Here is a 144,179-nt window from a genome sequence, read left to right on the forward strand (position 1 = left end):
AGTTTGCTTCCTCGCTCTCGCTATGAGTTGCCCCATGTTTTCAGTTCCCTTATTCAGTCTAACATCTTCAGTCTTTTACTTTTGAAACAATATGTCAAAACTGTTGTCCTTTTCACATCCTGAGGTAAACACCAATCGATCCAAAAATCTTTTCCCCCGCGCTTTTACCGAACATCTTCCTTGTCTTTTATCAGGATCATCTATTTTCTCAGTGCTTGCTGGTCTTTAGATGCACTGCTCTTCGTAACTTATTATGAATGTCACTCTGCAGAAGCACATTTTCATACACGACCCCGATGTTGTTGATTTCCATTAACATCGGGAAATTCATAAACCTTTGTTTTGTATGGGGAAAAAACACTCCCAAACATTATTACCGTTTTTGTCATTAAATGGCTCCTGATCTCAGTTTTGAGTGGTTGTTCTAGACACCTCAGGCAGGTGAGACTCCTCTGCTTACATTCTAATTGTGTACGTTTAATTAAGAACATCTTAGATTCCCTTCAACACCGGAAAATCTGGACCTTATCGTTTCAATCTTTTCTACTGCGGTAAATCGGTTTTCTCTGGGCATTTCTGGTTAATCCTCGCTGCATTTCCTCTTTTTGAGAAGAGGGCAACACAGATCATTATATTCACCTGTGCCCTCTATGATTGCTGGGAGTGCTGTATTTTACTCTTATGATAAAAAAACACAAGAGATACCGCTGATTTGAAATTCCAGAACAACTCACACAAGAAGAAGAATGAACTCAGAAAGTGGGACACCATCTAAGCAAATGGATAAACACTGGACGTTTCGACCAGGAACATTCATCAGGAATGGAAAGTGAAAAGAAGAAACCCGATAGAAAATGTGTGCGACATGTGGGGGGGGGGGGGAGATGGACTATAACGTATCTACTTATAGGTGAGGCTAGGTTGGTGTAGGAGTGGATGAAATACATCCTGGGAGGTGATAGATAGAAATGGTAAAAAAAAAATAAAAACTGGTGAAGAAGGAATATGGTCGGAGAGCAGAATGGACCATGACAGAAATTAATGTTGAGGAGAACCAGGAGGAGGAATAGTAAGGTAATCCTCATCCTGGAACACATGCATTGTAGACGAAGGAACAGAGTAAACGGAAACTCGAGACAGTTTAGGAAGAGATATTTTCAAAATAGCCGTAGAAATCGGTAGAAGTCGGAGGCAAATAGGTGCACGAAACGGCACCAATGTATTTGTATGTGTAGCGAAAAATGAGTTGTTAGCATTAGTACGAATTACAGGGCAGGATGGTAGATTCAGGCAAAGTGAGAAATAATTTAAGAACAGGGCGGGAAAAGAAAAACTTCAACACACACTCTGAAGCTGGGCACATCAATGTAATTGCCTTTAAATACGCTTTAAATACTCTGCCTTTAAATACGCTTTGTCTATTTTTAAATACGCTTTAAATACGCTTTAAATACTCTGCCTTTAAATACGCTTTGTCTATTTTTAAAACCTGCCTTCTCTTTCACAATTTCGATCTCTGGATACAAACCGTCTACCGATATATTTTTATACACCTTCCGGTTCCTACGCCTGTATTAACTCTACCACTACCTATCCCGGCCCTTGTAAAAACATAATTCCCCTTTCTCAGCGCTTCGTTTCCAAAACATGTGTTCGCAGAATGAGATTTTCTTTTCCAGGATATGGTGGTCCAGTTTTTGCAAAGAACTGCGGTCAAATATTTGGAGACCAGATATGTTGATTTCTCTGTTGGAGTCGTATACTATCTCTGTTGCTTTCGACCCGATCTCCTGTATATTTGGTGAGACGCTGTGTAGATTCTAGGACTATCATTTATAAGACCATAAGGCCCTACGATATAGTAGCAGAATTAGGCCATTCGGCCCATCGAGCCTACATTACCGTTCAATCACGGGCTGATCCAAGTTTTTCGTTCATCCCCACTCCCCTGTCTTCTGCCCGTACCGGTTGATGTGCTGGATAAACACGAACCTGTCTATCTCTGACTTAGTTGTACACAATAAATTGGCCTCCAAATTCCAAAGGTACACCACAATCTGACTAAAGTCATATCCGCATTTCTGTTCTAACTGGAGATCTTTCAACCCTTGCCCTCCTGTCCTACACTCCCTTCCATGGAAAATAGCTTGGTATATCTAATCTGTTCAGATCTTTTAACGATAGGAATAATTATTTGACATATTTCCCTCATTCCCCAGAACTCTAGAGAATACATCCCAATAACTGCCAGCATTCCCTCATACGGTAACACGTTCATTCCTGGAATCATTCTCGTCAATCTTCCCTGAGCGATCTCCAATGTCACTATACCATTTCTAAAATAAGGAGGTCAAAACTGCACTCAATACTCCAAGTGCGATCTCACGAGTGCCTTATAGAGTCTCAGCATCACGCCACTGCTGTTATGTATGTTACATCTATAAATGAATGCCTTCATTGCATTCATGTTTTTTTCTACCACCGTCAGAACCTAGATCTTTAGGCTATTCTGCACAAGGACTCACAAGTCCCTTTGCATCTCTACATTCTGAATTATAACCCCATTTTAATAATGATCTGTCCGTTTATTTCTTCCACCATACATTTTCCACATTTCATTTCATTTGTCACTTCTTTGCCATTGTCTAAACATTCTAACCCTTCCTGCAGGCCTTCTTTTCCCCCAACACCACCCGCTCCTCCACCTACCATTTTATTATCGGCAAATGTAGACAAAAATCCGTTCATCCCATAGTCCAGATCATTGATATACATCGAGAAAAGCAGATGTTCCAACACCGACCCCTGTGGAACACCACTGATAACCGACAGCCAGCCAGAATCGGATCGCTTTATTCATATTTTCTGTTTTCTACCGATCAGCCTATGCTCCACCCAGATAAGTAACTTACTTCTAATTTCAAGGCTCTTATCTTGCTGAGCACCTGGTCAAAGGCATTCTGAAAAGCCAAGTCTACCACATCTACTGCATCTCCTTTGACCACTCTGCTTTCAATGTCCACAAAAAATTGCAGTACGTTAGTGAGGACGTATTTTCCTTTGACCTATATTGTGATGTGCCTGTAGGTATTCCGTAATCTCTTCCCTAAGGACAGATCACAAGCAGTTCCCAAATCCTGATTTCAAGCTGACAGGTCCATAGTTTCCTTCCTGCTCCTTCCAATCATTCTTAAATAGCGGAGTAACCTTTGCAATTTCCCATTCATCCGGTACAATACCAGAAGCTATTGATGGTTGAGAGATCTTTGTTAATGCCTCAGCAACCTCTCCAGGTAGGACATTCCGTACGGCAGGGCATATTCTATAATATCCAGAATATTTATCTACCCACAGACCACAATTTTCCTGTGCACCATCTTACTCGCAATTTTCACTACCCCGGCACTCTTGATGTCATCTATTGTGCAGATGTCTTCCAGTATGAAGACTGATGCAAACTATGCATTCAGTTTGTTTGCCATCTCTATGTCTCTGATTACAATATCTCCAGCCTTATGTTCTACAGGTTATACGTGTTGTTGGATTTAAGGGTCGCCTCAACATTATGGACAGCAGGGACTGTACTGTGTTGCACTAGTCTATGTTCTATGTTCTATACTCAGCTACAGACGGGAAAATATGACGTTGTGGCTATATCTGAAATTGGGCTAAATAATGGCTGTCATTGGGAGCTGAACTTTCAAGAGTAAACGGTGGAATGGAAAGATAGGTTAATAGGGGTGGGGGTGGTGTGACTTTGTATACCAATTAATATTAAATCTTCAGTGAGTGGAAGAGCAAATCGTACAAATGATGTGGAGATTCTGTTGGGGCCAATGTCGGCCAGATGGAATACAACGTTGTGAAATGCGAGGTTATTCACTTTGGAGTAAATAACAGAAAAAAACAACAGATTATTAATTAAGTGGTGAAAATTGGTGCATGCTATTGTGCAGAGGGGCTTGGGAGTGCTTGTGCATGAATCTCAAAATGTAGGCTTGCAAATACAGCAAGTCATTAAGAATGCAAACGGAATGTTGGCCTTCATTGCTTGAGGGATTGAATTCAGGAGCAGTGTGGTCATGCTACCACTATAGAGGGCCCTGGTGACGCCGCACCTGGAGAACTGTGTGCAGTTCTGGATACTTAGGAAGGATATACTGACTTTAGAGGCAGTGAGGAGGATGTCCCCCGTTTGATTCCAGGGATGAAAGGGCTAACCTATCAGGAGATATTGAGTCGCCTGGGACTATGCACTCTGCAGTCAAATGAATGAGAGGGGATCTTATTAAAAATACAGCATTTTGAAAGGGATAGATAAGATAAAAGTGGGAAAGTTGTTTCTATTGGTAGGTAAGTCTAGAACTAGGGGACATTGCCTCTAGATTCAGGGGAAAATTTAGGACGAAGTTGAAGAAAAACCGTTTTTCCCAGATAGTGGTGAATCTGTGAAATCTCTATCCAGGGAAGCAGTTAAGGCTTCTTCATAAAATATATTTAAGAACCAGTTAGATAGGATTTTACATAGTAAGGGAATTAAGGGTTATGGAAAGAGGCGGGCAGATGGAGTTGAGTTTATGCGCAGATCGGCAATGATCTTATTGAATGGAGGGGCATGCTCGATGGGCAGGATGGCCTACACCTGCTCCTGTTTCTTATGTTCTTATGTTCTTTAGAAAGGGATGATATAGGATCGGAAGGTTCGGAGTCTCAAAGAGTTAGCTTAAGAAGTGGCAAGCATAAAAGGACCCCAAAGCAATTTTATACAGGCCTGCAAGCATCAGACAGAACTTGGATCATACATTATAGCAGGAGGTAGAAAAGGCGTGTCAGAAGGGAAATGACTTGATAATCGTTTGGGATTTTAACATGCAAGTGGATTGGGAAATCCAGGCCAGTACCCAAGGAAGAGAATGCATGTAATGTTTAAGAAATTGTTTTTTTTAGATCTGGTTGCTCTTGAGCTAGCTACGGGATTGACTGTGCCGAAATGGGTGTCGGGCAATTAATCGGACATAATAGAGAAGATTAATGTAAAGACGCTTCAGGAACAGTGATCACAGTATGATGGATTTCAATTTGAAATTTGAAAAAAAGAAAGTACATTCAAATGTATCGGTATTTCAGTGGAATAAAGGGAGGTACATTGGCATGATAGGGGAACCGGCCAAAATTTACAGAAATGGGACTCTAGCAGGATGCACAACAGAGCACCAATGGCCGGGAATTCCGCGAAAAAATAAATGAGGGAATTTCAAGACCATGATATTCCAAGCAAGAAGTATTTTTCGAATAGATGAAGGGCACGAAACTGGCTGACGAGTGGAGTCAAATCAAAAAAAAAAACAGCGGACATTCTTGAAGCGAAAGCTTTTGGGAGAATAGAGGTGTGGGGTGCTTTTCAAAACATGGAGAAGGAAACTAAGAAAGTTATTATGAAGAAAAAATGAATTATGAATGGAAGCTGACGACTGATATCAAAAAAGATAATAAAGTATTTTTAAGTGTATAAAGGGTAAAAGAGAGTTTAGGGTAGATAAATTAACAGTGGTATGAGAGATAAACTGGACAATTATTTGGAAAAGTAAGCTAGATGCAGGGACGGTAGAGCAGAGTTGGTTGAAATTACTAAAAATAAATAACTGAAGTGCAGGAAAAATATATTCCAAGAAAAAAAAAAGAAAATCATGAATGGAAGAATGGCACATATGTGGATAACGAAAGAGGTTAAGATAAAAATAAAAGCAAATGATCTTCCAGGAATCAATAGAGTCTGGCATGGTTCCGGGGGATTGGAAGGTCGCAAATGGGGATCCGATGTTTAAGAAGACAGGGAGACAGCAAACAGAAAATTACAGACCTATGAGTCTAACATCGCTAGTTGGAAAGTTCTTGAAGACGATCTTCAAGGACGAGGTTATGAAATACCACAAGGTGCATGACAAGATAGGCCCAAGCCAGCATGGCTTCAAGAAGGAAAGATCATGCCTCAGCAAACTATTGGAATTTTGTTTGAGGTAATCTCAAATAAGATTGACAAGGGAGAAGCTGTGGATGTTGTGTATTTGGATTTTAAAATGGCCTTCGATAAAGTGCCGCATAAGAGATTGCTTAATAAGATGAGAGCCCATGAAATTACAGGAAAGATATTGGACTGGGTGGAACATTTGCTTCTAGGCTGAAAGCAAAAGGTGGGAATAAAGGGATCCTAATCTGGTTGGTTAACGGTTAGTGTTGTTCCGAAAGGGTCGTTGTTGGGACTCGTTTGTACACTGTATAAATTAAGGAGGTCCCAGATATAGAGTGGGCGATACAAAAGCTATTATCCAAGAATGAAGCAGGACAGGTAACAAAAATGTGAGCTCGGGAACACTTTGAATCCAGTGACGATAAATTCTGTACCTTCAAGGTAATTATGGAAAAAGCCATATCTGGTCCTATGGTTGAAGTTGTGAACTGGAGAAAACATAATTTTAATTGCATCAGAAAGGTTTCGGTAGATTTGGATTCTGACAGGTTGTTTAAAGGCAAAATTTCACTTGGACAGTGGGAGGAATTGAAATGTGAAATTTTGAGAGTAGAGAGACTGTACGTTCCAGTCAAAATAAATGTAAGGATAGCACTTGATGGAATCTTGAATTTCGAAAAATATTGTGCACCTAGTTAAGAAAAGGAAGAAGGAGAATGGCAGTTGCTGGCTGGGAGGAATAAATGACAACTTGAGAGGTATAACAATGAAAGGTATTTTTTCTGGTGTCCTTGAATGCAACATGAGGACAGATATCGGCGAAAGGTTACAGTTGCCGAAATAAATCTCCACCACATCTCTCCATCCAGGCATAGCGCTGTGGACCAAGCCAGTCCTGCTCATTTAGCTAACTGTTCCATGGGGACAATGAGTGCAGGTTGCCCAAGAGTCAAAGAAATTGAAGTGCTTAGACCGGCTGCTGAATGTAAGGAAGCTGGCTGGATGATTTCCATGAACCCTAGGAATGTAGGATAACGTAGTTTCGTCGGCGCATCGACGACAATGTTACGCCATTATCTGGAATGAGGTTGCGGAGAGACGACAGGGATTTGGCCATATAGGTTGAAATGGACATTTTAGGGTTGTTGATGAGGAGGAAGGACAGAATCTAAGGGAAAGATTAACCCAGTCGAACTGTGCAGCGGGTAGCAACGAGACTGCTCCACCACTAGAAAATGCAACAGGGAGAAGAGAGCGAAGCATCAGTGAATGACGATTCCTGGCTGATGACCCTGCATTTAACTCAAGAACACTTTTGGAGATGTGAAAGGTAGCAATGACAAGCAGAATTTTTTTTACTCTGTATATCATAGAAGGAAATCAGGACGGCGTAAAAACACTCATGAGATCGCACCTGCAAGGTGAAGGAGAGATCAAAGAGGGTCCACAGATATATAAAATGCAACAGGATAGCCAGAGTCTTGCCTACGGACAAGAGACATGGAGTAGATCAGAAGTGTGATTCTTGCAGCTGTATTTCCTCGAACACAGATACCGAGTTTATGGATTCAGTTTCAGCATTAACTTTATGTTCATCTTGGCAAAGCGCTTAATTTTATTAACTTTCTTCAAATTCATGCATTAAATCAGTGAAGTGTTGACCCACTTTCCGTCTCTCTTTCTCTATTACTACAGGCGTTTGACTAGCTGCGGTCCTTAGCATCTATGCTGAGTCCATCGTTACCTGTAATCTTTATAAACAGTATGAATCATTACGTGATAAACTGGACCACCAAATAGGTAAGTGACAAAAAGATGTGTCAAAAAGAATAAAAGCTTGAAATCCGACCAGGGCCAGCTGAACCATGGGCTTAAAACAGAAGGTGGAAGGTAATGAAGAAAAGTGTGTGCAACAGGAATTTGGTGGGACCGCAATTTCACCTCTTACACCGGTATCACTCTGAGGAGTAAAGTAGACCAAACCAGACTGGGAAAAAGATCAACTAATTCCTTGAAAGAGCACCCGACTAGCCATTCCCCTGAATAATAAGTTAACCGTCCTGGATGCTGTTGGCGAGGATGACCGACCAGGTTGTGAGCCACAGTGACAGGGCCTCTGGCACTGAGTTCGACCCTGTAGTGCAGAAGGATGGGATGGAGAAGAGGAGAGCTGTCGTCATTGGAGACTCTATAGTCAGGGGAGCAGAGAGGGGATTTTGTGGACGTGAGAAGCAAACCCGCATGATTTGTTGCCTCCCGCGTACCTGGGTCCGGCACGTCTCTGACCGGCTGCATGATATCCTGGTACGAGAGGGAAAGCAACCAGAAGTTTTGATACTTGTTGGTACCAACAACATAGGCAGGAAGAGGGATGATGTCCTGAAGTGTGAGTTTCGGGAACTATGCAGAAGGCTGAAGAACAGGACGTCAAGGATGGTTTTCTCAGGATTGCTGCCAGTACTACGTGATAGTGATGGCAAGATCTGGAGGAGATGGCAGCTGAATGCGTGGCTGAGGAGTCGGTGCAGGGGGCAGGGTTTTAGGTTTTTGGATCATTGGGATCTCTTCTGGGGTAGGTGCGTCCTGTACAGATTAGGTGTGTTACACCTGAACTCGAGGTGGAGCAATATCATTGTTGGTAGATTTACGAGCATGGTTTGGGAGGATTTAAACTAAATTGCAAGGGGAATGGGGCATGGAGCGATAGAGCAGTGAAAGAATTGCATGGAGTAAAGCCAGATCTAACATATAGAGAGGCTTTGAGGAACGAGAAGCAGAATAAAGTGTGTAAAGTTAGTAAGGTAGAAAGGCTAAAGTGTGTGTACTTCAATGCAAGAAGCATCAGGAACAAAGGTGATGAACTGAGAGCTTGGATACATACATGGAATTATGATGTTGTGGCCATTACGGAGACTTGGCTGGCACCAGGTCAGTAATGGATTCTCAATATTCCTGGATTTCAGTGCGTTAAACGGGATAGAGAGGGTGGTAACGGGGAGGAGGGGTGGCATTACTGGTCAGGCATAGTACTACAGCTGAAGAAAGGGTGGGTAATGTAGCATGACCCTCTTTTGAATCAATATGGGTGGAGGCCAGGAACAGGAAGGGAACAGTTACTCTACTGGGTGTATTCTATAGGACTGCTGGTAGCAGCAGAGATACCGAGTAGCAGATTGTGAGGCAGATTTTTGAAAGGTGCAACAATAAAAGGGCTGCTAGCATGGGTGACTTTAACTTCCCTAATATTGATTGGCACTTGATTAGTTCCAAGGGTTTAGATGGGGCGGAGTTCGTTAAGTGTGTCCATGATGGTTTCCTGTCTCAGTATGTTGACAGGACGACTAGGGGGAATGCCATACTAGATCTTGTATTAGGAAATGAATCGGGTCAGCTCACAGATCTGTCAGTGGTTGAGCATCTGGGGGACAGTGATCACCGGTGCCTGATTGTTAGCATTATCTTGGAAAAGGATAGTATCAGAGAGGACAGGAAAATTTATAATTGGGGAAAGGCAAATTATGAGGCTATAAGGCTAGAACTTGCGGGTGTGAATTGGGCTGATGTTTTTGCAGGGAAATGTACTATGGGCAGGTGGTCGATATTTAAGGATCTCTTGCAGGATGTTAGGGATAAATTGTCCCGGAGAGGAAGATAATGAAAGGAAGGGTAATGGAACCATTGCTGACAAGAGAAGTGAAAATCTAGTCAGGTGGTAGAAGGCAGCAAACATGAGGTTTAGGAAACAAGTATCAGATGGATCTATTGGGGAATATAGGGTAGCAAAAAAGGAGATTAAGAAGGGGCTGAGAAGAGCAAGAAGGGGGCAGGAAAAGGCCTTGGCGAGTAGGGTAAAGGAAAACCACAAGGCATTCTTCAATTCTGTGAAGAACAAAAGGGTTACAGTAGTGAAGGTAGGACCGATTAGAGATAAAAGTGAGAAGTTGTGCCTGGAGGCTGTGGAAGTGAGCGTGGTCCTCAATGAATACTTCTCTTCGGTATTCACCACTGAGAGGGAATGTGATGACTGTGAGGACAATATGAGTGAGGTTGATGTTCTGGAGCATGTTGATATTAAGGGGGAGGAGGTGGTGGGGTTCTTAAAATACATTAGGACAGATAAGTCCCCGGGGTTTGATGGAATATTCTCTAGGCTGCTCCATGAGGCGAGCAAAGAGATTGCTGTGCCACTGGCTAGGATCTTTATTTCCTCTTTGTCCGGGGGAATGGTACCGAGGGACTGAAGAGAGCCGAATGCTGTCCCGTTGTTCAGAAAAGGCAGTATGGATAGTCCGGGTGATTATAGACCAGTGAGATTTACGTCTGTGGTGGGAAATCTGCTGGAAAAGATTCTTATAGATAGGATCTATAGGCATTTGGGCAATCATGGTTTGATCATAGGCAATCAATCGTGCCTAACAGGCCTGACAGAGTTCTTTGAGGATGTGACCAGGCATGTAGATAAGGGTGGTGTAGTGGATGTGATCTACAGGGATTTGAGTAAGGCATTTGACAAGGTTCCACACGGTAGGCTTATACAAAACGTCAGAAGGCATGGGATCCAGGGAAGTTCGGCCAGGTGGATTCAGTATTGGCTTGCTTGCAGAAGGCAGAGGGTTGCAGTGGCGGAAGTACATTCAGATTTGAGGGTTATGACTAGTGGTGTCCCACAAGGATTTGTTCTCGGACCTCTACCTTTGTGATTTTTCTAAACGACCTGGATGAGGTGATAGTTGGTTGAGTTGGAAAGTTTGCAGACGATACAATGGTTGCCGGTGTTGTAGATGGTGTAGAGGATTGTCGAAGATTGCAGAGAGACATTGATAGGATGCAGAAGTGGGCTGAGAATTGTCAGATGGAGTTCAACCCGTAGAAGTGTGAGGTGATACACTTTGGAAGGACAAACTCCAAGGCAGACAACAAAGTAAATGGCAGGATAGGTGGTAGCGTGGAGGAGCAGAGGGATCTGAGCGTAAATGTCCACGGATCCCTGAAAGTTGCCTCATTGGTAGATAGGGTAGTTAAAAAAGCTTAGGGGGTGTTAGCTTTCATAAGTAGAGAGATCGAGTTTAAGAGACGCGATTTAATGATGCAGCTCTGTAAAATTCTATTTGGGCCACACTTAGAGTACTGTGTCGAGTTCTGGTCGCCTCGGTATAGGAAGGATGTGGAAGCATTGGAAAGGGTACAGAGGAGATTTGCCAGAACGCAGCCTGGTTTCGAGAGTATGGATTATGATCAGAGATTAAGGGAGCTGGGGCTTTACTCTTTGGAGAGAAAGAGGATGAGATAGAGGTGTACAAGATATTAAGAGGAATGGACGGAGTGGACAGCCAGCACCTCTTCCCCAGGGCACCAATGTTCAGTACAAGAGGACATGGCTTTAAGGTAAGGGGTGGGAAGTTCAAGGGGGATGTTAGAGGAATGTTTTTCACTCAGACTGGTTGTTGCGTGCAATGAACTGCCTGTGTCAGCGGTGGAAGCAGATACACTAGTGAAGTTTAAGAGACTACTAGACAGGTATGTGGAGGAAATAAAGGTGGTGGGTTATATGGGAGACAGGGTTTGAGGGTCGGCACAACATTGCCGAAGGGCCTGTAATGTTCTGTACTATTCCATGCTCTATGTTCTATAACTCAGACATATTTCAAAGCAGTACGTTTTCTCACCTATATCATTTATATAGATTAAGCACCAACTATTTTAAATTATTGATTCCTGCTGTAACGCATTGATCCCCACATGCCAAAATATCGGACCCATTAACTCCAAACTCATAATCTAAACTAACAATTCCAGCAATTCTATTCTGGTCCACCAACATCTTGTGCAATAGTGTGTTGTTACAAAGACGTAGATTCTTTCAGAATGACTGTGTTTTGAAAAAAAGTCATTTTATTATTATGTATCAGGGAGCATTTCCCAGCGAACAACTGCAATAACCATACCACGACCAATGACCGTTCGTTACAGCCAATGTAAAAATTACTAATATCCCTTGAGCAACATCTGACCATACGTCAATAGTGAAGTCTGCAAGTTCATATCATCAGCTTCTTTCAATAGTCCTTAACTGGTGGCAGTCACAAATTTAACTAACTATTCTTTGTTTATGGCCTCATAACCGCTAGCACTGGCGGGCTAATCATGCTGAACTCTCCATTAAAGTAAATTTCCTCCTTCTATACGCAGTTTTTAACAAGTCTCCATCACCTTAAATGTAGCTTTCACATGATAAATTACTATAGTTACTGAATTTTTAGTGTTTTAATACTGTAACCACTAACACAATAGTAGACGTTAGAAATATTATTTATTCATATCCAAAGTACTGATTATGGAGACTATAAAATGTTAGTAATCTAAACATAGTAATGTCTTCGTTTTCGTCTTTAAACAGCAATAAGTCCTGGATTAGACAAAAAACGAACACTTTTCATAAATCGAAGTTGACTCAACGCAACAGGATTACAACGTCATCAGTAGTTTATTCATCAGACTTCATGATATATTCCAGCATTGTCATAACTCCTCGTCGTACCAGCAAGTTACCAAAGAGTTCTTTCCTTTTGAACCTCTTTCGCTCACCAGAGGAACCTATCTGAATCTATTCGATTTTGGAAGTCAGTTAGTAAAGTATCCACCAAATGCAAAACCACCTCTTTCAAAAATGTAGCGTTGAGACCACCAGGACTTTGGGACTTATGTCCACCACTGCAGCATAACTAGTACTGGACTAGTTGTTGATTGTGATATTACTGCAATGCCTTCGATAAGAAAAGCAATATATTTGAGTGAGCTGCGTTGGGGAGGTATTTTTTTTTTAAATCTATTTCAAAATCAGCAAATCAGAACTACCCATGACTACCTTAATTGACATGAGCAACACAATTGAATAACACATACAAACTTTTAATCGTCCGCTATTTCCAACCAGACAGATAAGACCGCTCATGTTTTTTATACATTTACGATCAGTTTTGGCGAAGGGATGGTTTCGACCAGGCAATGTTACCGATAAATTCAACATAAATGCACTGTAAATTAGACAGCACGTTGCCTCTTGATCACATTCTAATTTAAACATCTCGTGTCCTCTCAATCTAATAATCTAACCCCTTTGTAGCATATTGTAAACAACTTTTGTAACATTTGGTTCCCATTCCGACTGCCTACATGGCAAAAAGTCTAAATTCTGCATTTCATAATCGCTGATTACATACTGGTGCTACAAGATACAAAGGTTTGCTGGTCGTTAAGGTAAATTCCCTTTCGCCATAATTTGTTTCTTTGTATTAATCTCCGGTTTCAGTAAGATAATATAACATTTCGGTGCAAAAATGCAGACGAGCAGACCGAAACTCGATGCCCAAATAGCGAACGCTTCTACAGCCACGGTGTACTTTCCAGGGGAACTCACATAAGCTGGAACAAATGTTATCCAAACAGCGCAGAAGATCAGCATGCTGAAGGTGATGTGCTTGGCGTCGTTAAAGCTGTCCGGGAGTTTCCGGGCAAAGAATGCAAGCAATAAACACAGAAATGATAATAGAGCAATATAGGCTGACACTGAGTAAAATGCGGTCAATGAGCCCACATCGCATTCCAAAATAATGATGTCTCTGTAATAACTCATGTTTTTCAGGGGATAGGGCGGTGACACTTTGAGCCAGATAACGCAAACTGAACCTTGCAAAAAGGTAATGGCGAAGACGCCCAAGCGTTGTTGCATTGGTCCGAACCAGCTCATCGCGCTACTTTTGGGTACGGTTGATTTAAAGGCAATTACGACAAGAATGGTTTTGCCCAGGACGCAGGAAATGCACAGAACGAACACAATTCTGAAAGCCGTGCAGCGCACCATGCAAGACCAACTCGACGGTTTACCAATGAAGGCGAAGAGGCAAATAAAGCAAAGCAGAAGGGCGAAGAGTAGCAGGAAGCTGAGCTCGGAGTTGTTCGCTTTGACCATGGGAGTTTCTCGGTACCGATAGAAAATCGTAGCTGTGGCCAAAGTAATACACACTCCCACGAAAGTAAGCGACACTAATACAAACGCCAGACCTTCTCGAAAGGAAAGAAACTCAACTTTTTTGAGAACACACTCGGTTTTTTCCTCATTAGACCAATATTCTGGGGGGCACTTGATGCAATCCGTGGAATCTGCAAACAAATTAATCACTTAATATGAAAATATTTAAGAACACAGATCTGCGGCATTGTGAGACACTGCTATTCATTTCAGCACTTACCAGTATCGTTGCTGAACTCACCATCAGCGCACACTGCACAGTCGAAACAACATTTGGGTTGCCCTTTCCGACTTACTTTCCTTCTTCCAGGAAGACAGTGCTCTGAGCAAATTGCGCTCGGAATCTGAAGCAACAGAACGCTTCCTGATAGTGTCTATTGGATCTTTAATAATACTCATTAAACATGCTGTACAGCTGACAAATTCTACTGAAACAGAGCCAGAGAAATTAATTTAAAAAGTCAATCCCTGTGAATGTTGACGCAAGTTAACCTGCGCAACTTTTTATGTGATCGATGTTTAGACACGAACGGGGGTTCCAGAAATCGTTAATTGGCAAGAGTGAAGAAAGATTGACGTTTCAACTCATAGCAGAGAAGATAAGTTATGGAGATCGAAATTATGAATGGTTCGCTCAAAGTAAGCTAATAAATATTTACATCCCCATAACTAAGCTGGGTGTTTTTATGGATCACCCAATATTAACAGGAGCATTGAGGGGCAGATAATAAGACAGATTATGGAATGATGTATTAAATATTGGGTTGCCCTAGTGAGAGGTTTTAATTTCCCAAATATTGATTGGCTCTCAATAAAGCAAGGGGTTCAGATGGGATGGAGTTTGTTAGATGCCTGCAGGAAAGTTACTTGACAAAATATATAGATTAGCCTAAAAGAGGAGAGCCTGTACTTGATCTGGTATTGGGAAATGAATTTGTTCAGGTGTCATATCTCTCAGTGCGAGAGCATTGTCAGATAGTAATTACAATTTTGTCTCCTTTACCGTATCATTAGGGAGAGATAGGAACCGACAGTGAAGAACGAGTTATTTGGAAAAAGAGGAAATATGAGGCTATCAGGCATAAATTGGGAACGCTTGTTCTCAGAGAACTGTACGGCAGAAATGTGACAAATAATCAGCGAATATCAACATGAAGTTCTGCAGAGGTACGTTCCAATGGGATAGGGAGATAAAGATAGGGAAGCGGAACAGTGGTGTACAAAAGCTGTTGTAAACCTAGTCCAAAAAAAAAGAAAGCTGATGAAAGGGTCAAATCCTAAATACTGTAATGATGCAGATCCAGAAGGTTATCAGGCTAGCAGGAAGGATTTTATGAATGAAATTAAGAGAGACAGTAGGGTGCATGAGGTGGCCTTTGCGGATAGGAGTAAGGTAAATCCTAAGGCATGCTACAAGTATGTGCAGAGAAAGAGGATACGACGTGAGAGAAAATGACCAATCAAGTCTGACAATGGAAAACGGTGTATGGAACCGGAGGAGATATCAGAGGTACTGGATGAATGTTTCAGGATTCACTATGGAAAAGGATTATGGCGTTGTAGGGATCACTATTAAATGAGGGCTTGAGTTACAGGAAAGGTTAGTCTATGTTGGGACTTTATTCACTCGAGCGTTAAAGAATGTGGGGAGTTTACATAGAGGAGTTCTTAATTATCCGTGTAGACCGGGTAGAGGTTTCCACTTAGTTTGGGCGAGAATAAAGTTCATATGTTAAAAGTAAAAGGTGAAATATTCAAGAGGAACATGAGCGGGAACTCTATTACTCAGAGGCTTGTGAGAAGCAGAAATGAACAGCCAACGGAAGTTAGGAATATAGAATAGATTTTAAAGTTTACGATAAATTTGGATCGTTATGCAGGGCAATATTCCGGATTCAGGTCGATGGGAAGAGGCAGAGTTATAGTTTAGCTCTAATTTGATATAGTTTAAATGCTTTGTATGTAATATAGTTTAGATGAGCGGAAGGGCCTGCTTCTGTGCTGTAGTTTTCCATGATTCAACAAAGTCAATCTGGCGTTGAAACAATGTCCTTAAGAGTAGTAAATATTTTGCGAAAACAACGAAATAGAAAACATAATCATTCAAGGACGCAATGATACATGTGTAGGACACTGGGCTCTTCAAGTTTTTCCTAGCATTCAGTCTGAGTGTGTCAGAACTATACTGGCTTAAAATCCATTTTTGAGCCAACTCCCTCAACTTCTTTCAGATAGCGATCTGTTTTAACTTTAAACATATCGAATCGTCTGCGTTCTACCAACCTCATGCAGAGATTTACGGAGATTCACAAATATATCAGGTATAATATCTATTTACTCAGTTTGACATGATGAGCGTCTTACCTCTTGATCTCAAATCTAGCATTTGGAGCTTTTTTTTTAACAAGGTCATCCCTCATTCTTTTAAATTTTTGAGAAAACAAATCAAACAGTGGAGACGGCAATTTATATTACATTAGGCTAGAGCAGTATCAGCTGTATCTTTCTGCATGATCAGCCATTTCCCAGGCATGCACTATTTTCTAGTTTGCCGACGTAAATAGATGGTAAAAGAAGTAGCATACCTTATTTCCATTCGTGTTCCACATAATTTCCTCGACATTCAACACTAGCTCGCGCCCTTGCGGAGCTGAGCCGTCATAATAACCGACGTATACAATATCAACACTCCCTTTGAAATTCGCTTGTAAGTTCACGAATTCATATTTTGGCACAGGGTCTCCATTTTCATCAAAATATACTACTTCTCCTGTCTTTGCAGTGAAATTCACGTTCCTGATGTAGTGCAGTAACTAATAGAGGGGTTGGTTGTTGGAGAAGGAAGCAAGGGAGGCTATTCTTTAACCGGGTTGTGGATTACGCCTACATAAATACAGACATACATATTTGCCATACGTAAATTAATAAATTGTGCTGCATAATAATTACCACATAAAAGAGAGATGTGTATTTGAGGCTGTCGAGGCAGAGTGAAATGTGCTTAAGGAGTAATATAGTGTATCACCAGCTATGACCGCTAAATAAAACGCAGTGGGTTTCAGTTCTGAGGGGAGGCATGAAATCCGTTTTCGAGTCCTGTTCGCCACTGCAAAGCCATAGAACTGCACCCTTGTTCGATGCATAGTTGGGTTCTTGCCCCCTCACACCACATAATATAGAATAATTAAGTGTACAACCAGCGACCGCACAGAGGGCAACAGAGTTCTACCAGTGACCTTGCAAATATTCGGCCATCAACAGTACCCTACATAAACGAACCGACCATGAATTGTATTTATTTGAAGAGACTGTTCTCTTCAATTAGCTAATCCATTACCCGTTGTCAGTATTGGCGTGCTAAGCATTGAGGACTATTTTCTGAGAATAAGTATAGGAATGGCAAACGGAATATATCGATAAAATATGGAGGACAGTGGTTGCATGCCTGACAATTTAAAATGGAAGTGCTAACTAATGGCTATCTCAATGAGGTGCTTTTTTTTAGCAAAGGAATTACATGCCTACCTGCCACGGCTGAAAATTTACAATAGGAGCGCATGTATTATTCATAAAGGGTCCGTCGCCATCTACACAGGTTAACAGATTGTGCAGTGCATGAGCGATAGAGTAGACTGCTGCATACACGTGATATGAACTTCCGTCCCCTATCGCAGAAAGGTACCCATTTTCAATTCCTTTCATCTGCTCCTTCCCTGTGCATTGCCGAACTTGACTTTCAGAGTTCTCCGAGGTTGTCCTGTTGTCTATGGTAAAAGTGCAGGTGAATAAAGTTTCCCAAAACTCCGTTACTAAAATATTGCCAGGAAATTTAGAAGGATGGACGTTTTGAAGATAATCCTGGAGATCATTTATCTCTCTCCTCCGGGTGAACGTACCAATTGTCCCTGCAAGATAAATTACTCTTTCTTCGGGGAGGAGAAATTCTCCTGTCACCCATGCCTCACTTCCAATCCACTGTATACCGGTGACATTTTGACGCAAAATTTCGTTCAATAGAATTCGCATATCACCAACCTGAACAAAGGCAACTACTACTTTAGTGGACGCCTGTTTAATCACCTGGACAATTTTGCTGATTTTCTCTGGAGGGTCTGTCCTGTGAAATGACTCAGAGTATGCAATGCAAACACCAAACGTTTCTACATGTTGCACAAATTCTTGCATTCCGAAATGTCCATAATCAGTGTTACTTCTAATCGTTCCAATCCAAGTCCAGCCAAATGTTCTCACAAGCTCAGCCAGGATTTTGGACTGGTATTGATCACTGGGAATGGTTCTAAAAAACGTGGGATATTCGATTTTATCACTCAGGCAGGAACAAGTGGAGTAGTAACTAACCTGTGGAGAAGAAGGTATATTGATGAATATCTTGGTCAAAATTTTGACTGCAAGTGACTGATATACCTCCAATGCTTGTTTCTGATAATTGTACATAACTGTAAAATTGAATAAGGAACATGACGAATATACAAGATGTTATCTGCATAATTTACAGCGTTCCATTAATGATTTATTCATTACTCTTTTAATAAAACTCTGGTTTGGCACATTAGGATCACGGTTGTCATTTATGGTCCCTCGATTGCAGTGATTTTAGAGGAGATTCAGGCAAGGATGATATGTTGCTGCCTGCATTGGAGGGTAAGTGTTGTAAGGAAAGTGTTGATTTTTTTTTCACTTCCAATATGCCTCATATCATTGTGCAGACATTTAAGTTGCGAGATGGGAAAGATCAAAGGAAATATACCCTACTGTTTATTTTTCACACGGTGTTCCATGCCTGGAATGTGCTGCCTGGTTTGGCGAAGGACTTAAGTACGAGAGAGGCATTTGAGAGTCTTCTAGATGGATTCTTAAATGTGTAGTGAATGGAGGGACATGCGTATTCTGTAGATGAACGAGACCAGTTCAGGTCATTATTTAATTAATAGTTTAACTATACCAGCTCAACATATCAGCCGAATGGAATATACCAGGAGGTAGGGCTCTACGTTTTCATTTAGCAAAAAATAACAAGAATGCGTTGACCGGTATACAGTTTATCAGCATGCAGGAACACAGTCACTTTCCGGCATATTTTAGTGACTATAAAATCTCCAGGTATAAGGTACATTTTTGCTGTGTTTGTGTCCCATTTAGGCAACTTAGAACTGAAGTTTGAACTCAAGCCTGACCTGAGATCATTTGTTTGTAAGGGTGATTATTAGTTGAGGAAGCCGTGATAAGAAAAATGTTTGAAACTTTACCAGTGGAATACCAAAGGAACCGATTGTCCTGGCGGTTACGATGGAATTTTTAGATAGTTGGCAGCCAACAATGGAGGCAACTTTGGAGGAACCACTATATTTGGGGTATTCAATTGATTTGTCTTCTCCGTTGATCAAAGCGAGTGCTGCTTTCGAGGCGATCTCGGTGGACGAACAGTCATCGTAGATCTGGTAGCCAAGTGTGATTCCCGGGAGTAGATTATCATTTTGGTTTATTTCTTCAATAGCGAAGATCATTGTTTGCGCCAGTCGAAAATTTGCTAGCCAAAAACTGTAGGATAATTGCAAGAGGAGGTGGTAAATGTCTTAAGCTTCCCACTTAAATCAGAAAATGAAAATAAAGCATTTAGAATCTTGAAATATTTAACCTGTAACTATTTTCTTCATAACAACAAATCGTGTTCACAGTACTGAAGTCCACTTCAGATGCACACTGATTGCTGGTAATTTCACCAGATTAATTGACCATAAACGCTCTATTTTACAGGAAACAGAATTCAAGGGATGTGATAGGAAAGCTCTCGAAATGACACATATTTTAGAGTACAAAACATGTTGGCTGAACAGGGGAGCAGAGAAATATCCAGTTCTGATAAAGGGTCTCGGCCCAACGATCACCTGTATATGTTGCCATGCATTTTGGGTCAGCCGCTGTTTCCCTCCACTACTTTGTGTGTGTGGTTCAAGAAATCCAGCTACTTCAATGTACCTTGTGTCTTTGTAGCGAGGACGCAGTGTACTCAGGTGATTAGAGTTTCTGTAGTCGCCTTGCATTAGTCATTTGATTTATAGACTGGTATAGCACATTGCAGGCCCTTCGGCCCACAGGGTTGTGCCGACTCTCAAACCTGCCTCCCATATAATCACCCAACGTAATTTCTTACATATACCTGTCGAGTAGTCTCTTAATCTTCACTAGTGTATTTGTCTGCACCACTGATTCAGGCAGTGCATTCCGCACACTAACCACTCTCTGAGTGAAAAACCTTCCTCTAATATCTCCATTGAAATTCCTTGCCCTTACATTAAAGCCATGTCCTCTTGTACTGAGTAGTGGTGCCCTGGGGAAGAGGCGCTGGCTGTCCACTCTGTCTAGTCCTCTTAATATTTTATAGACCTCTATCATGTCTTCCCGCATCCTCCTTCTCTCCAAGAGTAAAGCCTTTCTCCCTTAATCTCTGATCATAATCCATACTCTCTAAACCAGGCAGCATCCTGGTAAATCTCCTCTGTACCCTTTCCAATGCTTCCACATCCTTCCCATAGTGAGGCGACCAGAACTGGACACAGTACTCTAAGTGTGGCCTAACGAGACTTTTACAGAGCTGCATCATTAAATCGCGTCTCTTAAACTCTATCCCTCGACTGATGAAAGCTAGCACCCCATAAGCTTTCTTAAATAAGCTACCTACCTGTGAGACAACTTTCAGGGATCTGTGGATATCTACCCCCCGATCCCTCTGCTTCACCACAAGTATTCTGCCATTTACTTTGTACTCTGCCTTGGAGTTTATCCAAAGTGTACCACCGACCCTCCTACCCCGACATCCAGGTCGTTAATAAAAATCACGAAAGGTTGAGGTTCCAGCGCAGATCCCTGGTATTTTGACACCACTAGGCACAACTCTCCAAGCTGCACGTACTCCCACTACCACGACCCTCTGCCTTCTACAGGCAAGCCAATTCTGAATCCACCTGGCCAAACTTCCCTGGATCCTATGCCTTCTGGCTTTCTGTATAAGCCTGTAGAAGTTCTCTGGGGAACCTTAGCAAATGCCTTACTAAAATTCACGTAGATCACAGCTACTGCGCAACCTCCACCTATATGCCAGGTAACTTCCTTAAAGAACTCTATCAGGCTTGTGAGAGACGATCTGCCGTTCACAAAGCCATTCTGACTGTACCTGAGCAGATCATGATTCTCTAAGTGCCCGTAGATCCGATCTCTAAGAAATTTACCAACAGCTTTCCCAACACAGATGTGAGGCTCACTGTTCTATAATTACCTGGACTATCCCTACTACCTTTTTTGAACAGGGGGACAAAATTCTCCTCCATCCAATCCTTCGTTACCATTCCCGTGAACAACGAGGACATAAAGATCCTAGCCAGATGCTCAGCAATCTCTTCCATCGCCCTATGGAGCAGCCTGGGGAATATTCCGTCAGGACCCGGGGACTTATCCTTCCAAAAGTATTTTAACAAATCCAAAACCTCCTCCGCCCTAATATCAACATTCTCCAGAACATCAAGCACACTTATATTGTCGTCGCTCACTTCCACAGCCTCCAGGCACATTTCCCACTTTTATCTCTAATCGGTCCTACCTTCACTCCTGTCATCCTTTTGTTCTTCACTTAATTGAAGAATGCCTTGGTGTTTTACTTTACCCTACTCTCCAAGGCCTTCTCATGCCCCCTTCTCGCTCTTCTCAGCCCCTCCTTAAGCTTTCTTGCTATCCTATATTCCTCAGTAGACCAATCTGATCCTTGCTTCCTAAACCTCATGTATGCTGCCATCTTCCACCTGACTAGATTTTCCACCTCACGTGTCAGCCATGGTTACTCACCGAGACAAATTTATCCCTAACAGCCTGCAAGAGATCCTTAAACATCGACCACATCTTCATCGTTCATTTCTGTGCAGAAATATTTTCCCAATTCACACCGGTGTGTTCTAGCCGTGCAGACTCATAATTTCCCTTCCACAATTAAAAAAAAAATTGTCCTCCCTGATTCTATCCTTTTCCTTGATAATGCCAAGGACCAGGGAGCGGTAATCACTGTCCCCTAGATGCACAGCCACTGACAGATCTGTGACCTGACCGGGTCCGTTACCTAATACTAAATCAATATGGCATTCCCTCTAGTCGGCCTGTCAACATACTGTGACAGGAATCCAGCTTGCACCGACTTAACAAATTCTGCCCCATTTAATCACTTGGAACTAATTAAGTGCCAACCAATATTAGGGAAGTTAAAGTCACCGATGATAACAACCCTGTTATTTTTGCACCTTACCAAAATCTGTCTCCCAATTTGCTCCTCGGTATCTGTGCTGCTACCAGGGGGGCTATAGAATACCCCCAGTAGAAGCAACTGCTCCCTTCCTGTTCCTGACTTTCACCCATACTGACTCAAAAGAGGATCCTGCTACTTTACCCAAACTTTCTGTGTTACAAGGGGACATGAGACTGGACCCAAATGCAGGACGTAGGCACTGAAGTACTAGGAGTAGGATAAATACAAATAAAGGATAGATCAAGGTGGGGAGACCGTGGCGAGCGTGATGGACGTGGCGTTCAAAGGTGATCCTGGGGTTCAGAGATAGGTCAGGCAGGACAGAATTTCGGAATTCATGGCAGGGCAAGATCCTGGAGTTCATGGCAGGGCAGGATCCTGGAGTTCAGGGTAAGGCACTATATTGGAGTTCATGGCAAGGCAGGATATTGGCTAGGCTAGAGGATAGGTCTATGGGACAAGGAATGCTGGGAGGATTGCCCTCTGGGCAGGGCCCGGCCTCCCAGCAAGGAAGACAGGGGCCTGGTCATGTCACGGGGCACCTGGGCAGGATGCGGGGCACAACCCTTCGGAAGCCAGGGGTAGGAAGGTGTCAGAGTCTCCCGTTGGGCAACGGCAGTCCGGCCGGACTTACCGGACGGAGGCAAGGAATAGGAAGTGGCAGATTCCCCCGGCAGGCAACGGCAGTCCGGCCTGCTTACCCGATAGAGGCAAGGAATAGGAAGGGAGTTCGGTTCAGAGTGACTCGGAGACAGACTCACGGAACTAGTTGATTAACGGTGGGTACTCCAAGCCGGGGCGAACAGGACGAACACAACGAAACCAGCCGAAAAGCGTAAGCAGGGCAAATATGATGAACAGTTCGAAATAGGATAAATAGGGCGACAGGCGCAAACAGGCAGACGAGGCCGGAATGGGATAGACAGGCAAACAGCGCGACAGCGCGAACCAGGCATACCGGACGGAACAGCGGGACCAGGGTATACAAGACAAACGGGGGAACAAGACCAACAGGACAGAACAGGACAACCCCCCCAACTGGATTCAGTCCCAGAGTCCCTTATATACACCCGCCAGCCGATAAGCATTAGGTGTGCCTCCATGAGTCCAGATGATCCTATTTGGGCTTAAGGGTAAAATGAGGTACGGCTACCAGATCCGATGTTCGGTGTCCGCAGACCGGATGAAGACCCGAAATGCAGTCTCCGGACGGGACCAGAACAGTACCCCCTCCCCACCCCCGTCAAAGGGAGCTTCCAGGCGACCAAGGAGGGTCTCTAGAGCTAGAGAAGATACGGGTGGGTGGAGGGGGGAAAATGTTCAGACAAGAGGGGACACCAGGCTGACGGGAACAGACTTTAGTGCGTGCGTTGCTAGGTCCATGCTGGGGGAGACGTTCTGTCACAAGGGGACATGAGACTGGACGCAAATGCAGGACGCAGGCACTGAAGTTCTAGGGACAGGACAGGAACAACTAAAGGATAGAACAAGATGGGGAGACCGTGTCGTGCGTGAGGGACGTGGCGTTAAAAGGTGATCCTGGGGTCCAGAGATAGGTCAGGCATGGCAGGATCCTGGAGTTCATGACAGGGCAGGTTACTAGAGTTCATGGAAGGGCAGGTTACTAGAGTTCATGGAAGGGCAGGTAACTAGAGTTCATGGAAGGGCAGGTAACTAGAGTTCATGGAAGGGCAGGTAACTAGAGTTCATGGAAGGGCATGTTACTGGGGTTCATGGCAGGCCGGGTAACTGGGGTTCATGGCAGGGCATGTTAATGGGGTTCATGGCAGGGCAGGTTACTGGGGTTCATGGCAGGGCAGGTTACTGGGGTTCATGGCAGGGCAGGTTACTGGGGTTCATGGCAGGGAAGGTTACTGGGGTTCATGGCAGGGAAGGTTACTGGGGTTCATGGCAGGGCAGGATCTTGCTTACGTTAGAGGATGGTTCTATGGGACAAGGAAGGCTGGGAGGATAGCCCCCTGGGCGGTCCGCATAGCTCTTGGCCAGGACCCAGCCTCCCAGGCAGGAACACAGGGGCCTGGGCAGGATGCAGTGCGCAACCCGTCGGAAGCGTGGGGTGGAAAGAGTCAGACTCCCCTGCCGGGAAACGGCAGTCCGGGCGGGCTTCCCCGACGGAGGAAAGGAATAGGAGGGGAGCTCGGTTCAGGCTGACTCCGAGAGTGACTCACAGTACTAGTTTATTAGCGGTGGGTACTCCAAACCGGGGCGAACAGGACGAACAGAGCGAAACCGGGCGAACATCACAAACAGTGCAAACATGATGAACAGGTCGCAACAGGGTAAATAGGGCGACCAGCGCAAGCAAGACGACCAGGTCGAAACAGGATAAATAGGGCGACCAACGCTACAGGACGACCAGGTCGGAACGTGATAGACAGGCGAACAGCGCGGTAGCGCAGTACAGGCGAACCGGCCGAAACTGCTGGATCAGCGCATATAAGACAAATAGGGGAACTGGATAAGCCCCCCAACTCGACTCAGTCTCAGAGCCCCTTACATACCTGCCAGCCGATACATATCAGGTGTGCCTCCTTGAGTCCAGATGATACTATTTGGGATTAAGTGTGAACGGAGGGTCTGCTACAAGACTCGGATTCCGGACTACACGGACCGGATCGAGAGCCGGAATGCGTGCTCCGGGCCGGACCTGAACATTCTGTAGCTGTAGTAGTATCCCTGACCAGTAATGCCACCCCTACTCCCCTTCCACACCCCTCTTTATCCCTTTTAAGGCATTGAAATCCAGGAATATTGAGAATCCTTTCCTGACCTGGTGCCAGACAATTCTCTGTTATGACCACTACGTCATTATTCCATGTATGTATCCAAGCTGTCAGCTCATCACTTTTGTTCTTGATGCTTCTTGCATTGAAGTACACACACTTTAGCCCTTCTAGCTTACTACCTTTACACCCTTTATTTTACTTCTCTTTCCTCAAAGCCTCTCTACAGGTTAGATCTGGCTTTACTCCATGCACTTCTTCCACTGCTCTATCTCTCCGGGTCCTAACCCCCTTGCACAATAGTTTAAACCCTCCCGAAACATGCTAGCGAACCTACCTGAAAGGATATTTCTTCCCCTAGAGTTCGGATGCAACCCATCCAATCTGTAAATGTCCCACCTTACCCAGAAAAGTTCCGAATGATGCAAAAATCTAAAAATCTAAAAATCTAAAAATCCTGCACCAACTTCTCAGTCACGCATTCATCTACTATCTCCTCCACTTCATACCGTCACTATCATGCAGCAATGGCAGCATTCCTGAGAACGCCACCCTTGTGATCATGTTCTTCAGCCTTCTACCTAGTTCCCTAAACTCACACTTCATGACCTCATCCCTCTTCCTGCCTATGTCATTGATACCAACATGTATCACGACTTCTAGCTGCTTTCCCTCTCGTACCAGGATTTAATGCACCCGGTCAGAGACATCCCGGACCCCGATACCCGGGAGGCAAAAAACCATGCGGGTGTCCTTACACTTCCACAGCATCTCCCGTCTGCTCCCTTGACTATAGGGTCTGCATTGACGACAACCCTCTTCTTCTCCGTCCCATCCTTCAGCACCACAGGGTCAGAATCAGTGCTAGAGGCCTTGCCACTGGGGCTCACACCTGGTCAGTCGTCCTCACAAATTTCTTATACAGAGGAATGCCTAGACGTGTGCTCTGCATTACTTGTTTACTCACCTTCTCTTTCCCCCCTCCGACTGTCACCCAACGACCAGCTTCCGGCAGCCTAGGTGTGACTACCTCCCTGTAGCTCTCATCTATGACTGCCTTATTTTCCCTTACGAGTTCATGGTCATCCAGCTGCTGTTCCAGATTCCTCACACCGTCTTCCAGATTCCCTAGCCGCATGCACTTCTGGCAGATGTGACTCTGCGGGAGAGGAGAGTTCCCCCAAGACTGCCACATCTGACAGGAGAGGCACATCACCGTCTCAGGAGGCATTGTAAAGACTAACTGGGAATAAACTCGTCCTCCGCCTCTTCTGTCGAAGCCTCTCGAGTCAAAGCCTCAAACCTCCGCTTCTTCACTGGCCCACTCACTCACTGGCCGCTTTCCTCAGAGCTATCGATATTGTGGAGAATATAGAGAATTATAGAGAACTATCTAAAATAAAATGTTGTATTCCGGTTACATTGACTAGAGATATCATGGACCCAAACTATAGCAAGTGAATGTGGAGGTGTTGAGTTGCAATAAATGTTAACATTGAAAAAAGACAGAGATGCAGGAAATCCTGAGTAACTCACAAAAAAATGCTCGAGGAACTCATGAAATTGTCGAGGTTTCAGGCAGAGAACCGTCATCAAGACTCATCCTGAAACAAATGTCCTCAGTATCTCCAGTAATTTTGGTCATTAACATGAACTGCATCAAAACTAGGTGTTATCAATTAAATTTAAATACACATGGAAAATAGAACATTTTCCCATAGTTCGTCGAGCTGTTGTGCTAAACTAATTCATGTCTTACTAAACTATCACTCCATTCTCCTCATATTCATGAAACATTATTGAAATCACTCCCCTACGTCATCACTTTACGAAGCATCAGTACACTGTCCCAAACCTGGAAATGAATGGCCAGTCGATAGAGGGTGTTAGAGAATCCAAATACTTCGGCACAACTGGAGATAACAAAATCACACTGAAGACAAAAGGTGCCAGAAACAACTATTGGAAAATGAGAGAACTTCATATACAGACATTTATAAATGCTTCATTGAATCAGTATTAAGCTAGAGAATCACAGCATGGTTTGGAGAAAGGAGCACTATCAACCTTAGCCCACTCAATAGAATTGTCAAAATAAGTAATAAAATTACTAACCAGGACCTACAAACAATTAGCAACATCCTTAAGAGACGTACATTAAAGGAGGGTCTCCAAATTGTAGAGAAATTACACATACACTTCATACATAGTGCAGTCTCATGCCACCTGGATGCCACTGCAGGCTCCTGCCTATCAGCAACAGAACAGCCTTATCCAGTTTTGTGTCTTCCTCCATTCGACTCCTGAATGCCGAATTCTGAATATATAGTATGCATTTCACCCTTGACAGTACAAACAGCTAATATTATTATGTGTGTTGTTTTTTTTTAAATACATAGGTAATTTTTAGTACATATTATCTATTGCGAGCGTTTTATAATTAACTATATGTAGTCTGCTGTATCTTGAGTTCTGTGATGTTGTCCTTGTCACTGCTCAAACAAATCTGCTCATGGAAGATAAAGTGTCTTGAAAGGGATTGAACATAGCTACTTTTTTTTTTAATATGAGCAAGAGCTACAGGGTTCCATTGAAAGGTCAAAACCGAAAACGTCGATTACTCATTTTCTTCCACAGATTCTCCCTGACCCACCAATTTCTTCCAGAAAATAGTGTTTATATTCTCTATTCTCTTTCTAGCATTCCATTACTTGCAGATTTATGTCTCTACTGATTATATCCCTAAATAACCAGGGATACAATGTGCAGAATCACAGGAGAAAATCATTGTCAAGTGAAAAACGGAGCATGTATAATACTTGGATATGGCACATGACTGAATGTCCATTTTTATCTGACGACAAAATTCCAAACAAAGCATTGCCGTGCCTGCTTTACCACCATCATCTGCAATAGCGTACCGTGAACAGACAGAAAACAAAAATCTTAGTGCATTCATTCTATTATTTTTAAGACGGAGAATAAACAACATAAGACTACTATTCCATTCAAGCCACACCCTTCGTCCCACCATGGTTTCTGTTAAAATGCAGAGGGAAACTCAGGTGTTAAATAAAAAATATCTAAGCATATAAAGGCACAACATATTTCTATGAAAGTTAATTCAATAGCTCACGCAGATACGTTAAGTTAAAATTATTATAAAACCATGTCGTGTCCTTAGAAACACAGGACACCGATTTAATTATGTATTTTAGGCGAATATTAGCTTTAGAATTGAACAATCTAATGGATTGGTAAGAGCAATATCCCCTCAGAGTGCAGTATTGACAGAACAGAAAGTGTAACCTCACCTTTTGCATATAGCGTTTTTCGGTGTAGAGTTAAATGAATGGAGATCATGATTTAGATCCAAATGCATAGTGAATATTCCGCCAAGGATAATATCTCCATCTTTGTACAAATCAGGTAAGTCGTCCTTTGTTCGCCGTTGGCAGAGGATTCCATGCGCTTCTGGTGAAGCGGCAAGCAACAGCAAAGCTAGAAATAGAGACATTGCTCAGTTGCAGGTTTTTTTTTACAATTCCAGGGAAGAACACTTATATTGTCTCATTGTAGATCTGCAGATGTCTCAAAGCGAATTCAAACAGTTATAAAAATAGCATTCTATAATCTCCGATGATGACATGGTACTCGAGGGGCTCATGTATAGATGGATGTAGATATGGCTAACAGCTGGGGAATTACATCGAATAATTGTTGGAAATTCTGCACTCCCTGTAGATAGTAAAGACTTTCCAAATAATAACTAGGAACATCGAGTGATTAAATGTTTCAAACTACTACAACTGGTATGTAGTTCAATCTTTTGTTATCTGGCCTCCTCAAGAGTAGTGCCAAAGTATAGGTGGTATAATAAGTACATAGAACAATTTAAGTTGCATATTTCATCAATGGACAGGCTGAGATTGAAATTAATATCTGTTTGTCATAAACAGTCTTTGCCCACATATTCAATCAATAATCATTCCAGCATCTGCTGTCCCTTGCATTACTAACAAAATCTAGATATCCTGAATTTAAACAGAACAAGCATTTGGGAAGAACTGAATATATCAGATGATTAGACTGCTGGAGGAACTAAAGCGTTTAATCTGACACGGAGCAAAAATACTATTCTAGACACCTCCTCGATAATTCGCAACACTGGTGCGATCATGGCTGTGTATTCGGCCTCTTACTTTACTTGTAGAATCATAGAACATTATAGCACAAAATCAAGTGTTTGAAAACACCTAGTCTGTGCCCAACAAGTAATATGCCTATTATCATCAACCCTTTACACTTTTAATTCAGTATTCCCAGCTCCTGTCTCAAATTATTGATTGATGAAGGCCCGTGTGCTGAAAACATTCTTGAAGATCCTGCCTACCTGTGAAGGTACTTTCAAGAAAAATGGCTTTGTATACCCAGCTTCATCTGTTCTGGTTATTCTTCCCAAATTGTAAAACCTCACATTGTCTGCATTAAATGCCATCTATCATTTTCAGCACATTTTTTTGCAGCTGCACAAAAACAAGTTGCTAGTCTCTAGTCTCTTTTCTAGTCTCATCGCTGTCGATTATACTGCCGTTATAGTATCATGTGCGAATTTCCGAATCCTGCTTGCTGAATCATCATCCAGACCGTGGATACAGATAACAAAAATGCAAACACACCAGTCTCTACGGCACAAAACTAGTCATAGGCCTCCAGTCAGAAAACCAGGCTTCTAATCCTTTCTCGGACTTGCTCTGATGTCCAATCCAATTTGTTAATTCACCGTATGCCAAGCGGCTAAACCTTCTTAACGAACCTCCCACGCAGGAGCTTGTAGAATGCCTTACGGGAGCCCAGATAGACAGCATCCACAGCCTTGTCCACATCAACCTGCCTGGTAACGTACTCTATGATTGATTAGACACCACCTACCATGGGCAAAGCCATGGTGACTATGCCTAATGGTGCTTGGCATAGAATTCGATAGGAATTGGTGTAGTGAGAAGGGCAAAATATTTTTTTGACTATTTGACTGTCTTGTAGTTAAGGCGGGACCTTTGCAGAAAGGACAGCTTCCACCTGAATTGGAAAGGGGCTAATTTCGCAGCGGGAAAATTTTCTAATGCAGCACAATGTGGTTTAACGTAGAGTTACAGGGGGATTGGAATCAGAATGCCAGTACAGTTAGTGGAGAGGTTAGGGCCGATGTTGGTAAGACCTGAGACAAACTTAAAAATGAAAAGACATGTATGCAGCGCTACATTTGTTTCAATGAAATTAGTATTGTAGGAAAGGCGGACAATATTGCTGAAGATGAGGTAGCTGGTTTACAAACAGTAATGATGTGTAATAAATAGAGGTCTCATGATAGGGCAAAATTGCCGTCAGCAGGATGAGTTGCAAAGTAAGAGGGAGAAAAATATCGCAAAGGACGAATACGGGTTTAAGGTGTTGTACTTGAATGCGTGCAATATATGGAATTACTTAAATGAACTTGCAGCACAGTTGTAATTTGTCAGGTATGAAATCGTAGGCATCAAGTAACAGTGGCTGAAGGAGGGATCTAGGTGAGCCCTTAATGTCCAAGGATACAGATTGTATCTAAATGATTGCAGGAAGTCAGAGAAGGGTAGTTTTATTCCTTTGGTAAAAGAAAAAGAAATCAAATCTTTAGAAAGATTGATAACCGTCAGGAGGATGTTGAACCTCAGCTAATGACCAGCAAGGGTTAAAAGGGACCTATTGGCGCTGTATACCGAACCCATTACGAATAGGAAGCATGTCGCCTACAAATTACCATGAGATAGAAAATGCACGGCAAAGGTGAATTTTATGATAGTTATGGAGGATTTCAATATGCAAGCAAATTAGTGGGAAGCTACGGGATTCAAGAACATTGAAAACCCCATAGAGGGCACTAAAGAGTCATCAAGGATATAAATATGGAATACAAAATTAAGCTAATCAACAACATTAACGAAGATACCAGAACTTTCTTCAGATACCTAAAGTATAAAAGAGTGATAAGAGTAGATATTGGACCACTGCAAAATGATGCTTGAGAGGTAGTAATGGGTGACAACGAATTGACAGATGGACTGAAGAAGTATTTTGCGTCAGCCTTCACTGAGGACGACACTAGCAGTTCTATGAAAGCTCCAGGAGTCAGCGTTCAAGAAGTGTGTGAAGTTACTATTACTAGGGAGAAGGCTTTTGGGAAACTGAAACGTTCGAAGGTAGATATATCGCGTAGACCAGATGTTATACACACCTGTGTTCTGAAAGAGGTGCCTGAAAAGATCTTAGAGGATTTATAATGCTCGTTGAATAATCACTATATTCTAGAAATTTCTGGAAGAATGCAGCATTTTAAATGACACCCTACTTGTTAAGCATGGAGAACTGCAGAATAGAGGAAACCGAAGGTGAGTTAGTTAGGGAAGAGTTTGGAATTGATCATTAACATGATGCCTCACAGTACCTGGAGGCACATGATAAAGCAAGCCGTAGTCAAAATGGTTTCCGAAAGGGCATATCTTGCCTATGAAACTGTTGGAATTATTTGAAAATAACAAGCAGTGCAGACCAAAGACAATGAGTTGATGTTGGGTGCTTGGATTTTCAGAAGCATTTCACAAGAAGCCACACATGAAGCTGCTTAACAAGAAAGGAGTCCATTGTATTACAAAGAAGATTCTAACATGGATAATGCAGTGGTTGACTGGCGGGAGGCAAAGAGAAGGAATAAAGAGAGCATTTTCTAGTTAGCTGTCAGTGATGATTGGTATTCCTGCGAGGTATTTGTGGTGACCGATTTTTAAATGTTTTTTTTATATATAGGTCACCGAATTACAGGAAGAATATTAATATGGATGAAACAGTACAGAGAAAGTTTACAAGGATGATGCACCTGAACTCGAGGGGGACTAACATCCTTGCGGAAAGGTTAGCTAGTGCTGCTCCGGTGGGTTTAAACTAGATTTGCACGGGGGGGGGAAGCAGAGTGTTAGAGCAGATAGTGAGGTACAGGAGGATAAAGGTCATGCCAGAGCTGCAAGTACAGTGCATGGAGTAAAGACAGATCAAAAAGTCAGGAGGCAGGCAGTTGGGTGACTGACAGGTGAGGGAAGGGATTAGATAGGATGAGCAGAGCATCGTTGTGGCTATTCTCATCATCAAAATATACTGTTTTGGATAGTGTTGGTGTGGACGACCTACCAGGGACAAGTTGCAGTGGTTGCGTCTCAGGCACTGAGACTAGAACCTCAGCTCAGAAAAGAAGGAAGGAAAAGTGGAGAGCAGTAGTGATAGGGGATTCGATAGTTAGGGGAACAGATAAGAGGATTTGTCGAAGAGATCGAGAATCCCGGATTGCCTCCCTGGTGCCACGGTCCCTGATATCTCGGATCGAGTTCTCAGTATTCACAAGAGGGAAATTGAGCAGCCAGATGTCGTGTTCCATGTAGAGACTAATGACGTGGATAGGAAGAAGGAGGAGGTCCTGCAAAGAGAATTTAGGGAGTTAGGTGCAAAGTTCAAGGACATGAATTCTAGGGTGGCAAACTCATGATTGCTTCCCCTGCCATGTGCTAGCGAGGCGAGAAATAAGAAGATAATACAGCTAAATACGTGGCAAAAGATTTGGTGCAAAAGGGAGGGCTTCAGATTTCTGGATTATTTGACATTGTTCCTGCGAATGTGGGACCTGTTCCGACGGGACGGATTGACCTGAACTAGAAGGGGACTAACATCCCTACGAGAAGTTTGCTAGCGATGTTCCGGAAGTTTAAACTAGATTTGCAGGGGGACGAAAACAGGAGTATTAGAACAGTTAGTGAGGTGGAGGAGCATAAAGGTCATGCGAGAGCTTCAAGTATAGTGCATGGAGTAAAGCCAGACCTAAAATATAAAGAAGCTTTTAGGAAAGAGAAACAGAATAAATGGTATAAATCTAGTAAGGTAGAAGGGCTAAAGTGTGTGTACCTCAATGCAAGAAGCATCAGGAACAAAACTGATGAACAGACAGCTTGGATACATACATGGAATTATGATGTAGTGGCCATTACAGAGACATGGCTGGCACCAGCACAGGAATGGATTCTCAATATTACTGGAACTCAATGTTTTAAAAGGTATGGGGGGTGGGGGTAGAGGAGGAGGTGTGGCGTTACTTGCCAGGGATCTGATAACATCTACAAAAAGGGTGGGTGATGTAGGAGAATCCTCTTTTGAGTCAGTATCGACAGGTCAGGAACAGGAAGGAGATGGATTCAAGCCTGAGAAGTGTGAGGTGGTATACTTTGGAAGGGCGAACTTCAAGGCAGAGTATAAAGTAAATGGCAGGATACTTGGGAGTGTGGACAAGCAAAGGGTTCTGGGGGTAGATGTCCACGGATCCCCAAAAGTTGCCTCACAGGTAGATAGGGTAGTTAAGAAAGCTTATGGGGTGTTAGCTTTCGTAAGTCGAGGGATAGTGTTTAAGTGTCGCGGGGTAATGATGCAGCTTTATAAAACTCTGGTTAGTCCACACTAGGAGTACTGTGTCAATTCTTGGTCGCCTCAATATAGGAAGGATGTGGAAGCATTAGAAACGGTACAAAGGAGATTTATCAGGATGCTGCCCCGTTTAGAAAGTATGCATTATGTTCAGAGATTTAGGGAGCTCGGTTTATTTTTTTCTCTCTGGAGAGAAAGAGAATGAGAAGAGACATGATAGAGGTATACAAGATATTAAGAAGAATACTGTACACCCAACGCCTCTTCCACAGGGCACCACTGCTCAATACAAGAGGGCACGACTTTAAGGTAAGGGGTGGAAATTTCATGGGGGATATTAGAGGAATTTTTTTTTTACTCAAAGAGTGGTTGGTGCTTGGAGTGTACTGCCTGAGTCAGTGGAGGAGGCAGTTACACTAGTGAAATTTAAGAGACTACTGGACAGGTATATGGATGGATTGAAGTTGGGGAGATATATGGGAATCAGGGTCTAAGGGTCGACTCAGCATTGTGGGCCGAAGGGCCTGTACTGTGCTGTCCTATTCTATGTTCTATATGATGTTGCCGGGACTTGAGATTCTGAGTTACAGAGACATTTTGAATTGGTTATGACTTTATTCCCTGGAGCATAGAGGAATGAGGGGAGATTTTATGGGGGGACTGTATATAAAATTATGATGGCTATAGATAGAGTGAATGCAAGCAGGCTGTTTCCATTGTGGCAAGGGGAGAAAAAGAAAACAGAGGTCATGTGTTAAGGGTGAACGGGAAAATGTTTAAATGAACATTAGATATTCTGTTCTCTCAGAGTGGTGTGAGTGCGGACTGAGCAGTCAGTTAAAGTGGTGATTGTGGGTTCACTTTTAACATTTAAGGAAATCTTGGATGAGAAGTGAATGGATGTATATGGTCCAGTGGTAGGGCAGTGGGACTAGGTGGAAAAATGTTTTCACACAGCCAAGAAGGGCCAAAAGGGCTGATTCTGTATTGTAGCGTTCTATGGTTCTCTGGTTCTTTAGTTCTATGCCAATAATTTGGATGATGGAATTGATGGCTTTGTTCCAAAGTTTTCAGACAAAGTAAAGATAGCTGGAAAGGAAGGTAGTTTTGTGGAAGCTGGAGACTGCTCAAGAACGTAAACCGATAATGAGAATGGGCTCTGAAATAGATGATCGAATACGGTGTCGGGAAATAAATGGTGATACACGTTGTTACAACAAATAAAGGGGTTGACTATTTTCTAAGTGTCAAGAAAATACAAAAACAGAAACGCAGATGCGCAAAGGGACTTGGGATTCGTTGTACAGGATCCCATCAAGGTTCGTTCACAGGCTGAATCTGTGGCAGGAAGGCAAATGCGATGACAAAATTAATTTAAAGAGGCCAAGTTTTCATGGATATTTAAGGCAGAGGTTGAGGATTCTGAATTGGTTAGGGTACGAATGGATACAGGGATACGGCAGAAGATCGAAGCTGAGAAAAAAAAATTATCAGCTATGATGACATGGATGAGTAGCCTCGATGGCTAAGGGAACCAATTCTGCTCCTCCATCTTCTGGTCTTATATTCCCTGCCCTAAGAATGCCTTTCCCTGTATATGTGACACATATGTGACACAGCCTATACTCTTCTACCTTATTTTTGGAAACTTTCTTGAACAACAGAACAACATTTACCTCTCGTCCAATCTGCCGGTATCTTATTTGTAGCTAACAGTGTTTTAAATGTCTCTGTTAGTGCCCCCGTAAATTCCGCACCAGCCTCCCATCGGGTACAATGGAACACATTATCAGGACCTGGGTATTTACCTGATCTAATTTGCATCCTCCTCTGTACTCTGTGTTCATGACCACACTGCTACTTTCCCACAGGTCATTCTGGATCATTTTGCCGCAGATAGTCAATTAAATATAGACCCCGTTTCTTTTGCCTGCGCACTCAGATGACGATTCCGATCCTCCGGAGGACCAATTTTGGCACTTAACATCGTTTTACTCTTAGTTAATCTGTCGAACATCTTAGGTTTTTCCGTCACCTTGCCAGAAAGAACAAGTTCATGCCTTTCTTTAGTTTTCCTTGTTACTTCTAATGAGTTCTATTTCATTTCTTACCGTGCTCATTCATCTTCTCTCTTCGGATCGGACTTTACCTGCAGTGCACCAACTTTTCATAACCAGTTTCCTCATACGAAGCTCTTTTCAAATTAAGGAAATTGTCCTGTACACAGTGTAAAGCTGTGTACCATCCAGGGCGTTTACTGTACGGGAGTCACAGTTAATATGTAGGAAGTCACCTACTAACAGATATTCAAATTTCTTGCAACAAGTCTCTTTAACAGAAATTTGTTTATCCCATTCTGATTCATCAGATCCAGCAAGATAGCTTCAGCAAACGATCTCACTACTCTGTCCTGCCTAAGCACAGCAGTGACATTTGCCCTGACAAGTAACGCCATCTCTTGCCTTTTAAACCTACCCGCTCCATCAAATCTAATTAAAATGGATACAAGGAACGTAAGGCTGCTAGTCCTGTCCATCCTGTCAACAGCTCTTATGAATGGCTACAATGTGGAATTCCACTAAATGATCCATGTCTATACTTTAACTTCATTTTATACAATACTTGCATTTAAAGTACACAACGCGGCACAGTAGCCCGCCATACGCAACCGTTTGATTTCAAACTTTGCACGGTAAATTCTAGTTCATTTGCACTTTTTCTGTGTTTTCCCTGCTACTGCCACGGTGGCATTTACAATTAAATGAGGTATGGATGAAATTTATCGGAAAATATTTTTTTTTTACTATGTCCTGTTAAATTTGACAATGAAAACCTCTTTAGTGTTCTTAGATCCGGATATGGCCCAATGCCGTGTGAGAGACACTGAAGCAGGTTGACAGTTCACGAACTTTAATGTGAACAGTGTTAAAGGGAAAAATAAGCAATAAACCCCAGCCCAAATAGGGTCGTTAACAAAAAACTCTCAAATGGGAAACGGAGCCGACATTGCGTCTGAAAAAAATCTAAATACTAAACGAATACCGCTGGGCTTCAGAATCAATTGACTCAAAAATCCAATTTCTCAGTGAAGGGCTAAAGCAAACAGGCAGCGGAGCGTTACTGTGCTCTGTCCAAAACTCGACAAGCACTACGACGACAAGTATGGAGTTAAATATTATCACAATTAAATAAACATTAGCTGACTCGTACAAATCCATAATCGCAATTGCCGTTTCTAATGCACTCCCGGATCCGTGGTTGTCACAGGTCCCTTCTCCGTAGGCGCAACCCCAGGGCCGCCACAGAACTGTGTACCCTGGAATTTTCTAATCAGCGAATTATCCAAGATGCCCTTCACTAGGATCAATGTATGTTCTTCTGAGCCATACCCTTCGTAGTCCACAAGGTACTGGACCTTAGCACGCACACGGCGAGATGCCACGAAGTGCCGCACAATATAGACAAAAGAATCATCTAACAAGCTGGGAGGAGGGTTGGTAGTGTGACTGTAGCTCGGGGAGAAGTAGCAACCAGCTTGAAAAGGGAAACATGGAATGTTGGGTGGATATTTATTGATGCTGGCACGCGCAATCTATAGGACACCTTCTTCACAGTCTTTTCCACTACAGACGATCCCACGTAGCCTGGTGCCAATTTCCGCATTCTGTACTATTAGGGGGAGACCTCTTGAAGCTAGCCATACCTTTTCCCCTGGCTTGAATGGCCTTACCCCTCGATGGACCCGATCAGCCTGCCGGGAATCCCGTTACTCGGAGCGAAGCTGAGAAATCCTAGCTCGTCTCTAGGTGCGCTTGTAGCGCTGTATCAGCTGTTCAGTTAGGTCGATCAGGGAAGAACGAGATCTGGAATCCCTTCTGGCATTCAAGCGGAGACATTCTGGTGGTGGACGACTAGAGGATACTGTGGGCGATCTCTGCCCAAACCAGTTGAAGCTCAAAGAAGAGGGGTTGGAAGAGATAACGCAGTGCAGGGTTTTCTCCAGCTCCTGTTTCACTCTTGCACTCTGGCCATTAATTTGGGTGTGGAAACCTGACGTGAAGCTTGTCATGAATCCGACAAGGCAGCAGAAAGTCTTCCAAAGTCAGAAGTGAACTGTGGTCCGCGATAAGACACAATGTTTTGAGGAAGGTCATGGAGTATGAAGACAAGTTGAACCATGAGTGTGACATTCTCACGAACCGATGGGAGCTTGGGGAGCCCAATGAAATGAGCAGCATTGGAAAGTCGATCTACAACGACCAGAATGGTGGGGCTTCCATCTGACCGGGCAGACCAGCGATAAAATCTACTGAGTGGTTGGAACAGGGGCGGTGGGTCACAGGCAGTGGACATAAAGGACCCTCAGGAAGCTGGCGTGATGCTTTGTTCCAAGTGCAGGTAGGGCAGGTACATACAAAGTCGTGGACCTCCTGGGTATAGATGGCCACCAAAATTGTCTATTTATGAACTTCTTAGTCTGCTGAATTCAGGGATATCCAGCCAGACGGAAGGGTAACCCTATTCCAACACTTTGGAAAACACCGCAGCAGGGACAGACATCAGTTTGAGAGGACAGGCATCCGTGCCTGGATCTGGTTCTCACCGAGTGAGGAGGTCTGATACTGGTCAGTGAATCCCGTTAACTCACTCGGACTGGCGAACCAGGAGGGAGGAAGAATGGACTCTGGATCGGAATTGTCCTCAGATCCGTCGAACTGCCGGGAGAGAGCGCCGACATTTATATTTTTGCTGCCGGGACGATACCTGAGGTTGAAAATGAACCAGGTGACGAAGAGAGCCCACAAGGCTTGACGTGAGTTGAGTCTCTTAGCACCCTAAATATAGGTGATGTTCTTTCGATCTCTTCAGACCAAGAATGGATGTTCTGCCTCCCCCAGCCAGTGTCGCCATACCTCTACGGGCTCCTTGTCAGCCAGAAGCTCCCGATTGCCTCAGACGTAATTTCTCTCTTCCGGAGTCAAGCGACGGGAAAGAAAGGAGCTGGTGTGCCGCCGGCTATCCACAGGCGAGAGACTGAGAGGGAACAGCTCCAGTACCTAAATCGGATACATCCAGCTCGACAAAGAATGGCTGAGATGTTTCTGGGTGTTGCAGCACCGAAGCAGTGGTGTAACGTCGTTTTATCTCTGAAAATGCTTGGTCGGCTCGTTCGTCCAATGAAATCCTGCCGAGGTCTTCTTGGTGAGTGCAGTTACTGGAGCCATGACACAGCCGAAATTCCAGATGAAGCCGCGATAAAGTTTTGCAAACCACATGAAGCGCCATTCCTGTTTGACTGCAGAGGATTTGCTCCCATCTGTCACTGTCTGTACTCTAACACATTGCATTTGCACACTTGGTGGGGTAAGTACATAGCCCAAAAATGACACTTGGTCTTCATGGAAGTGGCAATTTTCAGACTTGGCGTACAGGTTAATTTCAAGAAGATGTCCGAGTATTCTCCAGACATGCTGGATATGTTCCTGATGACATCTGGAATAGATCGGGGTCTCATCTAAATAGACAAACACAAACTGGTTCAACATGTCCCTGATCACATCGTAAACGAAGGCCTGGAATACAGCGGGGGCTTTAGGCACACCAAAAGGCATCAACAGGTACTCATATTGGCCATTGAAGTCTTGAAAGCCGTTCTCCAGTCATCCCCTTCTCTTATACGAATCAGATTTGAAAGCATTGGGCAGATTAATTTTAGAAAATATGTTGGTTCATGGGATATGTGCAATCGCAGACGCCAGCAAGGGAAGACGGTAGGGATTCTTCAGAGTGAAGTTGTTCAGGGCCGGTAATCGATGCAAGGAGGAAGCTTCTTGTCTTTCTGGATCACAAAAAAGAAGCCCTCTCCTGCTGCCGAGGTTGACGGACGGATAAACCCCATGCTCAATGCACCCTTCATGTATTCTTCCATGACCACCGTTTCAGGACGAGAAAGGGAAAAGAGCCGGCCCTTGGTAGGAGTACTACCAGATTGGCGGTCTACGGCAGAGTTCTAGGCCGGTGTGGAGGCAGGTTGGTCGGCTTCCTTTTGGAAACCACAAGCAGATTGGTGTATTCAGCCTGAATCCCAGAACGGTCCACATCCTTAGCTGTCACATGTTGGATTCATGGAATGCAGCTGGAGTTGGACCAAGGCCGGTAGACAGGCCTGCCGTCCCTCCTCTAGGGGTACCTTCAGAGAACAATTAATGCGTGGGTTATGTCGGAATAACCAGGGGATACCACGTGCCAGTGACAGTTCTGGGGAATTATCAGAAAGAAAGATAATTCTTCACGATGGTTGTCTTCAAGCACCAGTTGGAAGGATTGGGTGGGAACGTGGATCTTGACGATTCCCAGAGATCGACCGTCCAACGCCTTGACGTTGAAATTTTTTCGTACTTCATGATTTGGAACTCCCCTTCTCTGAGCGAGAGAGATTTCCATAAGATTCCCGGCTGCACCAGAGACAATAAACGCCTTAAGTACATGGTACTGAGATATCCACGATAAGGAAGCTGCGAGTATTACACCATTGGGGGAAACTGACTGAAAGGAGAAGCGACCCGTCAGGATTTCCCTCCCTGCTTACGGGTATTCTCTTTTACTGGACATTCCAGTGACATTCCTCACAGAAGTATCCAGGTCACCACAATAAAAGCAGGAACCTGTTCTCCGGAGCCGCTCTCGTTATTACCAAAACAGGCTCATGCGCCCTACTTGCATAGGCTCCTTCGTGTGGTTGGTGCTGGGTGGTGTGGGAGGGGGATAGAGCGAGGGAAGACAGTGATCTGGTGACGAGGAAGGAGTAGAGGGCGAAGAAAGGAGGTGAACAGACGGCGCTTTGGAAGTTTGAACTAGTCTTTCGCTGCGAAAATCAGTTAACCGGTCGTCAACTCCAATAGCCAAATTAATCAGGTCATCCAGACTATCCTTCCCATTCCAGACAGCGATCTCATTCCGGACCCCTGCATACAGTCCACGCTGGAAGACAGAGATGTGAGATCTCTCATTCCATCCCGCTGAACTGCAAGGGCATGGAATTTCACTGCATAGGCTCTCACCGTTCTTCTGCCTTGGTGCAGGCCTAAATGTTGGTGGGCAGTCTCCTGACCCCGTACTGAAAGCTGAAAAATCCTCATGAACTCTGCCACGATATGTCGGATGAATGGGCAGCGGGGTATCCTCGCTCCCGTAAAGAATTAAACAAGCTGAGCAGAGGACCATCATGCAGATTGACAATTTACTCCAATTTTCGGTCATAATCACCTAAACGACCAGGCTGGTCCAGGAATGTCAGCACGCTTTGGGTAATAAAATTCTTGCAAGTACCGGTGTCAACAGAATATCAGGCTAGTGGTGAAATACTTGTTTCTTGTAGAGTCGTGGGTGACGGCTCCACTTTTGGCGGAGGAGGAGGAGCATTAATGGAAGAGAACGCGAGCGGCAAGCTTAGGGACTACATTTGTGGGGGCTCGGCCGGGATTTGATTCCAATAGAGGCTGTGTGATCGCCCTGTTTAAATTAGTGCTGTTATGGATAAAGCAGAGGTCGAAAATAGGGTGTATTGAAGATCTACCAGCAATCAATGCGTGCTTGTTGAGTGTGGTAGACTTTTGTACTCTGGATGAATTGTTACTTCGACAGTTGAGTACCGGCAAAGTCGTCGGCAAGGTGGAAATCGTAGCGCAAAAGTTCGATTAAACGGCGAGCTCAGACCTGGTCTTGGTGCAAAACAGCACTGAGGTAACGGCGGTGCATCTGCCAGAATTTAGTGGTGACACAGGGGGAGGCGGGACCATGACGTGTTCATACTGTCATTGAGGCGGGAAACGGAGCTCAGCGAGCTGAGTTGGCAGCAGTTAGGGCGCACATTTCAGAGAGCGGGTTCTCTCCTTACTGGGGGATGAGGGAAATGAGTGGACTGATTTGGAAAGTTTGATTAGTTACCGTCCCCCAGTGAAGGATCGGAATTCAGAGTTGACTCTGTCAACAGGGTAAATCCTCGATTGTAGCCCCTTGTTGTGAAGTTTCCCAGGAAGTGGTAGTCAAGGAGGTAGTCGGAGAGCCTCGAACTGCAACGTCTCGGGGTTCAAGGCGGGTGTAGACCCTTCGCAGGATAGGACTGGTAGAAAGACCCACACCCCCCGCCCCCGGGGACGAACTGCGAAGAGGTTTGCGGATGGCCGGGTTCCACGAGAAGAGGAGCGACCGCTGGCGTGTGTTATATCTGTGGGGAAGAGGGGCACCTACGGCGGGAGGTTGTGAGTCAGGAAGCCACTCGGAGGGCCAGCCCCCGGGTATCTAAGCAGGAAAAGGTGTCGGGAAGGTTAGAGGAGATCCAGTTTCTGGGGAAACACTTTCCCAGCAATGCAATAAGGAACCCTCGAATGGAGAAGACCCTATTCCTGACGGATTAGTGTGACCTATCTCCTGCGTGCCAGTACGGTTAGAGGGAATCTATGCCAAAGGCGTACTCGACACCGGGTCGCAGGTCACGTTACTGTACCGTTAGTTCTACAAACAGTATCTGAATCATTTGCCCTTGACCCATTCGGTGCTCTGGGGATTTGGGATATCAGTGGCGGTGATTATCAGTACGACTGTTAGTTGTCGGTGAAACTGGAGTTCTCGGACGCCGATGTGGGAGTGTCTGAAGTTTTTGAGCTGTCACTGCTGGTTAATACACACGGTGTTTTAATTCTGGTGGAGAGCAACACCCATATGCGACGGAGGCTCATCCGAGCCAGCAAGGAGAAGGCAGGTGATTTTTCTTGGTACCCTGTCTTTTCACACAGTGTTCCGATCTGCGTTTGACGAAGTATGTGGCCGCACTGGGTCGGATACGCAATTTAAACGCGGTAGTGTGTGGTGCACCCATTCGAGGCCTGTAGTGATACGTCTGGGGGAAGGAGCGAGATCCAAAGGCATTTCCGCCCCGAACATAAGTTACGGCAGAACTACCCCATTATGATTGATCGAAGTAGCTGGGCCTGTGTTGGGGATGGTGCCGGCCGAGGTGTTGGAGGGGCCGACAGTGATTTTGAAGAGAGTGAGCCACCTGGAATGTCGAAGTGGTCTCTGAAGATCAGGATTGTGGAGAAGAATTGATCGGAATATCGCATGTGCCCATCGGCGTGTCGGAAAAGTCGGTTTCAGAGCAGAGCCTCTCAGCTGGCTGCAGATTGGTTGCTGCCCGCTACTGGCAGGCATCGAAATTTTGCAGTATCACTGTGGGAGATTGTCTTGAACACTTCGACTGTAATCGCAAAACTATGTTTGGCATTAAAAATGTAAATTGCTGCAACTCTGTTACCCTTCTCCTGTGTTGAGGAAAGCGACATGTGCGCTGTGTATTCTTAGCTGTCATGATAACTAAGCCTCTGGCCACGGGATGCTGTAGATCAGGGGAGTTACGCGTGATTATTTATAACACGGTGTCTCAGTTCTCCTGCCGTCTGGCCTCTCCAGTCTGCGCTGCACCTCTGCGTTTGATCAGGCTGGACTGCATGCCTTTTATGCTGCCTGGAGGCTGATTCTTCGATTTCTGGACATTGTCTCCCAACGTCTTGAACTGTTTGTTGTTTGATTGTTTTCCGGGAGACTATGTTTGAGAGACTTTCACATCAATTTTGAATTATGTTACTTGCCATTTTTGAATGTGTCGCTGCTATTTTGGATGTTTTATTCCTTGGTCCCAAATGAACTCTGTCTCTATTTATGGTTTTAATGATAATTATTCTTGATTTGATGTTTCTGATTTGAAAGCTTCCAATGATCCAGGCATTGGATACTCTGTCCCATGTACTTCTTCCGCAGCCACTCATTCATCCATCCTGTAACACCAGTCTATCTGCACTTGCCAAAGGCACAGGGTGTAATCCAAACATACAACTTGGAGACCATTACCTTCAGCCTCAATGTAAATGATTTCTTCCCCTTTTCTGTCTATGTCATCAGCGGTCCCATGCAAGTCCAGTGAAGAGGTTTAAAAAAGTAGAAAATATGTCACCGGAGATCTTCAATAGGAGTATTGCGCAGACGCAACAGAAACATTTCCCCGAGGATCCGGTGAAGATCTTAAAAATCAGTGTCTATTAAAGAGTGGTACAGCCTACATCATGGCAGTAGTCCTTTGCGCAGTAGTCTGAGTCAGGGTAGAAAGCTTTGTCTCAGCAGAGCTTCGACGAGTACAGGCAAAGGCAAGATAAGTAGGTAAGTTCATTTCATATTTTTTTTCCATGATTTAATGTTTTCTGAATTAACTATTGAGAGAATATGGGGATGTCTGCAGAGCCAATGTTCTGTTCCGGGGTCAGCTGTGGGATTCCTGGAAGACTCCCAGCACAGCCATCAACTCTCTCCCTCTCCTAGGTCATACGATGGCCACATCTGTAGCAAGTGCATCGAGATGCAGCTCTTTAGAAACTGTGTTAAGCATCTGGAACTGAAGTTCAATGACCATTGCCTTGACAGGGAGGGTGAAGCTGTGAAGACATGAGCAGCAGTGAGGTAGTCACCCAATAGGAGAAAGGAGACAGATGACTGAGTCACTTTCAGGAGAGGGAAGGTACAATGTCAGATAGTAGCGATCATCACTGTGGCCATCCCATTCAAGAATATCTACTCCCATTTTGAGTCGCACCTTGCGGAGGCAACAACACTTGTGCCCTTTCGCTTAGAAGGGTAGAGTACTGAATTGGATGGCAGAGGTAATAGAGAACTCTATAGTGAATGGGATATAAAGACGATTCTGTGAACGCAATAAGGGAAGGTAGTTTGCTCCAAGTACCTAGGTTGGCAATGATTCTGAACAAATATAACCATTTCCTGAAAAGGAAGGGTGAGCAGTCAGAAGTCCTGCTGCATATTGTTATCAACAACATCAGTCGAGATAGAGATGAGGTCTTCAAAACACTACGGGGAAAATGGACGAAGCCGTGAAGAAGGACCTCAAGTGTAGCAATTTCGAGATTACTGCCTATGCCAGCGCGGCCCTGAGGACCATAATTAGTACATTTTCTGACGCAAGTGTGCCGTGTTCAAAGAGGACGCATTATATTTGATTCCGACGGTGACTGATACTCTTGCGGGCAGATTTACAAGAGCTGTTGTTATTGGTTTAAATTAACATGACAACGGTTGGAAACCTGTATGATAGTGTTGAGTATGAAGCAACAAGTTTACAAGCGGCTGATGGATGTAATTTTACATGAAAGTAAATGTAACGCACTAGTTAAGATGTTTAGTCCTGAGCTGTAGGTATTTGATTTTAGCAGTTCTGTAAAAACAGTCTGTTCAGCTTTCAGTGTGTTTCGGTTTCAGCTGAGATAAAGGGTAGTTGTTCAACTTAGGAATGTAATGTCAGTCAATCAGGATGGTAAAATTAGGAGAAGGTTCCAGAGATCAATGGGGGGAGAGGTTTTGTTGTCAGGGGCTGGGAGAAGACAGGAGGGAAGATGGTGGAGGCTGCCGTCCCACTTTCTGGTGGTGCTCCCTGCAGATGATTGTCTTCGAGGAGAAGGAACTATAATCCCAACGGAGAGCCAATTTGTTCAAGATGTATTTCGAGTGACACTCGGACGGTGGTGTGCGCTTCCACGCCGACTGAGTTACGGGGAAGTTCAAGATTTGAGCTCTACCGTGACTATTTTGTTGTAGGGAAATTAACTATTTTATTGAATACAAAATACAATGGTGGCAAAGTACCAGATGAACTTTTAAAGCTAGTTTTCTTTGCACTGACAAAGACGACAGGTGCAACAGAGTGTGGACTCCGCAGAAAAACTAGTTTAATGACCTACCTCATTAAAATACTACTTAGAATAATCATGCTGAAAATAAGAAACAAAATTAAACCAGAGATCAGTGAAGAACAGTGCAGCTTTGTCGAAGGCAAGGAAACATGAATACAAAATTTATATTCTCAGGAATATTATCAGAAGGTCAATCGAAGTACTACAAGACCTATACTTCTGTATCATTTACTACAGAAAAGCGTTTGACAAATGAAAATGTTAAAGCTATTAATATCGATGGCAAAATAATCTAAGAATAATCAGGAATCTCTAATGGTAATAAAGTTCAGCCATATGGATAGTCAAGGAGATTGGTGAATATCAGCCAATTAAGCGAGGAGTCAGATGGTATTGTGTTCATCACCTGTCCTGTTCCTCCTGTATAGAGAAAACATCATGGGAAACATCCAAGACTTACCTGGAATAAGTACAAGAGGATACAATATCAACAACCTCCGCTTTGCGGATGATACAGTACTGATAGTGAACAGTGAAGTAAGTTTAATGAAAATTGTATCTGCAATCAACACAGAGAGCGAAAGACTTGACCTAAACTTAAACGAAAATAAAACTGAAGTAATGGTAATATCAAAGTAACCTGATATCCCCAACTGTAGAATCGTATTGCGAAATGAAATCCTGAAACAGGTTCACAACGTCAAGTACCTTGGATCATGGGTAACATCTGATTGCAAATGCGAAACAGACATAAAAGCAAGAACTGCAATGGCAAACACAGTATTTACAGAAATAAGAATCATCCTAACGAAAAAGAAAATAGCAATTGACATCCGCCTTAGAACTCTCAGCTGCTACATTTTTCCTATATTGATATATGGCTGCGAGTCCTGGGCCATCACAAATCGAAAAAAGAATCAATGCAGCAGAGGTGTGGTTCCTCAGAAGAATGCTATGCAAATCACATGCGAACAGGATAACCAACGAAGAAGTTCTACAGAGAACGAAAACAAAATGTACATTCCTAAACTGTGGTTAAAAATAAACTGATACGATCTGGCTATTTTCCTTTGAAATATAACATTTATTATTAAAACAACACTGAAAGTATCCTATCTGGATACATCATTGCTAAGTCTGGCAACAGCTCTACCGGAAACAGCAAAAAGCTGTAGAGAGTTGCTTACGCAGCAGACCCAAATATTCGACAATTCACTCCCCGGCTTCTCTTCACATCTCCCTTCCTCGGTAAAACAGCCAAAATAATCAAGAATCATACAAGCCAGACATTCTCCCAGCTTCTTACATTTTCTACTCTCCTCAGCCAACCACCTTGCATCTTCTTTGTTTTCATTATAACTTGCCAGCATGTTCCTCTCTTCCCCAACCCTCCTTTCCTGGCTTCTCCGCATTTCCTTTTCTGTACTGACTAAGGATCTCTGCCGGAAACATCGACTGATTATTCCCCTGTATATTTGCTGCCTGACTTGTTCAATGCCAAAAGAGCTCTCATGGAATAACCAAGAGTGCATTATGTAGCAGCATAGTGGACAAACAGTAACCGGTTGTACCTGGCATTAAGGTACCGGCGGCCAATCAGGCGCTGCTATACCGAGCTTAATATGTTGACAAGCGGAGTTGTACCGCTGAACGATGCAAAACATATCGTGTTTTACTAGGATCTCTGAGATAGACCAAATAACATGACTCTGATGTAACCACAGTATTTGTGTCATTTCAAACACAGAGAGGCAAACAGAAGACTGAGTAGAAAACACTTGTGTTTCACTAGATACAAAATTATTTGAAGAACGTTAAAACAAGTATTTCTCAATGATATGCATAACTAAAATTACTAACCGACCACAATGAAACCGTCGTAGTAAAGGACAACGATAATTGAACGCAAAGTCTTCGTAAGATAATGAGCTCTGGAATTGAGTTCATTAGTAGCTCATTTGGAAGGCAGATTAGTATCTGAACGGTGTAAAGTTAGGTAAGGGAGAAATACAAAGAGATCTAGGAGTCCTTGTTCATCAGTCACTGAAGGTGAATGAGCAAGTGCAGCAGGCGGTGAAGAAGGCTAATGTAATGTTGGCCTTTATTACAAAGGGAATTGAGTACAAGAGCAAGGAAATCCTCTTGCATTTGTACAGGGCCCTAGTGAGACCACACCTGGAGTACTGTGTACAGTTTTGGTCTCCAGGGTTAAGGAAGGCCATCCTGGCTGTAGAGGAAGTGCAGCGTAGATTCACAAGGTTATTTTCTGAGATGTCAGGACTGTCTTACGCAGAGAGGTTAGAGAGACTGGGCTTGTACACGCTGGAATTAAAGAGATTGAGAGGGGATCTGATTGCAACATATAAGATTATTAAGGGATGGACAAGATAGAGGCCGAAAATATGTTCCAGATGCTGGGAGAGTCCAATACCAGAGGGCGTGGTTTGAGAATAAGGGGTAGGTCATTTAGGACAGAGTTAAGGAAAAACTTCTTCTCCCACAGAGTTTTTTATTTTAAATATTTATTTATTACCTTTTAGAAATTACAAAGAATAAATGTAATAGTAAAATAGTAAGAAAGATAATATTAGCCCTCCCCCTCCACTTAACCCACCCCCCCTTAACCCTTATCTAAAGGAAAAAAAAAGAAAGAAGAGAAAGATTGCCTGGATTTCGAAGGATCCCCACATGCTCCATGGAGTTCAAAATAATTTTTGATATTTCTTTTTTACTTTCCCCAATTACTATAATTTTATCTTCAAAGGACCTATGTATTTAATCCTATCTTTTGTAAGTATGGGAGCCAAATTTTCAAAAATACATCATATTCATTTCTTAAATTATACGTAATTTTTTCAAATGGAATACAACTATGTATTTCATTATTCCAACGATCCATAGATAAATATAAATCAGATTTCCAACTAACTGCGATGACTTTTTTGGCTACTGCCAATGCAGTTTTTATAAATTTCTCCCACAGAGTTGTGGGGGTCTGGAATGCACTGCCTCGGAAGGCAGTGGAGGCCAATTCGCTGGGTGCTTTCAAGAAGGAGCTGGATAGGTATCTTATGGATAGGGGAATCAAGGGATATGGGGACAAGGCAGGAACCGGGTATTGATAGTAGATGATCAACCATGATCTCAAAATGACGGTCCAGGCTCGAAGGGCCGAATGGTATACTTCTGCACATATTGTCTATTGTCTATAAAAGATTAATTGGCTCTGGATTGAGCTAAAGGGAACACTTAATGACACAGATGAAGAAATGCTGGTCTATCAGAGGTAAACCTACTGTTAGCACACACTGCTTTTTGGGGTAATGGTTAAATAATGGATGGCATGAAGCAGATCCAATTCACTGCGAGTATTCCGACGAGGATGGTATCTTTGGACAGATCCTTAAGCAGATCAGGTAAATTGAAATCTGTTTGACTTGCAGAGTATTAACAGCATAGGGGCCAGCAAAAGCAAAAGTAGCAACGTAGTCATTGCTCTGCAGCAGGACCTGTGTGATCAGAAGGGACAAGGTAGGATAGCCTTGATTATCACCTTGATGAAAGTGATTGGCAATCGCATAAGCTCCGCCTCAACTATGGGGCGAAACATATATGGCAAAGAGCATGCCTTGTAGAAATTTGGTTTGTCTGTGTCTGATACCCGAACACATATGTTGGTGCCCTTCAGCATACCTTCATCAGATATACTCAATGGTAACCTGCGCCTTTGGCACAAAGTCCAGCCCTGTGGGTCCGAAGGATAGGGACAGGAAGATTCAGTTGACGCAGGAAAGATACGGTATGGTAGGTTGCCTCCCAGGTGCCATGGTCTGGATTTTTCTGATCGCATTCAACATATTGTGAAATGAAATGAAGCACCGCCAGATGTGCTGGTGCATATTGGTACCAAGGACAGAGGTAGGGAAATGGAGCAGGCCCTGAGGTCACACAACAAAGAATTTAGGAATAGAGTGGGGTGGAGGATAAAGACGTAGCTGAGAGATTGGAGCCAGGGGCAACGATTCAGATTCCTGGTTCATTTGGACATATTTTGGGTCAGGCGTGCACTGTACAAAAAGGACGGGTTTTGTTGAAACCGAGAGGTCCAAAGTCCCGGCAGGGAAGTTTGCTAAGGTTGTTGAGAGAGATTAAACTCAGGGTGGGCACCGAACTGAAGAGACGAAGGAAGGGGCTGTTGGTTCACAAATACAGAAAGTTTAGAGACAGTGCGAGAAGGAGGACAGGCAGTTGACACAGAGCATATATTTAGAACAATAGTTTGAGATCTGTCTATTTTACTGCAAGAAGCACGATGAACAAATCGGATGAGCTGCGTGCGTGGATTAGGACATGGAGCTTTGATTTGGCCATTAACAATACTTGCTTGACTCAGGGCCAGGAATGCTTACAGAGAGTACCAGTTAGTGGAAGTTAGAAACAGGAAGGTGTACTTTATAGATCACCCGACAGTAACAGTGACATAGGGGAGCAGATCGGAATCAAATTCTGGAAAGTTTAAATAACAGGGTTGTCGTTGTGTGAGATTTTGATTTCCCAAATATTGTTTGGCCTCTCCCTAGAGCAACGGGATTAGATGGGGTGGATTCAGTTAGCTGAGTTCAAGAATTTTTCCTGACTCAGTATGCAAATAAGAATACATGACGAGAGGCTGTACTTGCTCTGGTATTGGGAAATGAACATGATCAGGTGTCAGCGCATTTTGCAGACAGTGATCAAAATTCTGTTTCCTTTACCACAGCACTTGAGAGGGACAGAAACAGACATGTAAAGAAAGCGTTTAATTGAAGTAAGCCGAAATATAATGCTCTCAGGCGGAACTTGTAAACATTAATTTGAAACACATGTTCTCAGGAAGATGTAGGACAGCATTGCGGCAAACGTGCAGGGGATATTTGCGTGGCGTTCTGCATAGGTACTTTCCAATGAGACACGGAACTGATAGTAGAGTAAACGAACCGTGGTGTAAGAAGGCTGCTCAAAATATGGTCAAGAAGTAAAGAAATGCTTTGGAAAGATTCAAAGCACTATGCAGTGGTAGAGATATGTAAAGTTATAAGGCTCTCAGGCAGGTCTAAGAATGAAGTTAGGAGAGCAAAAAGAGGCCATGAGAAATCCTTAGCGAGCAGGATTCAAGAAAACCCTAAGGCATTCCACAACTATGTGCAGAGCAAATGGATAATACATGAGAGAAGAGGATCTATCAAGTGTGACGGGGAAAGGTTTGTATAGAACAGGAAGAGATAGCAATTATATTTCAAGAATTCAGTGTCACTAGGGAATAGGATCTTGCCGATTGTAGGGATAAGTTACAGCGGATCGAATAGGTTGAGCGTATTGATATTGCAAAGAGGATGTGCTGGATGTTTTAGAAAGGATAAAATTGGATTATTCTCCAGGACTGGTGGAGATGTACAGCAGGCTACATTGGGAGACGAGAGAGGAATATTGCTGACAGCCTGTCAATAATCTTTGCATTATCATTGGTGATGGGAGGAGTTCCGGAGGATTGAAGGGTTGCAGGTGTTGATCCCTTAATCAGAAAAGGAGTAGCGATAGCCTAGGAATTTATATACCCGTGAATCATATTTGAGCAGCAAACACGAGGAAACCTGCAGATGCTGGAAGTTCAAGCAACACACACAAAATGCTGATGGAATACAGCTAGTCAGGCAGCATCTATATGGAGAAGCACTGTCGTCCTTTCGAACTGAGACCCTTCGTTCCACCATTCAATCATGGGATGATCCAATACTTCCAGTCTTCCTCACTCTACTGTTTTCACTCCTGGTTAAACAAGAACTTATCTGTCTCACTGATTTGTCCCTCCACAGCGGCTAGTGGAAAGAAATTCCACAAATTTACCAGTCCCCGACGAAAGAAATTTATTTGCAACTCAGTTCTAATTGGACGTCCTTCAATACTGAAGTCGTGTGCTCTTGTCCTGGAATCTCCTACCATGAGAAATAACTTTCCCATATCGAATCTGCTCAAGCCTTTTAACATTCAGAATGTTTCTGTGTCATCTGCCCTCATTCGTCTGAACTTCGGGGAATACAGCTCAAGAACTGCCAGGCGTTACTCATACGGTAATCCTTTCTTTCCTGGAAGCAGACTCGTGAACCTTTTCTGAACAATGTCAGTATATACATTCTAAAATAAGGAGCCCAATAATGCTCACAATACTCTAAGTGTGGTCCCACGAGTACCTTATAGAGCCACAACATCACATTCCTGTTCTTACATTCTTTACCTCTAGAAATGAATGCCAACATTGATTTTGCCTTGTTTACAACCGGCTCAACCAGGTAAAAACCTTGAGTGAATATTGCACAGGGATTCCCAGGTCCTTTGCTCTTCTTCTTTCTGAATTATCTATCTATCTAAATAATAGTCTGCTCGTTTATTTCTTCCACCAAAGTGCATGATCGTACAGTTTCCAATATTGTCTGTAATTTGCCACTTCTTCGCCCATTCCCGTAAGCTATATAAGTCTCTCTCTCTGTTTCCTCAACACTACTCGCTCCGCCACCTATCTTTGTATCATCGGCAAATTTAGCCACATTTCATTAATCACATAGTCCAAATCATTGAAATACAACATAAAAAATACACTGCGGTCCTAACACCGATCCCCGTGGAACTCCAGCCAAAATAGGATCCCTTTATTGCCACACTCTGTATTCTGCTAACCAGCCAATGTTCCATCCACGCTAATAACTTCCCCGTAATTCTATGGTGTCATATCTTGCTGAGCAGCCTCATGTACGGCACCTTGTCAAAGGCCTTCTGAAAATCTAAGTACACCACATCTAATACATATCCGTTGTCTACCCTGTTTGTCATTTCGTTAAAGAATTGGAGTTGATTTGTCAGGCAGGATCTTCCTTTCAGGAAATCGTGCTGGCTTTGTTCTATCTTGTCAGGTGCCTCCAGGTACGCTATAATCTCATCCCTAACAATCGATTCCAACAATTTCCCAACCACTGATGGCAGTATAACTGGTCTACTGTTTCATTTCTCTTGATTCCCACCCTTCAAAAACAGCTTAGTAACATATGCAATTTTCCAGTCATCAGGTAATGCCAGAATATACCGGTTTTAGAAAGATTACCGGTAATGCCACTGCAATCTCTTCAGCTACTTTATTCAGAGAGCAAAGGGTGCATTCAGTTCCTCTGCCATCTCTACATCTCTCATAATATCACCAGCGTAGTTTTATATTGGTGCTATATCTACCATCAATGCTTTTTACCCTTTGTATACAGCACTTCAAAAAGCTCTTAGTATCTTCTATGATATTAGTCGCCAGTTTCATCTTTTCTTTCCTAATGCCCTACTTAGTTTCCTTCTAATTTTATAAGCTTCCGAGCCCTCTATCTTCCCAATAGCTTTGGCTTCCTTGTATGCCCGCTCTTTGGATTTTACTGTCAGAATTCACTTTCAGACATGGTAGTGTCATTCTTCCCTTAAAAAATAAATAAAAACGTCTTATGTGGAATATATTTGTCTTTTACTTACACCATCTTTTGCGGAAACTCCAGCTATTTCTGCCCTGTTGTCCTTTCAGCGAATGTCCCTTCCATTCAATTTTGGCCAGTTCACATCTCATGCCACAGTCATTTCCTTTATTCCACAGAAATACGGACACATTGGATTTTATTTTTCCCTCTCAAACTTCAGTATGACCTGAAACCTATTGTGATCACTGTCAGTTAAGTGCTGATTCATCCTAAATTTTCTTATCAGCTCTATATGATTGCCTAACATCCAATTCAGCACAGCTGATTCCATAGTTGGTGCAACAACAAGCTGGTCTTAATAGCCATTCCTTAGGCATTCTAAAAATTCTCTGTCATGATGTCCAGTACTGATCTAGTTTTCCCAAGCTAATTTCATTTTAAAATTCTTAACGATTGTCAGGACATTGCCTTTCTGCAAGTCGCTTCTATCTTCTGCTGTAATTTGTAATCCGCATCAGAAGCCCCTTTAAGCCAAATCCCTCCTATTTTGTCTCCCTCTACGAACTCCTGCTCTATAAATGTGTCTCCTTTAAACACTTTACACTCTTCCAACCGGCTAACGTACACGCGCTTGCGCATTCAAGCCACGATAAAACTGCTGAAGAAGTAACCGTCTCCTCTTAAACTCTTCGCGCTGTTCTAACTGGCTGACGCCCACGCCCTTGCGCAGTCCTGCCTCGATCGGCCAAAAAAACTTCTTGAACACATCTAACAACCTCCAGCTAATCCAAAACCTTTGCTCCAGAGAGATGCCAGTCAATTGTAGGGAACTTTAAATCTTCCATAACAACAGTCCTTTTATTTTTGAAACGCTCCAGAATCTGCCTCCCTCTCTGCTTCACGATGTCTGTTTCAGTCTGTTACCGGGCACCCCGGACTGTTATTTTCCCGTTTTGTTTCTGACTCTCCAGACAATCCTTCCGAGACTTCTTCCTTTTCTACAGCCTTGATGCTACCCCTGATTAGAAATGCCGCCCCCTCCGCATGCTTCCGTCGCTGCCCTTATTAAAACATCTAAAGGCTGGCACGCTCCGCAGCTATCCTAGGCCCTCAGGCATCGAAGCCTCGATAATGGCCAAATAATGCCATATTTCTACTTATTGATCCATGCAGTAACTTCACCATTGTGTACGTTACTCCTTACCTGTAAATAAACACTTCTCAAACCATCTGCCTAAGTGCATCTTCACTGTCATTGCCTATCCTCCCTCAAAACTCCATGTAAGCTACCTCTAATTGTGAACCAACCTTCCTGTCCTCTTCCTCTTCCCTCTCCTTGAAAATCTACTTTAAACCTTCCCCATTAGCAATAACATATCTCAAACGTCAGGGTACTGATTGTTCTCCAGTTCAGGCGCGACCTTCCCACTTGTAGAAGGCAAATATTCACCTGAAGATGTTCCAGTGATCCAAGAACTAGAAACCCTGCCCCGTGCACAATGTCCTCAACCTGTCACCTTCTTTAGATCATCGTATCGGGAGTAATCCGGAGATAAACACGTTGGAGGTCCTGCTCTTCGGTCATACTTCTAACTCCTAAAAGTTATTACGCAGGACCTCCACCACTCTTTTGCCTCTTCTGTCATTGATACCAACATACATCACGACATCTGGCTGCTGACAATCGCCGTCATGAATATTTTGCAACCGTTCTGAGACATCCTCGGACCGAGCACCTCTAAGTCAACACACTATACTTGCGTCTGTTTACCTGCCGCAGAATCTCCCGTCTGTCTCTGGATTTTGCACTCTGCGTGTAACCACTTGCTCAATTGTCTTATGCATTAATTGTTCTCCCTCCCCCAATAAACTTATTCATCAAACTTTAGCCCCTCTTTAATGCGGTCTTTCAGGAGCTGGATTTGACTGTACTTCCCACATGGGCTGAAAGGAGGAGCAGTTGCAGACACCCAGTAATGTAACTGCTGATTGCATTTGAGGTGGAATACATTGGAATTACTTCGCACTAGCAGCCCATGATCTCCAATGATTAACGTCTTACATGATTCAATAATAATACTGAATAGATACAAAGTAATCATACCAATTCCTTAAGTTCCAAATAATTAACAAATTAGTAGCATTCTGTGTAAATTAACGATCGGTGCAGACAGAGGAACAGTTTCGACCGACAAATCTGGATGATGCTGTAACCAGAAATACACAGTAAATTAGACATACTGGATATTAAATGTCGAACAATCTACACTAAAGTAAATAGATTGCAATTCGTTTTCAGTAACATGGACGCCCTTGATTAAATTCATTCAAAATTGAATATCGAACTGCAATTTTAAGAAACGGTTTCAAAACTTTCTTTAATGAAGGAGAACTGCGCACGCGGATATGACCATGATGCAAACGGATTACAGTAGTTAGAGTGAAATTCCTATAAATATCATACTTTTCTTTGTATTAATCTCCGGTTACATTAAGATAATGTAAAATTTCTGTACAGAAATGAACAAAGGCAGACTAAAGTTCGATGCCCAGACAATGAACACTTCTGCAGCCATGGTGTACTTTCCCGCAGAGCTCGCGTAAGCTATTAAAAGGTATTCAAACAGCAAAAAAGATCAGCATGTTGAAGGTGATGTTAAAATTGTCGGCAGTTCCCTAGCAAGGAATGCAAACACTAAACAAATGATGGACAATAGAGAAATATAAGCTGACGCTAAGTAAATGACTATCAATGTGCCAACGTTACATTCGAATATAATGATGTCTCTGTAATAACTCGTGTTTTTCATGTGGTAGGGACGTGACACACATAGCCAGTCAATACAGAATAAAACTTGCGAAAAAGTACGGATGACGATACTAGGTCGTTGCTGCACGGGTCTGAATCAGTTCATTACGCTGCTGTTGGGAAGGGTTGCTTTAAAGGCAATAACGAGAAGAATAGTTTTGCCCAAGAAGCAGGAAAAGCAGAGAACGAACAGAGCACCGAAAGCTGTGCGGCGCAACATAGAACATAGAACATGGAATAATACAGCGCAGTACAGACCATTCGGACAACAGAGTTTGGCCGAACCTTAAACCCTGCCTGCCATATAACCCTCCACTTTACATTCCTCCATATACCTGTCTAGTAGACTCTGAAATTTCACTAGTGTATCTGCTTCCACCACTCACTCAGATACTCAGATAGTGCATTCCACGGAACAACCACTCTCTGAGTAAAAGACCTTCCTCTAATATACCCCTGGAACTTCCTGCCCCTTACCTTAAAGCCAAGTGCTCTTGTTCTGAGCAGTGCTTCCCTGAGGAAGGGGCGCTAGCTGTCAACTCTATCTATTCCTCTTAATATCTTGTATACCTCTATCATGTCTCCCCTCATCCTCCTCCTCTCCAAAGAGAAAAGCCGCCCTCCCTTAATCTCTGATCATAATGCATAATCTGGAAAACAGGCAGCATCCTGGTAAATCAGGCATCCTGGTACCCTTTTCAATGCTTCCACATCCTTCCTATAGTGAGGCGACCAGAACTGGACACAATCCTCCAAGTGCAGCCTAACTAGAGCTTTATACAACTGCATCATTACCCCGCGATTCATAAACTCCATCCCTCTACTTACGAAAGCTAACACTCCATAAGCGTTCTTAACTACCCTATCCACCTGTGAGGCAACTTTCAGAGATTTGTGGACATGTACTCCCAGATCCCTCTGCTTCTCCACATTCCCAAGTATCCTGACATTTACTCTGTATCGGCCTTGGAGTTTGTCTTTGCTAAGTGTACCAACTCGCACTTCTCCGGGATGAACTCCATCTGCACCTTCTCAGCCCACTTTTGCATCCTATCGATGACTCTGCAATTTTTGTCAATCCTCAACACTATCCACTACACCACCAACCGCTGTGTCATTTGAAAAGTTGCCAACCCATCCTTCTGCCCACACATCCATTTCGCTAATAAAATTCTCGAAAAGTAGCGGTCCCAGAACCGATGTTTATGGGACACCATTAGTCACAACCCTCCAGTCCGAATGTACTCTGTCCACCACGACCCTTTGCTGTCTGCAGCCAAGCTAACATTCATGAGCAGCCGATCTATTCCCCAATGAAGTCGAGCGAAAAAATAAAACAAAGCTGGAGGGCAAAGAGGACAGTAAACTAAGGTTAGAGTTGTTCGATTTGACCATGGAGTTTTGAGATCTCGTAGAAAATCACTGCAATCATCAATGTAAAACCCACAGCCAATAGAACAAGTATCATCAATGCAAACACCAGAACTTCTCGGAAGGAAAATATTTCAACTTTTTTTTTTTGTTTGTGCCCGATTGGACCAGCAGTCTAAAGGAAATTTTATGCAATCCGTGAAACCTTGCAAATTATCACTTCATATGAAAACAGATGTAGGCACGGAACTGGGGAACTGGAAGTCAATGTTTTTCATCTCTGCAGATTTCCTCGTGTTTGCTTTTTATATTCTGTCTTGGTGGCTTTCTACCTAATGGTATGATCATTGATTATTCAAATGCCCGGTAATCCGATAGTTGACCGCTCCCTACGCTCCTGGCCCTCTCGTTCAATTGTCCCCATCCTCTTTATCCTCTTTCAGCTATCTTCCTGCCCCGCCACCCTTTAATGTCCCTCCCTCCGTTTCTCTCTCCTCTGGCATTCGATCCGTACCTAACAGACACTCCCGTCTCCTGCCCTGTATCTTTTTCACCATTCAACTTCAAAGCTATTTCCTTCATCCTTTCCCCTCCCATTTTCCACAATCACCTTGATATTTCAACAGCCTCCTCCATATTTAAATTAACTACTCATGGTTTATTTTTTCTCTAGCACTGTCAAAACAACTATTGTACATTTGTCCATAGTTGCTGCTCTGGTTGCTGAGTTCCTGCAGTATTTTGCGAGCGTAGCGTATAATTCCAGCATGTCCAGATTTTCTGTTGTTTGTGAAAACATCGTAATTGGATTTTTTTCAACATTATTTACTCGGCAGATTGAAACAGTTTATATAAATGTGAGCTGAAACATATTAAGTTACAGTCATAGCCTACTCATCGACCTACACCGGACCCATTGACCTCCGTACACTTACCATCCATGTAACTGCCGACCCTTAAGCATTTAAATCGAGCTCGCATACATCATTTGTAATGGCGTCTCGTTGCAAGCTCTGACGACACTCTGAATGAAGGCGATTCACCTTATGTGGCTCTTAAAACTTTCACCTTCCACTATTAACACATGACCTTTATGTGGCTCTTAAAACTTTCACCTTTCACTATTAACACATGACCTTTATGTGTAGTCCCATCCAACCTCAGGGTAAAACGTCTACTTGCAAAGAGGACATCTATACCTCTTGCTGATTAAGTTCATCATATCCTTCTTAATCTTCTACGTTACGTGTACTAAACATCAAAGCTATTCGATCCGTTCTTTACAATGAGAAGCTCATGACCTTGTAGCATCCTTGAAAATATCCTTTGCGCTCTTTCATATTTACAGATTTCCTATAGATCGGTGATAAAAACAGCACTCTATACTCCAAAGTGGAACTCACTAATGTATAACTACATAACCATATAACAAGTACAGCACGAAAACAGGCCATCTCTACTCTCCTAATCCATACCGAACGTTTACTCTCACCTAGTCCCACCTACCTGCACTCAGCCCATAACCCTCTATTTCTTTCCTGTCCATATACCTATCCATTTTTCTAATGACAAAATCGAACTCCCCCTCTACCACTTCTACTGGAAGCTCGTTCCACACAGTTGCCATTGTCTGAGTAAAGAAGTTCCCCTTCGTCTTACCCCTAAACATTTGCCCCTTACCTCTCCTCAAGTCCTCTTGTTTGAATCTGCCCTACTGTCGATTCTAAGAGCCTATCCACGTCAACGCTATATATCCACCTCATACTTTTAAGCACCTCAGTCAAGTACCCTCTCAACCTTCTACGCTGCAAAGACTAAAGCCCTAATTTCTTCAAACTTTCTCTGTAACTTAGGTGCTGAAACCCAGGTAACATTCTAGTAAATCTGCTCTGTACTCTCTCTATTTTGTTGACATCTTTCCTATAATTCGGTGACCAAAACTGTACACTATACTCCAAATTTGGCCTCACCAATGCCTTGTACAATTTTAACATTACATCCCTACTCCTATACTCAATACTCTGATTTATAATGCTTTCTTCACCTCCCTAACCACATGAGATTCCACCTTCAGGGAACTATGTGCCATTATTACTAGACCACTCTGTTCTACTGTATTGCTCAATGCCCTACCGTTTACCATGTAGAACCGTAACTTCATAGAACACCATAACAGAGAAAGCTGTCCATTCGGCCATTCTAGTCTGTGTTGAATCTTTGTTCCAGTAGTCCCTTTGACCTGCGCCCAATCCATAACCACACAGACCTCTTCAATCCATGTATCTATCCAATATATTCTTAAAACATAAGAGTGAGCCCGCATTTACCACGTCAGATGGCAGCTCGTTCAACACTCCCACCATTCTCTGAGTGAAGAAATTGCTCCTAATGTTCCCACAAGCCTTTCCCTTTCACCCGAAAGCCATGTCCTCCCGTATTTATCTCTCCTCTTCTGAGTGGAAAGAGCTTACTCACATTTACTCTTTCTATACTCCTTATAATTTTATAAACCTCTATTAAATCCCCGCTCAGTTTTCTGCGCTCCAAGTCCTAACCTTCTCAAACTTTCCCTCAACTCCAGAAGACCCAGCAACATCCTGGTAAATCTTCTCTATACGGCTTCCATCTTACAGTATCCTTCCTATGGTGACCAGAATTGCACACAATAATCCAAATTTGGCCTCACCAATGTCTTACACATCTTCACCATAACATCTCAGCTCCTATACTCACTTTGATTTATGAATCCCAGGATGCCAAAAGACATTTTTACAACCTTTTCTACCTGTGACGCCACTTTCAGGGAAGTTTGTATCTGAACTCCCAGATCCCTTTGTTCCTCCACACTCGTCAGTATCCTACCATTTACTGTGTATGTCCTACCTTGACATGTGTTACGTACCCCGTAAAAGGGTGTCTAACCAGCAAAGATATAAGAATCCGTTGGAGTCTGGTAGTACTATATTCAACAGTGTTTATTAGTAAAATACACAAATCAATATCAATAATGCAAATTTATAGATAATTCAGGTTAGCAATACTAAACCTAAAAGAGTGGGTATAATAGTAATCAATAATAAACAAGCTCTATCGATGTCTAGGGGATAATGAATTGTCATTTATAAGTATAAAGTTCAGTTCAGTTTATACGTGCTGAGGTAGGTTTTGGATGTTGTGTTGTAATGGGGGAGAGAGAGAGAGAGAGAGAGAGAGAGAGAGAGAGAGAGAGAGAGAGAGAGAGAGAGAGAGAGAGAGAGAGAGCTTTTCTTTTCCTCTTGACTAGATTTTCAACTCTCGTTGTACACAGGGTTCCTCCACCTTGACATACCTTTCCTTTCTCATTGGAAGGTACCGATACAGAACGGCACGCAAATATACCCTGAGCATTTGCCGCATCTCTGCCGTACATTTCCCTCAGAATATTTGTTCCAATTTATCCTTCCAAGTTCTTGTCAGATCGCTTCATGTGTCGGTTTCGGATTTTTTTTTCGTATCCCTCTCCAATATTATCGTAAAGGCGATAAAATTATGATCACTATCTACAAAATGCCCACCACTGTGAGATCTGAAACTTGACCACTTCTATTTTCCAATGCCAGGTAATGTACCACCTATCGTCCTGTTGGCTTAACTACATACTGTGTCAGGAAATCTTCCTGCACACACTCAACAAATTCCACCTCATCTGAATCCCTGGCGCTGCGGAGATGCCAATCAACACTGGGCAAATTAATGTCTCCAAACACGACAACCCTATTATTACTACAGGGTTTCAGACTCTGTCTCGCTATTTGCTCCTCGATGTCCATGTTACGGCTAGGTGGTTTATAAAAAAACTCCAGTAGAGTGATAGACCTCTTCCTTTGTCTAATTTCCTCCCACAGAGTCTGATTAGACAAACCTCAGTTCGCCTATTACTGCAAGTCTGACATCGCAAGTATGTAGAAAAGGAGCTAAAAACAAAACATACAAAAAGCTGAGTAACTCAACATGTCAGGCTTTATCTTAGGAGGGAAATGCACATTGACATTTTAGACAAAAACACTTCGTCAGGACTGAAACAGAGGTGCTCATTGCTGGGGAGTGGCTGCGTTTTCAGTTCTCATAAAGGGTTTTGGTCCAAAGTATCCGCTGCCTATTCCGCACTTTATCTACAGTCTCAGACGTTGAGTTTCTCCAGTACCTTGCGAACGTTTTGCAAGATTTTCAGCAACATTAGAAAGGGTTGTTTCCTTGTAAAGTGGATGGTGTATGCTCAAGCGATGAGATGTTCTCTACTCGCCTGTGAGAGTGAGTTAATTGACAGACCGTGATCAGAATCTTCCGTGAGCAGTGTTATATTCCAGTAACACTAACGCGAGAGCTTATGGGCTCAACATATTGTAATTTGAAGCGTTGGTGTGAGGGAGCCAATAAATCTCAATAGAAGCACGAGAAATTCTACTGATGATGGAATTTCTGAGGATCTGACAATATGTACTGCGGGACTTATAACAGGTCAGCACAATAATAATAATAATAATAATAATAATAATAATAATAATAATAATAATAATAATAATAATAATAATAATAATAATAATAATAATAATAATAATAATAATAATAATAATAGTCATCATCATCATCATCATCAATGAACAGCGTTGCTAAGCTATTTCCACTGGTAGTTCAATATCTAATTTATTTTTTTCCCTCTTGCCAACAACAATCCCTGTGACTCCACACTTTGCACATTAATGTGCTTACTTAAGAAAACTTTAGGGATATATATATCATATATGTACCCAGCACAACCACAGTCGACGAGGTCTAGACGAACGCCACTCTGCGTAAAATAATGTACACAATTTGATAGCATTAAAAGAATACCACGCAGTATTAATTATATCCACACTGGGAAAATATACAGTTGGTTTGTCAACTAAAGAGGAAGGTGAAAAACCAATGTAGTCTCCATTGAGAACCTGGCACGATGTGTTAAGTCCTCTTCATCAGTAATTAAATGTATTAATGCATCATATGAAAAATTATATCCGGGTGCATTATGGCTATGTATGGCACTGCTCTAACTCGGACACTGTAGTATTCTCATTCAGGTGTACAAACTGTGAACTAAACACCGAGTTTAAACCATAGTCAATGAGTGCACGATTGCAGAGAGATTAACTGTTTACTGTTCACTCTTCCACGTTTCGGAGAAGGACTTCTGAGAATCGGAGCAAGAGTGAGGAGGAAGCCATTTTGAATTTTACCGGTTTTCATCGGAGTTGAGAGAGGCGGGACTGCACAGGCATGTGATGTCGGGCAGTGAAGTGCGACAGACTTAAAAGGAACACAGACCGATATAGTGGGCAGCGTAGTTGCGGGCAGTGGAGTGAGCCGGGAGTAGAGTGGAGATCTAAGGGCTTTGGCTCAACGGGCTTCGGCGGAACCGAGTGAGGCGAGGAAGACCGGAGCTGCAGAGATCTCACAGCTAGTTGCTTGGTAAGTATTGGTAAGTTGTCCTGCTTCCTTTTACACATATAACTTTAAAAGTATTGTTAAATAGTGTGATAGCTGTTTTGGGGCAAAGGGTTCTTGCATAACTAATACTAGTATATTAAATTAACTATATAGCATGGAGCATGTTACTGCTGCGAGATGTGGGAACCGTTACACCCCATTGAGGGACACGGCGACTACATTTGCAGCAAGTGTTTGTTGCTCGAGGAACTCCAGCTTCATATTGATGAGCTGCAGTCCGAGCTTCAGACACTGCGACCCATCAGGAGAGTTACCTGGACTCCGTGTACCAGGAGATAGCCACGCCTAATAGATTAACTAATGTAGATTGCAGTCAAGCACAGGATGGTGTGGCTATGAGTGAGGAAAGTAGGAGAATCCAGGAGGTAGGGCTGGAGGAGATGTAGGCCTTGCTCTTGTCCAACAGATTCGAGGCTTTAACTCCCTGTAAGGGCAGGAGCGGGGACTGTGGGGAGGATGAGCAACCTGCCCATAGCACCATGGAGTGGGGGGCCATTCCAGAGGGGGGAGACAATAGAAATGTTGTAGTAATAGGGGACAGTATCGTCAGTGGGATCGATCGGGTTCTCTGCAACCGAGAGCAAGAGTCCCGAAGGCTATGTTGCCTGCCTGGTGCCAGGGTTAAGGATATCTCTTCTGGGCTGGAGAGAAACTTACAGTGGGAGGGCGAGGATCCAGTTGTCTTAGTACATGTCGGTACTAAAGACATAGATAGGACAAGGAAGAAGGTTCTGTTACAGGAATATGAGCAGCTAGGGGTCAAATTAAAAAAAAAAAACAGAACCTCAAGGGTAATAACCTCTGGATTATTACCTGAGCCACGGGCAAATTTGGCTAGGTTAAACAAAATTAGGGAGTTAAACGCGTGGCTCAAAGACTGGTGTGGGAGAAGTGGGTTTTGCTTCTTGGGACACAGGCTCCAGTACTGGGATAGAGGAGAACAGTTCCGGAGGGACGGGCTTCACCTGAACCGGGCTGGGGTTAGTCTCCTGGCGAATCATATAACTAGCGTTGCAGAGAGGTCTTTAAACTAACTAGTGGGGCGGGGGGGGGGATTCTAGAGAGCAAATAATTAAAAATACAATGGAGAAGGTAATGAATGTAGGTAAAAGTGGAGAAATAAAAAAACAGAGTGTGTCAGGAGGGGAAAGAATGTACGGAGATAAGCGTAAAGTTGTACAAAAGGAAAAGGTAGGAAAAAAGTGTCAAACATATTTGAAAGTCCTTTATTTGAATGCACGTGGTATTAGGAATAAAATTGATGAGTTGACGGTACAAATAATTACGTATGGTTATGATATTGTGGCAATTACGGAAATATGGCTGCAGGGTGACCTGGACTGGGAATTAAACATACAAGTGCATTCGACAATTAGGAGAGAGAGGCAAGAAGGAAAAGGAGGTGGGGTGGCTATGTTAATAAAGCAAGAAATCACTGCAATAAAGCAAAATGATATTGGCTCAAAGGATCAGGATAACGAAACAATTTACGGAGAAATAAGCAAGAGTAAAGGGAAAAAACAGTGGTGGGAGTAGTCTATCGGTCTCCAAACAGCTGTAACTCAGTTGGTCGGAGCATAAATCAGGAAATAGTTGGGGCTTGTAATAAGGGAACAGCTATAATTATGGGGGATTTTAACTTTCATATTGACTGAACTAATCAAGTCGGATACGACAGCCTTGAAGAAGTGTTTATTGAGTGAATTCGGGATGGGTTCCTTGAACCATACGTTACTGAGGCGACAAAAGGGCAAGCAGTCTTAGATCTGGTCCTGTGTAATGAGACAGGACTAATAAAAAATGTCCTAGTAAAGGATCCCCTTGGAATGAGTGACCATAACATGGTCGAATTCCATATTCAATTAGAGGATGAGAGGGTTGGATCTCAAACAAGCGTACTAAGCTTAAATAAAGGAGACTATGATGGTATGAGAGAGGAATTGCTTAAGATGGATTGGGAAATAGATTAAAGGGTAGATCGGTACTTGATCAGTGGCGTATATTTAAGGAGTTATTTTACAACTATCAAGAAAAATATATTCCACTGAAGAAAAAAGGGTGTAAAAGAAAAAAAAAATAGTTATCCGTGACTAAGTAAAGAAATAAAGCAAAATATACCACTAAAATGAAAGTTATATAAGGTAGCTAAATCTAGTGGGAAGATTTAAGATCGAGAAGCTTTTAAAGATCAGCAGCAAATAACAAAAAGATTGATTAAGAAGGGGAAGATAGATTATGAAAGTAAATTGGCGAAAAACATAAAAGCAGATAGTAAGAGATTTTATAGTTACATAAAAAGAAAAAGGGTGGCTAAAATAAATGTTGATCCCCTAGAAGATGAGACGGGGAAATTAATGTTAGGGGATATGGAGATGGCGGAAACACTGAACAAATATTTTGTATCAGTTTTTATAGTAGAGGACATTCAAAATATCCCAACACTGGATAAACAGGGGGCTCTAAGGGGAGAGAAGCTAACTACGATTCAAATCACCAAGGAAATGGTACTTGATAAATTAATGGGACTGAAGGTGAATAAATTCCCTGGACCGGATGGGTTGCATCCTAGGGTCTTAAGGGAAGTGGCGGTCGGGATTGTGGATACATTAGTGATAATTTTTCAAAACTCGCTGGACTCGGCAATGGTCCTGGCAGATTGGAAAAAATGCTAATGTAACTCCTTTATTTCAAAAGGGCAATAGACAGAAGGCTGGGAATTATAGGCCATTTAGCCTAACATCTGTGGTTGGCAAAATGTTGGAATCGATAATTAAGGAAACAGTAACAGGGCATTTGGATAAACATAGCTTAATAGGACAAAGTCAGCAGGGCTTTAAAAAAGGGAAGTCATGTTTGACAAATTTGTTGGAGTTCTTTGAGGACATAACATATAGGGTAGATAAATGGAACCAGTGGATGTGGTGTATTTGGACTTCCAAAAGGCATTTGACAAGGTGCCACACCAAAGATTATTACTTAAAGTAAAAAAAATCATGGGATTGGGTGTAATATTCGGGCATGGGTGGAGGATTGGCTTTCTAACAGAAAACAGAGAGTTGGGATAAATGGTTTATTCTCAGTCTGGCAGTTGGTGACTAGTGGTGTTCCGCAGAGGTCGGTGTTGGGACCCCAACTCTTTACAATCTATATTAATGATTTGGAGAAAGGGACCAAGTGCAACATATCGAAGTTTGCTGATGACACAAAGATGGGAGGGAGAGTAAGGAGTGCGGAGGACATTGAAATCCTGCAGGGGGACATAGATAGGCTGAGTGATTGGGCAGATATTTGTCAGAGGAAATATAATACTGACAAGTCTGAGGTCTTGCACTTTGGCAGGAAAAATAATAGAGCAAGTTATTATCTAAATGGAGAGAAACTGAAAAGTGCTTCTGTGCAAAGGGATCTGGGGGTCCTGGTGCAGGAAACACAAAAAGTCAGTATGCAAGTTCAGCAGGTGGTCCAGAAGGCCAATGGAATGCTGGCATTTATTGCTAGGGGGATGGAGTATAAGAACAGGGAGGTCTAACTGGAGTTGTACCGGGTATTGGTGAGACCACACCTGGAGTACTGCGTGCGGTTCTAGTGTCCATATTTAAGAAAGGACATACTGGCTGTCGAGGCAGTGCAGAGAAGGTTCACTAGGTTATTTCCGGGGATGGGTGGGTTGATGTATGATGAGAGGTTGAGTAGATTGGGACTCTACTCATTGGAGTTCCGAAGAATGAGAGGCGATCTTATTGAAACATATAAGATTGTGAAGGGGCTTGATCGGGTGGATGCGAGGAGAATGTTCCCAATGATGGGTGAAACTAGGACTAGGGGGAATAATCTTAAAATAAGGGGATGCCGTTCCAGGCCTGAGTTGAGGAGAAATTTCTTCACTCAGAGGGTAGTGGGGCTGTGGAATTTACTGCCCCAGAGAGCTGCGGAAGCTACTACACTCAATAAATTCAACACGGAGATAGACATTTTCCTGGATAAAAATGGAATTAGGGGATACAGTGAGCGAGCAGGTAAGTGGACATGAGGCTAGGTTTAGATCAGCCATGTGATCTCCATGGCCAGTTTTCGATAGCCAAGATGGGTCGGAGAGGAATTTTCCAGATTTGTTCTCCTCAATTGGCAAATCGTTTCCCCCCCCCCCCCCGGGTGATCACATGGGTTTAGGCGGGATGAATAATAAAATAAAATGGGCGGCATGGTGCCCTGTTGGTTGGCACTGTTGCCTTGTGGGATTCAGTGATAACTAGAGTTAAGATTCCATCAGCCATGATCTTGTTGAATGGCGGAACAGGCTTGAGGGGCCGATTGCCCTACTCTTGCTCCCATCTCTTATGTTCTTATGTTATCATGTTAACGTACGGTGAAAACTGTTGATAAAACAATACAAAATTTATAGAGTATTTGTTTCCTTCTTGGCATTGCGTTTACGTCATAAATACTTGTAAAAGTAAAACTGTAACAAACTATATAAAATAAAAGTACAACATACAGTCAGGATCTACCTACGCCATCAACTTGCTTTAAATACACCACACAAACTATCCAGCAACGCTTTCAATAACAAAGAAAATACATTTTATCAACCGTCATTACTTTTAGTACAATCAGCGTTAATATTTTTACTTCAACATATCGATTATATATAAACTTACGGCGTTGTTTCTATGATGTTTCTTAGTACGTAGAATAAAAACTTTTCTCGCGCTGATCCTTCACACACAAGCCCCCTTCTTCCCGTTTCTCCAAACCGGTATTTTCCCACAAGACACGGCGAAACCGGGTGACGTTATCCCATGCGGCGAGAAATCACAGACGGTGAATCTACTTTCAACAACCTTAATTTTAACTAGCAAATAATTACAAACGAATTACTTAAGCGAAAATGTAATAAAGCTAAACAAATGCCTTAAGGCTTAAGGCTTAAGGGCAACACAGACACCATAAACTGCATTGAGTAGTGGACACATCTCAGCTTACCATGCAAGCTAACACCCCCAACATGTGTACACCTCTTGCTGCCGGGAGAAAGAGCCAACACACTAAAGAACCTCACGTAACATGATCATTTTCCCAACTTCTTACTTCATCTGCTTTCCCCACCTACCCATCTCCTCTCCTCATTTAACTTATCACCTGTCTACTTGTCTTCCCTCCGCCCAAACAACAACTCCCCTCCCCTCCACGTTGCTTAGTATTCTGACTTTCTTCTCAGTCTGGCCGAAGAGTATAGGTCCGAAACATTAAAGTGTCTATTTTCCTGTATAAATGTTGCCTGACTTGTTAAATACTAAGTGCATTTCACATTAGATTACACCGAAAACTATTAACATCCTCCCTTGTCACGATAACTGATACAGTCATTAATTAAAAATAAATACCTCAATTCGTAGCTGAGTGGATCACATGGGATGCACATCCATTGAAAGGTCAAGACTTGAGTAGTCGACTGTTGATTTTCTTCCACATATTCTGTCTGACCCGCCGAGGTCATGAAATAGGATTTTCACTCAATGATGTAACATATTCTATTATCAGCCGATTTTTGCATCTCTGTTGATTATATCCCTCCCAAATAATGCCCATGATCTCTTCTGAAATAACCATTAGCACAATAAGTAGTATAAAATTTGACAAATAACGTGGACAAAAACGTATGGTAATATAATTGGAAAAGCAAATATTTAACAGGCTGTGTACAATTTATAATAGAGGTACTTAAAATTAAAAGTATGACGGGGATAGTTAGAGTTGATGCGGATAGGCTTTTTCCATTATGAGTAGGGGAGATTCAAGCAAGAGGACACTAGTTGAACGTTAAGGGGCAAAAGTTTAGGAGTAACACGAGGAGGAACTTCTTTACTGAGAGAGTGGTAGCTGTGTGGAACAAACTTCCAGTTGAAGTGGTAGAGGCAGGTTCGATTTATTTTTCATTAAAAATGGATAGGTATATGGACAGGAACGGAATGGAGGGTTATGGGCTGAGTGCGGGTAGGTGTGACTAGGTGAGAGTAACCGTTCGGCATGGAATAGAAGGGCCGAGATTGCCTGTTTCTGTGCTCTAATTGTTATATGTTTATATGGTTAGATAGGTCCACGTAAAATATCTTCAATTAGGCACCTCACTTAATGTCCCTTTCATTTGCGTAGAGTGCCCAGTCCGGCACTGGGGTACCTAATCTACTACGATTCCCAGCGAAAGGGTAGCGTCAGACGATAATAATACTTAATGTTGTTGTGGTTTTCTTTCTTCTAATCTTTGAAATGGAGAAGATAAAAAATGGCTTCTAGTCCTTTCAAACAGTGTCTCTAGTCCCAGGATTTGTTTTTGATTGCAGAGGCAAATGAAGTGTTGAACAACAAACCGATCCGGTTATGAGAGCAGAAAATACATTTTCTGAACGTAAATTTAAACATATCACTTTCGTTAGATGTTCAGTTGAATGATCTAGCGAATGGGTAAGAGCAACTTCTACCACACTGAGCGATGAAGAATTCAGTCTTCAAATTGTAAACTCACACTTTGAACACAGAGAAATGTTGAATGAATGGAAGTAACGAATTAGATCCAAATGCATGGTGAATATTCCACCGAGGGTGACATCCCTATGCTTGGATAAATCAGGCAAATTCACTGTTGCTCGATGTTTGCAAGGGATTCCATGTGTTTCTGGGTGAAGCTACGAACAACAGCAAAAGCAGAAAATCAGACATTGTTTTGTTGCAGGGAATTGCAATGATTAGAGGGAAGAATATGGATTTAAGTTGTCTCAGTGAAGTCAAAGTAGTTTATAACCGCTTTAACTATTGTTATCTATTAAATCTGCGACGATGACATGGGACTCGTAGGATCAAATATTGATGGTAGGTACATCTGGCTAACAGCTGGGGAAATCCACATAGAATAAAAATGACATGTGTAGGACAATCTGTGCTCCCAGCAAACGTAAACACTTCCTAAAGAATTAAGAAGGAGCTTTGAAGGTAAGAGAGTTTCTTATAGTTAATAACTGAGAGCTCAATTATTATTGTGTTATTGTGCGGAGCACGCTAAATATCAATTTGCAAATACATTCAGTGGTGAGGAAAGAAAATGCAACGTTAACATTCATTTCAAGTGATCAAGAACAGAAGAGCAGGGATGTGATGCTGAGGATGTATAAGGTAGTGGTGAGACCTCACTTTGAATATGGTGAAATGTTTTCGGCTCGTCATCGAAGTAATGAGGAGCTGGCTTTAGAGTCGATTCAGAGGATGTTCATAAGAATGATTCCGGGAATTATTTTATGAGTAACGCTCTGGGTCTGCAAGCACTGGAACTCAGAAAGATTACGCAGAATCTCATTGAAAAGTTCACAATGTTGAAAGGCCCAGACATGGTAGATGTGGAAAGCTTATTTTCCATGAAGACCGAGTGTAGTACAACGGGCAGAGTCTCAGAATAGAGGAGCGGCCATTTAGAACGTAGGCCAGACTGTGATGAATTTGTGGAATGTATTATCACGGGTAGCTGAAGAGACCTGGTTTTACCATATATTTAAGGTAGAGCTTGACAGGATCCTAAGTAGACTTTGTGTCAAAGTTTACGTAAAGAAAGCCCACGGTGTGACTAAGGAGGGAAAACAAAATAGCACCAGCCATGACTGAATAACGTAATTGACTCGACGGGTCAAATGGCCTCATTGTGTTTCTTTGTCTAATGGTATAATGTTAAGCATTTCATCAATGGCATATTGAAGATAAACTTAAAAGCTATTTATTAAAATCAACCTCTGCACCCCATCAGATGCTCTGCCAGCATCTCCAGACTGCAGCTATACTGAATATAGAGAACACCATAACACGGTCTCATGACTGCAGCGTTCCTTCTAGTATTAACAAAAGAACCGAGCTATCGTTTAACTCAGGAAGGCGTGTGTGCACATGTTGCAGACTATATGAACAATGCTAACGATGAGAATGTAGAGCGCATCAGATTCATGGTGATGAAAATGAACAATATCCTATAACGATAATGCAACGATATAGATGCCACGGGCAAAGATATGAATAATTTGTTCCACTCTGATATTTATGCATTCCATCTAAATGTATTTATTTGTTACTTACTGGCAAATCCAGCGCTGACTCCGCCCTTCCAGTGCCTTCCAGCTGCAGCACGTAGCAAACGTGTACAATACGTATTTAACTCCAAACTAATGATGGGACAACGTCCTAGGACGATTTGACCTACTTGGTTAAACTTCTAACTATATGAGAAAATCGGAAGACGCTGGAAATAAAACTCACAGATTCCATAGGAAGGTCATATAAAGACCCCTCACAAAAGCGGTGGGCAGGAATGAACTCTGAACTTTGACGCTTGAGCTGTAACAGCTCGCGCTAACGTTACACTCCACAGCGGCAGCACACTGTTCTGACTCTGATCTCAAGGAAATTCAGGGAAAGGTGGACACAGACTATTCACATTATGGAAAGTGAATCGCATCTTCAGGGACACTTCCTAGATTTCGCTGCATTAACGAAGAAGCCAAAATCCAGACAATCTACCATTAGACTCCACAATACCCAGAGCATGCTCTTTTCCAGCTGCTGTCATCAGCTATAAGGTACGAGAGCCTCCGGACGCGCAACACAAGGTTGAAAAACAGTTACTTCCCCATGACCCAGGCCCTTGAACTAAAGGGGATAACTGCGCTCACGCCGATCCATTGAGATGTGCACACAAATAGCAATCACACTATAAGTACTCATTAGAATGTACAAAGTTTCAAAGTTTCTTCTTCAGATAGCCACAAAACAAACAAAAACCTGTTCAGGTTGGGGACAAAGCAGAAAACAGAATGGTAACATGATCATAAACCGCGAATACCCCATCGCCATGAAAAACATTACGAACATCGGCCCCCAAATCTAAGCAAGATCAACGAGCCCAGATCAACCTCCCTCCACACACAAAAAAACGAGAAAAAACAGACGAAAACGCAGACCGTAAAAACTAAAAGTACGGAAATAAAAATCCATAACTCGGAAACCTTGGAAAGATCCACTACATTTCGAAAAAGAGAGGCCCAGACATCTGCCCTCCAGCACCTGGGATAGGCCACAAAAGCTCCCTGGCAGCAGAGCAATCCACCAGCTATCAGCAGGCAGGCGGTCCGTGCTCGCCTTCCTCACATATCTTGATGTTTCTATCTCCCTCGACACTTTAATCAGCGAAAGGGAGATGAACATCGGCTCGGTCTCCATCCCTTCATCTTGTTATTTAATGTGTTCGATATTTATTGTCATTTGTTCCTACTTGCATTTGCATACACTGTTGCCTTCTGCACTCCAGTTAATCTTTGATGGATCCTGTTATTAAATTGAATAGACTTTGTTTCTTAAAGGTTTAAATTTATAATTACTTTTCGATAAATTTGCTGAGCAGGCCCACAATAAAATGTATCTCAGGGTTGTATATGGTAACATATATGTATCTATATACTACTAAAAATCTCATGCTTTGTTTGTCTGTTTGTGACCTCCGATTAGCGCAAACCGTGCATTACAACGGCACTATTTTTGGCTAAGTCGACTTAAAGTGCGTTATCTTACAGAATGCAGGCAAAGTTTAGGGCTATTTATTCCTATAAAGTTGCTCACTTGCCAAAATCAACAGCCCAGTTTTCACCCGAGAAACCGCGACACTGCACCACGACGCATGCGCACGGCCAGCCGTAGAAGTGACTCACGTTACTCAGAGCAGCGACACCAACCGGAGTCAAAGGGCAGGGCAGCTCTATTTCGAGCGGTCACACTCTGGTAATCACCATCAGCATGTGCAGTATTGGGACAGACCTAACTTCCACCCATTAATAAAAGATAATTAAATCTTATTGTAACTACGTACATCGAGACATCCATCAAACCCTTTGCTGCATCCAAAACACAGCGGTGCCTATATCACGCCCATTTAGGACAGCGTCAACCACATCATCAAGAATCATCAGCATCTGCAGGCTTTGGTGCTACTGCTTCGTATCTTCTATCCAGCATAAGTTAAACAAAATATGGTCGGCCTATTTATGCCACGTGGAAATAGAAGTGGGACATTATGTTCAAGATATGACGCCAAACGTCGTCGGGAAGCGGAAGTGAGAGGGAGAGAATAAGAGACGGATGAGACCAGGGCCACACGTGTCCAGGATCAGAGACAAACAACAAGCATTAGAAGAGATGTAGAGACGAGGGATAAAAGGGCTGCACGCCAGATTGTAAAAAAGGCACAGGAGGAGGAGAGAGGAAGAGACAAAGGAGCTGAGAGATGCACGACTCCAAGATCAGAGACGATGAATAAACAGCAGAGGACATGAAGAGACGGCGGATGAAAGGGCTGCTGGTCTCCAGAATAACAATAAGAGGAACAGAGGTGGCAGATCAACCAGAATGATCACCTCAAACGTGTCCTTCGTTAAACGAGCAGGATCTATATTTGCCTTGCTAAGCGTATTTCTTCTTTATTAAGCTGAGGTTTCCTTCTTCAATTTCCAAAACATAGCGATACCAACAGCATTCAGGAATATTTAATATTCATTCTGGTCACATCAGACTGCACTACCCTTCTCTCAAAGGCTGCCATAATGGGTCATCCCGTTGTCATATTTTGATTATAAAATTTAGTTTACTTGATCTTGCACAGACTTCAGACATTCTTACTTTACCATCCTTTCGGACAGAAGTTACAGCATCTTGAAAGCAGATACACCCCTATTACAGGACGTCTTCTTTTCCACTCTCATTGGACTGTTGAATGGTCGGCTGGTACTATATGTAGAATCAAGAGCTAACATGCCATAACCTGCCACCTTATATTATAGCTACGATGCACTGTCCTTATCTACACTTCTGCTGCTACATTGGACAGTTTCAATGAAATTACCTCTATGAAAGGAATTGTGAGGGGAGTTGTTCGATCCACCTCACAATGTAAAATGCAATCTCACCTTTAAAGTGATCCCTCCTTCTGAACAACTTATTTCCCCACCTAACCTTAGGTTATCCATATATTTGGAACATCACAGCTGCTACGTTTAAATGGAATACTAACACCGAAATACATTTCTCGTTTCTTTTGGGGTTCCCACTGAGAAATAACTTATTTGTCGCTGCCCTTACGTTTTTCGAATAAACAATACATGCACTAAAGTTCATTCTTAGAATCTGGTATTCCATATCTTCCAGAAACATAGAGCAAAAACTATAGAACAATACAAGCACTTCGGCGTACAATACTATGCCGAAAAAACATTTTAGAAATTATCTCGGGTTACACATAGCCCTCTATATTTTAAGCTCCATGTAGTTATTCAGGATTCTCTTATAAGACCCTATCGTATCTGCCTCCACCACCATCGCCGGCAACCCATTCCACGCATAGCCCTCTCTGCGAAAAAAAAAAATGCCCTGACATTTCCAATGTCCTTAAATCCAAGCACCTTTAAATTCTGTCCTTTCCTCATAGCCAGATCAAACCTGTGAAAATAGCTTCTGCACATCCACATGATCAATGCCTTTCATAATCGTATGTACCTCTAACAGGTCACCTGTCATCCGCCGCGTGAAAAAGGTCACGTTCACTCAGCATTCTCCCCAGTGCAGACAACATCCTCGTAAACCTCTTCTGCACCTTTTCTATAAGTTCCAAATCCTTCCTGCATTGAGTTGACCAGAACTGAGCACAGTATTCAAAGTCTGCTCTGATCAGGGTCCTATAGAGCCATGTTTAATGTAGAAATTATTGGTTGTCTTGACACATGTATCCCCTCTCTCTAATTTAATATCATTGTTAGTTACATCCAGAAAGCATTCAATACACCTGAAAAGACAGTAGAGGGCAGTGTTTCTCTGTGTTTGAGGAGGAAGGACAGAAATTCGGCGGCCAAGGAACTCATCGAAAGATAAAGTGGGTAGCAGGGAGAGTTCTCAACCCGTACTGCACAACCAGGAAATGTTACATGGATAAAAAAACGAAACATCAATTGATGGTGATCCCTGGCTGATGACGATGCAGCTGGCCTAAGAGTAGTTTTGTCGGTAAGGCAGGCAGCAATACAAATCAGGAAACATTTTCTTGTGTACATTATAGAAGGGAAACTGGATGGTTTAAAAGAAGATACGAGGTAGCTTCAGTTGTCAAGGTGAAGGAGAAACCTAAGGATATCTACAGAAATGTTAAATACGAAAGGATAGTAGGTGCCTTATTATCCTTGGTCCTCTAGACTTTCAGATGGTAAGCTTTGTGTGCAGCCAAGATAGGTGGATTGGATCTTAAACGTAATTTTACAGCTATATTTATTCAGGGTCTGACACACTCTATGTGTACGAGGTCGTGGACACTATACAGATTACACACAAGAGGATGCTGACTGTCTTGAGGCAAATTAGCGTGGATGAATTCTCAGGGACTGACAATGTGTTCCCTCGGACAATCTGAGAGGCTAGTATAAAAATTTCAGTGGTCTCGCAGACATATTAAAATGTGCTCAACCACGGGTTAGGTGCTGGAGGATTGGAAGATAGTAAATTGTATGATTTAAACCGGTAAATTGTTTAATACATTATTTAAATGCCTTAACCATAGATTCTGCTGCGGTGTCTTTGAGCCTGCAACAGAAGGTGAGCAATCACGCTTGTGATTATGAACGTTTCGTCTAATTAATGTATCATTCCGGTTGTATTTAACACACTTCTTTTCATTGTAATCGTGTCGACACTTGAATAAAAGCAAAGTAACGTTAACGCATCCCGCTAACACTTATCATTCTCTGGGAAACAAGTCTACATTTTCAATTGTCGCTGTTAAGGCGTAGTATTGATTTAGTATATCATTATTAGGTACAACCACAATTTTCTGCACTGACTTTCAATTTATGAGTTTTAGTTTGCAGTTATGTTGGTAGCTTATTTTTACTCTTTTGTTTCAAATTCTGCAACAGTCCTCAATAAAGTCAATGAAGCGTTCAGTCTCTCTCTCTCTCTCTCTCTCTCTCTCTCTCTCTCTCTCTCTCTCTCTCTCCTTCCGCACGAAGGCAGTACCTGGCAGTTGGATAGCCAGGGGCTGAATTGGAAAAATCAACATGGATTTGAGCGGAGTAAATCGTGTTTAACGAAGAATCTGTCATGACTGTTAGTGAGGGGATGTTGCCTATATGTACACGAGCAAGGACATTGTCAAGGTTCAGCATGGGAGATTGGCACCGAAGCTTCAGTGGCTTGGCATTTAAGATGAGTGTGTAAATTGCCTTGAGCATTGGACTTGTGGATGATGCCAGTAAGAAGTTGTAAATGCACTAGGGTTAGGATTGAATGCTTGCCTCTCTGACTTAAGGCTGCTGACTGGCGGTGTGCCTCAGTCATCGGTGCTGGGCCGTCGGTGCCTGCCATCTGTATCAGAGATGTGGATTTGGATCTGCATCAGCAAATATGAGGATGACGCAAGGAATGATACCGGAATACATAGTTAGAAAGTCTATCAAAGGGATCATCTGGATCTGAGCTAACGGAATACAATGGCTTGAATTTGGCAGGTGACGTTTAGTGACTACAATTGTGAGATGCACAAACGGAGGGACGACAGGGGCAGGTCTTATATCGTGAGCAGTCGGGCACTGAGGATAGTGGTAGAACGGTGATATGTGAACAAAATTATATGAATTAAGTGTAAAAGGTAAATATTTTCAGGAACAATGATGGAGAATGTTTTCAAAAAGAAGCTGGTGGGAGTGTGCAACGTTATCAGCTCAAGTGGTGGGTCTAGGTTCAACTTCAACAATTAAAGAAATTTGGATATGGTACATCGGAGTAGGGCAATGGAAGGCAATGCCCGCCAATGGTCTTGGTGTAAGTTAATAGGACTCAGCACGGAGCAGATAAGCTGAAGGGTCCGCTTATGGTCTGGGTAGCTCTTTGATGCTCTGACTCTATGATTATAAATCTGAAATTTTGATCATACTATCTATATGAATAGATTTTTGCAATATACATAAAATTTCTATTCAAGAGATTAATACACTAGAAGCACCTATTAAACAAGAGGAAATAGCTAAGGCGATATCCTGTATGCCACTAGTGAAAGCTCCGAGACAATATGGATATAAAATGGATTTTTTAAGACTTTTCCTGAAATGCTCAAGTCACATCTTTGTCAAACTTCACTGATTCTATATTCTATGAGAAGCTTCCGAAAACTTTTTATGGGGTATCAATGTCATTGATTCCTAAAAGAAGAAAAAAAATCGATCTCAATGTGCCTCCTATGGATCAATTTCCTGATTGAATATGGACTTTAAAATTCTCTGTAAGATTCATGCTAATTGGCTTGAGAATTTTTGTGTACTGTCATTTCAAATGATCAAACTGGATTTATTAAAAATTTGTATTCACGTTTTAATATCGGAAGACTGGTAAATATTATTTATTCTCCCTCAGTTAAATAAACTGAATGCATCGTTTCTCTCGATGCCGATAAAGCTTTTGATAGTGTCGAATGGCCTTATTTATTTCAGGTTTTGGAGAAATTTAATTTTGGTACGGGATTTATTTCCTAGATGAAACTGATCTATCAAAGTTCAAGATACAAGATTCAAAAAGTTTATTGGCATTCCAACCATACATCAGCTCTGCAGGGCAGATGAAACAGTGTTTCCCAGGGGCAAGTGCACTCATAACATAACAAACGAAGCAATAGATGGTCCCAGATGGTGGCGGTTTTAACTAACAATCAAAAATCTCCTTACTTTAGACTATATAGAGGAACCCGTCAGGGTGGTCCTCTTAGATCTTTATTATTTAATTTGGTTTTATAACCACTTGCCATCGCTCATAGGGATTCCAACTCTGTTCAGTGTATTAAGAGACGAAATAAAGTACATAAGATTTCGTTTACGCAGCTGTTTTATTAATTTACATTTTCGACCCTAGGAAATTTACTTCCTCTATGTTATCCATATTTACTGAATTAAGTAATTTCTCTGGATATAAGCCCAAATTTACATGGAAGTGAACTATATTTTATTAATAATTATTCTGATCACGGTGCTCAAATAGCTTTTAATATTGCTAAAATTGTTTTACCAATCTTAGTATTAAAATTACTAAAAAAAATAAAGATTTATATAAATAAAATTTTCTTCCTTTAATTGAATATACACAATAGATGCTTTCCAAATGGTCGCCTATGACGATGTTGTTCGCCTATGTCGAATGAATGCTATAAAAGTGTCATTTTTAACGAATCTTTTATATACGTTTCAAGCTGTTCCATCATTTACCCCGAAAACGTTACATGATTGAATAGAATCAATACTCTTATCATATAAATGGAATAAAAAGAGTTCTAGTGTGAGTAAATATTTACTGCAAAAACTTAAAACAAAAGATGGATGCTTGGCTTTAGCAAACTTTTGATTCTATTACAGGCTAACTAATATTCCTTAAATTACGTTGTTGGAATTAATGTATAGATAACCTGGACTGTCCTTCAGGTTTGGACTTGGAGGAGAATTCGGTAAAGGGGTTATCTATGGTTTCTTTACTGGGAGCGCCGCTTCATTTTAGTTTTCTAGGATTGGTAGACAAGATGTTAGTCCCATGATTAGACATGCATTAAAACGTTTGGTTTCAGTTTCGAAGAGTTTTTGACTTAATAACTTTGCTCTTTCTAGTAATATCCATCTTAACTATTTTTAAACTATCAATTTTAGATAAGGCCTTTTTAACAGGGGAATAAAAAAAACTTCTCTAGATTTGTTTTTAGAAGATTTCTTGATGTCCTTTTTTGCAACTAGTGGACAAATATTATTTATATAATTGTGCGACCCACTCGACCCACACAAAGTGGCACGCACCGGCATTGAGGCCGGCCCCAAAAAAGGGCGCCAGGCTTTCTTCACTAGCAAATGTAAAAGCCGGAGCGCGGGTCGGGACTGTGAATATGCGCCCCCTACTAAATTCTCGCCCGGGGAGGGCGGAAACTGGAAGGCTTCAAAGCGTGGCCGCGAAGTTTGAACGAATCTCTTTTGGAACTGCTACTCACCGACTGCGTGTCGTTATTTCAGCGCTGTGTGTAGCACACGACTACAATTGGTGACCCCGACGGCCCAAACGATATTTGGACCGGAGATGAACGACGCCGCATCTGTTCATGCAGTTTCATTAAAACTGCCAAGCTTCTGGACGTTGCGACCTCACCTATGGTTCCAGCAAGCAGAAGCCCAATTCCACATTCGGCAGATAACCGCGGATTCCACATGTTGCTACTACGTGGTGAGCTCCCTCGAGCAGGAGACAGCCGCCCAGGTGTTCATACAGTCGCCGCCGGATGACGGCAGATACACAGAATTCAAAGTCTTACTCATAAGGACTTTCGGACTCTCACGGCGCGAGCGAGCTGCCCGCTTACTGCACCTGGATGGTTTGGTAGACAGGCCGCCGTCGGCTTTAAAGAATGAAATGCTGGCCTTGGCTGGAGGACACAAACTCTGCTTCATGTTTGAGCAGGCTTTCCTGGAGCAGCTGCCCGAGGACATACGCCTGCTGCTGTCCGACGCGGGTTTCAGCGACGCCCGGAAGGTGGTGGCCCCGGCAGACGTGCTGTGGAAAGCGAAAAAGGAGAGGGGGGCGTCCGTCGCACAGATAATCAAGCCCTGCTCCCAGCAGCAGACCAGACCAGACCCGGTAGCAGAGCCCACTGACCCCAGAGGCAGGAGTGAGGAGACGAACAAACAATGGTGCTTCTACCACCAGCGGTGGGGCGCAGAAGCCCGCCACTGCTGCCTGCCCTGCAGGTTCCCGGGAAACGCCAGGGCCAGCCGCTGCAGATGGCTACGGCGGCTGGCCATCGGGACAGCCTCCTGTATGACTGGGACAAGCAGTCGGGACGCGGATTTTTGGTCGACACGGGAGCCGAGATCACTGTCTTACCTCCAACGAGTTACGAGACCCGCAGCAGAGAACCGGGTCCCATTCTGAGGGCCGCGAACGGCAGCACTGTAAGGACCTACGGCACCCGTACGGTGCGGCTACAGTTCGGCTCCAGCCGATTCACGTGGGACTTCACACTGGCCGCTGTAGCCCAGCCGCTGCTAGGGGCGGGTAGTTTGCAAGCTCCCAGCCTACTGGTCGACCAGCAAGTGAAGAGACTGGTCCACGCCGAGACCTTTCAAATGTTCTCCCTGGGTAAAGCCCAGTTGCTAGCCCCACACCTTGACTCCATCACGCTGTCCGAGAACGACTTCACCAGAGTCCTCGCGGATTTCCCATCGGTTCTGGCACTGCAGTTCACTGCAGCCATGCCCAGACACGGAGTACAGCACCACATCAGGACCCAGAGAACCCCCCCCCCCTCCACGTCCGTGCTCGAAGGCTTCCCCCGGACATGCTCCGACTGGCAAAGGAGGAGTTCAAGAGGATGGAGGAATTGGGGATCATACGGCAGTCCGACAGCCCATTGGGCTCCCACCTGCACATGGTGCCCAAAGCAACGGGGGCTGCAGACCATGCGGCGACTACCGCAGGCTGAACGAGGCTACGACACTGGACCGCTACCCTGTGCTGCACATTCAGTACATTACAGCAAACCTGGACGGCGCACGGATCTTTTCCAAGGTAGTCCTCTTCCGGGTATACTATCCAATCCCGATGCATCCGGACGACGTCCCGAAAACGGCACTCATCACCCCGTTCGGCATTTTCAAGTTCCTCCGCATGCCCTTCGGCCTACAGAACGCCGCACAGACGTTCCAGCGGTTAATGGACACGGTGGAATGCGACCTGGTCTTCGCTTTCATCTAATTGGATGACAGCCTCATAGCCAGCAGTAGTCGTTAGGAGAATGTCCCACCTCCGTTAATTCTACGCCCGACTGAGTGAATACGGCCTAGCAATCTACTCGGCCAAATGCCAGTTGGTGCTCGACACCATCGACTTCCTAGGCCACGGGATTACTAAAGACGGGGCAACCCCTCTGCCCGCCAAGGTAGACGCAGTCCGCCACTTCCCCCGACCCAACACAATCAAAGGCCGACAGGAATTCGTGGGTATGGTGTATTTCTACAACCGCTTCTTTCCCTCAGCAGCCCGAATCATTCATCCCCTGTTTACCCTGATTTTGGGTAAAGACAAGGACATTGCCCTGCACGAAGAGTCCGCAGCCGCGTTCATTAAAACCAAAGAAGCCTTGGCAAACGCCAGACGTCCCTACCGCCCTCACAGAGGACGCACCTAACACGGCAGTCGGTGGAGTGCTGGAAAAACTCATCGAGCGTCGCCGGCAACCACTGGCATTATTCAGCAAACACCTACGACCACCCGAGCTCAAACACAGTGCTTTCGACCAAGAACTGTTGGCGCCAAACCTGGCAATCCGGCATTTCAAGTACTTCTTAGAAGGTAGGCCCTTCACCGCGTACACGGACCATAAACCGCTTACCTTGGCGTTCACGAAACCGTCCGACCCCTGGTCGTCCGCCAGCAGTGACATCTGTCCTACGTCTCCGAATACACGACGGATATCCGGCGTGTTTCTGGAAAGGACAATGTCGTGGCTGACGCTCCCTCCAGACCCTGATCCAGATCCAAGCCCTGCCCAAGGGGTACACTATGAAGCGCTGGCGGAGGCGCAGCAGGCAGACCAGGGGATCCCTAGTTACAGAACTGCAGACTCCGGTTTGCAGCTCCAAGACTTCCCCGTAGGCCCAGGTGCGAGGACCCTACCGTGTAACGTATCCACCGGCCAACAGCTCACCGTCGTCCCGGCAGCCTGGCGGCGGCGCGTTTTCGTCTCCATTCAGAGCTTCGCGTACTCCTCCATCAGGTCAACCGTTCTGATGGTAGCCGACAGGATTGTTTGGCACGGACTCCGGAAGCAGGTCAGTGTATGGGCCAAAACGTGCATGCACTGCCAAACAGCCAAGGTGCAGCGGCAAACCAAAGCCCTGCCGCAGCATTTCCACCCCACCTGCCGGCGTTTCGAACACATTCATGTGGATAACGTGGGCCCCTTGCCAGTGTCGCGAGGAGCGCGGCACCTCCTGACGATCGTAGACCGGTTCACAAGATGGCCAGAGGTAGACTCGCTCACCGACCCCACCTATGAATCCTGCTCCCGAGCACTGATTGCAACCTGGATATCTTGCTTTGGTGTACCGGCCCACATTACCTCCGACAGAGGAGCCCAGTTCACCTCCAGCCTGTGGTTAGCTATGGCCAGCCTTTTGGGGACACAGCTGCACCACACAACTGCCTACCACCCACAGTCCAACGGACTAGTGGAGCTTTTCCACTGTCACCTGAAGTTGGCTCTCATGGCCCGCCTCAAAGGGCCTATCTGGGTGGTCGAGCTTCCCTGGGTCCTGCTCGGCACCCGCACGGCGCCCAAAGAGGATCTGCACATCTCGTCGGCCGAGTTGGTGTACGGCGCACCCCTGGATGTCCCAAGAAAGGTCATACCAGCCCCAAGGGGGCAAGAGGAAGAACCCGCAGCAGTCCTGGGCAGACTACGTGAGAGGCTCGGTAACCTGGCCCCCGTACCGACTTCACGGCACGGACAGACCACGACCTGCGTACCCAAAGACCAGCAAACTGTAAGTTTGATTTTCTACGACTGGGCGGGCACCGGACACCGCTACAACTGCCCTAGGAGGGGCCGGTTACGGTGATCAGAAAAAACGGGTCCACATTCGTGCTGGACATTGGGGGGAGAGAGAAGGTTTTTCACAGTGGACCGCCTCAAACCGGCCCATGTGGACTTGGTGTAGCCGGTCGAGATTCAGGTACGGCGACGCAGAGGCAGACCTCCAAAGCAGAGACCGACCCAGACTGAGGACATTGGGGGGAGTATCGCTGGTTCTGGGTGGGGGCGGTGTTATGTGGCGACCCACTTCCCTGCGCACTCGAACTGGCTCACAAAGTGGCGCACGCCGGCATTGAGGCCGGCCCCAAAAAGGGCGCTGGGCTTTCTTCATCAACAAGGGAAAAAGCCGGGGCGTGGGACGGGACTGTGAATATGCGCCCCCTACAGGAAGGCTTTAAAGCCAGGCCGCGAAGTTTGAATGAATCTCTTTTTCAACTGCAACTCACCGACTGCGTGTCGTTATTTCAGCACTATGTGTAGCACACCGCTACATAATGCACATTTTTTTTTAGATATCTACAAGTCAGGAACTTTTCACGCGATTTTTTAACTGAATTATCCATTTGTTTTTTTACCAAATATGATAGATGTTATCTTTCAGCTTAATTCATTTCAAAGGGATTGATAGCCATTATAAATAAACGGCTATTGAACTTACGAATGATGTGTAATGATAAGGTTAAACGTGCTTGGAAATTGGACCTTCAAGAGTCACTTATATAAGACCAATGGAATAAAATTTGCCCTTTAATTAACAATTCATCTGTCTCCGCCCGTCGCTCCTTGATTCATTTCAAGGTATTGCATATGTCAAAAGATAAATTAGCACATATTTTTTCTAATATAAATCCTAACTGTGAAAGATGCAATACAGTACTGAGATGGCTACCTTAACTCATATTTTTTGGTCTTTATAAAGTTGAATAATTTCTGTAGAGATGTTTTTAAAACGTTATTAAAAGTCATAGTTTGGACCTACAAACTAATCCATTTACATCAATCTTTGGGATTATTATTGTCAGGAGCGGACATGGAATGGATCCAAATGCAGGACGCCGGCACTGAAGTACTAGGGGTAGGACAGGATTGGGATGCCATGGCATGCAATGGGGTAATGCAGGCGGGGCTGGATCCCGGAGGTCAGGCAAGCAGAGCAGGATCCCAGTGTTCAGGCGAGGCAGGATGATCCCAGAGTTCAGGCGAGGCAGGCGGAGCAGGCAGGCAGAGCAGGATTCCAGTGTTCAGGCGAGACAGGATGATCCCAGAGTTCAGGCGAGGCAGGAGGATCCCAGAGTTCAGGCAAGGCAGGAGGATCCCAGATTTCAGGTAAGGCCGGAGGATCCCAGAGTTCAGGCATGCAGAATAGCCCCCTAGGGCGGGCGCAAAACTCCTGGGCAGCGCCGCCTCCCAGGCAGGAACATGGAGGCCCGGGCAAGAAGCGGAACCCTGGGCAGGTGCGCGCACAACCCGTCGGAATGAGGGGAGGAAAGGGTAGGAGTCCTCATGGCCGGCCGCATCCTGGGCAGAACCGCCTCCCAGGTGGCGACACAGAGGCCTGGTCAAGGGGCGGACACCTGGACATGTGCGGGGCACAACCCATCCGAGGTGAGGGGTAGGAAGGGAAAGGAGTGCTTCCGCCTGGCAGCGGCTGACGGTCTGGCCTGCCCGAAGGAGCCGAGGGGCAGGAAGGGGCAGAACCACCCGTAGGGTAACGGCAACGGCCTAGCTTACCCCACTGAGGCAAGGGACACGAAGAACAAAACCACCCGAGAGGTACTGGCGACGAGCTGGCTTACCTGACGGAGTCAAGGGACAGGAAGGGACAGAACAATGCGAGGTGTAACGGCGAAGGCCTGGCTTACCGGACGGGGGCGAGAGAACAGAAGGGAGCTGGGTCCAGAGTGAGCAACAGGACTACCGGGATACACTGCTAAATTGGGAAAGGCAACCGACAACGTGACAGCGCGGGCAAGGCAAATAAGGTGGAACAGCAGGACCAGCGTACACGAGAGAAGCAGGGGAACAAGACCGACCGGACAAAACAGATACAGAGCAGGCCGGCAACCAGACAGAACCGGATCCGGAGCGGGCGAAACAGGTACAGAGCAGGATTCAGAGTCGGCGGACCAGGTACGGAGCAGGATTCAGAGACGGCGGACCAGGTACAGAGCGGGTTAAACCGGCTTCGGAGAAGAACGACCCCCCAACTAGGCTCAATGCCCGAACCCCTTATAAACTGCTGTCCCCTAATAGGCGACAGGTGTACCTCCTTAAGCCAAGATGATCCAATGGCTCCGGGTGACAGGAGGGCTGGCTACAAGGCCCAGAGTCCGAAGTCCGCGGACCGGAGCAAGAAGCGGAAGGCGGGCTCCGGACCAGACCCTAACAGTTATAACAGAAGCAGGAAAAGCTTTTGCTTCCGCTCAACGCATGGTAGCTTTCTCAACTTAATTTACTGGGAGTCCTGTTCTATTGTACTGGAAAGAGCCCAATCCACCCACTGTTAGTTTTTTTTTTTCATCGTGGCTCTCCTCCGTTATGTAGTGCTTAAGTTTGGTGAAATTTAGGAGTCGAACGTTTGATACATCTTTTAAATTTGAGTAAACTTGGCGAACTTTTCTTCAATATTTTCATATGATCTAATTCATTTCAATTTTTTCTGTTATTTTTTCTTGTCTTCGCGAAGTTTTAGATTTGACCAGAAGGTGTTTATTTTCCTTTTTTTTATCGTATCCTCAAAATGGACTGGCCAGTCCCTCTCCCCTCAATTTTTTTGTTCTAAGTGTTTTTTTTTCTCTCAATAACAGAATTCTTGAGTCTTTTTTTTCTGTGAACTGTTGACGGGACGTGGTTCTTTTTTTTCTTTATATTAGCATAATACTATATATGATGTTGACAATGAATATTCCTTTCTTTGTTTGAACTATTATTGAAATATGTACTTGAGTTAACCTCTCCTTTGATTTGTATTTATCCTTAGTCTTTTACATCTACAAAGATTATTGAAAAATAAGAGACTCTATGGTTAAAGAGTAAGTAAATCTACCAGGTACAGTGAAAGCGGAAGAATTCTTACAGTGCATCCTCTGCAGAGGCAAATATGATTAACTGGAGGACAAGTATTGAAGGTGAGAGAGGGAAACTTTAAGAAGATGAGGGTTACTTCTTTTACTGCAAATATGGTTGCTTCCGATGAGCTTCCTGAGTTAGTGGAACAAGCAAATTCAACGTAGGTACTGAAGAGTTTTTTTTTGATATGCTGATTAATATTGACGATGGTGGTTGTTCCGCAGCTAGAAGGTACTTGGTTTGAATTTAATGTTTTAATCATATGAGATATCATGGGAGAAAGGGCTCTCTGCTGTCTAGTAAATGGCGGTGCCTGTAGAAGGTAGCATTCATCAGTAAGGATCGTCGCAGTTCAGGGTGTGTGTCTACTTCGATGTCAGAAAGAAATATGATCATTATAAGGGTTGAATTTAACAATTTGAATAAATAGTTGTGCAAAGTTAATCTAGATGAAAGGTTTATATAATGTTTTATGAGTTTTTCTTACAGAGGAATGTCCTGGAGTCAATCAAGATCAGGCTTGAAGGTGCAATGACGTATCAGGAGTCAACTAAATAGTTTAGTCTGAAGGGAGGCTATTGTAACATTCGTCAAACTAGAGTTATATTTTATATCCAAGTCGAGCGAATATGGAATGGTGCAAACAAAGAATATTACGGTGTCAATACATAATTGGAAACGCAGATCAAACTTCCACAGGATTCCTCAAAAAAATCCCAGCAATTTGGAGGACATTTAGCATGTAAACAGTGAGAGAAAGTAAAGGGATCTATCGAGTTACCACCCTGATACACTATTGTTCAAAATTGCTTAAAATTTCTAATATGGCTGAAGATACCCTGATGCAGGGTTTTCTATACGAAAGGCTCCTTTCTTTTAAAATTCAGAGGTGCATTTAAATTTCACCTATGATTGTTAATCAGATTCTTCATTTTTTTTGTCATGTCCGTGTTTGGACAGGAAAGTAGAAATAATATATGTCCAATTGGACATAAGCTAAAAACAGTCAGGGAGACTTTCTTTGGTGGGTATCCTATTTGATATGGACAATGTGGGCACCATGGTCCATTTTCAATCCGTATAATTCTAAATCATTACATTTCCTCAGCTAAGTCATTTCTACAGATTGAGAACTTAATATTTGAAAGTACTAGTTCTCGGTGTAACTCATTAGTATCCGTGTGCTAACTGAAGTCAGACTAACATGCTCCAAAATCTTCGTCTAAGCCAGCATTCCCAGCGGTTCTATTCTAGTCAACGAAATTCTTGGGTAATAATGTGTTCTCTCCGTGACATTGATTTTCGCAGAACGACAAAGGGGATTTTCCAATGAACAACTAACTGTACCACGATTGGTAACAGCCAATGTAAAAAAAAAAAATAATATCTCTTGTAAAACACAGGACCTTAGAGGAGTCTGCTTTCATTTTAAAAATACATATATATTTTTTGCAATATCATCACCCTTCTTCTACAGTTCTCACCCGGTTTCATCCACAAAGGTCCGTAAATATTCCCTCTTTTTTGTCTTAAATACCACCAGTCTCGATGCAATGATGATGATGATTCCATTCGTCGAAACATCTTCTTTATACGTCGTACAGATCTTCATCATCTAAAAGGTATCTGTCTATAAACTGACTTTAATTTGAACAAATTAATAAGGTTTCCGTTTTACTTATCACATTACAACTTTAGATTCTTCATAAATACACTTTGTCTCAGCACAACCATTTTATCTTATTTTTGTATCTTTATATAACACACTTTCTGATATATTCCAGCATTTTCCCAATTGTTCTCTTCGAACCTCCAGATTTATTGGGCTCGTGTGTTTACTTTCTCCTTTGCAGTCACTTTTGTCACTATAGGAGTCTATAGGAATACATATAATTGTGGATGTCGGAAAGTAAATTATTCACTGACTTTGAAGACATCTCTTTCGAAACTCTGGCATTGAGGCTACCAGGTTCTTTGGAATACGTCAACCATTGCAGCATAACCAGTTCCGTACTAGGTGTTGATTGTGATATTCTTGAAACACTGGTTCAAACTGAGCACTTTCAAAAATCCCCTCAAATATATTTGATCACAGCTGCGTTAGATATATTTTTGTTGTTATCGTCTAACGTCGGTAACAAATAAAGAACTATCCAATGACCATGTAAATTGAGTTGAACAACACAATAGAAACATATGCTGTTTTATTTTATTTTAAATTCCAGACTGATAAGATGACACATATTTTGTGTAAATTTAAGAGGAGAAGATTTGACATCGCAAGTTTAACAGTGCATTAACCATAAATGTACTGTAAATTGGACGTCAGATTACCTGTGGATCACATTATAGAGTTAAACAGCATATGCCAGTTTGGTCTAATCTGAACCATTTAGAGCATACTGTAAACGATCTATTTGAATTTCTGCATTCCCACGAAATTAATCTGCGGTTAGGTTCAAAAGATTAAAATCGGCATCTACTGATCTCTGATTACACATTGTTGCTACAATTATACAAAGAACTGCTGCTAGTTAAGGTAAAGTTCCTTTCGCCATCATTTGCTTCTTAGTATTAAACTCCGGTTTCAGTAAGATAATGTAACATTTCGGTGCAAAAATACAGACGAGCAGACCGAAGCTCGATGCCCAAATAGCGAACACTTCTACAGCTACAGTGTACTTTCCTGGAGAACTCAGATAAGCAGGAATAAAAGTTATCCAAACAGCGCAGAAGATGAGCATGCTGAAGGTGATGTACTTGGCGTCGTTAAAACTGTCCGGGAGTTTCCGGGCAAGGAATGCAAGCACTAAACACACAACAGACAACAGAGCAATATAGGCTGACACTAAGTAAAAGGCTGACAATGAACCTACGTTACATTCCAAAATAATTTTGTCCCTGTAATGACTCATATTTTTCAGGGCGTAGGGAGGTGACACACTAAGCCAGCCAACGCAAACTAGTCCTTGAAAAAAGGTAAGGATGAAGACGCCCAAGCGTTGCTGCACCGTTCCGAACCAGTTCATCGCGCTACTTTTGGGTAGAGTTGCTTTAAAGGCAACTACGACAAGAATGGTTTTACCCAAGATGCAGGAAATGCAGAGTACGAACAGAACCCCGAAAGCCGTGCGGCGCAACATGCATGACCAGTCAGACGGTTCTCCTATGAAGGCGAGCAGGCAAATAAAACAAAGCAGAAGGCCGAAAAGAAGCAAGAAGCTGAGCTCTGAGTTGTTCGCTTTGACCATTGGTGTTTCTCGATGCCGGTAGAAAATCGCAGCGGTGGCCACTGTAAAACACACACCTACTAGAGCAAGCAACACTGATACCCATCCCAGAACGTCTTGAAATGAAAGGAACTCAACTTTCTTGAGAACACATTGGGTGTTTGCCTCATTGGACCAATATTCTGAAGGACACTTGATGCAATCCGAGGTATCTGGAAAAGTAATCGTTTCACAGATAAGTGAAAATCTGCACATGCTGCGAATACAAACAACACACACAAAATGCTGTCGGAACTCAGCAGGCCAGACAGCATTCAATGGGAAAAAGCGGAATCGACCTTTCCAGCTGAAATATTCCCGCAGGACTGGAGAGGGGGAAAAAACTGAGAAGTATATTTGAAAACTGGGGGAGAGAGAGAGAGAGATACGAGGCTATAGGTGAAACTTGCAGGGGAAGGAATGAAACAATACGCTCGGTATTTGGTAAAAGAGACAGCTGTCCATGGACGAAAGAAAAAAAAAGGAGGGTAGAGTTTTTGAGGGGTACCGAGGGGACGATGGGCGGTCAAGGAGGTAACATTAGAGTGAAAAAAAGCGATGGGAATTTGTGAAGGTGGGTTGAAAAGTATTTGCCAACAAGTTGGAGGCTACCCAAAACGAATATAAATTGTTGTTCCTCCACCCTAAGTGTGGCGTTATCACGACTGTGAATTAGGTCATGGATGGACTTATGATACTGGGAATGGGAAGTTGTATTGAAATGGATGGCTACACGGAGATCTTCCTTGCTCTAGTTGATGGAGCACAGAGGGTACGTATTAGATAATCATTTAATACACAGAACTGCCGCATTGAGAAAATTGGCTGTGGATCTCAGCACTTACCAGTGGCGTTGTTAATCTCACCATCGGCGCATTCTGCACAGTCAAAACAACATATTGGCTGCCCCTTCTTGCTTACTTTTCTTGTTCCAGGAAGACGGGGCTCTGAACAAATTGCTCGTGGGATCTGAGATTAAGGGAAAGTCCGTATAGTTTCCATTAGATGAGTAAAAACATCCATAAAGAATGCTGAATAGTTGGCAAAGAAAAACAAAACTTTTGAAAGGGAGCAAGAAAAGTTTGAAAATGTTAAATTCAGATGAACGTTGGCAGAATGTATAACTGCACATTATATGCTACAGGACCTTGAAAACTGAGGGTATGGCGTACAGCGGACTTCAACGTTTGAGCGTTAATGAAGACATTAATGACATTAATGAAGAGGATGTGTTCAATTCTGGTCATTTCACTACGGGAAGAATCCATATACTCTAGAGGGAATTCAACGGAGATTTACAGTGATGTTCTGTGGATTGGAGAGCATCCCTCATGATAAAAGGTTCAGTAAACTTGGTGTTTTGCACTGGAGTGGCGGAGGATGACAGGTGACCCGATAGAGGTGTATAAGATGATGAAGGGCATTGATGGTGTGGATAGCCAGAGGCTGTAATCCCAGGGCAGAAATAGCAAACGCATACTTTCAAGGTACTTGGAAGTAGACACAAAGGGGATGTCAGAGGTAAGTCTTTAACACAAAGAGTGGTTGGTGCGTGGAATGCACTGAGAGCGATTGCAACAAAGGCAGATACAGTACGATCTTTCAAAAGACTCATAGGTGGAATGTAGCTAGAGCTTTGTAAAATAGAAGTCTAGGTGTGATGTAATTTCTAAGCTGCTTCGAAGTAGGTTACGTGGTTGGAACAATGTTGTGGACCGAAAGGAACCTAATGTGCTGTGGATTTCCCTGTTCTATGTTCTAATAATATATAGAAACCTATAGCACAATACAGAGTTTTCGACCCACAAAGCTGTGCCGATCATGTTCTTAACTGAGAAATTACCTAAGGTTACACATAAACATCTATTGTTTTCGGAGATCCATGTACTTATCTAAAAGGCTCTTAAAAGACCCTATCGTATCTGCTTCTACCACTGTCGCCGGCAGCCCATTCCACGCGCTCACCACTGTCTGCGAAAAAACAGCTTACCCCTGATATCTCCTCTGTACTTACATCCACGCATCTTAAAACTCTGCCGAATCGTGCTAGCCATTTCAGCCCCGGGAAAATGCCTCTGACGATCCGCAGGATTAATGCGCCTCAACATCTTATAACTCTCTATCAGAGCACATCTATTCCTCCGTCGCTGCGAGGCAAAATATCCGAGTTCCCTCAACCTATTCTCATCCAGGCAACATTCTCATGAACGGCCTCTGCACCTTTTCTACGGTGTCCATATCCTTCCGATTGTGAGGATCCCATGCCTCCTTACTTTCTCAATAAGCGTTGCTTGGTGTACCTTGTCAAATGCCTTGCTGAAATCCATACATCTAGTGCTCTTCAATCGTCAATGTGTTCAGTTACAACCTCAATCAAACTCTTAAGGTACGACCTGTGTTCCAGAAACCCATGCTGACCATTTTTCATCATATTATCCGTCTCGAAATTTTTATAAATCTTGACTCTCAGGATCTTCTCCATCAAATTACCAACCACTGAAGTAAAACTCACAGATCTATAATTTGCTGGGTTATCCCTACTGCCTTCCTTGAATAATGGAAAATATCTGTAACCCTCCAATCCTCTGGAACCTCTCTCGTCCCAATTGTTGATGCAAAAAGCATCGGCAAAAGCTCAGCCATCTCCTCCCTCACTTCCCACAGTAGTCGTGGGTACATTTCCTCCAGCCCTGGTGACTTATCCAAAATTATGGCTTTCAAAATCTCCTGCACATCCGCTTTCTTAATATCTCATTAAGAACCTCTGCTACGTGTTTCCCGGGTTTCATACACACTTTTTTTCCCCATTGTCCACCATGATTGGTCCAATTCTCTCAGGTCTTATTGACTTGCTCTCAAAATTCTTGTAGAATGCCTTGGTGTTTTCCTTAATCCTGTCCACCAAGGCCTTCTCATGGCCTCTTCTGGCTCTACTACTTATTTCTTCAGCTCCTTCCTGTTATAATCTTCTATATTTTTATCATTACCTAGCTTTTTACACCATTCCTAAGCTGTTATTTTCGTCTTGACTGCATTTGCTACAGACTTTGTACACCACGGTTTCTGTACCCTACCATCTTTCACCTGTCTCATTGGAACGTACCTACGCAGAACAGCACGCAAGTACCCACTGAACATTTGTCACATTTCTTCCGTACATTTCCCTGAGAAAATCTGTTCCCAGTTTACGCTTCCAAGTTCCTGCCTAATAGCCTCTTATTTACCCTTATGCAATTAAACGCTTTCCTAACGTTTCTGCTCCTGTCCCTCTCCAATGCTCTGGTAACGAAGACAGAATTCGGATCACTCTCTCCAAAATGCTTTCCCAGTGAGAGATCTGTCACCGGACGAAGGTCATTTCCCAATACCAGATCATGTACCGCCTCTCCTCTTGTAGGCTGATATACATATTATGTGAAGAAGCCTTCCTGAACACACCAAACAAACACCACCCCATTAGAACCCGTCGCTCCAGGGAGATGCTAATCAATAATTGGGAAATTAAATTTTCCCACCAGGCCAACCACGATATGACTGCACATTTCCAGAATATGTCTTCCTATTTGTTGCTCGATGTCTTTCGCCTTTTCTGCAACTGAAAAACATTCACGCTCCCTCCGTATTTGCCTCCCACCATGTACGTCCTGAAACATCTAAAGCCTGGTCATTCTTATTCCTAAACCAGCCAAGTCTCTGTATTGGACACGGCATCATAGCTCCAAATACTAATCCATGCTGTGATCTCAACCAACACACAAAAAATGCTGGTGGTACGCAGCAGTCCAGGCAGCATCTATAGGAAGAAGCACTGTCGACATTTCGGGAGGAGATCCTTCGTCAGGACTAAGTGAAATAAAATATAGTAAGAGATTTGAAAGTAGGAAAGGAAGGGGGAAACCCGAAATGATAGGAGAAGACATGAGGGGGATTTGGTGAAGCTAAGGGATGGAAAGGTGATTGGCAAAAGGGATAGAGAACTGAAGAAGGGAAAGGATTATGGGACGGGAGGCCGAGGGAGAGGCGCATCAGAGAGAGATGAGGAACAGGCAAAGAGTGATCGGCAGAGAGACAGAAAAAAAGGAGTGGGGGGAATAAATCTGGGATGAGGTAAGAAGGGGAGGAGGAGCATTATCGGAAGGTAGAGAAGTTCTAACTATGCTCTATGGCCTCCCGTCCCATGGTCATTTCCCTTGTCTTGAAATAACGGCTGCAGTGATAAGTCATCGATTGTTTAAGGGAACGGATAGGAGGTTTGTGGACAAGCAGATTTCCAGGTGGTATATTGCCTCCCAGATTCCAGTGTTAGGGATGCATTCCGAACGAGTCCACAACATTCCGAAGTTGAAGGGCGACATGGCAGAGTCGTGGTCAAAATCGGTAACAATAATATGTGTAGGAAGCGTGGCGAAGTGCCACAAACTGAGTTCAGGGAGATATGTGCTAAGGTAATGGCCGACTTTCCGTGATTCTAATATAAAGGTCGCTACGCTTTACACCTACAGGCAAGAATAGAAAATGGATGACTGTACAGTTTAATACGTAGCGAAAGGTTTGGTGCAGCGGTGATGGATTCATAAGTTTGGATCATTTGTCTCTTCCAGGGAAGATGGGACCAGTAGAAAACTGAATTGCTACATTTTAACTTGTTGTGGCTAACATCCTTCCGAGAAGATTCGATGGTGCTGCATGAGACGGCTATAAATATAGTTGCAGAGTAGTGCAAATTCGAACTCCAGTGCAGATTGGAGAGTGATTATACGTAACAGTGTTAAGCCTCCATGCATGCCCCATGTGCAATGGAATGTTTTAGCGTGGTGAGAGTAACGATTTGGCTTGTATACATTTAATTGCAAAGTGTAGTGTAGAAAAGGCGGATGAGCCTAGTGCATGGATCTTCACGCGGAATTATGCATTTATAGCTATTTGTGAGTTATACTTTTAGCAGGCATTGGAACAGTAGCTCAATGCTCCAGGGTTCCATTGATTTTGACATGACTATCGGAGGGCGGGATGGCATTAGCGGTCATGGAAAATATGTGGGCATTGCTCAGATAGGACCGACTACACATCCCGTCTACTGAAACTATATGAGTGAAAATGAGGAATAAGTGAATGAGCACATGAATGAGATTATAGCATAGACCACCCAACAACCTGAGTGAATTAGAATAGAAATTGTGTAGAGAAATCACAGACTGTTGTAAGAAACATTAGGTTTTGATATATGGTGATTTTAGCTTTCAACCTATTGAATGAGACACTCATATTGACAACAGGATGGCTGGGACAAACAGGAAAATGTCATTTATCAGCATATAGAGAAACCAGCTTCAATGAGTATGAGTCTAGGTCTTCTATTAGGAAATGAGAGCCGGTATGTGACAGATGTCTGTGCAAGCTAACACTTTATCGAGTTTCAAAATAATTATGTAGAAGGATAGGTCTGGTCCGTGGATTGGGATTCTAATTTGGAGTAAGCTCTGTGTTAATGATATCAGAAACGTTCTGGCGACTGTGGATTATCAGAAGTTGCGATTTTTTTTTTTTTTTTTGCCTGTCAAAAGTGTTCTCAGTAAGTGGGAGGCCTTCAAATGTGAAACTTTGAGAGTACAATGATTGCATGTTCCAATCAGAATAAAAAAGCTAATCTAACTCTGATCCTGGTGAGAGAAAGTGACCAGGTTAAGAAAAGAAAAGGCGCAGAGCTGCGAAAGACCTAAAAAAGCAAAGGGGAAAGGAAAATAAGAAGATAGGTCCACAAAATCGGAAGACATATGAGCAGAATCAGATCATCGAGTCTGCTCCGTCAATCTAACACGGTTGTTCCGGGATCCCACTCCAAAGCGTACAGCTGCCTCCTCCTGCATATCCTTTGATACCCCGACATCTTAAATATATTCACTGAATTTGCTTCCAGTGCAGAATGTAGCAGAGCATTCTACATATTCACTACACTCTGGCTAATAATTAAAAAAACTAAGGAAAGAATATCACCTTTTGCTGCTCTGAAAGGTCGCTGCTCAGTTTAAAGATTGTGAATACCCCCACAACAGAAAACTTCCTTTCCACTTCCACTCTATATACTCTTCAAAATTAGGCAGGGTTCAATGAGATCCTTCTGCATGATTCTCAGTTTCCGCATGTATATGCCAAAGGCTGCCAACGCTCCTCGTATGTTAAACCCTTCATGCCTGGAATCATCCTCATTCATAGCGCCTAGATTCTCTCCACTGACAGAAATCTAACAGAAACATCCTTTCTGAGAGATGGATCCCAATACTGTTGACAATACTCGAAGAGGGACCGACAGGTATCATTTAAAGACTCAGCATTATTTCCTTTTTGATGTTCTTTTTTCCACGATTTTATTTTCCAAAATTGCATTTAGCCGTCTTTATCACAGTCTCAGCCTGTAATTTAGGAGACTTGCACGATAGCTCCTGATTTTGAATCTTCTCCCTATTTAGATAATCGTCAGCACAATCGTTCCTTTTATCAAAATGCATAGTCTTGCTTTTCCCAACACTATACTCCGTCTCACAATGTTTCCCATTTTTTTTATTATTTGTTCAATTCCTTCTGCAACCGCATTGCTTCCTCAGCACTGCCAACCAGTAAGAACATAACACAAAGGAGCAGAATTCTGCCATTCGTCCCATCGAAACAGCTCCGCCATTTTATCATGAGATGATCGATTCTCCCATTTATACCCATTCTCCCGCCTTCTCACCATAACCTTTGATACCCTGAGTATCAATCTCTGCCTTAAATACACCCAATTACTTTATCTCCACTGTCGTCCGTGGCAGCAATTTCCACAGATTCACCAGATTCACCTAAAAAAATCTTCGTATCTCTGCTCTGAATGGGCGCCCTTCAGTTCTTAAGTCATGCCCTCTTGTAGTAGACTCCCCCACCATGACGAACAGCTTTGCAACATCTATTTCGTCCATGCCGTTCAGTATTCTAAACGTGTCTATGAGGTCCCCCCTCATTCTTCTAAACTTCGAGGAGTGCAGTCCAAGAGCGATCAAACGTTCTTTATATGTTAACCCTCTCATTCCCGCAGTCAGTCTAATGAATCTTCTCTGAACCTTCTCCAACGTCAGTACATCCTTTCTTAAGTAAGGAGCCCAAAACTGCACAGAGTACTCCATGTCAGGTCTTACCTGTGTTTTATAGTGCCCCAACATCACATTCCTGCTCCTATACTCTGTTCCTCCAGAAAGTAATTACGACATTGCATTCGCCTTCATCAACACCGAATCAGCCTGGAGGTTAACCTTAAGGGTAGCCTGCACGAGGACTCCAAGTCCCGTTGCATCTCAGAACTTTGAATTCTCTCCCCATTTAAGTAGTAGTCTGTCCGTTTATTTCTTCTACCAAAGTGCATGACCATACACTTTCCAACATTGTATTTCATTTGTCACTTCTTTGCCCATTCCTGAATCTATCCAAGTCTCTCTGCAGTCTCTGTTTCCTCAGGACCACCGGCTCCTCCATTTATCTTTGTATTATCTGAAGACTTAGCAACAAAGCCATCTATTCCATAATCCAAATCGTTTATATACAGCGTAATAAGAAGAGGCCAACAACGCAGACCACTGTGGAACACCACTGGTAACCGGCAGCCAACCAGATTTGGATCTCTTTATTTCCCCTCTCTGTTTCATGACAATCAGCCAATGCTCTATTCAAGTATATAACTTACCCGTAATTCCTTAGACACGCATCTTGTTTAGCAGCCTCATGTGCGGCACCTTGTCAAAGGCCTTCTGTAAATTCACTGCATCTCCCTTGTCTAGCCTACTTGTAATTTCCTCAAAAAATTGCAATCGGTTTGCCAGGAAGAATTTTCCTTTAATGAAACCAAGCTGAGTTCTGCGTATCTTGTCATATGCTTCCAGGTACTCCGTAATCTCATCCTTGACAAGCGACTCCAACAGCTTCCTAACCATCGATGTCAATCTAGAAGGTCTCTATTTCCCTTTTTGCTTCCTTGCCCCCTTCTTAAAAACCGGAGCAACATTTGCAATCTTCCAGTCCTGCAGGACCATGCCAGAATATACTGACTTTTGAAAAATCATTGCTAATTCCTCCACAAAATCCAGAACTAGCATTCCTTCTGGTCCGGGAGATTTATCAACACTTGGACTATTCAGATTCCTGAGTACTTTCTCTGTCGTAATTGTGACTGCGCAAACTTCTCTTCCCTGACAGCCTTGCGTGTCCGGTACACTGCTGATGTCTTCCTCAGTGAAGACTGATGCAAAATACTCGTTCAGTTGTTCCGTCACCTCCTTATCTCCCATTACAATTTATCCAGCATAATTTTCTATCTGTCCTATAGCTACTCTCACCTGCCTTTTACTCTTTATATACTTGAAAATGCATAAGTATCCTCTTTGATATTACTTTCTAGCTTTATTTTGTAGTTCATCTGTTCCCTCTTAATGACCTTTATTGTTTCCCTTTTTACGCTTTCAAAAACACCCAATCGTCTTTCCTCCACTAATTTGTACTTCCTTGCATGCCCTCACCTTTGCTTTTACCTTGGCTTTGACTTCTCCTGTCAGCCACCGTCGCATCCTTTTTTCCATTCGACACTCAAGGGCATCTGGCATATTGCTAACGTTTTGCAAAGTGAAGCCAGATGGAAGGTACGCAATAAGATTATCTATCAAATCTTTGTCCCCTAATACTACTTCAGCAGCATCAGTTTCCTGAGGTCCAAAATTGCCCCCACCCCTGTTTTACTATTTACATACTTGATGAAATGAATTGATAGCCCGTTTTATGTTACTGGCTGTATTGCATTCAGATTTCAACTGTTCCTCTTTATAGATTTCTGTTTTTTTTTCTGTTTGTTTTTTTTAGTTTTGGATTCATACAACCTTTCACTCAGGGTTGCTACCATATATACGCTATCATTGGCTTCCTTGCAGTTCTTATCTTCCGGTGTCAGCCACGGCTGCCTCCCTCTGCCATTGGAGTACGTCTTCCTCTGTGGGGCATTCTATCCTGCGCCGGGAGAGCTTCGGCCATCTCTACTCTGCCGTCAACCCCACCAGAATCCTCTCATAATCTATTTGGTCAAACTCCTCTCTCATGCCTCTGTAATTCACCTTATTCTATTGCGACTCTGATACGTAAGGCTTCTGCTTCTCTCTGTCAAGTTTCCGTATGAATTCAAACTTATCGTGATCACTGCCTCTTAACGTTTCCTTTATTTTCACATCTGGAAAATATTTGTGTTGTTACACAGCACCCAGTCTAAGATAGGCTTTCCCCAAGTAGGCTCAAGCAAAACCTGCTCTAAAAAAAAACATCTCATAGGGATTTAACAGATTCCCTTTTTGCAATTCGACTCCAACCTCATTTTCCCGATCCCCTTGCATATTGAATTCACCATTACCCTAATTGCACATCATTTCCAGCTCCCTTTATCTCAGTCCCACATTTTGACTACTATGTGTATGCCTGTATAAGATTCCCATAGTGTGTTTTTTTAACATTTGCGATTTCTTAACTCCACCCAGAAAATTCAACATCCCCTAATCCGTTGACATCTCTTCTTAAGATAAAATACAATCTCTGAACTATGGCCTTATTTCAACCACGACCGTACAGGATGCTTCCCAAACTCTAAATGTGCAAAACGTTTGTCCGCTTCATTCCAACTGCTGAGCTTATTTAAATATAGCATCTTCAGTACGAATTTAGCCACGTGGAACAAGTTAACTCTTTGCGCTGTCTGCATTTGTACCCAATCAGTGTATTGTCCTTCATTACATTCATATCACGTCCATCATCTAATTGTAAACCTGCTGGCTCATCCACAGCACTATGATACGTGCTCCCATCTAACTGCCATATTACTTTAAACCATCAGCTCCAGTAAATCTGCCCGCAAGAATATTGGCGCCCTTTTGTTTCAAAGGTAACTCGTCCCCTTTTCGCAAGTCCCACTTGCCCCAGAAAAGGTTACAATTAAATCCGAATCCAGAATTAACTCCAGAAATCTGAATCTCTGCTTGCTGCTCCAATTCTTCAAGCACGCATTGATCTGTAACTCTATTCTATTTCTAAAGTCACTTTCGCGTGGTACAGGATGCAATCCCAAGGTTTCCTTCCCTGAGGTCCTGTTGCTCAGTTTCCTTTCGAACTCCAAGTATTCGTTCTGCAACACCTCCAAGATTTTTTTACCTATGTTTTGTTACAAATATGTACTACAAATTCTGATTGCTCAGCCTCCCTTTCTAGGATATTCTACACGCGTCTGAAAATATTGTGGATACAAACTAGTATCCGTGCTTCTATTTCACGTCCATATAATGGTCCATCTCTCCCACTAAATATAGAGTCCCCTATTACGTCTCCCATCAACATCATTTCCCTACCCTTCAGTGTCAGAGAGCCAGACTCAGTGCTAGAGGCTCTGCCACTATTTCTTCCTTAAGTATGTCGTTCCTCGCCAACAGTACACAAAATGGAAAATTTATTGTTGAAGGAGACGGCCACAGATCTGCCTTCAATTTTCCGATGTTCGCCCTTCCCTGTCCTAAAAGACACCCTTTTATCTGACGTCTGTAGTCTTAGCCTGAGTACCTCCCTGTAGCCTGTATATCGTTGCTTCACTTTCCATAATTAGCTGAATATCATCAAGCTGTAGCTTCAGCTCCCTAACGTGGATTCTTAGCAGTTTGACCTCAATGTACCTAGCGCAGAGGTGGCAGATCGGGGTGGCTGGATTGTCCAAGAAATCACATATATTACACCAGAAGAAAACTTTTCTGATGTGCAGGAACGCTTCCATTTCATCTTAACTGTAGTTCAATCAAATCTTTAAGCAATCTTCCATTTGGAACATTGTCAAAGGCCTTGCGAAATTCCAGAATATAGCAGCAACTGTCTTGCCGCACACAAATAGTATATGAAGTATAAGTGTGCAATTAATATTGGTGTCAGGAGGACTAAAAACTGGATGCAATAGACAAGGTGATGGAGAATCCCAAGGGCTTCGACAGATACGTTAAGAGAGAAAGTGGGAAAGATCATCTTTTGGAAGATATGCGTGGTAATCTAACATGGAGCTTAAGGAGATGGGGGAGATAAAATGGTTTTGTTTCATCTGCATTCGACTAGGAGATCGATAGAAGTGAGAAAAAAATAGGAGGAAGCATGTGCGTCTACAGTATATTTAAATATTTGTATAGTCAATGATTATTTACTTTGTGTGCATAACAGCTCGTGTTTATTTAATCTGGAGTTGTTGTTGTTGTTGTGTGTGTGTGTGTGTGTGTGTGTGTGTGTGTGTGTGTGAATGTTGATGACTGCAAGATATTGGATGCTGTCATCTGGATTTGTGCAAGGCCTCAGACAAGATCCCACACGGGATTTTTGTCGAAAAATATCTGTCGCTTGGCATTCAGGATGCGGTTGTAAATTGCGTTAGAAACGGGCTTCGCAGCAGAGGTGACAAGGTGGGTGATTATGATTGTATAACTGCCTCCATGTCTCCATGTCTTTGACTGTTGCCATGCTACATGGGTCGCTTGTGGATCGTTGTTAATTGTCATCCGATAGTAACAATCTGAATGATAATTTTGTAAACTCGATCAGTAAAGTTGTCGATGACAGCGATTTGCGGGTACAATGGACAGCGAGAATGATCGTTAAAGCTTGCCACACCATCCGTGCGGGCTGGAGATACGAGCAAAAAAAAAAAAAGCAGATGTAATTTCTTGCTGAGAATTTGGAGCTGTTACACTTTGAGAAGGCAAACCCGGTAAACACTTATGCCGTGAGTGGTAGGGCACTAAGGAATGCGTGAAACAGAAGGAACTAAGCATACAGTTTCAAAGTTCATTGATAGTGGCCGGACAGGTAGATAGGCTGATAAAGAGAAGTTTTCGCATGTTGGTCCGAATAAATCAATATAATGACTACAGGATTTCCGTTGTTATGCTGAAGATTTGCAAGTCGTGTATGATAAATAATTTAGAGTAGTAAGAGCGGTTGTTGTAAACTACCTACAGAAAAAGCATCAATAAGTTTTAAAACGTGCAGAGACATTTCATAAGGATGTTGCCAGGATCTGAGGACACGAGTTTCAGGAAAGGATAAGATAGGTTAGCGCTTTATTCACATGAGCGTACATGAATGAGGCGAGTTTATACAGATTGTACTAAATCATGAGTACAGTCAGGATAAATGCAAACAGATTTTTACAACAGAGTTTTGGTGAGACTCGAACTAGAGTTCATGGGTTCAAAGGGACAGGTGAAATATTTAACTGGACAACTTCATTAATGAGGGGTGGTGAGATCGTGAAAAGAGCTGACAACGGAAGAGTAGACGGGTATAATTTCAAACTTTAAGAGAATTTTACATAGTTCTGCAGGGTTATGGAGTGGGTAGAGCTCTATGGGACTATTATGAGTAATAGTTCTGCATGGGCTAGATGGGCAGAATGGCTTTCTTTGCCGATGCGTTCCTTGAATCGTCAAAGCCAATCTGGCGTTATAACACTGTTCTCTAGTTTAGTAAATATTAATTTGCGAAGAGAAATGGAAAACATAGTCACACAAGAACGCAGCATGTCGAAAGAGGCCACTCGGCCCTTCCAGCCTGGCGAAACATTCAACCTGATCATATCCGAATTACTGCATGCTAACTTCAACTCCATTTTTCTGCCAAATCCCCGTTATCCTCAATTTTTTTCGAATATCGTCTGAATCTAATACATAACCTGTCTTTTACTACCCTCGTGCAGAGAAACCCAGAGATTCACCAAATGTTTAGAGGCTTAGTAGCTTCACACCACAGTTTAAATGGTAAGCGTCTTACCTTGTGAGTGATTCTCCTTGTTCGATCAGCTCCAACTGTTCAGTCAAGCTCAAATCTACCCTGAGGTCCTATATCATTGAACAATATCATTGCTTGCTTTGTAAACTTTTGAGCAAACAGACCAAATTCTGGACAGTGCGCTTTAATATAAATACATTATGCTAGATCATTATTAGCAATATGTTGCTACATTATCACCCATATCCCAATTATACAACCATTTTTCATTCGGACAACGGGCGTAGATGGTAAAAAAAAGGACCATACCGTATTTTGGTTCGTGTTCCACCTGATTTTCTCGACATTCAACACTAGCTCGTGCCCCAACGGTGCCGAGCCGTCATAATATCCGACGTATACAATGTCAACGCTCCCCTTGAAATTCGCTTGTAAGTTCACGAATTCGTATCTTGGAATAGGGTCTCCATTTTCATCAAAATATGTTGGTTCACCTATCTTTGTGGTGAAATTCACCTTTCGGAGGTAATGCAGCAACTGCGGCAGAGGTGCGGAGAGGGTGCATTGGAGAAGGAAGTAATGGAGACTATCCTTTAATCTGAGTGCGGGTTCAGTCTACGTAAACGCAAACATATACATTTGCCATCAATGTAAAATATTAATTTGTGCTACACGATAAGCTCCACATAAAGAAGAGAAGTATATTTAAGACTGCCAAGGACGCGTTGAAGCTACTTTAGGAATGATATAGGGGATCCCCCAGATATAACAAGCAAATATCTGCTCTAGGTTTTAGATCTGACGAAGGTCTTGAACTCGTTCTGTAGGCTTGTATGCCATAGCAGTACTGCAGGAATGCAACCCTGCTCGATATACAGTTAGCTGCTGGCCTCTCACACTACCTAATAAAGAGTAATAAAATCCACAGGCAGCTACTATACAGAGTGGAGGAGAATTTTAACAGTGATCTTACAAAGATTCATACTTGAATGGTTACCCTACGCAAACGAAAGGAGCGCGTATTGCAGTTACTGGAAGAGATTGCATTCCTGCACTGCATCCCCCACTGATTAAGATATTGGCGTACTAAACATTTGTAAACTATTTTTCTGAGAATAAAAGTTTGACCATCACAAAGGGAATATATTGCAAATCTATAGAGGATAGCAGTTGCATACCAGAGAACGACAATGTGACACGATATGGGATTCAGAATGTTCTCATGATTGATGACCTTCTAAATGGGGAACTTGCTTTAGAAAGAGAACTACATGCTTACCTGTCATGGCTCGAAATTTTCAATACGTGCGTATGTTTGATTCCTAAAGGGTCCGTCGCCTTCTACAGAGCTTAGCAGATTGTGAAGTGTATGAGCGATGGAGTAGACAGCTGTATACACTTGGTATGAACTCCCGTCCATTATCGCCGAAAGGTACGCATTTTCCATCCCTTCCATCTGTTCCTTCCCTGTACATTGCCTAGCTTGACCCGGAGCGTTCCCTGGTTTTGTCCCGTTGTCAGCGGTAAAAGAACAGGAAAATACAATTTCCCAAAACTCCCTCACCAAAGTATTGCCAGGAAACTTAGAAGGATGGACATTATGGAGATAATCTCTGAGATCATCTATGTCTGTCCTTCGAATGGTTGGACCGATTGTGCCTGCGAGATAAATCACTCTTTCTTCAGGAAGCAGAAAATCTTCTGTTACCCAAGCTTCACTTCCAATCCATTGTATACCGGTAACATTTTGACGCAATATTTCATTCAATAAAATTCGCATATCACCAATGTGAACAAAGGCAACTACTACTTTAGTGGACGCCTGTTTCATCACCTGAACAATTTTGGTGATTTTCTCTGGAAGGTCTGTCCTGTAAAATGACTCAGAGTAGGCAATGCAAACACCAAATTTTTCCACATGTTCCATAAAACCTTGCATTCCGAAATTACCGTATTCGGTGTTACTCCTAATCGTTCCAATCCAAGTCCAACCAAAAGTTCTCAGAAGCTCAGCGAGGATTTTGGATTGGTACTGATCGCTGGGAATAGTTCGAAAAAAACGTGGGATATTCTTTTTTATCACTAAGGCAGGAGCAGGTGGCGTAGTAACTAACCTGTTGAGATGAAAAAAAAACATAATTTTGAGATTTGAATATGTAACGTGAATAAAATAGAGCGTTACTTGCATATTTACAACGTTGCATAAACTGCTTATTGATTACTCTGTTTATAAAACTACGGTCAGCAGCAACAGTTTCACTACTGTATATTTTGGTCGCTCAATTATCTGAAAGATGCAGTGGCTTCCGACGAGGTGCAAGCGAGGATTACAAAGTTGCTGCCTATATCAGACGACCTGTGTTATGAGTTTGGTCAAACTACAGTTCACCAAAGTGAAACTTCGTTTGATCGGGAGGATTAGGGGATACGTGATAGAAATATATAAGATTATTGAGTTTGAGACGAATGTCAGAGTTTCTTATATTTTCTCTCCACCGGTTTAAATATCACATACTAGCATTTAACGTCAGAAATAGTAAAGATTAAAGGAGTTATACACAACATTTTTTCATAGTATTCATGCCTGGAATGTGCTGCCTATTGCAGTAAAGGTGGAAACTACGAGAGAGACGTTTAAGAATTTCTCAGATGGGTACTTAACTGAGTATAAAAAGGAGGGAGATGCATCTTCTGTATACAAAAGGGACTAGTTCAACTGATTATTTAACTAATACTTTAATTATACCTGCTCAATACATCGACCGAAAGGAATGTTCCTGGGTTGTACTGTTTTATGCTCTGTGCTGTATGTTCCATTACAACGTAATGTAATAGATAAGTTAAAATGTGCACAGTTTATTACAGTGAATGGAGCATAACCAGTTTCTGCATATTTCAACGAATAGAACAACTCACGATAAAAAGCACACATTTAGATGTGTTTGTATCCGAGGTTAAGACATCACTGCTGACACTTTGTCCTGACATAGGATCATATGTTCGTTTAGGTGCTAATAAGGAGATGGTGCCATGATAGTAAAAATGCAAACGAATAGTTGAGACGTTACCAACGGAATCCCGAAGGAACCGATTGTCCTGGCGGTTACAATGGAATTTGTAGATAGTTCGCAGCCTATAATGGAGGCGACGTTGGAGGAACCTCGACATTGTGGGTATTCAATTGATTCGTCTTCTCCGTTGATCAAAGCGAGCGCTGCTTTCGAAGCGATCGCGGGGGACGAGCAGTCATCATGGATCTGATACCCAAGTGTGATCCCCGGAAGTAGATTTTCATTTTGATTTATTTCTTCAATGGCAAAGATCATCGTTTGCGCCAGTCGGAAACTTGCTAACCAAAAACTGTGGGATAATTGCAAGAGGAGGAGATAAAGCTTTTCAGAATTCCAATTCAATCAGCAAATAACATTAGATAATCTTAAATTTGATTTGCTTTTAATTTAACAGTTTTCTTGGTATCGGTGAAGGACGTCACAGCACTGACGTGGAATTCTGATGCAGGCTGATTGTTAGCTATTTCACCAGCTCAATAGACCTAATTCGCACCATTTTACAGTAAAGAGGGTTTTCGGATCTTTTCGCAGACGACTGGAATGGAACCATATTCCTAGAAGTACGTGCCAGATCTTGAGGTGAATATCAAGGTCAAAGCAACACAGAAATAATGCTGAAGTAACTCAGCATGCCAAACTGTGCCGACGGACAGAAAATAAACGTCTGCCGTTTTCCGTCGAGACCCTTCGTCAGCATTGGACAGGAAAGGGCCGTACATCATATGGTCATGGAACCGGACAATAGCAGCTTTCTAGTTCTGATGAAGGATGTTCCACCCCCAAACCCCACCCCTAAACACCTGCCGAATATTCCCCTCCTTGCGTCGGCTTTGATTTTCTCTAATAATTTATTTGTGCCTTTCAGGATTTCCAGCATCTGAAGACTCCTTTCTCTTCGTAGCGAGAACGCAATGGGCTCAGAAAATGAAAATTTCTGCTGCCGCTCTGCAATAGTCAGTTTACGTATCGGAATAATCGAAAAGTTTTATGAACTGTTGTACTCAGGTAACTCTGATTGGAAACATTATGGACACAAACTAGAGGAATGTTAAGTGTTCGGGGACAGAAGCCAATAAATATCATTAAAAATGAAATTTTAAAAATGTTGGAAATCCAGAATAACACACACGAAATGCACAAGGAACTCACTAAATTTTCTACGTTTCAGGCTGAGTTCCCACATCAAGATTCGTCATGATATAAATGTTCTCAGTGTCTTCAAGTGATTTTCTTCATCATCTCTGAACTGTATTTAAATTAGGTGATATCAGTTAAATTTAAGTACACATGGAACATAAAACAATTTAGCGTAGTTCCTAGAATAGTTCTGCTGAACAAATTGCCCTGCTAATTCAATGTTAAACTAAACAAATCGATTCGGCCTACACAATATCTCTCTCGCTCCATTGACTATACATTCACCGAAGTATTATTAAAGTCGATCCCCCATGTCGTGACATTAGAAAACAGCGGTGCACTGCCTTAACTCTGGAAATCAGAGCCCAGCCGATAAACCGTGTCGGAGATTGCAAGTAGATCAGCACAACTGCAGACAACAAAATCACTTATAAGATCAATGGTGGGCTGATACTCATTACGTGCAAACACGGACAATTTTTCATACGGAAGAGGCAGAAACTTCAGGTGCAGCCATTATTTTTTTAGACATTAGATCAGCATCATCACGGTGCGGTTTTCCGCAGTGAGTGCTTTCAACCCCATTTAGTAGAATAGTCAGAATAAGTAATTAAATCATTGCCGACGAATAAGAATCACTCATAAGAGAAGGACAATAAAGACAATTCTACAAATAGTACGAGACATTATTCATGCAATTCATACATAATGCTCTCTCATGCCATTTGGACGCCGCTATGGATCCCTGCCATCAGCAGGAGAAGAGTCTAATCCAGTGCTCTGGCTAAGTCCATTCGCCTTCGAAACACCCAATTTTAAAAATAAAATGTGCATACAAGCTTTGACAATAAAAAGAGTCAGTGCTATTATGTGTACTTATGTTTTATATTACATTTAACCTTTTTAGTATTTATTTCCTATTAAGAGTATGTTTGTTGTGTTTCACTATGTACGTGATGTGATGCTCTGTACCTTAAACTCTGTAACGTTGCCCTTACCACTGCAAAAACGAAGTAACTACTTATTTTTAGAACGTTAACAGGAACTATATGGTTCCAAATGAACGGTTTCGTTCTGACATCTCGATTGTTCATTTTCTTACACATATTCTGCCTGACCTGCCGAGATCCTACATCAGTCCTTTATTCTGAATTTCTAAGTCATTTCCAGTGTGATTGGTTAGTTGAGAAGCTGCAGCTGCATTTCCCATTGGATGGTGGCCTGGTTTCCAGTTTCAAATATCCTGGGTTTATAAAATTGCATGTGACAGAGACTTTCTCTTTTCTTCATTTGTTATAGATATGACCATTAGGAAAATCTTTCTCACTGCTCATTTTCAACTATGTATGTTCGTTGAATGTACGGATGTGTGTTGAGTATTCAGAATTGTAGTGTCTGTGACTTGGGAAACATGAATATCTGCCATAAATTTTGCCATGTAAAATTATTAATATACCAATTCACTGAGAGTGCATCCATCCTGTATCAATCGCCACACCTATGAAGTTGATCATATCTCTCTCAAAGGATGAATACCATCTGATAATTAAGAAAATTGAACATCACAGTGCAGAATCCTTTTTTGGTGGATAGACTGTATAATGCCTTGAATTGGACACACCACTGAATGTTCCATTCCATCTGACTGCAGAATTCCCAATTTGGCGCTGTGGAATCTAATATACCACAATATATCCAACGACAGTGCACAATAAGATGGTGCAAAATAACATTTGTTGTGTGTTTTCCAGAAATTCTGATATGGAGAAAAATAACAAGAAAAATAACAAGGGAGAGAGAGAGAGAGAGAGAGAGAGAGAGAGAGAGAGAGAGAGAGAGAGAGAGAGAGAGAGAGAGAGAGAGAGAGAGAGAGAGAGAGAGAGAGAGAGAGAGAGAGAGAGAGAGAGAGAGAGAGAGAGAGCGAGCCTGTGGTATGTGTGATTGTACAAAGGACATTTTGTGACCGTTAATTCCATATGTCATGTCGATGCAACAAGATTAAATTATTATTCTACCAGGCTAAATCAGCAGAAATATAAGACAGCAGTACAATTAGGTAAAGAAAAAAAAATCAGGCGATCATTAGCTGTCACATTGAAAGCACTTATGAATGGATAAAAGCAGTATGCACTCAGGGAGATTACGAATTGCAAACTACAAGAGGTAAACTCACCTTTTGCACAGAGCGGGTTTAGGTGTAAAGGTAAATGAATGAATCTCATGAATTAGATCCAAATGTATAGTGAATATTCCACCGAGGATGACATCTCCATCTTTTGACAAATCAGGCAAATGAGCTTTTGCTCTCCGTTTACAGAGGATTCCATGCATTTCTGGTGAAGCAGTGAGAAACAGCAAAAACAGAAACGGAGACATCGCTCTCTTGCATTAACTTATTACAATTACAGGGAAGAACATTTATGTTGTGTCACTGAAGATATGAAGATGTATCAAAGCGGTTTGAAACTGTTATACCTATTATAATGTGTCAAGTCTCTGAAGATGACATGGTACTCGAGGGGTTCATCTATTGATGTAGGTTCATTTGGCTAACGGCTGGGGAATTTCGCAGGAATAATAATTATATCTAATAATTTTCGGTTAATCTGCACTCCCAGCAAAGCGTAATTAACGTCCAAAGTAATAACAAGGAACCTCTAGCGTATAAATGTTTTTTTACTACTACAGCTGGTATGTAACTTAGTCTGTTGGTACTTCGTCAGCTCATTAATAACTGAAATAAATTCCAAATTGAATAACAACTACAGAAAACAGCTAAACGTATAGTTATAGTTAGTCTCTGTAACAGAGTCCAGGAAACGACAATTCAAGATTCCAGAATCTGTTGTATCTTTCATTTCCAACATAATGCAGATATCCTGAATTCACACAAAACAAGCTTTTGCGAAGTATTGAATATAGCAGATGATTTGATGTGTGAAGGAACTGCAAAGTGAACTTATCGCTGAGCAAGAATGCTATACTGCAGGCAGCAACAAGTGCACTACGAATGATCTCAACACTGGTACCCTCTATCTCTGCGTCATCAGCCTCCTATTCTACTCGTAGAATCATAGAACACTACTGCACAGAAATAGGCGCTTCGATCCATCTAGATAATGCTGAACAATCAATATGTCTAATGCATCGATTTCCTACACTTTCAACAAAATAACCCAACGCCTGTACTCAGAATATTGATTTATGAAGAACAATACACTGAATGCTTTCTTGACGACCCTACCTATCCTTGACGTTTCTTTCAGAAAAATGGATTTGTATACCATGATCCCTCTGTTCTACTGCATTCCTCAGTGACCAACAACTTATTGTGTACCCGGTTAGTCCTTCCAAATTTCAGAGCACCTCATATACTTTTCAGTATTGAATATGATCATCATTTTCAGCACATAAGTGCAGCTGGTCAAATCTCATTGTAAAGTTTTCCAGTCTTCCTCCCTTTCCTCTGCACCGCAATCTTGGAGTCATACGCAAATCCGAAAATCCATTTTACCATAACATTTTCCATATCGCTGATACAGATGAAAAACAAGAACACACCACGAACAGACACTGTAGTACACAACAAGGCACGGGCCTCAAGTCAAACAACCAGCCTTTATTTGGCCTCTCCCAAGCAGCCAATGTCAAAATTAATTTGTTACTTCATCTTTCATGGCAAGCAACTGAACCTTCATAACCAACTTCAATGAAGGAGCAAGTAAAATACCCTACTAGCACCCATATAGCCACAATCCGCTTCCTCGCCTTCTTAAACCTGCCTGGTAAATTCATCGAATAACACTTGAAGATGCACCGACCACGGAAAAACAAATGATATCTATATCTAACAGTCTCTGCTCATTGACGTCTGAAGGAAATTTCGGAGGAGTGATGGCATAAGGCTTCAGAATCATTTGGGTCTCTTTTGGTGATATTGGGACCTATCTGGAACGGACGGTTTCCACCTGAACTGGAGGAAAACTAATATCGTTGAATATCGCTGAATGTGAAGTAGCTGGATTACAAATAAAATCTTGTGTAGTAAAATGAGGGTCTTCATAGTGCAAATCCGTCGTCAATAAAAGAGTTGGAACTTGAAAGACGGACAAACTCGATGGGGGGGGGGGGTAACACTGGATTGAAGGTTTTTTTTCTTGTATACAGTATACGGGATAATTTAGATGAACTTGCGTCACAGTGATGAATTGGCACGTATCGTGTCAAGGGCATCTCTGAATATTGTTTGAGATAAGATTATAGCTGAAAGCTTAAAGTCCTAGGATACACATTGCATCGAAAAGACAGGAAGGAAAAGGGGCGGCATTTTTCCACTGGGGAATAAAAAGTTAACTTAAATCAAATCAAATCAAATCATTAGAAAGAGTTAACAGAGTTGAAAGAGGTGACATCGGTTAGGAAGGAGTTGAATCATTGTGGGTTGAGTTAAGGAAATGGAAGGGTAACAAGATACTGACGAGAACTGCATTTCGACCCCCAAACAGTAGTAAGGATATGAGCTATGATTTACCAGGAGATAGCAAACGAATGTCAAAAGGGCAATGTTACAATACTCATGCGGAATTTAAAATATACAAGTAGATTAGTGGGAATTTGGAGGTTTTGAAATCTTTTAAAATCCAACAAAAGGCATCTAAAACATCATTATGAAGGCGCATACCGAATATGTAATATGTAGCCAAAAATATTAAAGGTAATGTCAAAGGTTTCTTGATATAGAAAATGTGTAAAACAGAGGTAAGGGTTTTTATAGGACGTCTGTAAAACAATGCAGAGATGCACTAATGTGGGCGGAGAAATAGGGGACAAATTAAATAAATATTTAGCGTCAGTTTTCACTGCAGACGGCGTTAGCCGTATGCGGGATTTCCAGATGTCAGTGTTCATTAACTGTGTGATGTTACCATTATTAGAGAATGATTAGGGGAATCTGAAAAGTCTGGTTAGGTAAGACACATATAACAGATTATGTACTCCACATGGTTTGGAATGAGGTGGCTGAAGTAATCTTGGAGATATTAGTGAAGATCTATTAGGAAACATAATATAATGGAATGGTTTCAGAAGAGTGGAAACTTGTGAATGTTCCCTCCACTCCTCAAGAAGGGAAGAACGGAAGAATTTGGGAAACTTTAGGCTGTTAGTCAGACTTCCGTATGTGGGAAGATATTGGAGTCGACCATTAAGGATAAGGTCTCACAGTAGTTGATGCAGATGTTAATGTAGGCAGGAGTAGCAAGGTTTCTTGAAAGGCTAATGCGACGCTGGTATTCATTTCAAGAGGACTAGGACACAAAGGTGGGGACATAACGTTGAGAATTTATAAACCATTAATGAGGCCTCAGTTGGAATATTATGTGCCGTTTTGGGCCCCTTATATTAGAAATGGCGTGGAAAATCTTGGGATGATTCAACAGAGATTCTGGAAAATTAATCCAGTATTGTGCGACTTGGCATACGAAGAGCTTTTAATGGCTGTATTAACTGGAATTTTGAAGAACGACAGCTGGCATTATTGAAACATATCGAATGGTGAAACCCTTTGAATTCGTGAATGTACAGAGGATATTTAGTATGATAAAAGAGACTAGAGCTAGAGGACACAGCCTTATAAAAGAGGCGAATCCTTTTACAAGGGAGATGAGGAGCAAATTCGAAAACCAGAGGCAAAGCCACAGCCACCGCAGACAACTGTGGAGGAAAAGTGTATCAACATTTAAGAAAGTAGTTGATTAATTCTTCATTGGTCATGGTATTAAGGGATATGGAGAAAAAGTAGAAGATTGTGGGAGAGAAGAATAATGGATTAATCATGACGAAATGCCGGAGAAGCTCGGTGAGCCATATGGCCTACTTCTGCACCTACACGAGTATACAAAAGTTTGGGCACCCCGGTCAAAATTTCTGATACAGTGAAGAGTTAAGTGAGTAGAAGATGAATAGATCTCCAAAAGTCATGAAGTTAACGATGAAACACTCTTTTCAACATTTTCAGCAAGATTCGTGTATTATTCTTGTTTTGGAGTATTTTATCGTGAAAAAAGCAAAAGAGCACCATTCAAAAGTTTGGGCCTGCAAAGAGATTTGAGCTCTCAGATAACTGTTACCAAGTTTTCAGAACTTCATTAGCTTGTTATGGTTATGGTTAACTCACAACCATAGTTAAGAAAGGCCAGCTGTTGCAAATTTCAAAGCTTTATATATTCTCTGACTTTATCCCAACAATCAGCAGCAATGGTCTCCTCTTAGCAGCTGCCAAGCACTCCGAAAATTAAAATAAATGAGCCCACAAAGCAGGAGAAGGCCATTAGAATATAGCGAAGCGTTTTCAAGAAGCTGTTTCCTCGTTTCTTAATGTAATTAGGAAATAGCTGTTAACAGGAACGGAGAAGGTGAAGTTGAGGTCTGGAAGACAAAAAAAAAACTTAACGAGAGAACTTCTCGTAGGATTGCTAGAAAGGCAAATCAAAACCCTCGTTTGATTGCAAAACTCGTTAGGCAGATTTAGCAGACTCTGGAGTAGTTGTTCACTCTTCTACTGTGCAGGGACGCCTGAACCAATATGACTTTCATGGAAGAGTCATCAGAAGAAAACCTTTCCTGAGTTCTCATCACAAAATTCAGCGTCAGAAGTTTTGAAAGGAACATCTAAACAAGCCTGATGCATTTTGGGAACTGGTCTTGTGGACTAATGAAGTTAAAATAGCACTTTTTGTCAGCCATGAGCAAAGGTATGTTTGTAGAAAAACGTTTGCAAAATTTCCTGAAAAGTAAATTTTCAAGTGTTGATCACGGGGGCAGATCGATCATGCTTTGGGCTTATGTTGCAGACCGTGGCACAGGGAACATTTCCTTGATAGAGGAAAGAATGAATTTAATTAAATACCAGCCAATACTGAAAGCAAACATCAGACCGTCTGTAAAAAAAAAAAAAAGCTGACAATGAAAAAAGGCTGTCTTCTACAACAGGATAATGATCCTATATATGCCTTAAATCCACAATGGACTAACTCAACCGGCACAAGCTGAAGGCTTGGTCTTGGCCCTCACAGTTGCCCGTCCTAAATATCGTCGAACATCTGTGGGTGGACCTCAAAAGAGCAGTGCTTGCAAGACGACCCAAGAATCTTAATGAACTAGAAGACTATTGCAAGGCAGAATGTGCGAATATCCTCCAAACAAGAATTGAAAGTCTCTTAGCTGGCTATAGAAACCGTTTACAAGCTGTGATATTTGGCAAGAAGGTTGTTCCTAAGTACTAACATGCCTGACGCCCAATCTTTTGCTTCGGACCCTTTTACTTTTTTGTTATTTAGAAATTGTAAAAGATTGCAATAAAAACGTAATCTTGCCTAAAATATTAAAGGAATGCGCTATCTTTAACGCTATGCCTTTTAGAAATCAGTTCATCTTTTATTCGATTAGCTATTCACAGTAATAGAAATTTTGACCAGGTCTGACCGAGGATTTGCATGCCATTGTGTGTCTTGTGGTGAAAACTCCTTGATAAACATACGATCTTGGCTACTCTGTAAAATCAGAACTATCTCTCATGGGTGTTATCCTTGATTCAGAATTAAATTATGTCTTGTATAAAGAAAGTTAACAGAGCAACATTTATAAACTTTAAAAATACTGCCAAGATGCGTTCGTTTCTGTCGCGTAATGACGCTGAAAATCAAATTCACGTCTTCATATAGAATAAAAGAGATTATTTCAATTCACTTTGTTATTGGCCTTGCAAAGCATTCAATAGAGAAATTTCAACTCAATCAGAGCGCAGCTGAGAGACATTTAACCAAACCCAGGAAGACATAGCAAATCACTCCCAGAATACGTACTCTGCATTGGGTTCCGATATCTTTTAAAATTGATTTCGAAATACTCGTACTTGTTTTCAAATCTCTTAATGGTCTAGAAACGGACTACAGCAAAAACTGGTTTTGCTTTATAATCCTGCTCAAGCTCTCAGATCTTCTTCAGCCAGCCTCTTAAATAAAAAAAATACAATAATAAAAAAAAACCCTCAAAATCTAATTAGTTGGTCGGCTTTGTGAACTTGGCGCCTGAACAGTGGAATTTTATACAGAAGTGAAGAGGGATGCAGACTCAGTAAAGACCTTGAAATGAAAATTTAAAACCCATTTACAAAGAACATAGAACAGGAACCTTAAAACTGTGACAGCACACCAAAATGCTGGTGGAACACAGCAGGCTACGCAGCATCTATAAGAAGAAGCACTGTCGAGGTTTCGGACCGAGAGCCTTCAACCCTAAAATCTTGTGATTTTAGATTAGCAGCAACATCGCCTCCATGATCTTCATCAGCATGATGTACCAACAGGTATGTGTTTTGTATCGTGCTCTACTCGCTTTAAACAAAGGACTGTTAAGCACAACACTAATGGCATGGGCATGCTCAAGAGTGCTGATGATACCACTGACCTGGGTTGTTTCATTAGGTGCTGATGAATCAGGATTTCGAGGAAGATTTAAAATCTGTCCTAGTGGTGTCTTAACAATAAACTATTATTCAATGTCAGCAACGACAATTTCTTGGTTGCAGACCAGTCAGAGGAAACCACAGGGATCCAGCAACCATCCTTTTCTCAGGATCAGAGGCAATGAAAAAAAATTCCTGGTGTTATCACTTCAGTGGACCTGTCCTAGGCTAGTATGTAAGTGCAATTGCGTAGGGAAAACGGTAATGTCTCTACTTCGTGCATGGCAGCTAATGTTTTGGAAAACCTCGATACCTGTGCAGTGGGGAGTATGTTGACTGACTGAATCACAGCCGGGCGTGGAGACATCAATGACTTTGAAAATAAAATCCTGCAGAAAGTAATTGATTCGTTTCACTACGTCACATGGAAAGATCTTGCAAATGTTGAGCATACTGGATCTACATGAAATAATGACTTAGGAAAGCAGCATCGATCATCATGGATCTCAACCACCCACGTCATGTTCTCCTCTCACTGATGCCAGCGGGAAGAAGGTAGGGAATACGAAGGACTCGCCCCTCTAGGTTCAAGAACAGTTACTACCCCAGCACCATCAGACTCTTGAAAAGAAGGGTTTCATTACACTCATCTTCACATCCACTGTATTGATCTCACTTTCAAGAATTCCTTGTCTTGTATTATCGTTATTTATAGCTTTTATTTATATTTTTTATTTGCACAGTTTGCTATCGTCTGCACTGATTGGTCTTCCATTGATCCTGTTATAGTTACTACTGCATAGATGGTGTGAGTATGTGCACCAGTAAATCATTCTAAGTATTCTGTATGGAGTGATGTATATGCACTTTTATAACCAATATTTATTTTAACTTTATCCCTTGAACTTTGAGGTAAATGCCGATCCGTCTACTCGCCCATACACCTTTTGTTTCCAGACAAATTTCATTAATCTTTGAATTAAATTGGGCCCTCGCGTTTTTCCCTGCCAACTCTGTGATACTGATCAGGAGAAGTTTAATTCAACTTCTGATTACTGTCACACCTTTTAAATCGCTTTTTGACAATATGAGCAATAGATTCAATTATTCCATGTTTTTGCTTTCTGTCTGTTATGGACCCATGCACTCTCCGATTAGTGACATCTACCGTCACTTAGAAGTGCTGTCCACAATCGAGGAAGTGATCAACTTTATCCAATCCATGAGCAGGATTTGTGGTACACGCATTAAATGCTGGGGGAACAGGCAGCAACTATGCAAAAAAGTACAGATCGAAGGTCGAGGCCCTTCACAACCTTCTTCTCAGCTTTCTCCGAGTGTTTGTTTGTATCACACAGTATATAATCGTTAACAGCTGGAAAAGCTATTCTCCCAATTAGACGTAGATTAGCTGCTACGCCACTCTTTATGATTCACGTTCAAACAAGCACTGTTCAGCAAAAGGGCCTTGCATAGCGAATGACTGTTCTGCTCTACTTGGGTTAGACAGAAAATGACAATTAATAAGTAGGCAGATTAGTTCATTATGTCACATGGGATTTTGTACATTTCACAGCTTTGATTTCTATGCCACCCATAGAGCTCATTTCGTTATAATAGAGCACTGCGATAATACAAAACAATTTAAATAAACAACGAGGAATTGTTGGTGGAGACAATAACCAAATGCAGACGAAGTGTTAAAGTAGGAAATAAAGAAAATTGCAGGTATATAATAAGGTAAAGAATCATAACATCTTAGATCATGAAGTCAATAGTCCATGCCCTCATAGAAAACAGATAATTTCTGCACTGTACAGACCCTCCGACTCATAATATCATAACAACGTTTTAACTTGCTCTGAGATCAATCGATAATTATGTCTTCCAGAGAAAATTCAATTTTCCTATAATCCATGTGCTCATGGATAAAATAAATAATATTCCTTAATTCAACTGTCTCCAGCACGATTCCTAGCAGAGAGTTCCTCCCGCTCGACACTGTACCAAACAACCCTGCTAGACATCACACACCCCGCATACATACTTTCAATCACCTAAAAATATGCGCCTTCGAATTAACTATATCTGCTTAGGAAATGACTCTACGCTCCCCCCCATTGATCTATGCCTCTTGTTATCACATCTACCTCGATCAATCCAACTCTGCAGTGAAAGGTTCTAACATATTGACATTCAATGTCTTTTATGGAAACGGACAGATTTGTTCTTTGTTTGAGACTCTAAACTGGAAGATGCCAATTTTGATGGCGTTTGAAATCATCCAGCAAGTGTGATTTGGGGCGGCAAACAGAACAAAATTGCAGATGAGTGTGTACTAAGGATTAGGACAGGTTGGCAAAAGTATACTTGGCCTGGGCGAGGCAGGCAAATGTGAAATTTGCCGACTGGGTAGTCTGAGAAGCCTCCAGTCCCTTAGCATGAATCATATACGATTTGGGTCGTCTCCAGCCTCTTGGCATGAATATTGAGTTCTCGAACTTCCTGTACTTCCCTCCTCCTCCCTTCACCCATCCCAGTTCCACTCTGCCTCCTGGTCCAGCTGCCTATCACATCCCTCATTGTTTCACCTCCTTCTACTACCCATAGTGCCTTTCCCTTACATTCCTTCCTCACTTTTCCAGCCTTTCCCATCCCTGATTCCCCTCCCACACCCCTTGACGTTTCCCTTTACTGGTTTTTCGCCTGGAACCCACCAGCTTTCTCCTTCCTACCCTCCCCTCAGCTTCTTTATCGGGCCCCTGCGCCCTCCGTCTTCAGCCTGATGGGTCTTGGCCGGAAACGTTCTGTTCGTTTCCACAGTTGCCGCCCGACCTGCTGAGTTCCTCCAGCGTGTTGTGCGTGTTGCTTTGACCACGGCATCTGCACAGTGTGCTGTGTTAAATGTGAAAATTTAATTTGTATGTTCCTGTCAGAACAAAAAGACAATTATAGGACTTTCATAAAACACTGATTTCTGTGAAATACTGAGGACCAAGTTAAGAAAGGAAAGGAACGGAAATGCATCGGAAGTATAGGCTGGAAGGAACAGAACAGTGCTTGCTGAGTATAAAACGTATTGGACAATTTACTGCAGATATCGAGAGTGCCTAACAGAGATGCGTGTTGCTCCAACAGACAAGTTGAAGGGGAAAGCTCATGGTTCTACAGATATATTAAAAGTAAAAGGATAGCGAGTGTTAAACTTGGAGCCCTCGAAGTTCAGATTGGCAATTTACGTTTGGAGCCAAATGTGACGGAGTAGATATGAAATCGAGTTCTGGAATCTGTATTTACCACAGCCTCAAACCTGCAAATTAACTTCCAGGGAATCCTACACAAGGAAACATTAGACTCCTTGGAACTGAGTTTTTACTTATCATTTGCTCCTCATTTAGAAAATATTCCAACGTATTTATTTCTTCCGAAAAAGTACATTCCCATACACTTCCAGTCAACGTATTGCATCTGCTATTCCTTTCTGAATTCCACAAATCTGTATTCTCTATACTTACGCAAAACTACTAGTCCGTAATCACGGTAACCAAGCCACGCTTTCTATTACCGAACTCATTGACATCAGCGATAAAGACCATTGGTTAAAAATCAGACCGCTATGGAACACCAACAGTGACAACCAGCTCGCCATAAAAGGCTTACTTTATCCCCACAGTTCGCCACTTGCCAATCAGCCACAGTATTACTGGTAGATTCTTCCCTGTGTCATCATGGGTTTTGGTTTGTTAAGCAGTCTCATATGCCACCTTGACAAAAGCCTTCGCAAAATCCAAGAACTCATCAATCGATTTATCTTGGTTCTATCCTGTCTGCTTTTTCTTCAAAGGATTATTTAGCAGGTCTGTCAGGCAGGATTTTCCCTCCGGAAATTATGCTGATTCCGGCCTATTTTAGCATGCCCCTCGAAGAAAACTGAGACCTCATCCTTCAGAATCATTTATCAACATCCTCCTAAACACATGCCCTAAAACTTCCTTTATTATGCTTCTTTCTCCTTTTAAAGAGTGGAGTGACCTTTGCATTGTTCCAGTCTCCGGGACCAATCTAGTTAATCAAGAAAGGTTATAACTAATGTCTCAACCGATCTCTTCAGCCACCTCCTTCAGAACTCTGGAGTGTACAGGATTTGGTCCAGTTGATCTATCTAAGTTCAGACCTTTCAGTTTCCCAAGACACTTCTCTCTATTTCTGGTAGCTTTTCACATTTCATTACCTCTGACACCTGGCAGTTCTACCGTACTGCTGGTCTCTTAGACATTGAAAACTAATGTAAGCATATTTATTAAGTTTATTATTAAACGTCTGTATCTACAAAGTCACTCACATCCTAGGCTAATAAATATTTTGCATTTTGACACGATAATTTCAAGTGCATATTTTGGTTCATATTTTTCTACTATAATGCCTCACGTCTCATTTTGTGCTGCTTTGAGTGTGCTGCGTGTTTCAGCTTATGTCTGGGCTATTGTGATAATAAGGGATGAGGAGTCATGTCTAACATCCAATTGGCCTGGTTGCATTGAAGGGGGTTTCGCCGGTGGGGTACACGACGATTAGTTTTTTTTTATTTGTCTGGTTAGTTGGAGATGAAGAGGGAAGACGAGAAGAGGTCGTGGGATTTGACGTGGAGTGGAAACATGATTCGTCAAGGCCCAGGGCGAGATCGATTCAGGATCGGTGAATTGGGGAGTCCGTGAGTCCAATTTGTGTACATTGGGCTATTGCAATAAACTGGGACTATCTTTTTGTTTTGCTTTGTTCCTTTCGTTACTAATCCTTTATTGAAATTCTGAATTATAAAACTAAAACCTTTAATTCTATGCGGTGTCCTGTCTGTTATTTCGTTCACCTCTTTGTAAAAGGGTAACGAATTACACAGCAGCCACACAAACAGGATATTTTTGGGTGGGCTCGCGCATCAGTCTCGCACGTTTGGCGGGGCCGTAGACTGTCATCGCTAGACTTACGCAGCCAAGGAATGTAGAGTGTTCCACAATATAATAAAAGGGCCATGTTGTGTTTCCAGTCCTTTTCGACACATTATTTTAAATATTTATCATATCTCCACGACCTGTCGGTTCTGAGTCACCAGAATACCCAATCGTTACAATCTCACCTATACCCTTCGAATATTTTCTGTAAATTCACTACTTCTTAATTTGGCACAGCGTCAGCCTTTTCATCAAAATACACTTATATTAAAATATTTTCCTGTCTTTGCTGTGACATCCAAAGATAGTGCAGCAACTAAAAAATAATAACGCGTGCGACTTGTCTTTAACTGGGGCACGGATTCAGTGAAAGTAAGCACAGATTTTCAACTTCACAATAAAGCTTGACTTACACAAATCTAAGTAACAAGTACAAGAATAGGAATGTTGTGTTCAAAATCTTAGTAAGACGTAATTGTGAAGTTCTTTATAGAGTTCTAGTTCACTATCTTCAGGTAAGATATCAATAAGTTTGTACAGCATAGAAAATAGAAAATTACAGCACAGAGAAGCCACTCCACCCAAAAATACGGCGCCAAGCTAGCTATAAAATAAATCTAAAACCTAGCACTAATACCTCGTATCTACATCACTCAGAAACTTAATCTTACTTACATCTATGTACCCATCAAAACGTCGCTTCAACGCCTCTAATGTAGTTGCTTCTACCACCATACCAGGTTTCACATTGCATGCCTCCACTATTCGGGGCCCCGGAAAGTCCTTCCAGGTGAGGCGATGCTTCAACTGGAAGTGGGCTGGTGTGGAATACTGCGTCCAGTGCTCCTGGTGCGGCCTTTAAAATATTGGTTAGAGCCGACGCAGACTGGGAGACCGTTTCACTGAAAACCTAGCAGAGAAAGCAGGATTTCCCAATGGCCACACATTTTAATTCGAAGTCTCATTCCCATTCTGATTTGTCTATCCATGGCCTCCTCTACTGTCAAGCTGTAACAACACTCATGTTGGAGGAACAACACCTTATATATCGTCTGGGTAGCCTCCAAACTGATGGCATGAACATTAACTTTTCTAACTTCCGGTAATACCTCTCCTCCACTTCATACCCAATTGATTTATTATTTCCCCTCCACTTTTTTCCTCTCTCTGCGCATCACTCTGCATGTTCCCCATTCGCTCTGGTGCTCACCGCCCCTTTATTCCTCCCTAGGCCTCCAGTCCCATGATCTTTTCCCTTCTCCAGCTTTGTATCCCTTTTTGTTAATCACCTTTCCAGCTCTGAGCTTCACCCCACTCCCTCCGGTCTTCTCTTATCATTTCGGATTTCCCCCCACCTGTCCTACTTTCAAATCTCTTACTATCTTTTCTTTGAATTAGTTCTGACGATGGGTCTCGGCCCGAAACGTCGACAGTGCTTGTTCCTATAGATGCTGCCTGACCTCCTGCGTTCCACCAGCATTTTGTGTATATTACACAAACTTATTGTGCCTTGAAACTGCTTTCCCCCTATTATCAGATTTCTTCAACGTGTATGGTAGCATGAATATCACCTTTTTTTTTCATTTTCTTGCATTCATTTCTTTTGTGATCAAATCCCAATAACATATATCTCATTCTACTACTACAAATGATTCTGCTTCTGCACTGGTAGCTAAAGGTGTAGCTGGATGAAATCCAAATCATTTTGGAGGCTGAGGAATTGAGTGGCAGCAGGGAAAGAGAATTTGTTACATCTAAGCACAGGATAGAATAACGCAGAAGGGGTGAATAGTAGTGTAAGGGAATCATTGGTGATGAAGCACTTGTGAGATCTGTTGACGAAAACGGTATTCAATGATGGTATGTTGTCTCACAGGTGTTAGATACAGTGACATCTCGTATCACGTCTGCAGCATTTTAAAGTGGGCATGTAAACAGCCAGTTGTTGTCTACGTCAATAACAATAACCTAGGCAAGGAGGAGGATTAGATCCTGCAAGGAAAGTTTAGGAATTTAGGTGATAAGTTAAAGAACAAGGGCTCAGCGTTCTGATCTCATGATTGCTACCGTGCATTTGCGGGTAAACCTGGAAGCAGTAGATAACATGAATTAACGCGATGCTCCAGAAATGATGCTCATGTGAGTGCTTCAGATTTCTGGATTATTGTGATCTCTTTCAGAAAAGATGCAACCTTTACAAAAGGGACGTTGCCACCTCAACTGGAAGAGGACTAATATCCCAGCCAGAATGTTTTCTACAACTGCTCCAGCTTCTTTTTTTTAAATATCTAGTTGCAGGCGGACACAGGAACCACACTGACAGGGCAGATAGTCGAGATGTTATTGACCTCACATTCTACAAGAATAATCGAAATAAGGAGCAATGTATTAGTAATACCACAGTTTTGCCTATTTCAATGTAAAGAGATTTGAAGATGAAGTGGATGAGCTTAAGAATATAGAACAGGAAGTAGAATTCGGACGTTCCAGCCATTACTGAGACTTCGTTGCATGAGGGGGAGGGCTAGCCGTTATATTTGCAAGAGAGTTTCAGGGTTCCTTTGTTTTTGACATTATAGAGCGGAAGGGCTGGCATTCGTTTTCAATTAACACGTCACCGCAGTGCTCAGAAAGAACAGCCAGATGGCTGGTTCATTGATGCAATGTGAGTGGAAATAATTAATTTGCGAGGGATGGCAATGGTAATGGAATTGTATTTTAAATTTGCAATAACCACCAAGATTAAATAGAGAAAATTATAGAAAACTAGCAGATAGTTGTAAGAAACATAAGGCTATGAGAACAACACGAGTGTATCTGCAGATGCTGGAAATAAATTTAAAAAACTGCTGATGAAGGATTTCGGCCCGAAAAGTCGTCACTATCAACTCCCATAGATGCTGTCTGGCCGGTAGAGTTCTGCCAGCATTTTGTGTTTTGGTTATGAGAGTAGGCGATTTTAAATAAGGACTGGGACTCCCATATTGTAAAAAAAAGAGCGTAATGGGATTAGTTTTGTCAAATTTGTTCGGGACATTTTCACTTATCAACAGTTAGATGTTCGTACTGAAGATTGTCGATATTCGGAGGCGAGATAGGGCAGCTTTAGAAGTGTGCGCTGGAGAACACTTTGGATCTAATAATTGTAATTCAACTTGTTTCAATATAACTATGGAGCAGGACATGTCTAGCATTCAAGCTGAAGTTCTGACTTACGGCAACATCAATATTGATGAGAAAAGCAAGAATCAGAATAATGCGGAAGGTCAATATCTGCGGAGACTCTTGAATTTCTTTTGAATCTGAAGACTCGGAAGACTGAAAAGTGTCTTCCGAACGGAACCAAACGATCAGCGAGATCGTGGAATGTTTACGAATTAAAGAACTAATTGTCTTTATACAAATTATTGTGAGTAAATCCCCAGGGTCTGACAATGTATTCCCACAGACATGGGGTGAGGCTAGTGCAGAAATTGTCGGGGCTCCAGAAGAGGAAATTAAAAAGTACTTAACCGCGGGTAAACTGAGAGAGGATTGGAGGATTCCTTATGATACTTTTTAAGCAGGGTTGTAAGAATAATATGGCAATTTATAGGCCTATTTCAAAGCAAGGAGATTTGAGAGAAGAGGTCAGTTGTACGTAAGTTATCGGAATGTAATCGAAGGTAAAATATATCTTTAAGACATCCGCACACATGTCTGGATATAATGGCAAAGGAACGGTAGATCATGACTATTCTATGGAATTTTCCGTGGAGCCGCAAGCAACATTGATGATGGAAAGGCAGTGGACAGTGTCTACCTGCACCTTCGCAAGACTATTGATAAGTTACAAAGGAGAGGTTGATAACATGTTTTAGTCCCTAGGCAAATAAGATGTTTCATTGTTGTCATGGGAGACGGTAGAGATTTGGGCTGGATGGTTGCACTTAGGAAGCTTAAAATAGGGTAGGACTTACACATTGAACGGTAGGGCATAAACGATTGCGGTAGAATAGATGGTCTGGTATACAGGTCTGTATTTGCTTGAATGTTTCAGCACAGGTCTGTAGTCCCAGAAATGCAGCTTTTGGGACTTTGCAGTTCAATCCCAAAAATATTGAGTTTGAATATTTTCAAATTGTGCAAGATATGCATAAAATCTAACTTGGAATATTGTGCACATTTCTGATTAGATAACTAAGGGAATATTATCAATAAGATTGAAAGAGTACGGGGAAGAGTTACAAGGATATTTATAAGAGAAAAAAAGTAAGATAGGTCACGGCTTTGCTCCTTGGAGCCGAGGAAACTGAGGGGATATTTGATAGAGATATAGAAAGATATGAGTGGTATATATACCGTAAATGCAGCAACATTTTCCCCCCAGTGAGGTTGAGTGAGACGAGAGCGAGATATCATAGATTAAATATCACGTATTTAAGAGGAATATGAGGGAAAGTTCATCAATCTCAGGGTGCTGAGTGTGGAGCAAACTGCCAGTGGGAATGCTTGATGCGGTTTCGGTTTCAGCAATTAAGAGAAACTTTGTTAGGTACCTGGATGGAGTGCAAGGGTTTAAGAACAGATATATGGAACATGGCAGAATGAAAGATCGGGACTAAAAGAGTTACTAATATCTCCTGACGCAATTGCTGATCATCAGTCAATAGGGAAATAGACTCAATTTATCCAAAATTACAATTCTAAAGCAAACAAATTTCTTACATTCCTTCTAATTAACTGGTAACAGCTTCAAATGTAAATCCGTAATTCCCTCTTTATAACGCATCACACTCTCGGTCCAGTAAGTATGATGTTGTAGGAATAACAGAGACATGACTACAAGAGGACCGGGTCTGGGAAATTAATATTCAAGGCTATACGTCCTATCAAAAGGATAGACAGGTGGGCAGAGGGGGTGGGGTAGCTCTGTTGGTGAGGAATTATATTCAGTCGCTTGCAAGAGGTGACATCAATCAGAAGATGTTGAGTCAGTATGGATAGAACTGAAAAATTGTAAGTGCAAAAAGACCCTAATGGGATATATTTACAGGCCCCCAAACAGTAGCGTGGATATAGGATGCAAGTTGAATCAAGAGTTAAAATTGGCATGTCGCTAAGGTAATGTTATGGCTGTTATGTGGGATTACAACATGCAGGTAGACTGGGAAAATCAGTTTGGCACTGGACCCCAAGAAAGAGATTTTTTTATAGTGCCTCTGAAATGGATTCTTAGAGCAGCTTCAACTGGAGTCTGCCACGGAGAAGGGAATTCTGGATTTAATGTTGTGTCATGAACCGGATTTGGTAAGGGAGCTCGAGGTAAAGCGGCCATTAGGAGGTACTGATCATAATTTGATAAGTTTTAATCTACTATTTGGGAGGGAGGAGTGAAAATCGGAATTGCCAGTATAACAGCTGAACAAAGGGGACTATGGAGCCATGATGGAGGAGCTGGCCAAAGTTGACTGGAAAGATACCTTGGCATGGATGACAGTGAAACAACAATGGCAGGTATTTCTGGGAATAATACGGAAGGTGCAGGATCAGTTCATTCCAAAGCAAAAAGAAAAGAAAGTGAGGGGGGTAAGGGGCGACCGTGGATGATAAGGGACGTCAAGGGCTGCATAAAAATAAAGGAGAAGTATAACATAATAAAGATGAGCGGGAAGCCAGCGGATTGGGAAACCTATACAGAGCAACAGACGATAACTAAAAACGCAATACGGGGAGAAAAGATGAGGTATGAAGGTAAGCTAGCAAAGAATATAAAGGAGTATAATAAAAAGGTCTTTAGGTACGTGAAAAGGAAATAAGTCAGTTAAAACCAAAAGTGGGAAGTTGAAGACAGAAATGGATGAATGTATTATGGGAAAGAAGGACATGGCAGACGATTTGAACAGATCTTTGGATCTGCCCACGAGGGAACACAGATGTACACTATTACATCTCCCAGATGTAATAGTGGCCAGAGGTCCTGGGGTAACGGAGGAACGGAAGGAAATGAACATTATGCAGAAAAGGGAGTTGGAGAGAATAATGGGACTGAAAGCTGATAAATCTCCAGGGCCTGATAGTCTGCATCCCAAGGTAGTTTAGGAGTTGCCTGTATATATCGTGGACTCATTGGTAATCATTTTCATAGATTCAGGATCACTTCCTGTGGAATCGAGTGCAGCTAATGTTATCCCACTTTTTTAGGAACGGAGGGAGTGAGAAAACTGGGGATTATAGACCAGTTAGCCAAAGGGGAGGACAAGATGTTGGAGTCAATTATAAAAGATGAAATAGCGGCACATTTGGATAGCAGTAACAGGATCGGTCGGAGTCAGCATGCATGACTAATCTTCTGGGATTTTTTGAGGATGTAACTATGAAAATGGACAGGGGAGAGCCAGTGTATGTAGTGTAGCTGGACTTTCAGAAAGCCTTTGATCAGCTCCCACATAGGAGATTAGTGGGCAAAATTGGAGCACATTGTATTGGGAGTAGGGTACTGACAGGAACGGAAAATTGGTTGGCAGACAGCAAACAAAGAGTAGAGATTAACAGGTCCTTTTCAGAATGGCAAGCAGTGACTAATGGGGTACCGCAAGGCTCGTTGCTGGGACCGCAGCTATTTACAATACACATTATTGATTTAGATGAAGGGATTAAAAGTGACATTAGCAAATTTGCAGATGAGACAAAGCAGGGTGGCAGTGTGCAATGTGAAGAGGATATTATGAGAATGTAAGGCGACTCGGACAGGTTGTGTGAGTGGGCAGATGCATGACAGGTGCTTTTTAATGCGGATAAATGTGAGATTATCCATGTTCGTAGCTAGAACAGGAAGACAGATTATTACCTGAATGGTGTCAAGTGCGGAAACGGGGAAGTACAATGAGATCTAGGTGTTCTTGTTCATCGGTCACTGAAAGTATGCATGCAGGTACAGCAGGCAGTGAAGGAAGCTAATGGCATGTTGGCCTTCATAACAAGTGGAGTTGACTATAGCAGCAAGGAGGTCCTTTTACAGTTGTATAGGGCCATTGTAGGACCACACCTGCAGTACTCTGTGCCATTTTGGTCACTAAATTTGAGGAAGGATGTTCTTGCTATGACGGGAGTGCAGTGTAGTTTCACAAGGTTAATTACCGGGATGGAGGGATTGTCATATGTTGAAATATTGGAGCGACTGGGCTTGTATTCTCTGGTTGTTAGAAGGGTGAGAGGGGATATGTTTTCAACATATAAGATTATTTAGGGGTTGGATACGTTAGAGGCAGGAAACATGTTCCCGATTTTGGGGGCGTCTAGAACCAAAAGCCACAGTTTAAGAATAAGAGTTAGGCAATTTAAAACGGAGTTGATTAAAAACTTTTTCACCCAGGCAGTTGTGGATCTGTGGAATGCTCTGCCTCAGAAGGCAGTGGAGGGCAATTCTCTGGATGTTTTCACCAACAAGTAAGATTGCAGCTCTTAAAGATAGCGGAGTCAAGGGATATAAGCAGGAACTGGGTACTGATTGTGAATGATCAGCAATGATCGTTGTGAATGGTGGTGCTGGCACGAAGACTGAAATGGCCTACTCTTGCACCTATTGCCTATTGTGGATTGTCCAAACGCAAGTTTTAACTAGTGCCAATTACGTAGCAAGAGGCAGCCACATGGCAAATCGTTTATACTCGCAAGCATTTAGAAATGTTTAATTCAGTAACCATTAACGTATATAATTTTATCAATCACTTTATTTCTACCACAATTAATTAAAAACTAAGTAGCTTATCAAATGCCACAATATCAAACCGACTACAAAGTTTTGACTGTTTTCATGGTAGGAATTCTATAGGATCAGCGACACACGATCACTCTTCGTAAATCTACGTTATCTCAACGGAAAACGTATTATTACATTCTTGGCATCTTTACGACTTAGACTTCATAACAGACTCCGGAATTTTCGAGATATTTTTTTTCTACAGCTTGGTCGTTCCTTTATTTTTTGTTCTCTCGTTTATTAAATACTGACGCACATTTGCTCTCTACTAGAACCTATATGAATGTACATGATTTTGGAAGAAGTCAACCAATGTACCAAGTGGGTCCAAAGACAGTTTTGTTTTTTTCACAGTTCCGGTATTCAGACCATCAGGGCATTGAAAACTGTCAGGTTTTTTTTTTGAATAATGCTCGTAGGCAGATTTGCAAATACTGATTTGCAAGGAGCAGATGTGTTGTTTTTGAACCACTTGCTCAAATGCATTCCTTGGATATGAATTATCACTATTAGCCCACTTGCGGTACCCCACTAGCAGAGACCAGTGCTGTACCGCAAGGCTTAGTGCTGGGAACCCAGTTGCTAACAATATATATTAATGATTTAGAAGAGGGAGTTAAATTTAGCGTCTCCAAGTTTGCAGAAGACACGAAGCTGGGCGGCGGTGTTAGCTGTGAGGAGGATGCTAAGAGGATGCAGGGTGACTTGGATAGGTTAGGAGAGTGGGCAGATTCATGGCAGGTGCAATTTAATGTAGATAAATGTGAGATTATCCATTTTGGTGGCAAGAACAGGATAACAGATTATTATCCGGATGGTGGCCGATTAGCAAAAGGGGGGTGCGACGAGACCCTGGTGTCATTGTACACCAGTCATTGGAAGTGGGCATGCAGGTACAACAGGCGGTGAAAAAGGCGAATGGTATGTTGGCATTGGTAGCAAGCGGATTAGAGTACAGGAGCAGGGAGGTTCAACTGCAGTTGTACAAGGCCTGTGCGAGACAACATCTGTAGTATTGTGTGCAGTTTTGGTCCCATGATCTGAGAAAATACATTCTAGCCATAGAGGGAGCACAAAGAAGGTTCAGCGGATTGATTCCTGGGATGGCCGGACTTTCATATGAAGAAAGATTGGATCGACTAGGCTTATACTCACTGGAATTGAGAAGATTGACGGGAGATCTTATTGAAACATATAAAATTCAAAGGGATTGGACAGTCTGGATGCAGGAAGATTGTTCCCGATGTTGGGGAAGTCCAGAACGAGGGGACACAGTTTAAGGATAAAGGGGAAGCCTTTATGACCGATCTGAGGAAAAACTTCTTCAAACAGAGACTGGTGAATCGGTGGAATTCTATGCCACAGGAAACAGTTGAGGCCAGTTCATTGGCTATATTTAGTAGGGAGCTAGATATGGCCCTTTTGGCTAAAGGGATCAAAGGGTATGGAGAGAAAGCAGGTACAGGAGTCTGAGACGGATGCTCAGCCATGATCATATTGAATGGCGGTGCAGGTTCGAAGGGCTGAATGGCCTACTCCTGCAACTATTTTCTGTGTTTCTACGTTTCTATTTCGTACACCTATATATCTGCAACAGCCAATCACGTGGCAGCATCCCAATGCATAAAAGCATGTAGACATTGCCAAGTGGCTTAATTGCTGATATTATGACAATGAATGATTGTTGGCGGCAGTTCCGGTATGGTTTGATTATTTCAGAAGCTGTTTATCTACCGTGAAGTTCACGTACAACAGCGTGAAAAGTTTACAGAAAATGATTCGCAAAAGTTCCAGTGAAGGGCATTTCTGTGTATGATTTAGAAGAGGGAGTTAAATTTAGCGTCTCCAAGTTTGCAGATGACACGAAGCTGGGCGGCGGTGTTAGCTGTGAGGAGGATGCTAAGAGGATGCAGGGTGACTTGGATAGCTTAGGAGAGTGGGCAGATTCATGGCAGGTGCAATTTAATGTAGATAAATGTGAGATTATCCATTTTGGTGGCAAGAACAGGATAACAGATTATTATCCGGATGGTGGCCGATTAGCAAAAGGGGGGTGCGACGAGACCCTGGTGTCATTGTACACCAGTCATTGGAAGTGGGCATGCAGGTACAACAGGCGGTGAAAAAGGCGAATGGTATGTAGGCATTGGTAGTAACTTCACGAAAAGAAAGAAATTCAAATTTCTTGAGAACACATTGTGTTTTTGCCCGATTCGACCAGTAGTCGGAAGGACACTTGATGCAATCCGTGGAATCTGGATAAAATAAACATTTGATATGAAAACGTATGTGAACATCGGACTGGGGAAACGAGATGTTCATCTCTGCACTTACCAGTGGGGTTGCTGATCTCATCATTGGCGAACTCTGCACAGTCAATACAACATATCGGCTGCCTTTTCCGGGTGACCTTTCTTGTTCCAGGAAGACAGGGCTCTGAGCAAGTTGCATGTGGGATCTGAAGCAAAAGAAATATCCTGTTGGTGCATACTTGAAGTGTAAATGCTCCCATTTAGCATCTGGAGCAGCGAACAAAACTCATGAAATTGATTTTCAAAAGTAAGCGAAAAGTATTTGTCCAGCGAACGTTTCACTGAGCTAAACCTAGGCTATAACATCGGTGAGGGATGTGAAGCTACACGCGACATTTGCTAAAATGCATGAACTGGAGAAACCTGTGTTTTCTGTCACTGCACAGGAGATGAATTTTATAATTATTCCTAAATTGGGAATTACCCGTCGGAAGTGAAAAAGGAGAAGTAAATGGTCACAGCTCAATTAGATCCCATGGTACTGCAACAGTATTAGAAATAGAGAACGTAAACTACTTTCTAATTCCGTGCAAATGTTTATATCGTAAGTCGCATCAATCAGGTGGCTGATCTGTGGATCGTTTGGAAATATGGGGAGGTAGGTACACCCAATCTGCAGGATCCAAGTTAGTGGATAACTGGCTGGAAGTGGACATGGGATAGCCAGCTCTTAATCTGGGAATTTGCCTCAGCAGGGATTGAGATGGGAGCTGGTAGAACAGACGTACTGTTGTGATAGTGGATCGACAAGTTTGTTGGAAAACCGGACGTTCTATAGTCGACAGTGAGATTTCCGGTTGGTATGTTTCCTTCCATTAGCTAGGGTCAAGTACACCTTCAACAGAGTTCTCAGCATTCTTTAGTGGGAGGGTGAGTAGCCAGAGGTCTTGGTCCAGGTCGGTAGTAAGGCTGACCAGGTCCAGCAATGTAAGTTCGGGGAATTAGGAACTAAGCTAAACGACATGACCTCCAGAGCGTGACTAGAACTAGGGTAACTAGTCTGAAGCTTCAAGGGAGTAAACCTAGGACGGAGGTGAGGAAGTACCTCATCTCTCCATGAATGGTGAATCTGTGGAATTCTCTGTGCAATGAAGCAGTCGAGGCAATCTGCGTAAATATATTTATTAACAGTTAAGTAGATTTCTGCATAGTTGGGGGCTTAAGGGTTATGGAGTAAAGGCAGGCAGGTGGTGATGAGTCCATTGTCAGCTCAGCCATGTTCCTTTTGAATAGCGTAGTATGCTTGACTCTCCAGATGGCCTATTTGTTAGGCTCTTATGTTGCTATATCGGAGGATTACTACACTTCCCACGTGCTAGTGAGTTCAGACAGGGTGGAGGGGCATCAGATTCTTGGAGCACCTCGCCCCCTTCTGGAACATGTGTAACCTGCACAATAGAGAAAGTTTGCACCTGAACTGAGCAGGTTCTAACGAACTTTGGGGATGATTTGGTAACTCCACTTGACATTTCCGACCAGTCCACTAGATTCTGGGTTCATCACATAAATCTCCATAATTCGCAAATCTCCAGCGAGATCTCCAAATGAACTTCTTCGTGGTACTTATCCTTCTAAGAGAATAATACCACACAGGCCTCTGTAACTCTTCACACACTACTGTGCAGGGCATAAACAGTCCTCCCAGATGAAGCGACACCTGAACGCTAACGTCCTAGTCCTGATGAAGGGACTCTGCACAAAATGTTGACTGTTTAATATTTTGAATAGATGTTGCTCGTCCTGCTGAGTTCGCCAAATGTTTTTGTGTGTTACAGTAGAGAAGGCGCGATGGTTGCAGGGACAATCGTTGTTAAGACTGCATGAAGCTCTGCGATCAAAATTTGAGCATGTTGTCCTAATATCTGATGCTGGGGTATGCTGGGATTACTGTAGGAGAACCAGGTGTGCTTAAGTCATGAATATTCAAGTTTTGGGTAAGAAAAATGACGAAGTACCTGGAAGGTGTAAGCTTGGGATGAACATACGAAGGGCTTGTTTAATATAAGAAGTGCAATAGGATTGTTCAAGAAGAACTTCCGGATGGTACGATTAAGACATGAGTTTCTTCTGGCAGACAAGTTGAAGGAAAATCCGAGAAGGTGTATATATATATATATATCAGTGTATGTGTGTGTGTGTGTGTGTGTGTGTGTGTGTGTGTGTGTGTGTGTGTGTGTGTGTGTCTGTGTGTGTGCACGCACACAAAGGGCAATAGGATAACAGGCGGTAAATTTGGTCCTCTGTATTTTCAGAATGGTAAATTATGCGCGGAAATGAAAGATACGGAGAACATCTTAACTGAATTTCTTCCATATCAGTTCATTTGGGAGACTGGTAAGTATGCTATTGAAGTGAGGCAAAGAGGTTTTAAGTTACAGAGTCACAGTCTATCCCCATCGACCTGCAGAAGCCCATCGATTTCTATATACCTACCATCTATTTATCTGTCCATTGTGCTCAAGCATTGAAACCGAACTCGCATACACCACATGATGGTAGTTCATTGAAAACTCTGACGACCCTCTGACTGAAAACGTGTATCCTTATGTTGCCCATGAACCTTACAAATTTCACGACACACACATGATCTCTAGTTGTAGCCCCGCCCAATCTCAGGGGAAAAGAAGTACTTCCAAAATACCTCTTGATTTTGTATACCTTCATCAAATCCCCTCTCAATCTCCTTTGTTTCGTGGAATAAAGACATAACTAATCCAATATTTCCTTCTAAGTCAAGTCCTCATATCTTGGCCACATTCGTTCAAGTTTTCGCTGCTCTTTTCCCAGTTATTAGCATCGTTCCTGTTGTTAAGTGAACCAAATTGCACACATTTCTCCATATTAAACCTCACTAATATTGTATACAACTTCAACATAACCTCCCATCTCCCGTACTCAGTACTTTGAACAATTATGTTTTACGACCCTAGCAAGCTCTGATGCATCTTCAAAGAATTATGGACCTCATGTATTACCAAAGGCTGGGTAGCCTCCAATCTGATGGCATGAACATTGTTTTTTTTTCTCTCTCTGCCCATTACCCTGCCTGTTCTCCATCTCCCTCTGGTGCTCACCTCCCCCTTTCTTTGTCCCTAGGCCTCCCGTGCCATGATGCTTTCCCTTTTCCAGTTCTGCATCACTTTTGACAATTACGTTTCCAGCTGTTAGCCTCATCCCACCCCCTCCGGTCTTCTCCTATCATTTCGCATTTCCCACTCCCCCACTACTTACGAATCTCTTTCTATCTTTCCTTTCAGCTAGTCCTGACGAAGTGTCTCGGCCCCAAACGACGAGAGAGCTTCTCCCTATAAATGCTGCCTGGCCTACTGTGTTTCACCAGCATTTTGTGCTACCACACAAGAAGCTACTTCTGACAATCCTTCGTCAGCCCTCGTCTATCCAAATGCTTATTTTTCCTCTCCCTGAAAATAATTTCCAATAATATTCCCACATCTGATGTCAAGCTTTCCTGGCCTATAATCTCCTTGATTCATTATAGAGCATTCCTTAAGCAGTGGGACAAGACTGACTGCCCTCCAATCCTCTGATACCTCACCTGTAGCTAAGGCTGATTTAAATATCTTTTCAAGGGTCCTTGCAATTGCCGCACTGGCCGCCGTAGGGTCCAAAAGATTATTTGTCGGGCGTTTCTGACATACCGACAGTAATTGGCCCCAAGAGAGAAACCACCTCCTAAATGTAATCTGTACAGTGTTCATGAAGCTGATGCCACATTGCCTCAATTCCATAGACGTTGCTTAAATACAAACGTATTTTAATGTTTAAACTCTTTAGAAATTTCAACACACTATGGAGACTACTTTTTTTTTACAATGCATGAACATATAAAAACAATATTGGCCATATTCAGCCGTGGAACATTTCCATTTGCCAAAGTAAATGCATGATAAAACAATACATACCATATTTCCGGTCGTACTCCACAGGATATCTCTGACGTTCATCTTTAGTTCGCTTCCTAGGGTTGCACAGACGTCGTAATATCCGACGTTTACAATGTCAACGCTCCCCTTGAAATTCTTTTGCAAATTCACTAATTCATATCATGGAATGTTATTTCCTCTTTGATCAAAATATATGGTTTCTCCCGACATCAATGTGAAATTTGCGGTACGGAGGTAGTTTATCAACTAAGAGCTGGGGTGAGGGAAGCAATAGATGCTATTCTTCAACCATGACGTATATACGATGCACATAAATACAAATATTCAACCTTGTGGTAAACGGAGATTATAGAAATTTGTGGTATAGTACTATATAAACACGAAATATAGTTAGAGATTACCGAGTCCCGGATCGAGAGTGAGTGAGTGACTAACTAACTAACTAACTAACTAACTAACTAACTAAATAAATAAATAAATAAATAAAGAAATAAATAAATAAATAGATAGATATATAGATAGATAAATAAATAAATAAATAAATAAATAAATAAATAAATAAATAGATAAATAAATAGATAAATAAATGAATAAATAGATAAATAGATAAATGAATGAATGAATGAATGAATGAATGAATGAATGAATGAATGAATAGATAAATAGATAAATAAATAAATAAATAAATAAATAAATAAATAAATAAATAAATAAATAGATAAATAGATCTGATGCGATGAGAAGTTCTGCTCAAGGACCACAGCGGGCCAGGCCTCATTTGCAGCTGGAATTGGGGTGACTGTCCATTAAGGTGACTTAGTGATTTCCACAAGCAATTTGTTTTTTCTGCATTGATATGTGAGACATGTTACAAAAAGTGACGGACATATTTTTGGGGAGTGTTCTTGGTGTGAAAAGAATACTATCGTTGCTGTGGATCCCCAGGTATAATCAATGGATTAGAAAATATGGTTTGTTGATCTAAGGTAAGAGACTCGAAATGCTCTAGGTGTACCAGGCGGACAGTTACTAAACCGCTAGACTACTGCCATGTTCGTTGTTTTGTATGTTAAATACTGCCCCATGAATAACATTTAATAAACTGTAATACAATCCACTGGGGCCTGCTACACAGTGAACAGGATAATTCAACCAGTTATCTTGCCAATATTCCCATTTCAACCAATGTCCTCTACTAAAGATTCTAGCGTGAATCACGGTGTTACAGAGAAAAATGCATTCGCTCATCCAGCCCTGTCTTATCAACAGATAGATTTCCAAAACATGAATAAGTATATTCTGTGAATAAATGTTTGACAACTACAAAGAACATTCTTTGGTAAGGTATAGTAGTCGGTATTTGAATACCAGCAAATAAAAAAAGGAACACAAACTATGTTCAAAATACCTCAAACCTGATTTCTTTCTTCATGTCGTGCTTCCTTTAGCAAAGGCATTACATGCTTACCTTCCCTGAGTCAAAATTTACAATGAGTGCGCATGTGTTATTCATAAAGTGTCCGTCGACTTCTACACAAGTTAACAAATTGTGGAGTGCATGAGCAATGGAGTACACCGGTGCATAGACGTGGTATGAACTCCCGTCCATTATCACCGGAAGATAGTCATTACTATCCCTACTATCTGCTCACTCCCGGTCAATGGCCGAACTTGACGTGAAGAATTTTCCGTGTTTGTCCCGTTGTCTCTTGTGAAAGGGCAGGCGAATAGACTTTCCCAAAACTCAGTCACCATAATTTTACCAGGAACGTTTGAAGGATGCACATTATGAAGATAATCACTGAGACCATCTATCTCTATCCTTCGGTTGGCGAGACTAATTGTTCCAGTGTAGTAAACTGCTCTATGTACAGGTGGGAGAAACTTTTTTGTCACCTATGCCTCACTTCCAATCCATTGTATGCCGGTTACATTTTGACGCCAAATCTCTTTCAATAAAATTTTCATGTCAGCACCGTCAGCAAAGGCCACCACCACTTTAGTAGACGCCTGCTTAATCGCCTGAACAACTTTACTTATTTGTTCTGGCGGGTCAGTCCTGTGAAATGTCTTAGAGTAGGCAATACAGATCCCAAACTTCTCCACATGTTCAATAAATCCTCGAATTCCGAAATTACTGTAATCGGATTTAGTTCCAACAGTTCCAATCCAAGTCCAGCCAAAAGTTATCACCAGTTCCGCTAGAAGTTTGGACTGGTACTGATCACTGGGAATAGTTCTAAAAAACGTTGGATATTCCCTCTTATCACTGAGACAGGAACAGGTAGAGTCATAACAAACCTGTACGGAAGGAGGTAAATAAATGAATACCTGTGTCCGTCTTCAGACTATAAGAGACCGAAAACTAGGGGGGACGTCACGTGATGACGTAGGCTCGAGACGTGGGAATCCAGCTCTCCCGTAAGAAAATCAGTAAATTAATGTTTAAGTGAAGAAAAGTTAGTAAATACTTTCTAAAAGTTACTTATAGACTACTCCGGATTGTTTCAAACTATGTCTCATGAACAGAAGCACAAGAAAACTATTATCTTAAAGACAACGCAAGTTGGAACAGAATCACGGCCCGCTGCTACTAAAGAACCTCGGGCTCAAATACCTTCTACCTCCGGCGATACAGAACAGGAAACTGCGGCAACATCAAACATTTCCAACGAAAAAGACCAACAAGAATTGTGCAAACGTGAAGGAAGGAGCATGCGCAAACGCGAGCACGTGAACTACAAATCCCAGCTACGATTGAAACCGGAAGTGAATGTGAATCTGAGATAGATTCAAATTCTCTGGATAAACCAGACGAAGATGGAGGTAAAGGTTTTTCTGGAAATTTAGTAAAAACGTTGATGCAAATAATGCGTAAATTATAGAAATTAAACGCATTAAAAGCAATAAAAAAGATATGACAAATATGAATATTATGTTTGACAAAATGATAAAAAGACAGCACAAAATGGATAAGAGAATTACAGACTTGGAAGTAACAGTGGAAGACATTGTTGAAAGAATGAACAAAATGGAAGCTAATATCTCTGCCTGGACATCAGAAAGAAAACAGTTGTTGGAAAAAGTGGATATGCTTGAAAATGTTAGCAGACGAAACAATATTAAGATTGTTGGACTTAAAGAAGATATAGAAGGAGAAGATCCAATATTGTTTTTCAAAAATGGATCCCGGAAATCTTGGAAATGCAAAAAGGAACTCAGTTAATTGAAATTGAAATGGCTCATGGAGCCTTAAGATCAAGACCTCAACCTGATCAAAATCCACGATCAATTTTGATAAAATGCTTAAGATATCAAGATAAAAAAAAGATCCTGAAGGCGGCTGCCCAATGTGCCAGAAAGTGAAGCGGGCCATTGCTGATCGAAAGGAAAGCAGTTCTTTTCTATCCAGGTATAAGTTATACCCTTTTGAAGAGAAAGAAGGAATTTAACAAAGTGAAAAAAGTTTTATGGGAAAAGAGTTATAAATTCATAATGCGACACCCAGCAACACTGATAAATTTTGGAGAAAGGAAAAAGAAGATTTTTTACCGATTATCAAGACGCGGAAGAGTTCGCACAAAAAACTCCCACATATTTGCTAACTACACACAAAGGTTTCAAAGTGAAACGGATTAAAGATGAAGACAGGGACAGTGAATGATATTGATGGACATTTCAGGACAGAAGAACATGTAAATATATTCTTAATTATATGATACAGGCGGAGAAAGGTAAAAACTTGAGAAACATTAATTGAGATTAGCTATTTTTTTCTTCTTCTTATATATATATATATATTTATCTTGCGGAGGATCTGGGGGAGCTTGGATCGATTGCTATGGGATTCACGTGTGTAATCATGGCGATTGCCATGACTCTACAACAGTGGGGGGTAATGTAGTGTTTTTTTATCCACAGCATTAGTAGGGGGTATTTTGTTTTTTTCTTTATAAGCTAATTTTCTTCTATCTTTCTTTCTTTGCCTATATGATTGGTGGGGACACACATAGCAACACACATGTCCTCTTTTGGAAGAGGACAGCGAGGCTTTGAGAGGAAGTGCGGCGGCGGCCATTTTCAAATTGTCCAATTGCGTCTCAGATCGGAGTTCGGAGAGGCGGGACTGCGCAGGCGCGTGAGGAGGCCTGGGAAGGAGGGAAGATATAAAAAGAACGCAGCCTTAAGAAGCGGGCAGCTTCGTTTGCGTGCAGCGGAGTGCGCCGGGAGAAGAGTGTAGGGCTTGGGCTCAGGGGGCTTAGGCAGAAGAGGGCACAGTAGGCTTATATTTTAGTTCTTGTTATTTTTCAGTTTTTCTGGAAGTATGAGTGTGAGGGCAGCTTGTTGTTCTCGGTGTCGGATGTGGGAGGTTCTGGAGTCTCCGAGCCTCCCGGACGTCCACATCTGCGCCAGGTGCACCGAACTGCAGCTCCTGAGGGACCGAGTTAGGGAAGTGGAGCTGCAGCTCGATGACCTTCGCCTGGTCAGAGAGAGTGAGGAGGTGATAGAGAGGAGTTACAGGCAGGTGGTCACTCCGGGACCTCGGGAGGCAGATAGATGGGTCACGGTCAGGAAGGGGAAGAAGCAGGTACTAGAGAGTACCCCGTTGGCTGTACCCCTTGACAATAATTACTCATGTTCAGTACAGCCTTCCTGGTGGAATTGACAGTGGCCGGGCCTCCAGCACAGAGGACGGCCCTGTAGCTCAGAAGGGTACGGATAGAAGAAAGAGAACCATATTAATAGGGGACTCGATAGTCAGGGGTTCAGACAGGCGGTTCTGTGGAGTTGATCGGGAGTCCCGGATGGTAATTTGCCTCCCTGGTGCCAGGGTTCGGGACGTTTCTGATCGCGTCCAAGATATCCTGAAGTGGGAGCATGCGGAGCCAGATGTTGTGGTGCATGTAGGTACCAATGACATAGGTAGGAAAGGGGAAGAGGTCCTGAAACGAGAGTATAGGGAAAGAGGAAGGCAGTTAAGAAGAAGGACCGCAAAGGTAGTAATCTCGGGATTACTGTCTGTGCCACGCGACAGTGAGAGTAGGAATAGAATTAGGTAGAGGATGAATGCGTGGCTGTGGGATTGGAGCAGGGGGCAGGGATTCAAGTTTCTTGATCATTGGGACCTCTTCTGGGGCAGGCGTGACCTGTTCAAGAAGGAAAGCTTACTCTTGAATCCTGGGGGGACCAATAACCTAGCGGGGAGGTTTGCTAGGGCTACAGGGCAGATTTTAAACTAGTAAGATGGGGGTCGGGAATCAATTTGAGGAAACCATGGGAGAGGAGGTTATTCACCTGTAGAGCAAGAAAATAGACAGTGTGTGAGGGAGGAAAGGCAGGTGATGGAGAAGGGAATACATTGTTAGGGATGAAAAGAGAGGAGGGGGTGGAGAGTATCTTAAATGTATCTATTTTAATGCTGGGAGCATTGTAAGAAAGGTGGATGAGCTTAAACCGTGGATTGAAACCTGGAATTATGATGTTGTAGCTATTAGTGAAACATGGTTGCAGGAAGGATGTGATTGGCAACTAAATATTCCTGGATTTAGTTGCTTCAGGTGTGATAGAGTAGGAGGGGCCAGAGGAGGAGGTGTTGCATTGCTTGTCCTAGAAAATCTTATGGCGGTGTTTTGGAAGGATAGATTAGAGAGCTCCTCTAGAGAGGCTACTTGGGTGGAATTGAGGAATGGAAAGGGTGTAGTAACACTGATAGGAGTGTATTATAGGCCACCTAATGCGGTGCGTGATTGGAAGAGCAAATGTGTAAGGAGATAGCAGATATTTGTAGTAAACACAAGGTGGTGATTGTGGGAGATTTTAATTTTCCACACGTAGACTGGGAAGCTCATTCTGTAAAAGAGCTGGATGGTTTAGAGTTTGTGAAATGTGTGCAGGATAGTTTTTTGCAACAAAACATAGAAGTACCGACTAGAGATGGGGCAGTGTTGGATCTCCTGTTATGGAATGCGATAGGTCAGCTGACAGATGTATGTGTTGGGGAGCACTTCGGGTCCACTGATCACAATAGCATTAGTTTCAATATAATTATGGAGAAGGACAGGACAGGACCTAGATTTTTGATTGGAGACAGGCTAACTTTGAGGAGATGCGAAGGGATTTAGAGAGAGTGGATTGGGTCAAGTTTTTTATGGGAAGGATGTAATAGAGAAATGGAGGTCACTTAAGGGTGAAATTATGAGGGTACAGAATCTTTATGTTCCTGTTAGGTTGAAAGGAAAGGTTAAAGGTTTGAAAGCACCATGGTTTTCAAGGGATATTAGAAATTTGGTTAGGAAAAAGAGGGATGTCTACAACAGATATAGGCAGCATGGATTAAAGGAATTGCTCGAGGAATATAAAGAATGTAAAAGGAATCTTAAGAAAGAGATTAGAAAAGCTAAAAGAAGATACGAAGTTGGTTTGGCAAATAAGGTGAAAGTAAATCCGAAAGGTTTCTACAGTTATATTAAAAGCAAGAGGATAGTGAGGGATAAAATTGGCCCCTTCGAGAATCAGAGTGGTTAACTATGTGTGGAGCCGAGGGAGATGGGAGAGATTTTGAACGATTTCTTCTCTTCGGTATTCACTAAGGAGAAGGATATTGAATTGTGTAAGGTGTGGGAAACAAGTAAGGAAGTTATGGAACCTATGTCTATTAAAGAGGTGGAAGTACTGGCGCTTTTAAGAAATTTAAAAGTGGATAAATCTCCGGGTCCTGACAGGATATTCCCCAAGACCTTGAGGGAAGTTTGTGTAGAAATAGCAGGAGCTCTGACGGAGATCTTTAAGATGTCATTAGAAACGGGGATTGTGCCGGAGGATTGGCGTATTGCTCATGTGATTCCATTGTTTAAGGATGGTTCTAGAAGTAAGCCTAGCAATTATAGACCTGTCAGTTTGACATCAGTGGTGGGTAAATTAATGGAAAGTATTCTTAGAGATAGTATTTATAATTATCTGGATAGACAGGATCTGATTAGAAGTAGCCAGCATGGATTTGTGCAAGGAAGGTCATGTTTGACAAACCTTATTGAATTTTTTGAAGAAGTAACGAGGAATGTTGACGAGGGTAAGGCAGTGGATGTATTCTATATGGACTTCAGCAAAGCCATTGACAAAATTCCACATGGAAGGTTAGTTAAGAAGGTTCAGTCGTTAGGTATTAATGCTGGAGTAATAAAATGGATTCAACAGTGTCTAGATGGGAGATCCCAGAGAGTAGTGGTGGATAATTGTTTATCGGGATGGAGGCCGGTGACTAGCGGAGTGCCTCAGGGATCTGTATTGGGCCCAATGTTGTTTGTAATATACATAAATGATCTGGATGATGGGGTGGTAAATTGGATTAGTAAGTATGCCGATGATACTAAGGTAGGACGTGTTGTGGAAAATGTGGTGGGTTTTAAAAGCTTGCAGGGAGATTTATGCCGGTTAGAAGAATGGGCTGAATGTTGGCAGATGAAGTTTAATGCTGAGAAGTGTGAGGTTCTACATTTTGGCAGGAATAATCCAAATAGAACATACAGGGTAAATGGTAGGGCATTGAGGAATGCAGAGGAACAGAGAGATCTAGGAATAACAGTGCATAGTTCCCTGAAGGTGGAATCTCATGTAGATAGGGTGGTGAAGAAGGCTTTTGGAACCCTGGCCTTTATCAATCGAAGCATTGAGTACAGAAGTTGGAATGTAATCTTAAAATTGTACAAGGCATTGGTCAGGCAATATTTAGAATACTGTGTGCAGCTCTGGTCACCGAATTATAGGAAATATATCAATAAATTAGAGAGAGTGCAGAGACGATTTATTAGAATGTTACCTGGGTTTCAGCACTTAAGTTACAGAGAATGTTTGATCGAGGTATTTAAAATTTTGAGAGGGATAGATAGAGTTGAAGTGAATAGGCTGTTTCCATTGAGAGGACATGATTTGAGAGTTAGGGGGCAGCAGTTTAAGGGAAACACGAGGGGCTATTTCTTTACTCAGAGAGTGATAGCTGTGTGGAATGAGCTTCCTGTAGTAGTAGTAGAGGCCAGTTTAGTTGTGTCATTTAAGGTAAAATTGGATAGGTATATGGACAGGAAAGGAGTGGAGGGTTATGGGCTGAGTGCGGGTAGGTGGGACTAGATGAGATTAAGAGTTCGGCACGGACTAGGAGGGCCGAGATGTCCTGTTTCCGTGCTCTGATTGTTATATGGTTAACAAGGAGAATTTTAAAGACTCCCCAATTTACCACAAAAGTTGAAAGATTAGGTATTATTATGGATTGGAGTAACCCAATTAAAAACAATGACTAATTTACTGAATTTTTTACGATATAATGTTAATGGGCTTAAAAGACCTGTGAAAAGAAAAAAAGTTAACATACATTAAGAAAATGAAAATAGATATAGCTATTATACAAGAAACACACTTAACAGATATAGAACATCAGAAATTAAAAAGAGATTGGGTTGGAAATGTTATGGCGGCTTCATTTAACTCCAAGGCGAGAGGAGTTGCAATTTCGGTTAATAAAACTTTACCAAATAAAATACAAAATGTATTAATTAGTTTGGCGGGGAAAAAGGTAATTATACATTCTCAATTATTTTTCAGAACTACGGACACTGATGATATGCACCAAATGAATATGATGTAATATTTATATAAGAGGTCTTTTTGAATTTGGATGACGCAGATGACAAAATATTAATAGGTGGAGATTTTAACTTTTGTCTACATCCAATTTTACATAGATCAAGAAAGGTTGTTAGAAAACCAAATATCATTGCTGAAAGATTTAAATTTGATTGATATATGGAGAAGAATTAACCCAAAAGAAAGAGATTATTCATTTTATGCAAATAGACTTAAAACTTATTCAAGGTTAAAAAAAATTCCTATTAACAACGAATATTTAAGACAGAGTGAAAAATATGGAATATAATGCAAGAATATTGTCGGACCATTCTCCTTTGATAATGACAATGATAATGATAGATAAAGAGGAATCGATTTAGAGATGGAGATTTAATTCAATATTATTAAAACGTCAAGATTTTTGTGATTTTATGAAAAAGCAGATTCAGTTTTTTTAGATACAAATTTACATTCAGTGGATGATAAATTTCTATTGTGGGAAGCAATTAAGGCATAGTTGAGAGGCCAGATAATAAGTTACAATTCTAAAATTGAGAAGGAATATATGATAGAAATAGATCAAATGGAAAAAGTGTTTTCAAAATTAGAAAAAGAATCTCAAAGATATATGAAAGAAGAAAAACGAAGACAACTTGTTAACCAGAAGATACAATATAATACACTTCAGATATATCGAACATAAAAGGCAATTATGAGAATAAACAGAAATATTATGAACTAGGTGAAAGATCACATAAGGTTCTTGCTTGGCAGTTAAAAACAGACCAGACATCTAAAACGATAAATGCAATTAGAACAAGAGTAAATAAAATTACTTACAAACCTTTAGAAAGTAATTAAAGTTTTAAGGATTGTTATTCCGAACTGTATCAATCAGAATAACAAAATGATAATGTCAAGATAGAAAGGTGTTTATCACAAATAACTCTTCCAAAATTGAACTCGGAAGCACAAAAGGGATTAGATATGCCTTTTTCATTAAAAGAGGTCGAAGAAGCTCTAGGATCACTTCAAAGTATTAAATCTTCAGGAGAAGATGGTTTTTCGCACGAATTTTATTAAAGATTTACTAATTCCTCCTTTTATGGAGTTAATACATCAAGCAGAAAGAACGCATAAACTTCCAGAATCTTTTTTCGACAGCTATCTTAATAGTATTACCAAAAAAAATGATAGATATCTTTAAAAGCCAACATCATATAGACCTATTTCTTTGTTAAACACTGACTATAAAATAATAGCAAAAATTTTATCTAACTGATTATGTAAATACTTAGCAAAATTAATACATATGGATCAAACAGGATTTATCAAAAGCAATCAATCGACAGGTAATGTAACCCGGTTACATAGCATAATTCATTTTGCACAAAAGAGGGAGGAAACGAGTGTCGCTGTTGCTTTAGATGCAGAATAAGCATTTGATAGATTGGGATGTGATTTTTATTTAAGGTATTGGAAAAATATGGATTTGGAGTGTCCTTTATAAAATGGATTAAAACCTTAAACACTAATCCCAAAGCTAAAATAGTGACAAATGGTGAAATTTCAAAACCATTTCAGTTAAAAATGTCAGCTAGGCAAGGTTGTCCATTATCACCTGCTTTATCTGTGTTGGCGATAGAACCATTAGAAGAATTAGTTACAATAGGCCCAGATATTAAGGGTTTCAGAATTAACCAGGAGGAATACAAGATTAACTTATTTGCTGACGACGTTCTGCTTTATTTAACAAACCCATTGTATTCGCTGCGTAAATTATCTTCTATATTGGAAGAATATGGGAAAATGTCAGATTACAAAATAAATTGGTATAAAAGTGAAATTCTACCTCTTACTGAAGGAGATTATAGTCAATGTCGAATAATAACTCAATTTAGATGGCCGATAAATGGTATAAAATATTTAGGTATAAGAGCTGATAATGATATAAAGAACATATATAAATTAAATTATTTACCATTATTGAAAATAAAATCTAGAAGATCTTGATAAATGGGTGATATTACCAATAACATTAGTAGGTAGAGAAAATGCCGTCAAAATGAATATATTCCCTAGATTACAATACTTATTCCCATCACTACCAATACAACTACCTCAGAAGTTTTTTCAAGAGTTACATAAATATGTGAGGAAGTTCATTTGGAAAGGTAAGACTTCAAGAATATCGTCTGAAAAATTGACATGGGAATTTCATCTAGGAGGGTTACAACTTCCAAATTTTAAGAATTACTATAAATCAAATCAACTGAGATTTATTGCATCTTTTTTGATAAAAACCCGGCATGGATTAGAATAGAACTAGATAAAATAGGAGAAAATACACCAGAAGACTTTATATATAAATGGGAAACTAAATGGATACGGGAAAAGAAAAAAAATCTCCTATATTAAAACATTTGATTGATCTATGGAATAATATTAAAGTTGATGATGAGATAAGGAAATCTTTATTAGCAAAGATATCTTTAATTCAAAATAAACTTATTCCTTTTACAATGGATAATCAACTTTTATACAATTGGTTTCAAAAAGGGATTAGATATATATTTGATTGCTTTGAAGGAGGTATATTAATGTCATTTGATCAATGAAAGTATAAATACAAAATATCAAACAACACACTTTTTTGTTATTTCCAATTCAGGGCTT

At 42.2% G+C, this 144,179-nt stretch overlaps 2 protein-coding genes across 2 annotated transcripts; both read right to left on the reverse strand.

The window, feature by feature from the left end:
• Nucleotides 1-13,220: 13,220 nt before the first annotated feature.
• LOC132403006 (extracellular calcium-sensing receptor-like) lies at nucleotides 13,221-86,841 on the reverse strand. Its single transcript, XM_059986209.1, has 9 exons — nucleotides 86,714-86,841; nucleotides 79,059-79,120; nucleotides 72,134-72,269; nucleotides 38,149-38,309; nucleotides 36,861-37,079; nucleotides 28,364-28,550; nucleotides 19,265-19,556; nucleotides 14,218-14,341; nucleotides 13,221-14,128 (listed from the first exon to the last, which is right to left on the reverse strand). Exons 1-9 carry the CDS (start codon nucleotides 86,839-86,841, stop codon nucleotides 13,221-13,223), a joined length of 2,217 nt encoding a protein of 738 aa, XP_059842192.1.
• A 922-nt stretch (nucleotides 86,842-87,763) lies between these two features.
• LOC132403013 (extracellular calcium-sensing receptor-like) lies at nucleotides 87,764-90,825 on the reverse strand. The gene is made up of 3 exons (XM_059986220.1): nucleotides 90,772-90,825; nucleotides 89,344-89,467; nucleotides 87,764-88,671 (listed from the first exon to the last, which is right to left on the reverse strand). The coding sequence occupies exons 1-3, from the start codon at nucleotides 90,823-90,825 to the stop codon at nucleotides 87,764-87,766; spliced, it is 1,086 nt and encodes a 361-aa protein (XP_059842203.1).
• Between the last annotated feature and the right edge of the window lie 53,354 nt (nucleotides 90,826-144,179).

The sequence above is a fragment of the Hypanus sabinus genome, chromosome 2 (genome assembly GCF_030144855.1).
Source record: "Hypanus sabinus isolate sHypSab1 chromosome 2, sHypSab1.hap1, whole genome shotgun sequence".
Classification (NCBI taxonomy): Eukaryota; Metazoa; Chordata; class Chondrichthyes; order Myliobatiformes; family Dasyatidae; genus Hypanus; species Hypanus sabinus.

Coding starts and splice junctions, on each gene's coding strand:
- LOC132403006 (XM_059986209.1), bottom strand. CDS start 86,841: ATGAAGATCTGTACGACGTATAAAGAAGATGTTTCGACGAATGGAATC. Junction 72,270..79,058: donor CGCGTCGGACAGCAGCAGGC/GTATGTCCTCGG, acceptor CGCTCGAAATAG/AGCTGCCCTGCCCTTTGACT. Junction 14,129..14,217: donor TGAGTTCAGCAACGATACTG/GTAAGTGCTGAA, acceptor ATTTGTTTGCAG/ATTCCACGGATTGCATCAAG.
- LOC132403013 (XM_059986220.1), bottom strand. CDS start 90,825: ATGGATTTCAGCAAGGCATTTGACAAGGTACACCAAGCAACGCTTATT. Junction 89,468..90,771: donor AAGCAACGCTTATTGAGAAA/GTAAGGAGGCAT, acceptor CCTTAATCTCAG/ATCCCACGAGCAATTTGTTC. Junction 88,672..89,343: donor TGAGATTAACAACGCCACTG/GTAAGTGCTGAG, acceptor TTACTTTTCCAG/ATACCTCGGATTGCATCAAG.